The 144,179-nt window shown below is 39.6% G+C and overlaps 1 protein-coding gene across 2 annotated transcripts; it reads left to right on the forward strand.

Annotated features, from left to right (window-relative positions):
- The first annotated feature begins 1,947 nt into the window (after positions 1–1,947).
- On the forward strand, positions 1,948–84,497 carry C20H1orf87 (chromosome 20 C1orf87 homolog). Of its 2 annotated transcripts, none has more exons than XM_007978533.3 (12): positions 1,948–2,035; positions 3,076–3,208; positions 19,907–20,141; positions 34,070–34,210; positions 35,030–35,293; positions 37,432–37,547; positions 41,896–42,061; positions 50,333–50,430; positions 65,270–65,334; positions 73,464–73,543; positions 77,057–77,264; positions 83,997–84,496. In XM_007978533.3, the coding sequence occupies exons 2-12, from the start codon at positions 3,102–3,104 to the stop codon at positions 84,155–84,157; spliced, it is 1,641 nt and encodes a 546-aa protein (XP_007976724.3). In that variant the 5' UTR covers positions 1,948–2,035; positions 3,076–3,101; the 3' UTR covers positions 84,158–84,496. The 2 variants fall into 2 exon arrangements, with proteins under 2 accessions (XP_007976724.3, XP_072864222.1); XM_073008121.1 differs by lacking the exon at positions 1,948–2,035 and adding an exon at positions 19,106–19,218 and having other exon boundaries at positions 3,099–3,208; positions 83,997–84,497.
- Positions 84,498–144,179: the final 59,682 nt, after the last annotated feature.

Genomic DNA, 144,179 nt, shown 5'->3' on the forward strand with positions numbered 1-144,179 from the left:
GAGAGAAACCACAAGTTATATATAAGATTAACAAGGTACTTTCAGCTGTGGAATCTAGTTTGGCTTCTTGCAAAATAACAGCAAACATTTATATTGTTCATTATGTGTCAGGCATTGTTCTAAGTTCCTTTCTTGTATAACTCACTTAAAATTCACAAAAAGTCATCCTCATTGTATGGAAGAGGAAACTAAAGCACAAAGATGTTAAGTGATTTGCCCAAGATTGCACTGAACTAGCAGGGCAAGGATTTGAACTCAAGGTGAATGATTCCCAAGTTCACATATCATGTGAGATCCAACTTAAAGAATGGATAGGCAGGCTGACACAATGAGAAATGGAGGGGCATTATAGGCAGAGGAAACAAAGTGAACAAAGGCACCAAGACAGAGATATGAAAGGGAGAGTCAGGCCACTGAGTAAACTGGGTTGGATGCAACGTAACAGGCCTAGGAGAAATAGTGGGAGATCAAGCTAGAAATCTAGCTTGAAGTCAGTTAGTGGAAGGTCTTGAAACCACAGACACCTGCTATGGCTGATGAGATCTTTCAGACGTTTGGTAGAGGAAGGGACTTGTCAGAGTTGGGCCTTGGGAAGACTGATCTGGAAGCAATGTGAAGGCTGGGAGGGAGGAGTCAGAAGGGAGCTGTCCCTGCTTCTCTGCTCCCTTAGCATTTTCTATATCGTAGAATGTGGTTATGTGTCTCACCCACTAGAGAGTGAGCCCCTAGAGGGGAGCTGAGTGTGCTGTCCATCTCTGGCTGCATGTGCCAGTGGGTGATACATTTATCTGTAAAGCACAGTACAGCTAGAGGTTAGGAGGCAGAGGTATGGATGCTAGAGCTGCTGCTGCCTACATTGATGCAAGTAACAATACTATTTGGGAGTCAATCTAAAGTGTCTTTGCCTATCATCTGAAGTTTATTTTAGCATAATAACAACTTACTGGAAATGTAGGATATGCAGATCTATATTCTAATCTTAGCTCTATACTTGCTTTTGCAGGATTTGGAGTAATTTATCAATACTCCAACTTGTTTCTTTTCTCTTTAAAATAAAGTAAAACTATTTTATTTATAACTATTAACTTGTGAGGTGAGAGTTATCCAGCTCACATAAGGGATCTGGCATAGAGATAGTACACAACGTTATTATTATCAGTGTATAATATTCTGGTTTTGTTTGTTTGTTTGATACGGAGTCTCCCTCTGTCCCCCAGGCTGGAGTGCAGTAGTAGGATCTTGGCTCACTGCAAGGTCCATCTCCCAGGTTCAAGCAATTCTTCTGCCTTAGCCTCCGGAGTAGCTGGGACTACAGGTGAGCACCACCATGCCTTGCTAATTTTTTGTATTTTTAGTAGAGACGAGGTTTCACCATGTTATCCAGGATGCTCTCAATCTCCTGTCCTCGTGATCTGCCCACCTAGGCCTAACAAAGTGCTGGGATTACAGGCGTGAACCACTGCGCCCGGCCGACAATTTCGTTTAATTTAGTCACCAACTCCCAGTTAGGACCCTGTTATTATTTTGCCCCGTTTTACAGATGAGGAAACAATCTCAGGGAAAAGAAGGGATTTACTGAAGCCATACAGTGGAGACGTCTGGATTTGAACCCGCTGTGTTCGAATCTCAACTGTGTGCAAACTCACAAAGGGAAATGAAGCCTCAGAGGAAGGGCGGGACAAGGGTGACCACACAGGTGAGCCAGATGGGCGAGAAGGATGCCCGCATATCGCTGAAGAAGAGAGAAGGCACAGGTCAAAAAAACCTAGACTCTTCACCCATCTGCAGCCATAACCTGGGTCCATTGCCGCGGCAGTGGAGAAAAACCTGGTCCCCGCCCAGAAACAGCCTTCTGCGTCCTTAGCGACCAGGGCGGAAGAGGCGCCGCCCGCGACGCGGGCCCTGTGATTGGCTGGATTCCTGGGCTCAGTCCCCACGCCCCGTCCTGTCTCCAGGGTCTGAGAGTGTCAACTTCCTGGGGAGAAGCACGGACCGCGCAACTCTGAGCCGCCAGGGTGGGAACGCTGCCCTAGCGGTAAGCACCCCTCTCTGTTCTCTCCAGGGAAAGACCTTAGGACCGACACGCAGCTGCTAGGCAGGGAGGGGACTTGAGGATCACGAATTCCGAGTCTGGAAGATTCCAGACAGGTGCAAAGAGGTTGCAGGTCCCCGGAATGAGGGGCTGCCGTCGCACAGCAGGTCTTTAGTATTGGACTTTTGGGAAGAACCCTGGTCTAGCCATCAGACCCAAGTACTGGAAACAACCCTGTCCCTGTCCTTCATTCTCTCTGTGACCCTTGTCAAATAACACACCCTCTCCGGGCCTTAGTTTTCCAATCTGTGAGGGAGCCTTTGGAGTAGAATGATTTCTAAAGGGCTTTCAGTGTCTGGGTGGTTCTAAAAGGGAGTGTTCAGCTGTGACCAGATTTACTGAACTTCTGATTTTCCCTTGGCATCATTCTGTTTAAACAGCCAGTGCTTATCTTGTGCAGGAGCTCAATTTCAGATTCATTGGATTGTTGTAGAAAGAGATCAGTGATCACAACAAAAGTCTGTCTCTCTTGTGTTCAGTCTCCCTTCAGATGCATTATCTCCTTGGATTCACCCCCAAGTCCCTAGAACAGACCCGGAATTATCCTGATTTTATAAATGGAGAAACTAAACATCAGAACTGAATATTGATTCTTCGTATGTCCCACTAATGCCCTAGTTTCCGCTCTGACCTCACTGGAATCCCATCCTATGTCTTGTAGTACAGGAAGGTTGAGTCACCTAATGACTCAGTAGATCTGCTTTGCAGACCTCTTAGGTGAGTTTCCCAAGTCGGCTAATTACTGGTGATGTGATGCAATGTGAGTAAGCCATATAGCTACATTTTGCCTGTTTCCTCAACTGTAAAACAAAAGTGATAATAGTAATTAAAAAATCTTTCTCATGCCTTTGTTAGGAGTGTTAAGTGAGGTAATATAGATGAAACACTTTGTCCTGCTATTGTTATTGCTTGTTGTTGACAAGGATGATGGAGTTCCCTAATGGAAAATCAAGAAGAACAATTTACTTATTTTCACCTCTAAGGATTTGAAGGGATTTTGAAAAGAATCATGTCTTCAGCCTGGAAGACTCCCCATGGATCAGATGCAATGCCTGAGATCATGGTGAAAATCATTGGAAGTAAATACTTTCGATACCTCGTGGAGAAGCCAAAGATGTAAGTCCATATTTGAAAAATACCTATGTTGCTTGGATGATAATGAAGTTTTATTGTTTTTTTTTCACCCAGAAATTTAAACTTAAAAAAATGCCATCCATGGAAAACGAAGTCATTAAGATGCAACAGTAGAGTTAAAATCGTGTTGATAACTTCCATGCGCACTGTTTTCCTAGTATTTTTCATCTTTATAATTCCCCATACTCCTTAATTACTTGGGCCGATTTTCCAAATAGATGGGAAATAAGAGCATTGAGACATTTATAAATATTAATGGAGCATTGCTGTCTTTTCTCATCGGGCTTGTAATCTACCACATGTAGTAATTTTAGGGAGAGTGGGGGAGGTTTATTAGTCAATTTGTTGTGAATTAAAGGAGTAGGATTAATACAGAATCATAAATTGTAAGGTTTTCACTTACTCCTGTTTGTATTTGATACTTTTCTAAGCTTGGGCTTCTCAGATCATGGCTAAGATCTCTTTCTTCTCTTCCAAACCTATCACAGTCACATTTAAGAGATGACACTCATATATTTCTAATATTCAGTAGATGTTTCAGCACAGAAGAGTATGACTAGATCTTTCTTACAGAGTTTCAGTGGCTCAGAAAAGAAGGGAAGGTACTAGATCTGTCTTTCTTATAGTAGGCATTCCATAAGTAATAGCTAGTCAAAAATTGCTTTTCCTTCCTAAGATTATTTCCTTAGCTCTATCTTCTATTTCAGAAACTCGTAGACTGAACAAATATACAAAGATATGGTATCGTTGAACATAGGTGCAAGAAGAAATTTTTACTAAACCTGGCAATCATCAAAATCACCGGGAGGGTCCTCAAAAATAAAGATTCAGGAATCAGCTCAAGGTCTGCTGAATCAAAATCTCTGAATGCAGGTTACCAAGACTGCTGTTATTAGGTACAGGCTTTAATAAGGCTTTAGAAAGTCACATTAGTTCTACTTCCCCACTATCAGTATTGTAAAGTCTAGAGGGATTCCAAAGTGATTGCTATAATCAGTTAGTAATGCCTGCCACTGCACAGGAACTGAGGTTTGCAGCATGTGATTCATACATTTGGGATCCCTACAGAGCTGAGAGGTGTGAAATTGAATCTTAGATCTGATTCTTTCTTGCCTTTTGATATTGGGAAAATGAATTAACATCTTTGGCCTTAGATTCTATATATATGAAGTGGGGATAAAACAACACCTATCTAGTAATAGGGTTATTGTGAGGATTAAATGAGAAAAAGTATGCAGAGCACCTTTCCAGTGTCTGTTATAAATAACATGCTTAGTAAATAATTCTGCTATTATTATTGAAGTCTTTCTATAGATATAAAACATGTAACAAAAAAACAAACATCTTTCTGTTAGATGCTTGATGTCCCTTTTATATTCTCTCTCTCTCTCTTTCTCTCTCTCTCTCTCTCTCTCTCTCTCTCTCTATATATATATATATATATATTTTTTTTTTTTTTTTTTTTTTTTTTTTTTTTTTGAGACAGGGTCTCGCTCTGTGGCCTAGGGTGGAGTGCAGTGGCCCGATCTCGGCTCACTGCAAGCTCCGCCTCCCGGGTTCACGCCATTCTCCTGCCTCAGCCTCCCGAGTAGCTGGGACTACAGGCACCCGCCACCACACCCAGCGAATTTTTTTTTGTATTTTAGTAGAGACGGGGTTTCACTGTGTTAGCCAGGATGGTCTCGATCTCCTGATCTCGTGATCCGCCCGTCTGGGCCTCCCAAAGTGCTGGGATTACAGGCGTAAGCCACCGCGCCCGGCCGTCCCTTTTATATTCTATGCCTAGGATGCAGTTTATGTCTGTTTTGTAGATAAGGAAACTAAGACACTGTGATATGGTAAGTGATTATTTTGAGATATGTCAAATCCCTGTCACTGTCAAGAAAAGTAAATAGAATTGGTTTGGACACCTGGCTCAGATCTCCTACCTGGAAGACTATATTATTACTAATTCCATTCCTTCCTTAGGTTGTTTGTTTAGCCTTATTCTCTCCCAAACCCCTTGCTTTTTCCAAGGGTGTGGAACTTAGTATGTTTTTAAACAGAAAGCAAGGAGTAATATTTAATTTTTAAAATAGTGAAAAGTTAGCTTTATCTCATAGGAAGGTGCCTTTCCCCATTTTGTTTTCTAAAATTCAGGAACCAAAAAATAAAAGAGTACATTAAATCAGCTAAATTAATTGTAAAATAAAATATTCAGTTCTATCTCTCCTATTATACTATAACAGCTGGTATTTTTTAAGTAGTAAGATGGGTATTTTGTTTGTTTGCTGTGTTTCCTATAGACTTCATGTTACTGTTGCCGGGATGACATAGGATTAGTAATGTGCATTGCTAAAATATTCTTGTATGTTTAAAAATGAATAATTCTTAAAGCCTCCTCATTGCTCAGGTAAGGAAAGTGCTGCCACTATCATGTCATTCATGCTGCAGAATCTGTCTTCCCAAGAGTGTTTATACTCATAAACCAGGGCCCCAGAAGGGTATTTTCTTTGGGTTGAATAAGTTGAATCAATTAATAAAAATCCACTTAAGAAGTGTAAGTAAACATCAAAAAAGAAAGGTTTCTCCAAAATGAAAATTTGAATTAAAAGAAAATCATGGATCAATAATGGATAGAAAAACAGAAATCTTCTTGTATAACCACATTTAGCTCAGATTTCCTGCAGGACATGTGTTGATGCTGGGATAGTATGTCAGACCTGAAGGTGGTCTTTTAGATGCAGCCCACTATATTAGCTTGCTAGGGCTGCTGTAATAGTATACCACAAACTGGGTGACTTAGAACAACAGAAGTTCATGGTCTCAAGTTCTGGAGGCCAGAGGTCTGAAGTCAAAGTGTCCATAGAGCTGTGATCCCTAGGAAGGTGCTAGGGAAGGACCTATGTGTCCTAGGTGCTCCCTTGCTTCTGGCAGTTCCTTGACTTGTGGCAGCATATCTTCAGGCTTTACATGGCTTTCTCCCTGCATCTGCATCTGTGTCTAAATTGCCCCTTTATGTAAAGACATCAGTCAACTACATTAGGGGCCCACCCTAATCCAGTATGACCTCATCTCAACTCATTATATCTGTAATAACCCTATTTCCAAATAAGGTCATATACAGGAGTCTTGGCAGGGCCACAGTTCAACCCATAACAACCAGCCTCCCATTTTACAGATGAGGTGAGATAACTAAGGCCTCAGTGGTCTTAAAGCAAGCCCCTGAAGTTCCATGATGGTTATTAAGAACTAAGACTGGAATGAAGCTCGCCTTCCCTCTTTCCTTAAGTTAACATGTATAATTGTTCACAGATCAAAGAAAAATACTTATATTTAGTATACATATTTTTCACAAAAGAGCAAAAGAGATTAATCTGTAGGCTTCAAGGAGTGAAACAAGTTTCCCCTTATTTGTGCCATCATCATCTTCCTCCTAGGTCACTATAACCACCTTCCAACCTAGTTCCCTATCTCTAATCTTCATACTCCGTAACTGACTCCTCTGCAGCTTTGCTCCTGAATGTGTAGTGCATGGATTTCCAGCACCAGTCTCAGCTGGGAACTTGTTAGAAACTGAACCTCAGCTCCCTTCCTGATATATTGAGTCAGAATCTTACTTTAAACCTGAATTTTCAGGTGACTCCTCCACACATTCCAGTTTGAGAAGCCCCATTCTCAAGTATGGCCAGCGTGATCTTTCTAAAATAAAATCTAATGACATGTTGCCACCACCAGACACACATTTGCCTGCCCCACCTGGGGGCTCCTATAACGCCTGTAAGGAATAGTACATGCTTACAACTTCCTATGCATTTCTGTCTCTCTTTTTTACTGTAAATTGTATGTGTACAACTATATCCCCAGCACAGAGGATAAAATCTTGTACGTGGTAAAGCCTATTAAATAAATTAGAGTAACATGGCTACCAAGAAAAATAAAGACCTAGAAAGATAATACTTAGTAGCTTTAAATAAATCCAAATCTAAAGGCCCATGCTGTTAAAATAACATCCAGATGTTGCTATGGAACCCTGATGAGTAACATGCCATGTGACAGGAGACAAATATTCTCATTTTCAAAAAGGGGATAGAAGCTAGTAATAGTACCACAGAGCCAGAGGTTGGTGGACAATCTCTGCCAAAACTGTAGGCCAAAAAATTAAATATATTAGTTGTGAAAATAAAACATGAAAGTGATGATCACCAAGAGGAGGTATGCATTAACTAAAAATAGATTATGCCAAACTGGTTCCATTCTCATCATTGACAAGATTACTGCAGTCCAAATGAAGAGAATGATAAAGACAGTATGTGTTGATTTTGATGAGTCATTGGGCACATCTTTCTCACAAAGGCCTGAAACAAGGCAATGAACTCCATACTGGACAGTGTTGAGATAGGTGATACACCACCAAGTGGTGATGGAACAATTGATATAAACACAACTTTTGGAGGTGGAGAGGATTTGTGTGTGTGACCCTGCTCTTATTTAACAGTTTTTAATACACAATCAAAGGAAGATAGACAAATTGTTTCAGTAAACCCATACGTAGCAGAAAGCTAAGAAGCTTTGGCAGGGAAATAAGCTACAACCAACAAGATTAAATGAACAGAAATATAGGCAAAGGCTATCTTTGGAGAAGCGTACATGGAAATGGTTATATGGAATAAATGTTCCGGTATTGCCTGTGTTTGAGCTTAGCACGAGTCAAGGGTATTCAGATAGAGAGATGTGGAGGCTCACTCCACGCAGAACTCAGTGGAGTACTGCACACTTCATTCTGGATGCCACATTTTAGGAGGGACCCTGGCGCACTAAACGTTGGGGCAGCAGAGGGCATTATGAAAGATCCATGGAAGAGAACAGAGGTCTCAGAAATAACACCACACATCTACAACCATCTGATCTTCAACAAACCTGACAAAAACAAGTAATGAGGAAAAGATTTCCCACTTAATAGATGGTGCTGGGAAAACTGGCTAGCCATGTGCTGGAAACGGAAATTGGACTCCTTCCTTACACCTTATACGGAAATTAATTCAAGGTGGATTAAAGACTTAAACGTAAAACATAAAATCATAAAAACCCTGGAAGAAAACCTAGGCAATACCATTCAGGACATAGGCATGGGCAAAGACTTCATGACTAAAACACCAAAAATAATTACAACAAAAGCCAAAATTGACAAATGGGATCCAATTAAATTAAAGAGCTTCTGCACAGCAAAATAAACTATCATCAGCGTGAACAGGCAATCTACAGAATGGGAGAAAAATTTTGCAATCTATCCATCGGACAAAGGGCTAATATCCAGAATCTACAAGGGACTTAAACAAATTTACAAGAAATAAACAATCCCATCAAAAAGTGGGCAAAGGACATGATCGGACACTTCTCAAAAGAAGACATTTATGCGGCCAACAAACATATGAAAGAAAGCTCATCATCTCTGGTAATTAGAGGAATGCAAATCAAAACCACAATGAGATACTATCTCACACCAGGTAGAATGACAATCATTGAAAAGTCAGGAAACAACAGATGCTGGTGAAGATGTGGAGAAATAGGAATGCTTTTATACTGTTGGGGGGAGTGTAAATTAGTTCAACCATTGTGGAATACAGTGTGGTGATTCCTCAAGGATTTAGAACCAGAAACACCATTTGACCCAGCAATCCCATTACTGGGTATCTACCCAAAGGATTATAAATCATTCCACTATAAAGACACATGCACATGTATGTTTATTGCAGCACCATTCACAATAGCAAAGACTTGGAACCAACTCAAATGCCCATCGATGATAGACTGGATAAAGAAAATGTGGCACATATGCACCATGAAATATTATGCAGTCATAAAAAGGATGAGTTCATGTCCTTTGCAGGGACACGGATGAAGCTGGAAACCATCATTCTCAGCAAACTAACACAGGAACAGGAAACTAAACACCACATGCTCTCACTCATAAGTGGGAGTTGAACAATGAAAATACATGGACACAGGGAAGGGGACATCATACACTGGGGCCTGTCAGTGGTGGCGGGGGGAAGGGGAGAGTTAGCATTAGTAGAAATACCTAATGTAGGTGATGGGTTGATGGGTGCAGCAAACCACCATGGCACGTGTATACCTATGTAACAAACCTGCACATTCTGCACATGTATCCCAGAACTTAAAGTAAAATTTAAAAAAGAACATTTGTGATTCATGGGAGGATGTCAAAATAGCAACATTAACAAGAGTTTGGAATAAGTTGATTCCAACCCTCATGAATGACTTTGAGGGTTCCAAGACTTCAGTGGAGGAATCACTGCAGGTGGGGTGAAAATAATAAGAGAACTAGAATTAGAAGTGAAGCCCAAAGATGTGACTGAATTTCTGCAATCTCGTGATAAAACTTGAGTAGATGAGGAGTTGCTCCTTATAGATGAGCAAAGAAAGTGGTTTTTTGAGATAGAATCAACTCTCCAGGTGAAGATGTTGTCAGCATTGTTGAATTGACAACAAAGGATTTAGAATATCATATAAACTTAGTTGATAAAGCAGTGGCAGTAATTGAGAGGATTGATTCCAATTTTGAAAGAAGGTTCCCTGTGGGTAAAATGCTATCAAACAGCATCATATGCTACAGAGAAATCTTTTGTAAAATGATGAATCAATGGATGCAGAAAACTTTATTGTTGTCTTAAGAAATTGCACAACTACCACAACCTACAACAACTACCATCCTCATTAGTCAGCAGGCATCATCAGGCAAGCCCCTCCACTAGCAAAACGAAGAGGACTTGCTAAAGGCTCACAGATGATTATTAGCATATTTTAGCAATAAAGTATTTTTAACTAAGGTATGTGCATTGTTTTTTAGACAATGCTATTGCAAACATAATAGACTACGGTATAGTGTAAACATGACTTTTATGTGCACCGGGAAACCAAAAAAATATGTGAATCACTTTATTGTGATATTTACTTTATTGCAGCACTTTGGAACCAAACCACAAATCTCTGAGGTATGCCTATAATTTGCATTGATATTTACACCTAAGATATGCAAAGTTCTGGTATTTTCCCACATGACTCTCCTAAAGCTCATATTCTGTCGTTTTTGAATTGCCCCAAACCCTTTATAATAACAAATTCTTTGTGACTTGTCTTAAACTTCTTTAAGTGTTAATGTTAACAGTTTTAGAAATTAATGTATATAGGGAAGTCCATCAACTTCCTTTCCACAAATATTAACTGAGCACCTACTGAGTGCCAAGCCATGGAGACACAGAAGTGTACCTAAAGTTCTAGTGATGGGAAACACAAAATAGACAGATAAACAATGATTGTTCATGTAGGCATAGTGCAATAAGGAAAAATAAAGGAACATGAGGGTCTATCAGCTCTTAAGGGTCCTAGAAGCTGTCTCTGAGCAAGAGACATTTGAACTGAGATTGTGCGGAGATAAACAGCTAGAATTATGCAATGAGAATTATCCCAGGTTAGCTATCAGTGAGCTAAGACTAGCGCAGCCTTCGTCCACGTGGGTATGGCTCTACCAGATTTAAACTCTCCATAAAGTTGGTAGTATCTTCTTCCCTGCCCTGCTCAAGAAAAAGGGTCTGCAACTATTCACAGGTCTCAAGTTTGCCCATTATTGGGCATCTGGCATTTACTGGTACAAACCGATGGCACCTAAGTTGACCACCTGGAGCCCAAGCAATTTTTTTTTCTTTTTGTATAAGGTTGCCTCATGCTTGCCTGATTGTATTAGTCAGGGTTCTCTAGGGAGCAGAACTAATAGGATATATATCTATATATATAGATATATATCCTATTAGTTATATATATAATATATGTATATCCTATTATATATAAAGGGGAGCTTATTAACTCACATGATCACAAGGTCCCACAATAGGCCATCTGCAAGCTGAAGAGCAAGGAGAGCCAGTCTGAGTCCCAACACTGAAGAACTTGGACTTTGATGTTGGACGGCAGGAAGTATCCAGCATGGGAGAAAGATGTAGGCTGGGAGGCTGGACCAGTCTAGAGTTTTTTCTGCCTGCTTTATATTCTAGCTGCACTGGCAGCTGATTAGATGGTACCCACCCAGATCAAGGGTGGGTCTGCCTCTCCCAGCCCACTGACTCAAATGTTAATCTCTTTTGACCAAACACCCTCACAGACACACCTAGGATCAATAATTTGCATCCTTCAATCCAATCAAGTTGACACTCAGTATTGGCCATCACACTCTTAAAAACTAGAATACCATCCCTCAGCAGGAGCATAGTGCTCAGGATCAGGGAACCCATACACCTGCTGCTTTCCTGCCACTGAGGTCCAGCCTGCACCAAGTGATACACACGTATTCACCTACATCCTAGTGACTCCACAGACTTACAGAGAAAGTAAATCATGCAAATATCTGAAGAAAGAGCATTCTAAGGAGAGAGAATAGTCAGAATAAAGCCTGTTGGTATGTTTAAGAAAGAGTAGGAAAGCCATTGTTTGTGGAGCACGGTGGGGAATGGGGAGAGGAGCAGGAAATAAGGGCAGAGAAGCCAGTAGGGCCATAGTGGGAACTTTGGATTTTGTTCCATGTAGAATGGGAAACCACTGGAAAATTGAGAGCAATGCTGCTCACATTGTATTACTATTTTCTAAAGGCTGCTTCTGTCTGTTAAGTGGTGAGTAATTTGGGAGTGACACTAATAAAAAGAGAGAAAACATTTAAAGAGTTATGATAATCCAGGCAGGAGATGGAAGCACTGACCAATTATAGTCCATACATAAAGTATGGATAAATTTTGTGATTGAAAAATTCAAGGATCCCATTTATTATTTTTTAGAAACAACTGATCAAGAAGCCTTATCTTTGTTTGTTACTTTTCTCACTAGACAATCTACACAATAGCTGAATATCTATGAACTCAATCTCTCATTAAAACTGAACAATAACATCACAGAAGATACTCATCTCCATTTTTACAAGTTCAAATGATAAAGCAGTAGGCTAAAATCATACTTCTATTAAGCCCTTTCCACTGCATTAAACTGTTTCTTATTAATATCCTGGAATAATTTTTGTTTGTTTTCATTTGTTTGTGTGTTTATTTTAGGCACTGTGAGAAGTATAAAGAAGCATAACATACTGTTGTTCTAGTCATAAGTCTGTAAATAAGAGTACCGGGCATTATGTGAGCAAACATTCAATAAATGTTTTAGTGCCCATTGATCCCAAATATTGAGACTATGAGGTAACAGTTATTTTTGCCATTTGAATTCTATATATTTTTAAAAATACAATAGAAAGTCAAAGTCAAAACAAAATACTGTTTACAACACATGTGACAGAAAAATAAGTAATTCCTAAATGCATAAAGAGCTTTTCCAAATTGATGGGAAAAAGATGAACAGCCTCATTTCAATAATTGGCAATAGACCTAGACAGGAAATAGAAGAAATCAAAAGGAACAACAGATATGTGGGTGTATATTCGACCTGCATGATAATAAAAGAAATGTAAACAGTAATGAGATATTATTTTTTACAAATCAAATTAGGAATGTTTTATAATGGAGATACCCAGTGCTGGCAGGTGTTTAGAGAAAATACTCATACGATACTGTGTTGTTTAAAGTATACTTATTTAAAGCCTTAAAAGTATATGTCCTTTGGCATAGATCTGTGTCTATGAATCAGTTCTATGAAAACGATTATGGATGGGTGTAATGATTTGGTTTCAAAGATTTACACAAAAATGTGTGTTGTGTCTGGGTCCCAATAGGAAACAGATTATACACTCAAACTGGGATGTCTTTAGTTTAAAAGGAGTAATTACAAAAATATAAGCTGAGATTAAGAGAATTGCAAGGTGTGGTGCAGGAATCATGGGCTAGCAGCCACAAGGTTGGTAGGAGCACTAGGTCTGAAGAGAGGAAAGGAGGGGAATGTTACCAAAACCATAAAAAGGAAGCATTCTGCAGCTCGGGCCATCTTGAGAAAAGTAGTGACTTTTGGCCAAGAGACACAGGTAGCCTGAGTCAACATTTCAGGGAGGGAACCTCCTCCTGCCAGGGCTACCCAGTGGCCCAAACCACCCAGAATCATAAGACATAGGCCCTGCTTTTCTTAGAGACAGGATCTCTGTCCATCACCCAGGCTGGAATACAATGGAGGGATCATAGGTCATTGCAGCCTGGAACTTCTGGGCTCAAGCAATTCTCCTGCCTCAGCTTCCCAAGTAGCTAGAACTACAGGTGTGCACCACAACGCTCGGCTAATTTTTTTTTATTTTTTATTTTGGTAGATAGAGTCTGGCCATGTTGTCCAGGCTGGTCTAGAGCTCCTGGCTTCAAGTGATCTTCTTACCTAGGCCTCCCAAAGTATGAGATTGTAAGTGTGACCCACTATGCCTGGCCTCATGGGCACTGTTGATAGAGTAAGTCCACAGAGATCAATTTTCTGGGGTTGAGAAGGATGGTGAGGATATAGGTGCCAAAGAAACATCTCCAGCAGAGCAGCAACATTTAAATTAATAAAAATTTGGAAACCAAATTAATGTTCAACAATATAGGACAAGTTAAATAAACTCTTGTATATCTATATAATGAAATACCATTAGACATTTCAAATGTTGGTGTAGAGATAGAAGTATTGGCCTGTAAAGATATCTGCGTTATTTTGTCAATTGAAAAAAATTTTTTAAGAGATTAGAAAGGTTGATTACAATCAATCTTTGTTTTAAAAACAAAATAAAACTTCTCGTGTGTGTATATGGAAGCTTTTTGTAAAGAGATAAAATATTTGGCCACCTTTAGTTTTGCCAGCTAAGATTTTGAGATAACAAATTTATATTGATAGAGTATTTTTAAAAATCCATCATCTTTTTACATATTCCTGATTTAGTTCAACCTGATTAAACAAAATAACATAGCAATAATGATTGCTCCTCATTCCCATAGACCATGTGGATGAATCCAGACGTGATGCAGAGAGAGAACTGTTTATGCTACATCCTCTCAGAGTATGGATAGAAGACCTGGCTCAGAAACTGTGCCCTACAGCACAGAGATCATTGGTGAAGAGGCCAGGCAGTTGCACAGTCATTTTGCTTAAACTTGCAAAAGCAATACAGGACAGAATGCAAGTGCAAAAGACATTAAATTTCAAGTCATTAAAGATTGTTTCCAAGATTTACATTTTAGCCAATAAACATTGGCTCCAGACTGGCAAAGCTGCACTGTCTGTAAAGCTCTTGGGTGTAATTCACCTGAGGACATCATGATGCAACAATGTTTGGGTTGTTTGTTTTTTTTTCTGTAAAATTAAGGAATGTGATTGAGAAGAATCCTGCTTTATCAGAACAGATTTTTAATACTACTTAATATTTGTTTTTTAAAGACAGGGTGATTTCTCAAATTTGTATTTACTGTGATTGGTAAATAACAAGGTGGTCAGATAGATTGCATTAATTATATCTCTTTTATCTATTTAAATAGATTTTCTTCAGTTCCTATCTACTATAAAACCTTGACTTTTGAACTTCAGTTTTGTCTGTCAATAAAGGAAGTTTTGGGAGTCCAGAGAAAGAAGCATCCCTTTGTACCTGAGTGATGAGGAGTGTGTGTGTAAAGGAGCTAGCACTTTAATTTATGATTAACATAGAATTACTATTTGTCAAGGGCTGGGGAAGGCACACTAGGCTTGGTGCTCAATATTTTATGCATTTTATCTTGATAAGGATTGTTTTTTCTCATCTGGTAGCTGAGAACCTGAAAACCAGATATTCCCAAAGTCACACAACATGAAAGAATTTATGTGTGTTGACTGACACATAAGCATTCAGATAGAACATATTAGCTAAAATAATTACATTGATAAAGAAATGATTCAAGTATGAGTTCAGGAGTTGAATGAAAGTATTTTTATGATCTTTTCGAAGACTAAATTTCTATGATAATAGTACATGGTATGGCTCCATGACATAAAAAAAGGAAATAAACAAAAAACCTTCATACTTCGACACAATAACATTAGCTACATTAGCACAGGCTTCGCATTTCAGCTTCCCCGTGGAGTTTGGTGAGCTTTTTCAGCTGTACTCCCCTGCCATTTCCGGTTTTATTTTTTATTGTCTTTTTAAAAAGAGAAAAGTCTGGTTGTCTTGATTATCTCTTATTACTTACAAATAAGAACACACTTTCATTTACTGAAATTAGATCCCCATTCACTGTGTTGGCACACTCTAGGCTGTCTTCTCCAGAGGGTTTAGGGCCTGTTAGATGGCGCACAGTTGGAAATTGGTGGCACTGAGTCGCTGCCAAGGCTGGCAGACCTTTAAGATGGCATCTGGTGACCTTTTGCTGAGCCCCCTGGGTCCTTCATTTGAGATTTTATGTTCTCGGCAGGGGTGTAATCCAAATCAAATGTGAGATCTGGTGAGCTGGAGTTACATGGGAGGTGGGGCCAGCGGGGGATCCCTACCTTGCTTTGGGCAGAGGATGCTACTAGACGCCTTTGCAATGTTTCTTTCTAACCCTGAGACTCTGTGCTCTAATGGAGGGTGACTCTAATGGGCTGGTTTGCAAAAAAGAGCCCGGTGAGAGAGGGAACGATTGGACAGTTTTCTCCTCATTTATTTATCATCCAGCAACACAGTAATCCTCTCTAATTGCTCTCATTCCTGGATGACACTAAACTCTTCACGGCACCCCCAGAGCAGCAGCTGAGGTCAGAAGTACATATGCGGAAGCTAGCTGTGTCTTGCTTCCAAGATAGTATTGATGGTGTTTTTTGTTTTTTGGTTTTTGGTTTTTTTCCTTCTTTTGAAATGGCAAATGTCTATTTTCAGTAATATAGGTAGATAGTACACAAGCCTAGGAGAAAGAACTGTGAGTTTGTGAACAACATAACAACCAATGCGTGTTGACAAATTGTTTGTGCTAACCACAGACACATGCCGTTTCTCAGCTAGAGTCATTTTCTTGATAATTTTCAAAGTGCTATGTTTTTTTTTTTTTTAAAAAAAAATACAGCTTTTACTTGAAACAGATTTAACAGGTTATTTTTGGTTTTACATCTACAGGAACTGTTTTAAAAGACAGGCAGATACATTTTACATTTCTCAAGCAATTCTGTCCTGACACTGCCCACAAAAGGATCTCGAAGATGATTAAAGCGAAGATAATCCATTGTCCCTGTCTTTATCCAAAAGAGTTAACTCCCTGCCCAATGACCATTTTTGCCTTCAAATCCTGTGTTTCCTACTTTGTTAGCTGCTCCTGTACTTTCAGCTCCTCACATAATCACAAACTTCCATGGACCTTCCTCTGACTCTACTGCCAATAGGATCTGAGTCTGTGCAATGAAGTAGACAGGTTTAAATCCTGGCTCCACTACTGAAAAGCCATGTAAATAGAATTAGGCCAATCATATCAACTTTCCTGGCCTTAATTTCTTCATCCTAAAATAAGAATAATAGGAACACCTGACTATAGGGTTGATTTAAGAAATATATAATCTAATGTATATAAATAAGTATAGTGTGGCTGTCACATTAAATGTTCAGCAATAATATTATTTTTGTAACCATTGCAAACTATAGTTATTTGTTTCTTATGAACTTCAAATAGTACTGAATCTTCATAATGTTCATTTGACATTCATTTATATGCTAAGTGGATATGTTTCATATTACTTATGTAAATTTTATACCAATTTGATACTTTATAGAAATACAACATACCTATATTTACATAAAAGTATACATCATCAGTCTACCACTCACTGAATTTTCACAAACATGATATACTCATGCAACAAACACCCAGATCAAGAAACAAAATAGTACCAGAATCACAGAAACCCCATTATGCTTTCTTCTGGGCTATACATCTCCCCTCAAAGGTAATCACTATTCTGATTTCTAGAATCTAGTTTTACCAGTTGTTAGCTTTATTGTTTGTGTTAGTTTTGGACAACCAAATGAAATTTAAATTTCTTGAAGGCAGGGAACATATATGTCTTCTCTCATTACAAAAAAAATTTGTCAAATATACACTCTCCTTCTCATACTCCTGTCTTGCACTATTATCATTTGAATGTGTTTGTCTGGCAAAGCCCCAATTCTGTGTAAGCCTCACCGTCTGCCTTCTCTGCATGTCCGCGAGGACTACTGGGTGAAATGCCACTCATCCTCTCAAATTGATTTCACAAAAATCAATGGTCTTTAACCTTAACTGGCCACTCAGTTGGCCCAGCCAACCTGTCTTATTTTTCTGATTATCCCTCTTCTACTCTTCATAGCAGCTGCCCCAAACCATCTGCCCTTAATTCAGACTTTCCACCCCATCACTTCCCCCATGAGACCCAAGGTAACCATACCTTGTTATCAAAGAGAAAATTCAAGCTGTCAGCAATTCGATCAACCTGTTGTCATCAAATGTACTAATTTGCCTATATCCTTACCTATTTTTCTACAATCTTACCCTGAGGTTTCCCTTCTGCCTCTGTTCTCTCAATGACTTCCATTTCCCTTTGTCAAGGTTCATCTTATATCATCAATGACGCCCTCTCCTTTCTGCAGTTCAACTGGCTATTCACCGTTGGTGTTTCAACAGGTTAAACTCCCTAACATCTTTGAACATGATAATAACAGTCTTATCTGAAACCCTGTATTCCACAGCAATCATCACCCCATCTTTCTCCCTTCTTGCAGCCAAACTTCTTCAGAGAGGTCTTTATACTTCCTGTCTACATTGCTTGTCCCCCCTCTTTCTTCAATCCACTTCAATCTAGCATCCACCTACATTACCTCATTGAAACTCCCCATACCAAGATTCCTGACTACACCCTTATGACTAACCCAATGGACCCTTTTCAGAAATTTCCTTTCTCAGCAGCATTTAATACTATTGTCCTGTCTCCAGAAACATCCTCTTGCTTTTCTACCAAGTCTTCATTCTAGCCTCCTGATTTCCCTTCTACTTTACTGGGAATTTTTTAAAGCTCTTTTTAAGGCTCATCTTTCCTCTTTAAATGTAGGTATCCATCAGAGTTCTTTCCTAGGCCTTCTTTTCTTCTTGTGCTACCACCACCAAGAGGATGACTATAAAAATACACACATACATTCAAATTATTGCCCATGGTTTGGTCTTATTCAAATCAACAAGTATTGGAGTTCAACAAGTATTATTTAAATCAATGAATATTGTATTTACATAACATGATATGCTTGTATCTTTTCCACTGTATCTATAAATAACAGCTAGAATTTATAGAATGCCATGTAGATACAAGGCATAGCTACTTTGAAACTTATTTTTTCTGATTATAAAATAGTATTTTCTTATGTAGAAAATTTAGAACAATAATACTATACTATAAAGTATAATACGACATGATATAGTGTAATAGAGTGTAACGTAATACCCTGAGTTCTACCACCCAGAGATACTGTTAACTTCCGGCACATTGTTTTCTAGATTGAATAGGCACACACATTATATACATGCATTTTATACAGTTGAGACAATCATATATTCACTTACTTTTATAAGTGGACATTTACTTATATCATTAAATTATTCATAATTATTTTAATGACTTTATATACTCTATCATGAACAAAGAATGAAATAGTAAATGCATCCACCTATTACTCAATATTTAGAGTTTTCTTTTTTTTTTTTTGCATTTTTCTCCTTAATACACATGCTTTAAAATTGTTCTACAACGTCTTAATACACATGCTTTAAAATTGTTCAGTTTCTTGACTCTTAATATATTTTTTCAGGTCACCCACTGTAAGAATTATATCTGTCTTCTATGTTTAAAATGGCACCTTGTCACTGTTTTGATTCGTAAGTCTTTTAGTTATTTTTTTATTTTTTATTTTTTTAGAGACGTGTCACCCAGGCTGGAGTGCAGTGGCGTGATCTCGGCTCACTGCAACCTCTGCCTCCTGGGTTCAACTGATTCTTCTGCCTCAGCCTGCCAAGTATCTGGGACTACAGGTGCGCACCACCACGCCCAGCTAATTTTTGTAGTTTTAGTAGAGACAGGGTTTCACCATATTGGCCAGGTTGGTCTCGAACTCCTGACCTCATGATCCACCTCCCTTGGCCTCCCAAAATGCTGGGATTACAGGTGTGAGGACTTTTTAGTTATTAAACAAGGTTGAACCTTTAATTTTGGTTGTTATTTGAATCTCCTTGAATCATCCTACAGATTTTTTTTCTTTCTTTTCTCTGTTTAATATTAAACTTAAATGAAAGGCTCCCAGGAGAAAAGGAAGTCTCAAGGGGAGAGGCATAGAGCAGAACTGGAGCTGACAAACTGTTTTGACTTTCTTTTCTAAGGCTGAAAGTACCTGTTACATTTACAAGTAAGAAATGTGATAACCTTTAGGGTTCATTTTTCATACTGGTCATTGCTTACAGTAAGGGTTTGGGAGCAGATGGATAGATTATGAGTATGAGGAAGAGGGTAAGGAAACAGATAAAGCCTGCAAAGGTAATATTAATAACATGTTCTCTCTATGGTCAGTTATGCATAGACAAATAACCAATGTTTATGCTTCCACATTCCATTGTGCTGAGTTACCACCGTTTACAACACCAAACACACCTTCTGTTCTTATGCCAGCCTTGCGTATGAGGAGTCTGCCTGTGAGTAACAAAGTATAAAATTCTTTCTTCACAGCAGGGAGAATGAGAATTTGAAAACAGAAACTCAAACAACGCGCCAGAAACCAATGACTGATAATGCAAGGCAGATGAGCAGAGACCCCCCAGCTCCCATTAACTTCACTGATCAGCAAACCAATTATAATCCAGATGATGTGAAAGAGAACAAGCACCCAGAGAACAACCAGAAATCAGAAAACAACCAGAAACTACTAACAGGGGCACACAGTAGCAGATTCCTGGATGGCAAAGTGAGTAACAAAAAAAACCCAAGTTTATCTTGATAATTTATTAAGAAAATACAGATAAAAACATAGGTTCACACAAAAACACACTGTGCAAATGTTCATTAATATATTTTGCACGAGATAGAAATAGGAATCAATTTTTTTCAATCTGAAAATGAATTTCAAGGTCATTTTGTATATTGTATCTTTGCTGACCACCAACAGAGTTGGTCATGATCACCAATGAAGTTGGTCATGACAACCAACGGAGTTGGTCAACCTATTCGGCCTGTGGTTAGCTCAGCGATACTCAGTATTGTTACTATACATGCAAAGTTGGGGCATGTTGGAGGGTAAGAGTCTGTCTGCTTTTACATTACAAAAAGAGATAATTTATTTTAAAATTCCAATGCAACCATGTCTAATTACAAAAAAAATTATAGGCCCCAAACTCTGTTGATAGAAATATATATCACTGCACTCTGTTAACAATCAACCAAACAATTCATAACAAACTAACTTGATGGTGATGAATCTATATGATTAGTAATTTGTAATTAAAAAGCAAGTAAAGCAGCAATTGAAAACTGGATCTAAATCAAGACAAAACTAATGATTCATTGATAACAAAGTACCATTTCCAAAATTGCTGAAATTGCAATTAAACAGATACATAGAGTAGGAGTTTTGCAATGCTGCCAAGCATTAAGTGACAGCCAGATATTTTAGTAAAATACTGAATTAGAGTTTGCAGTGCACTCTAACATAACTATTTTTAGTTTGTAATTTTAATAGCCCTTTCTAAATCACTGAGCTACCAGCTAGTCTTTAGTCATATGAGAAAATGAATGCCTATGGATTTGGGATCTTCTGCTCATAAGAACCATGCAAAGGATCAAATTTTGGAGTGGTTAACAGCCTATCTATGGACCTCAGGCTATACTCTGCAAGGTCTAGTTGAACACTGAAGACCAGAAATGAAAGTGACCTTCCACACACATGAGTGACACAGATTGAGCCGTCACTCAAGCCTCTTAGTCTCCAGTTTGGCTGAGTCCTTGAATTTAGGCCTTGGTTACAGCAAAAGATAGTGAATCTGCAGAGGTGATATAATCCATTTGAATTATCAAAGACCTCTGAATTTTTTAACCTAATTTAGAATCTGGCATTAATATATTTGTTGTTTTTCTCCCAAAGAATGGCCTTGGTAATAATATTATGGTTATAAAAGACTTTACTATTGACTGATGCTTCCAGGTGAATTTTATTATTTACTCTTTGAAATTAACCCTGTGAGGTAGATGCCATTGTTATTTCTATCACCATGGCATAGATGATAAAACCAACACTCAGAAAGGATAAAGTGACTCATAAGTGTGCAGATAAGATGTTTATCTAGGTTTTCTTTTTTCTTTACTTAAATTTTTATTGATCTTTCTAATTATAAATCATAGCATAATCATGTAGCAATTTTTGAAAAACAGAAGGAGAATATAAATAAGAAGACAAATATCAACTAAAGTAAACTAGTGGTTTTCTTTTCCTTTCTTCCTCTTTTTTCCTTCATGCATAGAGATATAGAACGGGAGTCATTATATATACTCTTTATTATCCTGCTTGATTCACTTCATATCAAAAATTCTCCACTTGGCATGAAAAAAATCATCCTATGCATCATCTTTAATGGTTCTGTGAGAGTTGTACTCAGAACTAACACTAGATGGATAGCATTTACTATGTGCCAGGCAGTATTCTGAGCTCTTTACAGATATTAACTAATTTATTATTCCCAAGCACCCAGTGAGGTAGGAACTCTTATTATCTTCAGTTCATGGTTAAGGGAGCTGAGACACAGAGAGGTCAAGTGCCTTGCTAAAGTCATAGAACTGAGAAGTGGCAGACCCACAATTCAAGCCCAGGTTCTAGGTCCTTAGTCACCAAACTGTATACATTCCTTTATAGAAATACAACACAGTTCACTTAACAAACGCCTTATGGGCAGTTAAGCCATTTTAGTTTTTCTCTCATATATAGACATCTGTTTCTTGACACTCCTCCTAATACATCAAGCTGCTCATTCCTGCCATGGACTCTGCATTTGCCATTACCATAGGTAGTATGTTCATTAAGTAAGCTGTTCTTAACCTCCATGATCTGGATTGTTTGCTAGCTCTGTAGTACAGGGAGAAAATTTGCCCCTCCCATCCCAGAACTTAACAGGGTTGCTGGTGGGAGGCTCAGCGGGGGCTAACACCCAGCCACCAAACAAGGAAGGCCTTGTGGGAGGTGTGGGGACCGTCTAATTGGTTCTGTCTGCCGGGCGGGCGTGTGGTGCTGGCCTGCCAGATGGCAGCCACAGTTGCCTGGTACAGAGACCCTCATTACCAGCTTGACTAAGTGGTAAATGGAATCCTGCCGCAGTTACAAAAGCACACCAATCAGAACTCCTTCTAGATCCTTATCACTCACACATAGATGAAAATAAGCTTTCCTGCCTGGGACGTAACAGGCAATCTGGACCAGCTGAATTTGCTCCAAAAGAGAAGTTGCTGATAAAGACTGAGCTAACATGCGTGAGGACGAGCAAGTGTGAAACTCTTTTCCAAATCACAGAGTAAGTTCGAAGAGTCTCATTGGTAGGAAGTAAGTAAAACTGAAGATGTTAAGAGAATCCCTCATTTTGTATATATAAGAACAGTGAGATATCTTAGAAATAAACAAGTGCAAACCTTCCTTTCACAAAGGAAGAATGAGAGGACCAGAGAGCTTAAATGCTCCAAGGTCTCACAAGAAAAGAGCTTGGCTCTTCTGACCCCTAGTCCTAGGATCTTTTTGCCTCTAAATTCTGCTTTATACGGGTACATTTTTGAAAAAAATACATATTGTTTATATCATTTCTCAGAATTATCGGCTCTGCCTTCTCTCAGAAGAATAAAAAAGAATGTGTGACTGGCAACAAACTCAGTAGCAGTTTCAAAAATAAAATTGCAGTGTGCTTTTTGCATCTGGCAGCATGAAAATGAAAGTGTTAGTGCTTTAATTTTAATAATTATCACAGTTGATTAGGAAGGTTTCTTTTCAAAGCTCTTTTGTGTGTTTTCCCTTGTTCATTCTCCACAATAGCCCTGCAAGGTAGGTAAAGACACATGACGTTATCTTTATTTTATAGATGAATAGACAGATGTCAAGGACATTTCTGCTTGGCTGTGCATTTGCAGCTCAGATTCAGCAAGTTCAAAGCAGAGCCTTTGATCTTGTACTTCTGGTGGTCTGTGTCTTACAGAATGGTCTCACTCCTCTCTCAATTGCACCAGCAAGAAACCTGAACATACTTTCCTCCTCTCTCTCCCTAACCCTGATATCCAACCAATCACAGAGTCCTTTAAATTCTACCTCCTTCGTGTCTCTCAAAACCTTCTCTTTCTTTTATTTCCTTTGTCATCACCATAATCAGACCACCATTTGTCTCACCAGGGAGATTTTAATTATCTTCAAATTGACTTTTCTGTCTTTAAAGGTCTCTCACTGTATTGGTCAGCTATTGTGATAAATACTGCTGCGTAACAAATCACACCACAACTGAGTGGTTTATAACAATAATCATTTATGCTCACATCTACAGATATGAGCTTAGGCAGCTTTTATTTATCTCACTTGGGTTGGGCTGGGCTTGGCTCTAAACTGGATTTGATTCAGGTCTTCTCTGTGCTTTCTTGTTCTGAATCCAGTGAGCTCCTCAGGACATGTCCGTCTCATAGTGATGGAAACATTTTAAGACAACAAATTCAATTACACAAGTACATTTTAAGTCTTTGCTTTTTGCTTGTGTTATATCCACTAACATCCCATTAGCCAAAGCAAACCACATGGCCAAGCACAACATGAATGGGGCAGGGATATATATGTTATCTCTTTTAGGAGGAACCACTTGATCAGATATACCCTCTGTTTAAAACACTTACATTCCCTTGTTAAATCCCAATTTCCCTGGTATAAAATTTAAACTCCTTGACTTAGCATTCTAGCTCAACTCTGTCTATTCTCTATTTCACTTTCATCCCCACATCTCATTAACTGAAATTCTATTCCATAAATAGAGTTCTGTTCCCTTTCACCTCAAATCCTTTGCCCAAGCTATTCTTTATGGGCAAAATTCTCTTCCCTCCATCTTTATTTCATTAACTTCTAATCATATAAGTGTCTCAACTTAGATAGCAGCTCTATCAAGAAGCATTATGGTCTGATTTCCAAGGCTGAGGTAAATGCCTTTCCTAATGTATTTCCAAGTGAATCTGTGCATACTTTTACAGTAGATGTTGCCATACTATTAAAATAAACTGTTTCCTTATCTGTCTCCTTCCACAAGTCTATAAGACCACTGAGAGTAAGAATTGTTGCTTGTTCGTTTTTGTTTGCAAATGTCTTTCTCTGTATATTGGCTCAAAGCCAACATCTAATTTAATGGGAAAACGCTAGAGACTTTCTCATTTCAGTTTGGAAGAAGTTAATAGTGCTCACTGTCTCCACTGGCTTTTAATATTATGCTGGAGGTATTTGCCAATGCAATTAAATAAGAGAAAGAAAGTATAAGCATATTATTTAGAAAGGAAGAGGTAAAACTATTTTCAGGGTATAAGATTGTACCTTTAAAATCTCAAGACACTTAATGAAAAAACTACTAAAACAATCAAGATAATTTGGCAAACTAGAGTTATAACATCAATAACACAAATCAATGATCTTCATTTGTGTGAACAAAAATGAGTTAGAAGATAAAATGGAAGAAAAGGCACCATTTACAATAGTAAATAAATATAGAAGTAAATTAACTAAATAAATAAAATGCCACAGCATAAACTTAACAAGAAATGTCCAAACCTATATGAGAACAAAATATAAAGCACTCCTGAAAGACATAAGAGTAATTTTAACAAATGGAAAGGTATGCTGTTTTCTTGTACATAAAATGTTAACATCCTCAAAAGTCAATCCTCCCTAGGGTAATTTATAAATTTGTTGGGATTTCAACAAAACAAAATACTATTAGGTTTTTATTGTGTTTTGTTTTACAACTAGCCAAATTGATCAGCAAGTTAATTTGGAATAACAAATAAGCATGAATAGTCAGGAAAACCCTGAAAAGGAGAGCAGCACTATGAGGAATGGGTAAGATATCATTACCAGATATTAAAACAAAAAGTCTCTATATTTAAATTCATGTGGTTTTGGCACATGAATACATGAAAGACCAATGAAATTGAAAAGAAAAATTCAGAAATAAACCCACTGGTATATTGTTATTTTGTATATGATAAAGGTGACATTGAAAATTAATAAGAAACAGATGGACATTTTAATCAGTGACACATTATTGGACAGCTTTAGAGAAGTTTTGAGTTGGGTCTATTCCTCATATACTGTACATATATAGGATGTATACCGTACATATCAGGATATATTCCAAATACAACAAAGGTTTAAGTGTAAAGAAATAAAAATATACAAATAGTACAAGTAAACTTGAGTGATTTCCTCTATCATATGGGATAAGGGGAAACTTTCTTAAGTATGACTCAAGTTGCAGATACAATGAGAAATACAGTGATCCTTTTCACTGAAGGAGTGATTATTTTCACCATATGGCCAGAACCCCTGTAAGCAAAGCACATAAACACCTGACAAAGTAGGAGGAAAATCTACAACTTGCATTATTGACAAATAAATCTCTCATCTATAGAATATTCTACTTAAAATAGAGAAGAAAAAGGGCAGTAAACTATTAGAAAAATGGGCAAAATATATGAACAGGCAGTTCACAGTAAACCAAATGTAAGTGTTCCTTAAATATATGAAAAGATGTGGACTTGCTTTTAATAAGTAGAATGCAAATTAATTCTACCTGAGATATAATTTCTCATTAGCAAAATCCAGGAAATTGGTAACATAATTTGGCAAAATCCATAATATTGATAATATACTTTGTTGGAAGGCTATGGGGAAACAGATACACTGCTACAATGATAGAAAAAATTTTAAATGGAAAAACTGTTTTGGAAGAAAAATTGATAATAATTAGCAGAACTACATCTACATTTTTTATAAGAAAATCTCACTTTGATAAATCTATCCCAAAGATGTACTTGAAAAATATAATATTAAAAGATTTATACAGAAGATATACATTGCAACATTACCTGTTACACCAAAAAATTATAAACAACCTAAATTTCCATAGATAATGAACTGTTTGAATAAACTAAGGTACATTCATACATGGAGTACTATGAAATTGTAAAAAGAAATATAGAATTTGTATATATATGAATATTATTATATATTACTATGTGGAGTAATGTAACAAGATACATTATTAATTGAATAAAAGTGAGGTAGAAAAAATATATAGACTATTCTACCAGGTTTCTATCTATCTATATATCTACCATGTACATATCCTTTATGTTTTTTAAAATGAAGGAATTAATTAAGAACATTTTTAAAAAGTGGTTATCTCTTGGGGATAGGTGGAACATGATGAAAGGATAAAAAAATAGAAAGCATACTTCTCTGAATGTCTTGTTTTGCTTTGCAACCACATAAATTTTTTACACTACAGAATTATAAAGTAAAATTATATGTTAAGAAAATCAATTTGTAAAAATCAAAAACAAAATAAAATAAATCTGGTTTTGTTATCTTTTGGTGTATAACAAATTGCCCTAAAACTTAGTCACTAGAATCAATAAACACATATTACCTGCTACTGTTTCTCAAGGAAAGAAATCTAGGAGTGGCTTAGATGGGAGATTTTGGTTCAAAGTCTTGTAAAATTTCACCCCAGATTTCACCCAGGGATGCAGTCATCTGAAAGCTTGATCAGAACTAGAGGATCTACTTCTAAGCTCACTCATGTGGCTATTGATAGAGGCCTCCTGGTTGTGTCCACAGGTCTCATCTTTTCTCATGTGGGCTTCTCTCTAGGGGTGTGCATGATATGGCTGGCTTCCCACAAAATGAGTGATGGAGAGAGATTGATTGTACACAATCTAACTGGAAGCTGCAATATCTTCTATAACCTAATCTCAGAAGTGATGTACCATCACTTCCACAGTATTCTACTGGTTGCATAGACCAATCTTAATTAAATGTTGAGGGGATGAAGGAGACTACATAAGGCCATGAAACCAGGAAGCAGGCCATGAAACCAGGAAGCAAGGCCATGAAACCATGAAACAATTGTAAATGATTTTAAAACACAATGACTTCATTGCATATACCTAGTGGAATATTTACTGTAAGGAAAATATTTCTTGAAAAAATATATTTAAATGTTTTTAATGACCATTATGTTGATACTGTTATTCTCTGTGTCTATATTTTATGTGATAAAGCAAGTGAGTCATTATCTTGGTGGGTTTTTTTTTTTTTTTTTTTTTTTTTTGGACTTGTGATTTGGGGTATAGAAGAAATAAAATATAGATAATTAATAAAATTACATAAAACTCCTGTGATCCTACATTTGAAATGAAAAATTAGTATGAACTCTTTTTAAAAATATATTTCCCAGTTCTGTCCATTGGAAAAATTTAGAAACAATGACTTGTCCCAAAGCAATGAGTAGCCTTGCATCTGCATTATTTTCAGTAAAATTCCAAGAGCTGATTCCATTTTTGAGCCTGAAATATCCACTTACACCAAAAGCAATGATGATACCAAAGACTTCCTAAGACTGGTCAAAAAAGACTCAGGATCTAACTTAAAGAGGATCCCACAGTTGAAAGCCACATAATTTAGGCATCAATAAAAATAATAATTGCAATAAACACATTAAATGTGTTTAAATGTATACATTCATAATGATTATTTTAAAAAATAAAAACTCATTGGTCATCTCTGAAGAATGCTGGGGAACAAACTCTATTTGAAAAAACAGTAAATAAAAGAACCAAGCATTTATTCAGTTGGCCATTTTCTATGCAAACTGTATCTGAAGTAATAGTTGATGAAGGAACATTTTCCTTTAAAGAACTATTTCTGTTAATAAATGAAGAAGTAATGGTGGGATAAGAATATCACCATTTTGCAAAGCCCTAATGAAAACAAAAGGAATTAAGCAATGCCTGTAATTATGATCTAAAAAAAGACAATTAGATAGCATATGCTTCCATGGGAAAATATACCACCTATAAAAATGTCTTGCCAAATAAAATTGAACTAGAACATAAATAAGACTTTAGATTTAACTACTAATTTACAGGAAATAAATAATACTTTTTAAAAACAGCGTAGGGATGCCAGAAAATGCAGACTGTGTAAAACTCTACAGTGCAGACAACACAGCTTCTTCAACAATTGCAAGAAAAAACAATGATGAAAGGGGCAGAGTGGGAAGACTGGACATTTAAAAAGATATGGCTAGATGCAGTGGCTCATGCCTGTAGTCCCAACACTTTGGGAGGTCAAGGTAAGAGAACTGCTTCAGGTCAGGAATTCAAGGTCACTCTGGGCAACCTACCAAGACCGCATCTCTACAAAAAACTACAAAAGTTAGCTGGGTGTGGTGGTGTGCACCTCTAGTCCTAGCTACTTGGGAGGATGAGACAGGGCATTGGCTGAGTCTAGGAGTTCAGGCCAGGCTGTGGTGAATAATGGCTGAGATACTGCACTCTAGCTTGGGTGACAGAAAAAAAGAATGAAAGAAGGAAGGAAGGAGGGAAAGAAGGAAGGAAGGAAGGAAGGAAGGAAGGAAGGAAGGAAGGAAGGAAGGAAGGAAGGAAGGAAGGAGGGAAGGAAGGGAGGAAAGAAGGGAGGGAGGGAGGGACGGGGGAGGGAGGGAGGCAGGGAAGGGAGGGAGGGGAGAGAGACAGGAAAGGAAGGAAGGAAGAAAGAAAGGAAGAAAAAGAAAGAAAGAGAGGGAGGAAGAGAGAAAGAGAGAGGAAGGAAGGAAGAAAGAAAGGAAGGAAGGTGGGAGGGAGGGAAGGAAGGAAGGATGGAAGGAAGGAAGGAAGGAAGGAATTTTAAAAGCTGTAAGAAATATTAACCTATTGCAATATATGGTTTATATTTTGAATATATAAACTATGAAAATAAGATTTACCAGACAACTGGGGGATTCTAAAGGCTGATAAGACATTTGGAGGTATTGAGGAATTACTGTTAATAATAAGGAATTTTTAAAGTGTTATAATGTTATTGTGTATTTAAAAAGAGTCCTCATTCTTGGGGCAGTGGTTCTCAAACTTCAGTGTGCTAAATCAGAATTACTGGAGGACTTATTCAAACACAGATTTCTGGGCCCCATCCCACAAATTTTTATTTAGCAGGTCTGGGGTGGGTCTCAAGAATTCTCATTTCTCACAAAATCCCAGGTGAAGCTGAAGCTTCTGGCCCAAAAACTACACTTTAAGAACCACTGCTTTATAGACACATGCTGAAATAATGTGGACGAAATAACACACTGTCTAGGCTCACTTCATCTCTGGTGGTGGTAATGTGGGGATAAATAAAATAAGATTGTCAACTGATCATTGAAGCCTGATGATGAGCACAGGGAGTTTCATCATCCTGTTATCTCTACCTGTGCCTGTGTTTGAAGTTTCCAAAATTAAAAGTTAAAATGTAAACAAAATATACATTGTTACAAATATGAGTAAAATAGTCAAATGATTAATATCAATATGTATTGTATTACTTTCTTTAAAGCACATTTAAAATCACATATTACATATAATATTAATTTGGAAATACATGTTTTTCTAAGTCTACATTTCTTTAAAAAAATGTATCCAACATTCTACTTGATGTTTCTCATGGCTGTCCTCATTATCACTAGTGGCCATTTTTGAGCCATTTAACAGCTTTCTAGAACACCCCCGTACCTTGGTCTAAGTTGTTCAAGAAACAAAACTTTTCACATCTGCATTTAATGCTATCTCTGGAAATTTTCTCATTGCATAATGTTAAGATGATTTGTTGTGTTCACTTGTCTTGAAAGAGAGTGTGGATGACTCCACACACACTCAAAACTAGTTTTATTTATAAGCAACCTTTAAAAAACTTGTTTACATTTCCCACTCTTGCAAGTTCCAACACCCCCAGAAGAGTTAGTAAATCTGTGTTAGATTTCTGTGCTTCATTTGTACCAGTTCTTTTAGGCAAACATCACACAACTAGAATTGATTGAAGTCACTTCAGGCTATGGTGTTGGTCCCCAACTGGCATTTTGTGATTCAAAGTAAACTAAATGAGAGAAATCTATGGTATTAGAGACTTCATGGGTGCTCTGACAAATCCCAAGGTCAGAAACATGGGGAATCTTGATAAAATTTCCCATTTTATCTTTTTTAACACATGGGGAACACTCTTCACTTTGGAAAAACAACAGCCCCACGTGACTTAAATCAATCAGCAAGGGAGAAATCTGAAGCCCAGCCTGCAGCTGGCCTGAACCCATGCACGAAGAGCTCCTCCCCATTCTCCCATGCTGTTGCTCTAGTTTTTCAGCAGATTCAGGGCTATTCTGGATGATATGGGGTGTCAGCCAGGCACAAGACAGAGTCCTGGCCCACATGGAGATCATATTACTGGAGGAAGATACACAAAACACAACAAATATATCATAAGGTTTTAGAATTATAAAATATTTAAAATACATAACACTCATTCTTCACAGCATTCCTGGGCGTACAGTATATTTTCCTCTTTCCATAGGTGAAGCCAAAAAACTCAGTCTGTGGCTGGGTGCGGAGGCCCACGCCTGTAATCCCAGCACCTTGGGAGGTCGAGGCGGGTGGATCACGAGGTCAGGAGATCAAGACCATCCTGACTAACATGGTGAAACCCTGTTTCTACTAAAAATACAAAAAAACTAGCCAGGCATGGTGGCGGGTGCCTGTAGTCCCAGCTACTTGGAAGGCTGAGGCAGGAGAATAGTGTGAACCCGGGAGCTGGAGGTTGCAGTGAGCTGAGATCGTGCCACTGCACTTCAGCCTGGGCAACAGAGCGAGACTCTGTCTCAAAAAAATAAATAAATAAAACTCAGCCTGTGATGTCTAGGCCCAAAGAACTATGAGGGCAGGAGTCACACCTGCCTTGTTCATTTGTATCTGTAATGTCAAGGATAAAGGCACTTAATACATTTTCATGTTTAAATGAAAACAAAAGCAACTGAAAGAGACTTTGACTCATGGAATGATGAAGTATTGATAACATTTCTTTAAAACACTATCATATAGAAACACATAACTTCTCAGAGGTAAAAAAATATATATTTGTATGTGGCTGAAAATGGAAATATTTTATATTGCAAATAATTTGCAAAGAAACATATTGTCCTGTGAGCAATATGTCTGAAATACCTAGCCAAATATTTTAAAGAGTGAAATTGGCCAGGCACGATGGCTCAGGCCTATAATCCCAGCACTTTGGGAGGCCAAGGTGGGCGGATCACGAGATCAAGAGTTCAAGATCATACTGGACAACATGGTGAAATCTCATCTCTATTAAAAATACAAAAAAAAAAAAAAAATTAGCTGGGCGTGGTGGCATCCACCTGTAGTTCCAGCTACTCTGGAGGCCGAGGCAGGAAAATCTCTTGAACCCAGGAGGTGGAGGTTGCAGTGAGCCAAGACTGCGCCACTGTACTCCAACCTGGTGGCAGAGTGAGACTCAGTCTCAAAAAAAAAAAAGAAAAAAAAAAAGAGTGAAATTGCTCTGGGGACTGACCATTGAATCTCCCTCACCTTGGGGTAATTGTGAAAAGAAGGATACAAATATCTGCACAATTTACTAGGGAATAAGTTTTGGACAACTCTGCTCTAGTCATTGCTCTACTAATAATATTTTTATGGCTCCTATTGCCCTCAGAATAAAGCATAGATGCTAACAAGCTAAAAGGCAATTCATTGCCTTTCTCCTGCCTCTCTCTCCAGGTTTATCTTTTGCCTTTTCCAAAAGTTAAACTATGCTTTGAAAGCATCATCTCTTACATGCATGCATGCACCTTTGGGGTTTCCTATATCCAGTTCACTCTTCCTGTAATCCTCTTGTCCTCTCCTCCTCCCTCCCCACTTATTAGCCTATCCAAATCCAAATCTGACTTATCTTGCAAGCCTAGATTTAGATGCCATTTCCTTCAGACCTGGACCACCAAGTTGAGATCAGGTGGACCATGGGCTATTCTGAGAGTGGCCCTTAGAATCCCTTTTCTATTGCATGGTTACTTGCTATGCCTCCCACCATCTGCAAACTCTGTGAGAGCAGGGGCTGAGTCTGTTTTTTTCACTGTAGGGCTAATTACAGTGCCTGACCCAGACTAGACAAACCATAAATGTTTTTTAAATGAAGGAATAAAGTTATTTAACTTCTGCAAACCTTGGTTTTCAAAAGTAAAAGGGTGCTAGTACTACCTACCTTGTAGTGTTGTTGTAATGATTTAAATAATGACATGAGCAGGACACCCATGTGGTGCCTTGTACAGAGTATGATCCAAATACATAACTCTTGTGATTTTTATGCCTATTCAGAACTCTCTGTCATTCTTGCCCACTTCTGCTCACTCTAGAGAGCCTCTTGGTTTTTCCTTAAAATGTTCATGACTGTAAAACGTCTCTGGGTTGCTATTCATACTGATAGGTTACGCAACATGGCTGTCAATTTAGTAGTTTCTAGAGAATCCTTCTGATCATGTCACCTTTCTATTACCTAGTATTAAAAATAACCATGTGTCCAGAGGCTGAGGCAGGAGAATAACTTGAACCTGAGAGGCAGAGGTTGCAGTGAGCTGAGATCGTGCCACTGCACTCCAGCCTGGGTGACAACACAAGACTCTGTCTCAAAAATAAATAAATAAATAAATAAAATAACCATGTGTCTTGATTTGTACCAAGTTTTTGTTTTAATCAGATACGGTAAGATAACATACTTGGAGACAATTGCCTTTGAAAAAAGAGTTAATTGCTTTCATTTCCCAAGAGAAGCGGGGATTCCACACCACATTGGGCTACTTGAGGACCTCAAGAGGCAAAAGGAGGAGCAAGGAGAGAAAAGCACAAGCCATAGCCTTTCTCTGCGGTTTAGGTGGGAAAGGCAAGGCAGTGCAGAACAAACAGCTTAGGACTGGCTAGTTGGAATAATTCCCCCAGGCTTTGGGGCATAGTGACTATCCTGGTTGTCTGGAACCCAGTCTTGGATTTATTTAGGGCAGGAGAAAAAAAGGCTTGCTGTATGAGAGTTAAATAAAGGAGGTATCTTAGGTTTTGAACTCAGCATTGGTTTGCATATGAAAGATGTATTAGCAGGCCAGTTGTTTACCATCTCTAGGAATTAGCTAGTCCTGGGAGGGGCAGTCCCCCCAGCCAGCAAGGCCTACCTTCTTAAGATGTCAAAACACCATAAAACACGAATAATTTAAAAACACAATTAATATACCATGCTCCATGGCAAGAGAGAACGGGGTTTTATTATTGATCCTAATTCTATCATTTATGCTATTGCAACTTTTAGTGACATTACTCCTACAGTATAATATTCTGAGCTTTTCAATCTCTTGTCAAAGTTAACAATTACCTTTGCTGCCCTTCCTGAACTTCCTAATTAAAACAGCCTAATGATACCCTTATCTCTAATAAGAATCCCACATTTGACTATAAACACCTTATGTTCTACCTATTATTTTTTGCCTGTCACAGACACTTTCTTGCCCAAATGAAACATACCTACCTGTGAATATATTTGTCTAACATGTGTTAAGCGTATAATGCTGAAATTGGTGTGAAGGCAACATTTTTTCACTGATGATTCAATGACTCGATGATACATGGGCTGAAGTTCATTTAGAACTGGGAATGTGCTTAAAGAAATTGTTTGGCTTACTCATTTTCTCCCTTCTTTCCTCCTTCTCTTCCCTACCTCCTCTTCTGCTCCTTGCTTCCCTTTGTCCTTGTTCTGTTAAGATTCCCAGTCAGGCAAATGTCCACTGTAGCTCTGTACCAACCGGAGACCAGTCCCTATCCTATGTGCATGGCATTCCCAGGAGAAAGCTTAGAGACTGGTCCTTGGAACAGATGGTGAGAGGCGGCTCTGACCAACCTGAGGTGTGTATACTAAGAGTTGTTGAGTTGTGTCTATTGTAGATGACAGAGTATTATTTGTTGACTGTATTTCTTGATGTGGAGCAGATGATAAGTCCGTCTGAGGGCTGGTCATAGTGACTCACACCTGTAAGGCCAGCACTTTGAGAAGCCAATCTGGGAGGATCACTTGAAGCCAGGAGTTTGAGACCAGCCTGGACAACATAGTGAGACCCCATCTCTACAATAAAATAATAATAAAAAAAAAATAAAGACAGTCTAAGAATGGTCAAATGGACACCAGACTTCGTTTATCCAGTCAGCTTTCCAGAAAGTGTCCTGGGGAGTTCACAGACAAACCTTAAAAATTTCAACTGAACTCCTCATGTTCTTCCCACCTTCCTCCTTTTCTAGGATTGCTGAGCTCAGGAAGGGCCATGATGCTCCCAGTTAACTCAGTCAGGGTTTAGACACCATCCTTGATTTGCATCCCCCTTGCTAAACTCCCAGTTACAATGGGTCTCCAAAATGTATTACTCTAAATTCTCATACCATCAAAGCAGTTATTTTGTAAAAGGCAAATGATGTATGTTAAAGCATCTTCTACCAGACCATGTACTCTAGGATTTGCTTTCTTCTCCTGAAGGAAGAGAGCTGATGCATTGTAAATAATGAATACACCAGATTGAATGCCCACCTTCAGTGCCACCGACTTGTCCTGCTCCAGGTCAGGCCTGAGAGTGGATGCTCAGATACCAGCCCCAGTGCACCTCTGCTTCCTTGCTTTGGTCTTTAACTGGCTGATTGAAGAGTCTGGCTCTTTGTTTTTCATTGTTGTGTTAGGATATTGGCCAGAGGCCGAGTGGAACAACAAACGAAGACACTTTTCTTCTTGCCCTGGTCAGAAGAGAACTCAAGTCACGTCCTTTGCGTTCCAACTTATTAGAAAAACTTCAGAAAGAGCTGAAGATCCTGGACCCAATCTCTTCAGGATTTCTTCTCCAATCTCAGCTTAGCCGCCTCTTTTTGAAGCATGAAGTCCCTCTACAGTTACCAACAGTCAAAATCCTTTGTCAGAGATTTTCTAAGAGGGGTTCTCCTGAAATGGTATGGCCATGATGCTATTGGAAGTGTGGGTTCCTTTTGTTTCTTTAACTTGTACCCACCAGGGTAAAAGATTAAGAAGTTAGCAACTTTCTTGCAAATGACTTTTATCACTGACTACTGAGATAAAAAGCTTTTTTAGGCCAGGCACGGTGGCTCACACCTGTAATCCCAGCACTTTGGGAGGCTGAGGCGGGCAGATCACAAGGTCAGGAGATCGAGACCATCCTGGATAACACAGTGAAAACCCATCTTTACTAAAAATACAAAAAAATTAGCCGGGCCTGGTGGCGGGCACCTGTAGTCCCAGCTACTCGGGAGGCTGAGGCAGGAGAATGGCATGAACCTGGGAGGCAGAGGTTGCAGTGAGCTGAGATTGCGCCACTGAACTCCAGCCTGGGGGACAGAGCGAGACTCCATCTCAAAAAAAAAAAAAACAAAAAAAAAACAAAAAAAAAAACAAAGAGCTTATTTATATTCATGTGTAGAAATTTCTAGTTGGAATGGAAAATAGACTTAGGTCTCTTTCCTCTGTTTCATTTCTCTTTAAAGGTCCTCCCTGCCCCAACTCACAGTGTCAGCTTTTAAACAACATTAGGGTAGTTACAGATTCAAGATAATGGGCCCACTCTAGTCTATTCATGAGCTAGCTTAGTTTGCAGGACCCAAGGTAAGAATTGAGACTGAGCAAAGATCTCCTTTGTGTCATCACAACTTCCTAGAGAGTTAGAAGTGGGGAGTATCTTTGAAATTTACCGATTAAGGAACTGAGGCCCAGAGGATGTCCAGGAACTTGTTTAGGAAACCCAGAGAATTAATGGCAGACCCCATGCTAAGACACACATTTCCCAATGACAGGGCCAGAGTTCTTTGGGCATTGTATTTTCCAAGCTCATACCTATATCTGAATATAAAGAGTAGTCCAAGTGTCACCAAATTCAGGGAGCCAGAGGAAAATACCCTAAACTAGGAAGAAATAATAGCAATAAGAAAATCATTAGTGAGCATGTATCAATGGCAAAGCAACAGACAGCAGAAACCTTAAAAAAGAAGGCCTGGACTTTAATCTTAATCCCACCATCATTAGCTCTGTGACATGGAGCATACTCTACTTAAGTTCTCCCATACCTCAATGATCTCATCCAGAAAACCGGGCCAAAACCAACCTTGCAAGTTTAGTCTCAGAATTTAGTAATGTGATAAATGCAAACTAATAGAATTAGTTACATATTTACGAGAAGTATTTAGCAATACAGTATTGATTTATTAGTGCAACCTATATGAATATTCAGTTCAACCAAATTTTCTGGCCTGAGGCCTAGTTTCTATCAGGGACCCTATCTAGCTTCTCTTTCCCACTGCTCACCCCTCTGCTATCCTGGAGCTCTCTGTTCACCAGCGTCCCTAGGATGGCATCCGGCCTAGCAGTGGAAATGGATGACATTCCTTCAGTCCTTTCCTGTGCAGGAAAAGGGTCTTCAGATTTTTCATTTAGCCTAATAAATTTTTGTCTTCAGATTATCTGAATATATATGCTCAATGTAGCTAAATATATCTGCTGAATACAGCATATATAATAAATGTATAAGATATGTGAGAAGGAACAAGAGAGAGAGTCGGGGCAGGGGTGGGGAGAGAGAGAGAGGCTAGAGGTTAGGTTATGCTATAGTAATAACCCCAAAATCTTTGTGGCTTAAAGCCACAAAAGGTTATTTTTTCTCATTTTTATTTCCATAGAGCCAGCCATAGTTCTCAACACTGTTGTCATTTTAGCTCTGGGACCCAGGATGATGAAACAGCCACTTTAGGATATTTTTGGACAGGACAGCAGAAGGGGAAAAAGAGTCCTGGAGGGTTTCATGTTAGCTCACAGGGTCTCAGTTCTGCTTATAACTCATTGGCCAGAACTAGTCACATGGCCTTATCCAACCGCAAGACAACCAGGAAGTACAATTTCACCATTTGTCCAGAAGGGAAAATAAGAATACTTGCTAAAAACACCAATAATTATGATACTATATTTTTAAGTGGTTTTTTTAAATGTTTAATGTAAAAATTTGCCAAACACATTTTATCTCAACAGGCCTCTTTCCTTACATATAAATTAAATGAGGATGTTTTATTTTACATTTAATTTTCAGGTGAATTATGAAAAGCTACTCTGGTTTTTAAACAGTGCAGCATCAGATTATCCACAGCAAAAAAAAGCAGCTGCAGACCTGAGAAAAACTGAGAGTCATGGCACTCATAGCCAAAGGTACTCTTCTCCCTTTTTGTGAGGGTTTTGTTCCTAGGTGTCTTAGTCTGTGTGGGCTGCTATAAAAAAGTACCATAAACTGGGTGGCTTATAAAGAACATAAATGTATGAATCACAGTTCTGAAGTGAAGACTGAAAGTCTAAGATCAGGGCACCAGCATGGTTGAGTTCTGGCAGGGCTCTCCCAGGATGCACACTGCTGACTTCTCTCTGTATCCCCATATGGCAGAAAGAGAGCAAGCTGGCTTGTGGGCCTCTCCTTACAAAGGTATTGCTATGGTTCGAATGTGTTTTCCCAAAGTTCATGTGTTGGAAGCTTAATCCCTAATGTAACAACAGCCTTGGGAGATGGGACCTAATAAGAGGTGATTAGGTCACAGGGCTCAGCCTTCTTGAATGCATTAATGTCATTATCTCAGGAGTGAGTTAGTTACCAAGAGAGTGGATTTGTTGTAAAAGCGGGTTTCTCTCTCACCCTTGCCTCCTCTTGCCCTTCTGCCTCCCACCACAGAATGATGCAGCAAGAAGGCCCTTGCAAGATGCCTGCCACTGACCTTGCACTTCTCACCCCTGTGAACTGAAGAAATAAAATATCTGTTCTTTATAAATGACCCAATCTCAGCTATTCTGTTATAGCAGCCCAAAATAGACTGACAGGCACTGATCTCACTTATGAGGACTCCACCCTCATGACCAAATCCCACAGGCCCAGCCTTCTGATGTTATCACATTGGCATTAGGGTTTCAACACAGGAACTTTGAGAGAATTCAGTCAGTCCACGGCACTAGACTCCTAGTGCTGGCAGGGATCTTGAAGGCGTTCACTCAAACACCTCACCCAATGCAGAATCACTTTGCTCTTCACCAGCACTTGGCTTGTGCTCAGAGTTTTCTCTCTCTCTCTTTTTTTGTGAGCAGGCCAACATAGAAAGTTATTTGCAGCAATTGCATATGTTTTTTAACATCAAGCATGTGTCTTTTTATGAGGTTGCTGTGTGAAAATGAAAAACCTCATTATGAAATAAGAAATGATTGTGTATGGGTACAGAGCTCATCTATAAAGTGTGATTCCAAAAAGATGTTCAGTCAGTCAGCTCCTGGGTTGCAGGCACTAGCAAAAAAAGGTTTGAGGTTCAGGCATCCGTAGTCACTTCATATAATCTCAAGGGAAAGAAATTACTCAAAATAAAAATAAGATGTGAGGAATATAATCAGAGATGAAATGCAATAAAGTATGATATTCTCATGTTTGCCAAAAAAAGGTGACAAATTGCAGTGGTTAGGAGCATAGCCTCCATTGCAAAAGCCTGGCCTCAACTATTGTCTTTGCCACTCTGGGGCTATGTGAGCTTGGCATTTCACTTAACTTCTCTGTGGTTCCATTCTCCAACTGTAAAATTGGGATGATACACTTCACTTCATTGATTTGTAATAGTAACTGAGTTAATAAATGCAAAATTCCAAAAATCGGTGACTGGCACATAGTAAGTACTATATAAGTGTTTTTATTATTTTTAACTATTCTTCTAGAAGACACTCTTTTCAGCTGCAAATAATGTGGCATGGTGGTTAAGAGCTATGGCATTAGAGTTAAGTGTTTTACTCTAGGAAGAAGGTAGGGGTTTTTGTTTGTTTGTTTGTTTTGTTTGTTTGTTTGAAAACGTCCTTGGGCCAACGGTTGGACGTGATTCCTCCTACAGTGTGCCCTGTTTCACTGTGATAACTTCAACACTCATTGAATGTGAGCTGTTTGCCAGGCTTTCTTTGCTGGCCACAGTGAATTCCAGGATTGACAAAGCCTAGTCTCTTCCTTTAGGGCTCATGGTTCAAAGAAAACAATACTGCCATCTAGGCACTCCAGTCAAATACTACTCTGGGAGCAACTGTCTTACTGAGAGCCATAAAGCCCCAGAAATTTTTAACCAACAGCAACTATCCTTCAAATAATACATACTGTAAATTTTGGCCCTGAGCGGTCATAGACCATGCAGTAGAATACATGGCCACTCCCTGGCATATAAGGTCTTAAGAGTCCTAGACAGAAAGCCTTTGCTGATACCTAGATAAGGTTAGATCTCTGTGTTATATAGTCCCGTAGTCCTTCCCCTTCATAGCAGTTATGGCATTATCAGTTATTTATTTGATATTTGAGGTTAGGAATCATGGCTGTCCTGGCCAACTCTGTGTCTAGCATAGTCCTAACATAGTTCCTGGCATACAGAAGATGCTCAATAATATTTGCTGAATGTAATTGGCACTTCCAATTTTCTAAAGAGCTCACATCAATTTACTTTCAGGGATACCTGAATATCTGTTCTATAGAAAAGGTGCATAAAGAAATCATTTGGAGCGCAGCAGAGAAGGTGCTGCTTTATAAAAACCAGACAGTATGTTTGTAGAAATACAAGACTGATGGCCTGTAATAAAGCCAGGCTCTTTGTTAATTAAGGTATGGATCAGGAAAATCCTCTTCTCATGATCTGTCAGGTAGAGACTCTAATAGGGTAGCTCTGTGATGTTTTAAAAGGTTCCAGCATTGCCAGTGGCAGCAGGGGTGGCAAGAGCTCTCATCTCCTAAATTGGACCAGATGAAATAAATTTCTGCAACAGGTCTTCTAAGAAACCCTACCAGCTGCAGTAAATGGATTCCATACCACACCTGCCCATCCAGTACTCAGGGTACTGAGCCAGGGACCAAAGCTTCATGAATTCTTATCCCCAGAAACTGTCCTTGCAAGAAAAGAGGAAGGGAGACTTATGATTCAGATCTGGAACAGAGATACCTGATTGACAGTGTTCGGGTCATGTGCTCTTGCAGCAAAGAGAGGCTGGTAAAGCAAATAGTTGGCATTCTCCTCTGCCACAGTGAGAGGTGGACTGTCTCATGAGCTGGGGAACTCCCTGGACAGGTGAAGGCAGATGCAAAAGTTGGTGACCAAAATAAAGACACATGCCCACTATTCCTTCTCTGTACCAAACTTTTGGAAAATATTATGTATTATTAAGAGGCTCAGAATAGTATAATTTGGAGCCAAAGCTTGTGTGAGAGTCCCAGAGCCAAAAAAAATAAAAAGGAAATAATATGACCTTTGGACAAAGTTATATACATCTGATATGAATCAATTCCAGGTACTGTACAAGATCCCTGGGAAACAGTAAGGAACAAAACAGACTTGACCTCTTGGAGCAGACTACTAGGGAGGAAGTCAGATTTGAAAAAATAAGGAAATAGAGATGTGACTACAAGTTGAAGGAGACCTATTAAGGAAAAGAACAAAGCACTATGAATAAGTGTATCAATCAGGGGTGTGCAGGAGCCAGACATGAGGGCCGATGATGCACACCTCTTCCCAACTCCTCATTCAGCAATGTCACAGTGGTAGCCTGAAATCAACCATGGTGGGAGTATTTATACCAGGGAAATCAGTAATGCAACAAATTAGGGCTTTATCTTGCAGAGCTGATTGTTAAAGATTTACCAGTATACCACTGAAAGAAACCCGATGTAGATGGGTAGAAGTTGGGCAGTGTCATGGACTGTCCCTCTAGGGAACTTGGTGTTTAACTTGAAACAATGGAAAACAGCAAAAGCTTCACAGAGGAAGCAATAGTCTGCCTGGATCTGGAGGAACAAATACATTTGGCTGTTAGATGAGTAAACATATCAAACCAGTTTCATAAAATCAGTGACTAAAACATCTCACCCTGTTGCTTTTCACCTATTATTTAAAATAACGATAGTCAGTTAGACAGACCATCTTAATAATTATGTACATTTGCATGCCAGACTGTAAGTAATTACTCCCAAACATTTCTGGGTTTTTCAGATATAAGGAGCAGAGTCAAGGTTAATGCAGGAAATTCAACTGGTTCAGGATTTCCTCCCAGGGAACTAGGTTCTCTTGGTATGGGGATCTGGTGGAATCTGCTTTGCTTTGCTTGTGGCAGTGAGCAGTTTAGAAATTTCATTTGTCATCAGTAATTATCTGAGTTGAAGAAAAGCAAAATCAAGCAGGTAAACTACTATGATTACTTATTTTTTGTCTCAACCTAGAAAAAAATACAGTTATAAAGATAGATTAACAATTTTGGCCTTTGGTATAGTCAGATTGGTTGATGCCTCTTGGAAAAGAGATGGTAGAGCTCACTCAGATGGAGCAGGTACAATTTAAGCTATGAAATATCTGCATGCAGCCTCATGACCAGGTTCCCAAGACTGAGAGGGCCTTCGTGGATGGGCTTGCTGGTTCCACAGTGTGTAGCAAAGTTGAGAGATGTAGTAGGAAAGCATGCAGCTGCTTTGAGTGGATCATTTTTTCATAGCCTTCCCCATTTCCCTTCCAATCAGCACTCCACCTCAACACTCCAGCTCACAGCCAGAAGTGAACAGGAGTCTGTTGGAGATTTTGAAAATGGCACTAAGGACAACCAATGGCAGACTCAACATAGACAATCTCAATCTGAGTTTTCGAAAAGAAGATCGCTCATTCTCTGGCTGCCTTCCTCCACCTAAGGTAACCAAAATTCAATTTCAGATTTGTTCCTCTATAAAGGCTACTTTAGGGCATTGGGTCTATAGTAATAAGGCACAGGACTGATCTGTATTCTGCCTGTGGAATACATTACACAAGTGTTTGTTTTCTTTGCTTGAGAAGTGAAAAACAAGGCAGAAAAGGAATTGTGAAATGTACAGGAATTGTGAAATTGATTCAGGAATTATTTATACTGGGTTGTTTTATGTTAATAATAGAGGATATAACAACACCCAAATAATATTTCATAATGAAAAACAACTATTTTTTCAAGGCCAAATATTTATTTCTCACACTCTTTCCTGGCTTCCAATGAGAACAGCATGTGGTGTCCCATCCCTGAGGAAAACCAAATTTTAGGGACCAATGTAATTTACTGCCGGTAGAGGTTACCATGCTGTTTTGGAGCATTAATTAATAGTGCAGATGCGCTTCATGGAAGAGAATCCAGAACCATAATAATTCATGGAACTGCTGCAGCCAAGTAAATCCCATCATAAGGCTACTATAGATACAGGTAAAATAATAATTACCACTACTACTGTAACTCTATTAGCAACACCTCATCATCACTACACTTTTACTAAGTGCCAAGCACTGTGCTAAATGCTTTGCTTACATTATCTCAAATAACACTTACAAAGTTAATTCTGTACAAAATACTACAAAATCTAGGTAGTCCTTACAATACCCATTTAATAAATTTTTTAAATTGAGTCTCACCGGGCATGGTGGCTCATGCCTGTAATCCCAGCACTTTAGGAGGCTGAGGTGGATGGATCACAAGGTCAGGAGTTCAAGACCAACCTGGCCAATACGGTGAAACCCCGTCTCTACTAAAAATACAAAAAAAAAAAATTTGCCTGGTGTGGTGGAGCATGCCTGTAAATCCCAGTCGCTCGGGAGGCTAAGGCAGGAGAATTGCTTGAACCTGGGAGGCAGAGGTTGTAGTGAGCCGAGATCACGCCACTGCACTCCAGCCTGGGTGACAGAGCGAGACTCTGTCTCAAAAAAAAACAACGGAGTCTCGAAGAGGCCAATTGAATCACCCGAGAGTCACAGCTAACAAGTGGCAGGACCAGGATTCAAACTCCAGAAGAGTTATGGAAACTGAGAGGCAGAATCGGCACTTCATTAGGTAGAAGATATCTGGATGATTCCATTGAGTTCAATATACAAGAGTTAGAATTCCAGAAGATTAGAAAGAATTGGAAATTATAGGCCAAAAACTTCCTGTTAGAAAGATTGGAAAATGCCTTTCATCTAGGTATACAGAGGTTAGAATTGAGGGAGTCAGAGAATTTAAAAAACGGTGATGTTTACTAAGGAGCAAGGACATGATATGTTGAAAATGAGTTCTTATTCTAGGATAAAAGCATTTTTCTCTTAACTTCTGTATTAAAATCAACTGTGCAAAGGCAAAACTATGTGTGTGTATGTGTGTGTGTGTGTGTGTGTGTTTGAATATTATACATGCAAGCATATTTCATGAGAAAGAGAGATAGAGCATTCTAGGAGAGTCTACACAGCACATGTGGCCTTGTTTGTGAGAAGATCTACAGAAATAGTCTCTTAGTCTAAAAATTCTTAGCCGCAATTTTTTCTTAGATTAGAAACCACATAACCCAATGGTGAAGTTTGAATATTCTCAGATGATACTCATAGAATGAAACATAAACAACTTGAAAATCAAAATATGTTTACTAAAGCTCTTTAAGTCTCAGATTTTCCACTGGCAAATCTGGGTCCCAAATATCTACCTCCTGTGTCTATGGGAAGATTAAATAAAATAAATATGTGGAGGCATTTAGCATACTATCTAATTTATAGGGCCCTCACTGTATATGCTTCCTTTCCTTCTTATAAAAAAGAAATCAGTGTTTGGTGAGGGTCTCACTTCAAAACAGCCTAAGAAAGGAGAATCTTCCCATAGTCAAGTGATGGCCACATTGAGGTCTGGTTGTCAGGGCAGACCTTGAATCTTGAATGTTCTTCTCCCCACAGCCAACCCTGAAAGCTTAACTTTATGGTTCAGATCCAAAGAAATGGGGTACATTTTCCTTGAAGCTGGTCTGCCTTTCATGAGCCATCTGGCATCTCTTAAGACATCTGGAACTCACTTAGAGCATAATACAGTTCTGGGAGGCATGTAAAATAGAATTCTGTTTCCCCAGAACATGAGGCGAATTGAGGCCGAAGGGACATTGGAAACAGAAGCAGCCACTATGACACCTCTACTCCCTTACTCCTTAACATGGGACTTCAGAGTGGACAAGGAAAGGTTATGACTGAGTTAAAAGGTTCCTTTTTTTTGTGGGGGCGGGGGAGTTGTTTTGGCCAGTAGCTCTGAATTTCCTTTGGGTGCAGGAGAGAGAATCACAGACTATGAAAGCTATGCACTTTCTCTCCAGAAAGATTTTAAAAAAATTTAAAAGCACATCCACACAGCCACAATTTCAGAGGGTTCACAAATCATCTGTAATTTCCAAGATAAATAAATGCAGTTTTAAAGGATATTCTATGGGTCTTGTCACTAAAATCAATGGAATTTGACCATATACAAAGGTCAGTATAGAAGTATATAAAGTATCTGCCATCTTCATTCTATGGACTCACTCATCCTGTTCCTCTAGCATACCTTCAACGCAATGATGGTTTCTGTCAGGACTGCCAAGGCAATGTGGATACACATTCATTCATTTATTAACTTCCCTGACCATTATCCAAGTCAGGTGTAGATTCAATAGAGTTGTAGAACCTAAGACATTCTATGCATGCAGGCTCAGTTTAACCCTTTTACATAATCCATATTCTTCAGCATTTGAACTAATCCTCTTTCTGCTTCACAGCACAAACCCCTCCCAAACTGCTCCCAAACCTGCCTCCCAGGAGAAGCTAGCTAGAACATAGGTTGTTTTAATTACTCTTTGCTTCATTTTCATGTAGCTTCCTCATCATCAGGAGGAAGTCCCCTTACTGACATAGCCTGAGTTTGTGAATGTGAAGTTCATTCTTGTGGCAAGACTCTAGCTAAGACATGTGTTTAAGTGGACCAGGACTTTAAGACCTCCTTCTGTAGTTTGTCAGGCTCTGTTTTCATATTTAGTGTTTTCTATAACTTTAAGCTCTGCCTTAAAAGTATAAAAAAGATTTTTACTAACTTTGAATCTTTCTCCTCTTTCAATGCAACAGCCACCTTTCTGATCAATATGGCATATTTAATCCATTCTTGCATTTGACATAATACTCACTCATTGTGTTCTGGGCATTGAAGTAGGCACTGAGGACAACAGACTTTTATGGTTTAGGCTCCTGAGTTCTCCAGGAGCTCAGGAGAAAGGCAATGTTTTAAATATGTCATCACAATTCTGTGTGACAGTGTAATGACGGCAGTGACTTTGAACACAGAGAAGGAACACCAATGTGCCCTCACCTGAAAGCTCTCCAGAGGAGATGATGTAAACACTGAATCTTAGAGAACAGGCGGGTTTGGCAAAGAAAGAGGGGACAGGGCAGCTGGGCATGGTGGCTCACGCTTGTAATCCCAGCACATTGGGAGGCTAAGGTGGGCAGATCACGAGGTCAAGAGATGGATACCATCCTGGCCAACATGGTGAAACCCTTTCTCTACTAAAAATAAAAAAATTAGCCAGGCATGGTGGCACACACTACTCGTGGACATGGTAGTCCCAGCTACTTGGGAGGCTGAGGCAGGAGAATCACTTGAACTTGAACCCAGGAGGCAGAGGTTGCAGTGAGCCGAGATCCTGCCCTCCAGCCTGGGTGACAGAGGCAAGACTTATTAAAAAAAAAAAAAAAAACTTGGAGACAGGGGAAGAGATGGGAAAGTGTGAAAGTGTTCTCAGTAAAAGTCGCAATGTGAAAGCACTGACATGACAGCATGGCTAATTCAGGAGACTGTAAGTCCTGTTCAAGTCAACTTTAGAATGGAAAGGAGGAGCCAGTTGATGAAGGGTCTTTGTAAGGAGCGTGAATTTCATACTGAAGGTCCAAAGGAACCACTGAAGGATATTAAACAAGTGAATGATATGATCAGATTCAAATGAGAAAAAAGAGCATTCCAATCGAATTTGGAGAATGGATTAGAAGCAGGCAAAACTGGGGGCAGAGAGACCTTTTAGAAGGCTGTTTCAATCATCCAGGCAAGAAATTATGAGAGTTTAAGCCAAGGCAGTACCAGGAGGGATGGAGACATCAAGGAGGTAGAAAAGCAAGTCTTGATGACTGATTGGATAGGGGCCCCAACTTGGGAGAAATAAAGAATGACTTCCAAGGTTCTAGCTTTGGCAACCTGATGGACAGTGGTGCCATTCTCTGAGATAGGAAATAGAAAAGGAGTAATTGAGAGGGGTAGAGGAAGGAGTGATGAGTTCAGTTTTGAACATGCTGATCTGGCTAGAGAGGTGAAAACTGAATAGTGATTTAAGACTTTTCAATATGGAGTGGAATTCATAGTAGTTAAGATTACCCAAGGATGTAATGACAAGTGAGAATGGAAGAAGGCTGAGGAGAGCACTCATTGCTAAGGAGTGGTAAACAAAGAGAAGCCAACAAAGGAAATTCAAAACAATCAAAGGAGACATAGGAGTGGTTTAAAAAAAAAAAAAAAAAGCAAAATACAAAGAGAGTTTGGAGAAGGGTGGCAATGATCAACCATGTCTCATGCTGCAACAAGATCATCTATAAACAGGATTGAAAAGTATACATTAAATTTAAAACCATGGAGATTCCTAGTAATGTGGTAAACATAGTTTAAGCAGAATGAAGAGGTAAAATGCAAATGGAGCTATCTGTGGGAAAAGAGGGAGCTGAGACAGTGTGCACTGCTCTTTCAAGGAGCATTTTGGGGAAATGAATGTTTATTTCACATGTAATTTTTAATAACAGATATTTTAGTTACTTCTGGTTAAAAACATTTCCTTAATAAACAGAAGAAACTACATAGAAACATTTTCTTACCAAGGGTCCTCATTACGAATATTGATGTTTTAAAGGATTTTAATAATAATCGTGACTAACATGGAATTGCTGTTATTTTCTGGTAGATGTTTCTGTTGTGCCTCTATAACTGGCAGCAGTCAGTTCTTAGCAGCTATCAATTGGTCTGCTTCTAGGAACCCTGATGTACTATTTCTAATATGCTGTTCATTTTAGCCTAAAGCAAAACTCAATGTTGCCAGAAGTAAGTGATCTGTTTTTAGAATATTCTCTTAATATTGATGTTCAAAAATATATCAATATGTTCTAATCATGAAGATAGTTCAGTTCTTATTTATGGAGTAAAATGGCCTAGCGTGACCAATCTCTGACTCTTGAACTTTATTTTTTTGCCCATCTCCACTCATGCATATGCCACTCTTCAGTGAATTCAACTCATGCATTCATGGCCTCTTTCACTTATATATACATTTATTAAATAATTATTGATCCTTTATGTTTCAATACTGTGCTAGTCAATGGTGATAAGAAAATGAATTAAACCCAATTCCAGTCCTGAGTAAGCCACCACCTTGTAGAAATGCTCAACAAATAACAGCTAATTACTGCCCAACCTGAAAAGGGATATGATAGCAGAATGGATAATGTCAAAATAAATGCTGCTTCTAAAAAGCACCGTGCTTTTTCTCACCCATATTTACACATGCTTTTCCTCTGCCTAGAATGCCCCTCAACTCCTTATTCTTCTAGCAAACTCTATTTATTTTTTCATATTCAAATCAATCTTTTTTTTTTCCTCTTTTAAGCTTCCCTGACATTTCTCCTCTATACATAGGAACATGCAAGTTTCAAATCCAGATTGGTTGTCTTTCCTTTCATACAGACAAATGAGGATGAGCTTTTTGTTGTCATTTTAAAATGTTGGTTTTATGATTATTCAAGTATGGTGAGACCAACAGATCAGGAAATGAGATGATTGCTACTGAAAAGATAGTTTGTTTCTCATGGTTGCTGAGAGGAGAGGGCACCCCACACCCTGCAGGGCCAGGCCACACCTTGCAAGGCCAGACGAAGCACCGGGTTCTGTCAGGAGGCAGAGAGAATGAGGGGAATGTGGGCATGAGACTTTCTGTGGGTTTTCGGGAAGGAATAGACAGAGCAGAGTAAGCAGGCTTAGGATTGGCTAGCTTGCATAACCAGCAAGCTCTGTACCCGGCCCCAGGGTGGTTAGAGCAGGGAAATAGTGGCTCTGAGAGCCCAACAATAAAATAGATGGTTGGGGTATGGGCTTTGGATAAGTTGGTTAGGTGATAAAAGGCACACTTCAGGAAGGGCAGTCTCTCCAGGTTCAGCAAAGCCCCACGAAGGCATGTTCTCACTCATAGGTGGGAACTGAACAATGAGATCACTTGGACTCGGGAAGGGGAACATCACACACTGGGGCCTATCATGGGGAGGGGGGAGGGGGGAGGGATTGCATTGGGAGTTATACCTGATGTAAATGACGAGTTGATGGGTGCTGACGAGTTGATGGGTGTAGCACAGCAACATGGCACAAGTATACATATGTAACAAACCTGCACGTTATGCACATGTACCCTAGAACTTAAAGTATAATAATAAAAAAAATAAAATTAAAATTAAAATTAAAAAAAAAAGATAGGTTTAAAACAGGCACTACACTGAACTTCCTCTTCCTCTAAAAATAGTAACAGTGACTAAAAATACAGGTCAAGTATCTCTTGTCTGAAATATTTGGGACCAGAAGTGTTTTGGATTTTGAATGTTTATTGGATTTGGGATAGTTACATATATGTAATGAACTATCTTGGGGACAGAACTTCAAATCTAAACATGAAATTTATTTTTGTTTCATATATCACTTATACACATGGCCTGGAGGTAACTTTATACAATAATTGTAATAATTTTGTGCATGAAACGAGGTTTGTGTTAAATACTAATGTGTAGAATTCCGCACTTGTGGTTTCCTGTCAGCACTCAAAAAGTTTCAGATTTTGGATTTTTGGATTAGGAATGCTCAACTGTAGTTATGTTTGTACTAAATAGCTATTTTTAGTAGCTGCTTTTTTTATATATTTATTTACATAGTTATTATTAGAAATGTCCAATTTAGTGTAAATAGTCCACACACTAAACTCGACGTTTGTTTTTTCCTTCCTTCTCCCCTTCCTTCCTTGACACCCTGTAATTTCTCTCTCTCTCCCTCCCTTGTTTCCTCTCTTCTTTCTTCTTCCACTTCTCTATTTTCCTTCTCTCTTCTTTCCCCTACTCTCCCCTCTTCTCTCTTCTTTCCTCTCTCCCTCTGCTTCCTCTCTCCTCCCTCTGTCTTTTCTTTATTTCATCAAATATTAATCAAATGCCTACTAAGAGCCAGGCACTATTCTAAATGCTAACTTTATCATGAAATCCTCACAGAATCCTGGGAAGTAGGAAGTACTAGTCTTGTTTAATAAATGAAGCTGCAGCTATAAAAAGGTTAAGTAACTTCCCAAGATCAGAGAGATCACAGACAGGAAGCAGACCTGTTCTCAAATAAGGTCTGTTTGATTCTATCATTTATATGTTTAACCATTATTCTAAATATACAACAAAAGTTACTACACCCTAAAAGTTTGAAATATTTGAATCTAAGTGTCACTTACCCACCAACCTGAGAGCTGAACTAGTTTGTACTGGTTCAGAACAAGATTTAGAACATATTATAAACTTGGGAAACTTCAATGACACCTCATTCATTCATTCAACAAATATTTATCTGAGCATCTGGTTTCTAGACTAAGTTCCATAACTTATTAGCTATGTGATATTAAGGAAATACTTAATCTCTCCAAGTCTTTATTTCCTCATATATAAAATGTAGATAGTAATATTAACCCTGCTAATATAACAAGCTTGTTTTGCAAATCGAAATAGATGAAACAAAAACATTTAGCAATTCACCTATATAATGAAGTATGTATAATACAGAGGCATTGACTACCCATTCCATGGCTGATAAAAATGTAAGATCAGCATTTCAAACCCCAGTGGCTTCTGAGTAATGAAGTATACCTCTGTGTCAACTGAATAAAAACTTGCTGGTAAGCATTCAGTTGCACATTCTTGTCCTAAATGATATCCTGAAGGATACTTCAATGGTAGAATATACTGCTGGGTATTAATTCTTTGTCAAAACAATATAGCTTCTAATTATGAGAAAAATATTAATCATATCCTATTGAAACATTTTGTATCCTAGTGAGATCTTTTTTTTTTTTTTCAAACTTGTAGGTCAGGGCTATATGTGGGAAGCATGGATTGTATCTGACCCTGAGCCTGCTGGAAACATTGCTTAACCATCAAGATTTGGGTTACCAAAATGAAATAAAGTAAGTCAACTTTTGCTAAGAACTGAATGTTTGTATCCACCACCCCTTTCCCAGATGATATGGTGAAGCCTTAACTTGAAATATGATGGTTTTTGGAGACTGGCTTTGGGAGGTAATTAGGTTTAGATGAAGTCATAAAGGTAAAACCCCCATGATGAAATTATTGTCTTTGTAACGAGAGGAACAGACAAGAGAGTTTCCTGTCTCTTCCATGTGAAGATACAAAAGGTAGCCATCTATAAGTCAGGAAGAGGGTCCTCACCAAAAACTTAACCTGCCAGCACCTTGATCTTGGATTTTCTAGACTCCTACCTAGAGAATGACATTTTGTGAGAGCAGCCCGAATTTTTTTTTCACTCTGTCTTCTGTTAGGATACCAAACACTAGATCTGTCTTTAGAGTAGGAGTTTCGTGTGTGAAGCGATCGATTTCATCACTTGATAGAGTTAAGGTTTGCTTTTATTGTGACCAAAGGGTCTTCTTGGCTGTAGAAAAACAAAGCAGGAAACTTCCACCTACAACCATTACAGACTATCAGGGACTAGATTTACCATTCCTCCTTTAACAACTAAAAATATATGACAAACATATAGGACAAAATATGTGAAGCAGTGATTCTTAGACATCGAATGGCAAACAGCACAGAACAGTGACTCCTGGGAGAAGAAAAGCAAAGCAAGTGAGCCTAGCTCATTGCATAGGAATGAGGAATTCAAGCAGAGCCCAGCATTCTCCCTGAGTTAAAGCGACAGAGTTTCGAGTTCAGGAAGGCCAAAAAGACTAAAATGTACAGTACAGAGGAGTAGAGAAGTGAGAAATCCCCAGGGAGCCCTCTCTGGAGATTTCTAAGAGTTACCCTTAAATCTTCATGACCCTTAAATCTTCGTGTGAGTGCTGGCTAATGTATCCATTTGAGGCAACTACCCAAGGCCAGGGAAAGTAACACCAAAAGAAAGATGTAGAAACATTATTAGATCTCATATAGGATTGGGAATACTTCATGTTTCCATCAGCTACTGAAGAAGATCTTGTACCACATATGGCATTGAGTAGAAACCTTAAAAAAGTACAGCATTGTAATGATGGTGCCAAATTACCCCAGACAAACTCAACAAATCTTAAAAGTCTAACAAAGCTTGAAAATGATCAAAATGTTTTTAAGCAACTTAATTATATCTAAGAACAAAGTCCCCCAACTTCAAAGGAACAGAAAATTTTGATCAACAATGCAAAAATCACAGTTTCTAAAATGTATGCAAAAATTGCTGAGCACAAAAAGAAGCAGGAAAAGTAGGACGTATTATTCAGAGAGAAACCAGTTAATACAAGCAGATTCCTAAACAACATGGATAATACAATTAGTAAACAAGCATGTTAAAAGAGCACTTATAAATACACTCCACCTGTTCAAGAAGGCATAGGAAGACATGAACATAATGAAAGGTATGGAAGATTTAAAAAGATCCAAATACAACTTCTGGAGATTAAAAAAAAAATACAATGTCTTCTCCGCTACAACATGTAACCCCAGTGTAATAATGTGAAAAACCCTAAACAATTCACAACAGAGACATTCTACACAATGCCTAGCTGGTGCTCCACAAAATTGTGAAGACCATTGAAAACAAGGAAGATCTGAGAAACTGTCCCAGCCAACAAGAACATAAGAGGACATGAAGACTAAATGTTATGGGATAGCCTGGAGGGAATCTGGAACAGAAAAGGAATATTAGGTTAAAACTAAGGATATTGGAATTATGGACTTTAGTTAATCATAATGTATGAATATTGGTCCATTAATCATAGCAATAGTATCATATGAATGTAAGATATTGACCAAAAGGGAAACCAAGTATGAAGCATGTGAAAATTCTCTGTACTACCTTGAATTTTTTCTGTAAAATCTAAGACTACTTTAAAAAAAATAAGGTTTATTTTAAAAATACAATACCTGAAAGAAAAATGTTTGTTATGGAAGCAATGGAAGATAATACACACAATAACAAATAAGTGAATTTGACGACACAGATATAGACACTATGTAAAATAAAACTCAGTGTGAAAAAATGAAGGAAAAACTAACAGAGCATCATTGGCTCTTGTGACACCAGCAACCTAATACATAGGAAACTGGAGTCTCAGAAAAGGAAGAGAGGGATGAAGGGAAGAAAAGTATGTTGAACAAATAACAGCTGCAAATTTTTCAAATTTGGGGTAAACTATAAAGACATGGACCCAAGGAGCTCAATGAACTTCAGACACAAGAAATTTGAAATAAACCATGCAAAAGTTCATTGTGATCAAATTGTTTAACCCAGTGGTAAAGAAAAAACCTTAAAAGCACACAGAGAAAAAGACAAATTATAGTAGGCTTCCCTTTTCTGTGGTTTCACTTTCTATGACTTCAGTTACCAATGGTCTGAAAATATTAAATGGAAAACTCCAGAAATAAGCAAGTTATAAATTTTAAGTTGTGCACCATTCTGAGCAGCATGAAGAAATCTTATTCTATCCTGCTTGGTTCTGCCTGGGACATGATCATACCTTCATCCAACATATCCATGCTGTATATGTTACCCCTGTGTTGGTCACTTAGTAGCTGTCTTTGTTATCAGATTGACTGTCATAGTATCACAGTGCTTGTGTTCAAGTAATTCTTATTGTGCTTATTAATGGCCTCAAAGCAAAAAAGTAGTAATGCTGGCAACTTGCATATGCCAAAGATGAACTGTAAAGTAATTTCTTATGTAAAAAGGTGAAAGCTCACAACTTAATGAGGAAAATAAATGTATGCTGAGGTTGCTAAGATCTACGAAAAGAACAAATCTTCTGTTCGTACAATTGTGAAGAAGGAAAAAGAAATTTGTGCATAGGACATATATAGGGTTCAGTACTAGCTGTGGTTTCAGGCATCCACGATGGGTCTTGGAATATATACCATGTAGATAAGGGGAAACTACTACAATTTCCTTCTCAAATTTTTGGTAGAATTCACCAGTGAACCCAACTGGGCCTGGAACTTGCTATTTTGAAAGATTATTAATTATTGATTTAATTTATTTAATTAGTAAATCAACTTATATCCAGAATCTGGTTCCCTGTCACCCCCTCTATTGTTACTTAACAACACCCATCCACACTACCATTATCTTTCTCCTGGATTTCTGTAATAGCCCTCCTAACTGAACTCTGTTTCTACTCTTATACCTAATTTATCCTCACTCCTGCAGCTATTATAATCTATTAATAAACCTAAAAGGGTTCACATCATTACTCTTCTCAAAACACTGCAAGAGTATGTTATTACATGTAGAAGGCAAAAAAAAAAAAAAAAAAAATCAAAGTCCTCTACATGAGCTGCTCCCCCATCACTTCTCTGGCTCCATCTAAAATTTCCTTTCCCTAATCTGTTCCAGTTACACCATGCCTCTTTTCTTCCTCAAACACACCATGCAGACTTCAGCTTAGCACCAATCCTTTGAATGTTCCCTCTACCTTGAAGCTCTTCCCACAGATACCCTTATGCTAACTCCCTCACCTTCTTCAAGTTTTTGCTCAAATATCTCCTTGTCAATGAGACCTACACTAACCACCCTATTTAAAGCTGTGGTCCCCATCCTTTGTTCCCCTTAAGCTAGTCTCCTTGTGTTTTCTTTTATACACTTATCAACCTCTAATGAATTAGGTAATTTGCTGATTTATCATCTGTTTAGTTATTATCTGTATCTCCCTGACAGACAGTAGATGATAGTGCCACGGGGAAGAAAGGGTCTTTGTTTTATTCATTGATGTATCCAAAGTGTCTAGAGCAGTGCCTGGTACATAGTAGGTTCTCAATCAATATTTATTGACTTGAACTGAATTGGGGGTTGGGGATACATTGACTTGAATTGAATTAGAGGGGTGATCCCTCAAAATATTCTCAGGGATGCAGATACATAAATTCTTCTCAGTCCCTATCTCATGAGCAACTTGAAGAAGGCCTTCCTTACCCAACTCATCAAAATCAGGTCCCTTGGGCTGTACTCTGTCATGGCACCCAGTCATTTTATTTGCTAACACTTATCACTATTTGTAATTATGTATTTGCGTTATTTGTTAGTTTAAAGTCTACATAGTGATCTCCATGCTAGCAAGGGGCATGACTATTTTCCTCACACTATATTTCCAACATCTAGCCTAGTACTTGGCTGTATTAGTCTGTTCTCACAGTGCTATAAGGAACTACATGAGACTGAGTAATTTCTGAAGAAAAGAAGTTTAACTGACTCGTAGTTCTGTAGGCTGTACAGTAAGAATGGATGGGAGGCCTCAGGAAACTTACAATCACAGTGAAAGGCAAAGGGGAAGCAAACCATGGCAAATCAGGAGAGAGAGAAAAAGAGACAGTGAGGGGGGAAGTGCCACAGTTTTTTTGCTTTGTTTTGTTTTGTTTTGTTTTGATTTTTTAATTATACTTTAAGTTCTAGGGTACATGTGCAGTTTTAAACCATCAAACCTCATGAGAACTCACTCACCATCATGAGAACAGCATGGGGGAAATCCACCCTCATGACCCAATCACCTCCCACCAGGCCCTTCCTTCAGTACATGGAGATTACAATTTGACATGAAATTTGGGTGGGGACACAGAGTCAAGCAATATCATTCTGCCCCCAGGTCCTCCCAAGTCTCATGTTCTTTTTACATTTCAAAACCAATCATGCCTTCCCAACAGTCCCCCAAAGTCTTAACTCATTCCAGCATTAATGCAAAAGTCCAAGTCCAAAGTCTCATCTGAGACAAGGCAAATCTCTTCTACCTATGAGCCTGTAAAATAAAAAACAAGTCAGTTGCTTCCAAGATACAGTGGGGGTACAGGCATTGGGTAAATGCTCCCATTCCAAAAGGAATAAATGGGCCAAAACAAAGGAGCTACAGTACCCATGCAAGTCCAAAACCCAGCAGGGCAGTCATTAAATCTTAAAGCTCCAAAATAATTTCTTTTGACTCTATGTCTCACATCCAGAGCACACTGATGCAAGGGGTGGGTTCCTAAGGGTTTGGGCAGCTCTGCCCCTGTGGTTCTTCAGGGTACAGCTCCTTTGGCTGCTTTCACAAGCTTGCATTGAATGCCTGTGGCTTTTCCAGGTACATGGTTGAAAGTTGTCACTGGATTTACCATGCTGGGGTCTGGAGGACTGTACACTCTCTTTTTACAACTCCACTAGGCAGTCCCCTAGTGGGGACTCTGTACAGGAGCTCCAATCCCACATTTCCCCACTGCACTGCCCTAGTGGAGGTTCTCCATTAGGGCTCCACCCCTTCAGCAGACTTCTGCCTGAACATCCAGGCATTTCCATACATCCTCTGAAATCTAGGCAAAGGCTCCCAAACTCTTACCTTCTGCACATCCACAGGCCCAACACTCCATGGAAGCTACAAAGTCTTGGGGCTTGCACCCTCTGAAGCCATGGCTTGAGCTGTGCCTTGGTCCCTTTAGTCACAGCTGGAGCTGGAGCAACTGGGATGCAGGGCACCACGTCCTGAGGCTGCACAGAGCAGTGGGGCCCTGGACCCAGTCCATGAAACTATTTTTCCCCCCCAGGCCTCCAGGCCTGTGATGGGAGGGGCTGCCAAGATCTCTGAAATGACATGGAGACATTTTTCCCATTGTCTTGGCTATTAATATATAGCTCCTCATCACTTATGCAAATTTCTGCAGCCAGCTTGACTTTCTCCCCAGAAAATGTGCTTTTCCTTTCTACCTCATAGTCAGGCTACACATTTTCCAAACTTTTTTTCTCTGCTTCCCTTTTAAACATAAATTGCAATTTTAAACCATCTCTTTGTAAATGCTTATGACTGTACGTTTTTAGACACAACCAGGTCACATCTTGAATGCTTTGCTGCTTAGAAATTTCTTCTGCCAGATACCCTAAATCACTTCTCTCAAGTTCAAAGTTCCACAGATCTCTAAGGCAGGGGCAAAATATTGCCAGTCTCTTTGGTAAAGCATAGAAAGAGGGACCTTTACTCCATTTCCCAAAAAGTTCCTCATTCTCATTTGAGACCACCTCAGCCTGGACGTCATTGTCCATATCACTGTCAGCATTTTGATCAAAACCATTCAACAAGTCTCTAGGAAGTTTCAATTTTTTTCCCCACATCTTCCTGTCTTCTTCTGAGCCCTCCAAAATGTTTCAACCTTTGCCCATTACCCAGTTTGGAAGTCACTTCTACATTTTCATGTATCTTTATAGTAGTGCCCCACTGTCCTGGTACCAATTTTCTCTGTCAGTCTGTTTTTACATTGCTGTAAGGAACTACCTGAGACTGGGTAATTTTATGAAGAAAAGAGGTTTAATTGACTTATAGATTTATAGGCTTAACAGGAAGGATGGCTGAGAGGCCATAGGAAACTTAACGATCAAGGCAAAAGGCAAAGGGAAAGCAAGCATACCTTACCATGGCAAAGCAGGAGAGAGAGAGAGACAGTGAAGGGGGATGTGCCACAGTTTTAAACTATCAGATCTTGTGAAAACTATCACGAGAACAGCATGGGGGAAATCTGCCCCCATCATCCAATCACCTGCCACCAGGCCCCTCCTTCAACACATGGAGAATACACTTTGACATTAGATTTGGGTGGGGACACAAAGCCAAACCATGTCATTGCCACATGATAGGTACACAATAAATGTTTGAGGAATTTACTTATTCATTTATTTAGCAAGCATTTACTGGGTACCTACTATATACCAAGCACTACTCTTACACACTAGGAATATAGATATGAAAAAAACAAAGCCCCTTTCCTCATGAAACTGATATTCTAATGGGAAAGATAAATAATACCTAAGTTAGAATATATGGCATATCACATGGAGCAATACAGAAAAATGAAGGGTAAAGGTTATGAGGCACATCAATCAATGAACATATGAATAATGAGGTTATGATACTGAGCTTAGTCAATGAATTTCCACTATGCCAGCTTTGGACATGAGAGTCTGCCTTCTTTAAAACCTTGGGGGTGGTTGGATGAATGAGAGGGGTGTGGCTAAGCTGGAAATGCAGAAAACTGAGCTAAGAGCTGAGTAGAAAATCGCAAGACTAAAATTAATACCAAAAAGGCACCAATCTAAAGGAAGAAAAAGCAAGTATCAAAGCTCACATTATACTTATACATAGTAGAGACTCAATAGATGTTTGTTGATTAAAAATTGAGATCCAGAACCAAGATTCCAAGAATTAGGAATATGAGACCAAAAGAAAATGGGGAGCAAAAAAGGTTAGGCTACTTATTATCCTATCAACACTCTCAGTTTACCACTGTTTTTGTGCAGATCAGAGAAGCACACTGATTTCTTTACTCACCTGTCTTTGTCTTTTAAATGTTCAAGGATGTCAAAACTGTAAGAATTAAAAAAGAATTGCATTTATAAGAAATAAACCTGTTTCATCCCTAAACAGTCATTGGCTAAAGCTTCTTTTGTTGAATTAAATCCGTTTTGTTAAGGGCTTTGTACTCAAACCTATATCCTTAAGAGATTAAAGATGCAATTTAGACACACATTTTAGAAGCTGAATGCACGAATCATTATTTTAGTACATATTGTCCATTAATCTGCTGTTCAATTGGGAACCCATTTGGAATGTGGCTGCTTGCTAATTAGCAGGATTCTAGTGCTGAGCTGCTTCCTGACTAAATGTCCTTTAGAATCAATAAAACATCAGGAGGGATTATGGTGATGTGGGATTAGCCCCATCTAACCAAATAAAATGAGTTGTGTTTCCTCCTTAAACTGTCATGTTGTAAGAGATGAGGAGAGGAGCAATTTCACAAACCCTGTTACAAAGTTGTTGTTGTTGTTGTTGTTTTAACATTGAGATTTGTTTTTTTGCCATTTGCCTACCAATTAGCAGAGACATTAGTGAATGACTGCCAGGATAAGGCGATTTTGAGAAAGACTTGATTACGATTTCAAATCTCTACTCTGAATCACCCTTATGTAAAATGAGTTCAGGTTGTGTTGGATGGAAATTATTATCCATGTTCTTGGCCAGAAACATGTAAATCAGAATTAGCATTTAATGTTTCTGTGTGACTTTGCAATAAATGGTAATTAAGGAGGGCAGAGAGAGAACAGGAGGCAAACTAATACTCTAAAATTGTATTGGCAAAATTAAATGCTTCAAACCAGTTTAAAACACATGCACACAAGCCAAATTGTGTTGGGGGAAGGGATAAATAATAAAGCTGCTATGGAAGCTTCATGAATAGAGGGGAGCAATTGACACAGCCACAAGTAGGACTTATCATACACATCTGGCCCATTATTGAGAGTACAATTAAGTTGAAAAAGACTGGTTTTGCTAATCCCAGGAACAACCAGAGGATTTTAGAAGATGAAGGAAACATGAGGTGTCTGATTCAGCAATTACTTATAAAGGGAATAGGAAAAGTGTTAGGTAGCAAGCTATTAGAGATATGGTATAGATCTGCCCATTGGCTGTGCCTTAGAAATCAGACCTGCTGCCTTTTCTCTTCCAGAAAATAATAATAAGTGCTTTATAAATATTAACTCTTTTAATTATTACAACTTTACCATGAAGTAGGTATATTATTTTTCAAGTGAGGAAACTGATGCACAGAGGCACAGAGAGGCTAAAACCAATACACAAGTAATAAATGAATTCATCAATAAGGCTAAGTCAAATGTAAGCTCTCTACCTTCAGTCTCATCTCTTGGTCACTACACTACACTGAGTCTCCTACAAGTCCTATGAAACTCAGTTTATAAGATAATGGCTAGGCACAGAGGCTTTAGCCAAACTGCCTAAGTTCCAGAGCTGGCTTCACCCTTGGGCTTGATGCTAAAGAGAATTCTAGATTTCAGTTTAGTATCTCTTGCCCCCTCCTCCAGGACCCAGGAGGAATGTAAGGTATGAATACCAAAGAGGGAAACATTTAAGCTCTAGGGGCAGGTATTATCCAAAGAAGCCCAGAGCTTGGAAGCAACCTTTCCTTACCAGATCACATGGCTTAAACAACAGAGATTTATTTTCTCACAGTTGTGGAGGCTAGAAGTCCAAGATCAAGGTGTCAGTAGGTTTAGTTTCTTTGAAGGCCTCTCTCCCTGGCTTGGCTAACTCTCAAAAGTTAGGCTTCTTTGACTATTCCTTCTGTTAGGGCTGTTAAAGGCTGAATTGTATCCCTCCAAAGTTCACATATTGAAGTGTTAATCCCTAGTACTTCAGAATATGGCTATATTTGGAGGGCCTTTTAAAGAAGTGATAGGCTGGTTATGGTGGCTTATGCCTGTAATCCCAACACTTTGGGAGGCGGAGGTGAGCAGATCACTTGAGGTCAGGAGTTTAACACCAGCCTGGCCAACCTGGGAAAACCCTGCCTCTATTAAAAATACAAAAATTAGCTAGCATGGTGGTGCATGCCTGCAGTCCCAGCTACTCTCAAGGCTAAGGCATGGGAATTGCTTGAACCTAGGAAGGAGAGTTTGTAGTGAGCTGAGATCGTACCACTGCACTCCAGCCTGGGTGACAAAGTGAGACTCTGTCCCCCAAAAACTAAAAATAAAGAAGTGATAACTGAGTTAAAATGAGACTGTTAGTTTGGGTTCTAATCCAATCTGAAGGGTGTCCTTATAGGAAGTGGACATTTGGAGACACAAAGAGACACCAGGGATGTACGTGCACAGAGGAAAGACCATGCACAGAGAACACAGCAAGAAAGTGGCCATCTGCAAGCCAAGGAGAGAGGCCTTGGAAGAAACTAAACCTACTGACACTTTGATCTTGGACTTCCAGCCTCCAGAACTGTGAGAAAATAAATTTCTGTTGTTTAAGCCATGTGATCTGCGGTATTTTGTTATGGTAGCCTGTCTGAGACCATTTGGACTGCCATAACAGAATACTATTGACTTGGTGGTTTATAAAAAACATAAATTTATTTCTCAGATTTCTGGAGGTCAGGAAGTCCAAGATCAAGACACAAGCAGATTTAGTGTTTGGTGAGGGTCCACTTCCTTAGAGACAGATGTTTTTTTCACTGTGACCTCCTATGGTGAAAGCAGAAAAAGATCTCTCTTAGGCCTCCTTTATAAGAATACTAATCCCATGCATGAGGGCTCTGCCCTCCATGGCCTAATCACTTTCCTAAGACCATAGCTCCTAATACCATGAGAGTGAGGATTTCAGTACATGAATGTGGGGGAGATATAAACATTTAGACCATAACACAACCCCAGCAAACTAATATAGTCCCTAAAGGCTAAAGGCCTCTTCAGTAATCCTCCTGTCTGACTCCTCCTTCTGGCATATTTTGTTTCCCTTGACTGAAGTAGAGGATTACAGGATTCTGAAGGCAATTCTTCAAATCATGGGACTTAATTTCTGATCCTGGCAGTCTGAACAGAGCTGACTCTTTATCAATATTCTATACTATGTCTCAGCTGAGCTTGGTGGGATTTGTAGGAGCTAACCAGGTAAGGGACAGGGAAGAGTATTTCAGAGATAAGGAGCCGTATGTGCTGAGACAAAAGCCAAACAAAAATAAGTTTGGAGAACTACATACTGTTCATTATGGCTGGAACATACATTTCAGGAGGCAAAAAGGTAATGGGCTTAGGAGGTGAACATCGGCAAACCTTTTGACTTAAGCCTTCATAACCCTCACAGAACAGCATGCCAGCTGAAACTACCTTCATCAGTGTTACAAGGATGTTCCAGTGAAATAGCCTACATTTTGTGTGTTTAGTGCATTTAGGTTTGTTTGGTTTTCTAATGTATGAGGCTTTTTGTATAAAATAACATCTGCCTAACAACCCCTAACTAAAATTTCTATGAAGAAGGAAAGAGACAAACAATACAGGAGTAGCAAAAACTGACTAATAGGGACTCTAGTGTCAGAATATACCAAAAAAATCTTCACTAACTATAATAAATGGAATGTGGGAAAATAAATGAGTTGCACGCCCCAAGCTGTGCCCTATCCACCTATAAGAAGTGCAGAAAACAGAAAATACTTTATCCCTTCACCACAATCTTCCCCTTGATTTGGGGACCCAAGTCTTGACCAACAAGAAAATTACACAAGTGTTGTTTTCTTGTGCAGCCTGAGCACTATGGTTCCCACGTCTCCTTTCCCTCCCTCCCCTGCCCAAGGATACACACATGTATACTTAATCACACACAACTCTTCTGTGCCTATTTGAAGAGCTCAACTATCAAGAATGACAGCAGAAAGTTGAAGTAAGCGAGGTGGGAAAGGGAAAATATGACTATGATGCTTGCATCTGATGAAGGTAATATCTGGTAATAAAGTTGTAGAGGTTAGTACAGAGAGGAAGATCACAGTCTGTTGTATATGATGAGGAGCATATAGCTTATGGCATACTATACCAATATGGGGTATGCGATATACAACAAATGTAGCGAGAAGACCCTATCTCTGCCCTATCAAGGTGTACCAGGTGTATGCCTGAGAGGCACCAGGAGTGGATGAAAGTTGTCATCTGCCCTTGACTTCCGATCTAGTGAGCAGTGAGCAAGGCCAAAGGAAATCAATGCAACTCATCTGCTGGGTTTTACTGAACACGAATAGATACTCATTTGAAGCATAATACCTAATTTTAAAAAAACACACACACTACAAAACATGGAAAGGGAGCCACAATTCTGCAGGCTCCAAATCTCAACAGACCTTTTAAATTGATCTACTCTAAGAAAAATTTAGAAAACCATTGGTTTTTTCGTAGAGTATAAGAAGCCATGTCCTCTACTGAAATGAATTGGAAAGTAATCAACATAATGAGATTAAAAGGACACAGAAATGAAACTTAAAAAGCACAAAACATGAACAGAGGAAACTAGAAAGAATTTTGGTAAATATGGATGGTTTCAAGAAAACTAAAATTTCCATAGCAGAATTAAGAGTTAACCAGGAATCAATATATAATGTCAAATTTAAGAGGCTTTTACAAAATCTAGAGGAAAATAGCAAAGAAGAAAATGAGGATAGTAGATATAAAAGAAGAAGAATAGAGATTCAACCTCAGAGGTCTTGGTATTATTAAAAAGAAAACTAGAAAGAATGGAAAAAGAAATAAAAATGGAAGTCCCAACTGAAGAAACTTTGCAGAGCTGGTACAGCCGTAGAGATTGAAGGGACTCAGTGTGACATAAGCTCAATTAAGAAAAAACGTATGCACATCATTCCAACAAAACTTTTATATTATAAAGACAAAGGCAATTATTCAGGGATCCAGGCCAAAAACCCAATAAAACTAAACCAAAGCAAACAAAGAAAAAATTAATTATAAATGACCAAAAATCAGACTGACATCAGACTTCTGCAACAATAAATGTCAAGAGACACTACAGCCATGTCCATGGAACTGCAGAGATCACAGAAATATCACTGAAGTCAAGTTACATTATGTTCAGATAGATTTGGAGTGAGGGCATAAATCCTGGCTGTCCCATTGATCCATGTGCCCTTGGGCAAGTCACTTACCTGCCCCGTAAGATGGTTGTCTCGATTAAATGAGATAATGCACAAAAAGTACTCAGAATATTCACTCCATGCCATTTTAACTTGAAAAACTCAGTTAAAGTGGGATTCGAAATCAGGTCTGCCTGAATCTAGAATCAGGCTCACAGAACTTGTCCTCCAGTCCTGACCTGTCTGGCTTGACACTGGAGTTTTGGTACCTACTTTTGTTATTAGAATTATAGTGCCTGTTATGGCAACTAGAACCCACTCCCAAATTTAAGTTGTGAACAGCACTTTGAAGGTCTTGGGGTAATGTAAAGAATGTGGGAGAAAAGAAATATTTTGTCAGAAGGATCTTAAAAATTGTGTTGGTCATGTAAGTCCTATACCATTCAAATCAGGCAATATCCAAATTCAATCATTAAAAAATTTTCCCTCAATCTGCTTCCCCCGCTGTCAGCATATAATCAGGAATGGGCAGGAAATTTTCTGGTGTCATTTTATGCAAAGGCCTTATCTCATATCACACCTGATATCTAAGAGAACACTACCTGATAACTCCTAACATCTCTGAAAAAATAAATGTTGTGTAATGTGTAAATATTAATGGATCCAGGTTCTTATTGTTGTTGCTGTTTTATGGTGTTTTTTTTTTTTTTAATCAAAGGGTCAGAAGGTGCTGCAGCCATAAACCTGGACTTAAAATAGTCTGGAAAGAAATTGCAAGAAGTGTAGAAGACAGGAGATGCCTCTACTGTAGTTTATTTGCAGATCTGTGCTAATATCAGATCTTTATATAATGATTAATATTCCTTAAGAGTGCTTGCTACTTCTTGTTCAACTTTCTCTTATCTGCCTAGACCTGCAGCATCTGATATAGTCATCAGCTTATCTGACTGGCAGTCCCGCATATCCATCACTTATCTGTCTATTCATGTGCCCAAAGTGGCATGAAACTCTGGAGGCCACATGTTCAAAGCCCAATATCATACTTGTCCTGACCAAATAATTTCTCTAAACATCATGTCATATTTAGGAAAGGCTTCATGAAGTCTAAGAAAAATAAACTAGTTACCTATTTAACTCATCATTTTATTTAAAGAAAATAAAGTCATATGACATTAGAACTTTTCTTTAAAAACCAAGCCTATATATTTCCCAACTTGCTCTTCATTTTTACTTGACTTCTTCTAATGGACAAGATGGAGAAAGATAAAGATACTTAGTTGATATTTGGTTGCTAGCAACAGAAACTGTCTTTTGCTAACACAAGCAAAAAGAAATATTTTCAAAGGTTATGAGTTAACACAAAATCGGAGAAAAATAAAACTTCAGGAAGGACTAGAACCAATCATTAAGGCAGAGATAGAGGCAGAGACAGTGGGAGAGAGAGAAGAAGCAAGGGAGGGAAGAAGAGAGGAAGGGATAAACAGATTGAGATCACAACGTTGGCTAGGGCAGGGTATGGGACTTTGACCATACCATGGTCCCATCTACACAGTATCCAAAAGGAAACCAGTAGCTGTCACCCCAGAGAAGAGCATATTTATATATAAATGGAGAATGGATGCTGGGCAAGCAAATATAAGTAGTTTTCAATGTCAAAGCTTTGCTAAAGTACTTTTTAAGCTTTAAATTACCTGGTTTCTACTTGCAGACATATTACTCAATGTAATTTCCATTTGGGAATTCACTGACTATTGTGTTCTTACACTCAGCACCCGTATTTATCCCCTTCTATGTTTTTTTCTGTGTTGTAATGCTTTCCATACTTGTGAAGGCTAAAAAGAACTTTTCTGAAACCCTCTTGACACAAAGTTCTAGACCTGTTTTAAGGTCTATCAGTGAGATGAAATTTCATGAAATTTGAAAGTCAGAAGCAGTGGGGAGAGGCCAGTGGCACAGAGACTGTTTGTCTGTTTGTTTGTTTGTCTGTTTATATCTACAGCAGTAACAACTCCAGAAACTGGCAAGTGTTTGTTTTTCCAGTGGCCAGAAAGCAGTTTGTACTGCCTGATGACAACTTCATAGCTAGGGACAACTGAGACATCAGCCAGATTTTCCTGGTGTTCCCTAATCTCTGGACCACGTCTGCTAAGGTCTGACCCTAAACTTAGCAGCGCACTCCAGCTTCTGTTCTAATGGCTTTGCACTAATTCCCTATAACAAAGCCCTTTTTAATAGACATATATAAAGTAGTTTCTGTTTCCTGCATTGGACCCTAAATGATAGAAGTATCAAAAAGCTTATTCAGTATCACTACCAATATAAACAGAGCTTCACTGGACATTCTTTCAGGGCAATCATATTGATCACCAATTTTTGTTTCCTTTTCTTGCACAGATGGCAGAATTTTGTTGTGATGCTGAGCACAGCTTCTTCTGATTTGTTATCTGATTTGCCTACAGGTGAGTTCCATTATTTTTTTGCTCCAGAGAGACCTTCCATTTTTCACAGCTATTGTTGACTATGCTGCCTAGTTTGAGTGGTTTGCTTGTTTGGTTTCATCTCATTTCTCTCAGAAATGTAAATAGCTCCCCAGTGAAGGAAAAATGGGAGTGAGAATCACGTTAATGGCTATTCTTTTAGGCCAGTTAGATCATAAAAGGCACAATTCTCCAAGTTTTATTTTATCATGAGACATTCTCTAGTGGTAGCCCTTAAAGATGAACGCAGTACATTTACAGACGTTAGTATTATTTATTAGAATTTCAAGTGCACAGTCGCTTAGATCAAAGAAGCTCATAGCTGGGTATTTATTCTACTGATGTCTCAACAAGAAAAACCTGTGAGAGTATATATATGTTTAGTGTAGCTTTTTTTTGGTAAACATTTTTAAAAACAGAATTCACAGAAAGATCCTTTGGGGACTATTTAATTAAATTACAATACAACCAATTGATAAAATGATGCAGTTGTAAAATAATATGGCTGGGTTGCTACAGGAAGATTTCCAAGACATATTATTAAGTGAAAATTGTAACGATGCATTGAGGAAAATATTTAGCAATTAACAAGTTTCAAATATGACAGGTGAAAAAAATATGCATTGATATTAATCTGCTGTTGTAGTTTTTCTATTTACTACATCCATCAACCATTTACTGATTGCCCTTTGGATCAAAATACAAAGTACTAAATGTGCATGTGTGTGTGTGTGTGTGTGTGTGTGTGTGTGTGTGTATGTCCGGGATTAAATCTATCAGTCTATATCCAGGTGGAAAATCCTAAGAAATCTTACTAGGTATTTCAAGCAGAGAGAATTTACTAAAGGGAATTGGTTATGTAAATATCCAAAGGTTGAAGGATAAAAAAGAATATGGTGAGTATATTCATTTCCCAGGGCTGCCACACAAAATACCACAATCTTAGTGGCTTAAAACAATAGTAGTTTATTCTCTCACAGTTCTGGAGGCTGGAAATACAAAATCAAGGTGTACGCGTGGCCAGGCTTTCTCTGAACACTCTAGAGAAGAGTTCTTTCTTGCCAGTTTCAGCTTCTAGCTGCCCCAGGCCTCCTTTGGCTTCTTATTGTGTAACTCCAATCTCTGTCTTTGTTTTCACAAGGCCTTCTCCTTTCTGACTTCTGTGTGTCTCTGTATCCAAGTGTTCCTCTTCTTTATCTTATAAAGACACCAGTCATTCTAAGTAGGGCCTGCCCTAATCTAGAATGACTTCATCTTAACTTGATTACATCTGAAAAGATCTTGTTTCCAAATAAGCTCAGATTCACGAGTACCAGTGATTACAACTTGAACATATTTTTGAGGACACAATTCAATCCACTACAGGGAGGTAACCCAGACACTAGTAACTGTAGAAATCAGCTACCACCTTAAGGCTGAGGGAACATAGAAGAAGGGGTACTATTATCAGAATCTCATAGCTAGTGTCACCACACAGATGGTTCTAGGGTCTCCACGGAAATGCCAAGCAGCTGGAGGAAGGATTTCAGAGGGGATTCCATACAGCTGATTCTTGGACTGCAACATAGTTTAAGACTCTAAGAAGGTGGCTGCACTTGAATCTCTTACAAAGCATCGTACTTTCAATGAGGAGACCATTGAAGTGATGTCATGTGGCTGTTCACCTGACCTGAGGTTTCACACGTGGTTAGGGCTGAGAATGCTGAAAAACTATAGCAGTAGCTCTTCTGATGCTAGGTGGATACTTGAGTGACCTCACATGGCTTTCCTCTGTGTGTGTGCATCCGTGGTATCTCTATAGGTCTAGATTTCCTCTTCTTATAAGGACACCAGTCAGATTGGGTTAGAGCCCACCCTAACAGCTTCATTTTTACTTAATCACCTCTCTAAAGACCCTGTCTCCAAATACAGTCACATTTTGAGATTAGGGATTCAACATATAAATTTGGGGTGGGGGGCTACACAATTAATACCATAGCATATGGAATAGCAGAAAAATATGTAAAAAGATAAATTGAAGTCTCACACAACTAAATAACTACCTTATATTGGGACACTTATTTTATTTCTCTCTGACTCATTTTTCTCATCTCTAAAATGGGCAAAATATAAAAGAAAAATGCAAACCTACCCCATTGATCTTATATGGTGATTGTGAGTCTGACAAACAAAATAGGCAACACATCACTAATTTTCATAGGCAATGTGTCACTCTCCAGAACCACAGAGTTGGGGTAGTGTTGCTGTTGCATTGCTGTTGTGATAGCTCACTGCTTATCTACTTAGTCGATGTCTTGGTCTCTTCTCGTTTCTGTACTGCTGGATCTATGATGATTAAATGCTCTTAAGCACAAGTGAGCCATTTTTTCTGTCTACTATTTTGCTCCACAGGTAGATATTATGAAAGTGAAGGAGGGGCATTATACAGAAACTAAAGAAAGATATTCCTTATAGGTGTGTAGAACTGTGAATTTTCTCTTTCCTAGGACCCCTCTGCACTCAAAGATGCTATATGAACCTAATTGAGATGACTCATTTTATATATACTGCCTTTATTAGAAAATTTATATCATTAGGAATCATAAAAACCCTGGGAACTTGTTTTTCAATGTACATATAATTTTCACATAAATACTTAATATCTGTGACTTACACTAATGACAAGGACAGACTACTTTCCAGCAAGCCAAACCTCTGGGGAAGAACACTAGAAGATTAGATAACATACAAAAGAATATTTGTTCAAAGACTCTTACTTGGAATTCAAATTGAACTACCAGACAGTAGGGGGGAAAAAAGCTCTCTGTGAAAGGAGGTATCATACAAAAATCTCTTAAGTTTTTCATATAGTATGTCTAGCTTCAATTAAAAATTGCCATGGATGATGTAAAACAGGACATAGATTTTGAAATAACTGTAATTAATATGCTCAAGAAAATGAATGACAAGATGGGGAATTTTCAGCAAAGAATTTGAATCTGTAAAAGGAATCAAATGGAATATGTAGACTTAAATTTATAAAAATTAATATTTAAAAGCTCAATAGATGGGTTTAACAGATTAGACATCACTGATGAGAGGACTAGTGAATTGTAATATAGTTCAACAGAAAATATCCAGATTGAAGCATGGATGAAAAATTAGGATGTAACACATTTAAAAGTATGTAAGATTCTGGGTACAGTGGCTCACACCCACAGTCCTAACAGTTTGGGATGCCGAAGTGGGAGGATCACTTGAGCCCTGGAGTTTGAGACCAGCCTGGGCAACAAGGTAAAACACTGTCTCTACAAATAATAAAGAAATTAGCCAGGCATAGAGGTGCATGCCTGTAGTCCCAGCTACTTGGGAGGCAGAGGTGGGAAGATCACTTGTGCCCATGAGGTTGTGGCTGCAGTGAGCTCTGGTTATGCCACTACACTCCAGCTTGTGCAAAAGAGTGAGACCCTGTCAAAAAAAAAAATATGCAAGAGACACATAGGAAATGGTGACAACATCTAACATACATGTAACTTAAGTCAAAGAAAAATAGGAGAAAGAGAATAAAGATGAAGTTGAAGCAATTATGGACTGAGAATCTTCCAAAAGTAGTAAAAGACTTTAAGCCACAGATCTAAGAAATATGATGAACTCCCATTAAGACAAATATAAAAAGAGCTTAGGCCCTCTAAACATGGTAAGGTCTAATGTCTAAAATAGTATTTCACAAAAATGAAGTATGAGCTCAAATTTGAATCTCTTCACTGTGGAGCCTGTGAATGAGAGAGAGGAAGAAGATCATGCAGAAAGCAAACAGCAGAGTACCAGTATGACTGCTGACAAGGGAAGATTCAAAGGAAATGAGAAGTAGCATAAGAAGCTCATTGACACCCCTCAAACATTTCTTGAATACCCATCTATCATTCAAGAAAACAGAAAAATGGTGAAGGGTTGGCCTCCCTTTTGCTAAGGAAAAAAAAAAAACTCATACTAGTTACTAATTAGAACTACATCTATTGAAGGGACAGAAAAGCAAATGCAATTGGCTTAGACAATATAAAGATTTTGCTTTATTTAGCTGAAAATTCTGGCAGCAGCAAGGACTTCAAGAACGGTTTGATCTAGTCATTCAAATATCAAAATCAAGGATCTGCCTTCTTTCTGACTCTCTGATGTGCCTTACCTGCTGTTGGCATCATGTTCAGGCTCTATACAGTAGTCCCTCAACTACTTGGACATTCTGCAATAGCAAAATAGCTATGGTAGCTATGGCCATCACATCCTCACAGCATGCTCTTTGGATAGGTGTTCTCCCAAGAAGGAGAGAACTTTACTACCTAAGAAACTGTAGCATGTATTTCTTCTCATATAGAGGCTCAGATTGAGTTTTATGTCCATCATTGAACCAAGACTGTGATTAGGATACCATGATAGACTTAAACTAATCAGAGATCAAGCTTGGACTTGGAACTGGAGAGTCAATCCAACCAAACCATAGTGCACTGGGATGGGGTAGGAGCAGTTACTACAAAGCAAAACATAGTTGCTATCTTCAGAAGGGGATAATGAAGGAGGGAATCACCAGAGGGGGGAAAAAAAAATGAATGCTGAAAAGCACACACACACACACACACACACACACACAAACACACAAACACACTCACACAGAAATCAGCTTCAGTCAGATCGTGTGGCCCATGGGGCCTTTTAGCCCTGTGAACACTTCACCCATTTCTCTTCCCTTTTCATTCTGCCTCACCCAGGCTCTGCTCTCAGTTATTGCTTGGTGCACCAATCACTCCTACCTCATGGTCTTTGCCTTTGCTGTAACATTTTCCTCCAATGCTCTTTATCCATATATTTTCACAGCTTGCTCTCTTGTTTCTCCTCTGTTCAGGGTTTTATTTAAATGTCACTTCTTTAAAGAGGTCATTGGTGAATTCTCTATCTAAAATGGCAACTACCATTACTTTCCATCCCCCAATCATTGGTTTTAGCTGTGGTTTATAGCACTTATCACTACCTGACATTCTTTGACGCATCTCTTTGTTCTCACCACCAGAATGCACACTCTATGAAGGAAAGATAGTGCCCAGCATATAGTAAGCACTTAAATGTTTCTTATATGAATGAATTAGTTCAAGCCACAGATGTAACCCTGCCTCTGTTATCTTAAGGAGGGAACTAAAATGTTCATTGCCTCAGTTTCCTCATCTGTCAAATGGGGATAATTTCTACCTCACAGGTTTAATTCTTTAGATTATGTGGAAATGTCTGTCATTTATAGATATTTGATATACATGAGTTTTCTTCTCACAAAAGCTTCATTCAGTAGGCCCACTGAAGCCAGAAGCTTTTATTAAAGTCAGTTGTTCTCTATCCTGGTTTTACTTTAGAATCACCTAGGGAATTTTTTAAAAAGTACTGAGCTGGGTTCTCACCTCCTGAGATTCTGACTTAATTGGTCTGGTGTTATTTCTGAGCACTAATTTTTAAATCCGCCCAGGTGGGTCTAACATGCGGCCAGTGCTAAAGGCTACTGACTTCAAGTCATTAGTGAGGGCAGACAGGAGCACTGGCTATGTAACTATCAGAACTCACTGGAAACCCTGTAAAACCTGGCCCTCCAACACCTGGAAATCTCTAGAAGCCAGCTTGGCTTATTTCCTCTGGTACAAATCTTCAACTGGCAGACTACACAGATGGTTATTATTTATCCTTCTTGCTGTGTTAGAAAGAAAAAAAAATAGCTCTGCCTCAGGTTTTTCAAACAATTTTTACATGTGCAAGCCATTACCTTTTTATATGCTATTAGCTATTAGGAAGGAGAAAGGGAAGCTTAAAGGAGACCAAGTAGACTAGCATGTACTTTTTCCTAATGGAAGTTTTAGAAATGCAGATAGCAGAGAGGAATGAGGCTAGGACAAAGTTTAGGTTCTAGATCTTATTTTTAAAAGGATAATGTCTGGCACATCATAATTAATGTTAGTTTCTCTTCTCTGGGGAAACTCGATTTGCTTAAGGGTACATAATAATAATAACACAACAACAGATAATAATACCTTGAATTGAGCATCTTCCCTGTATTAGGTATTTTACATAGGATTTTTTTAATCTCCACGGTATTATTGCAAATTTCTGTAATTTCACAAATGAAAGAATTAGGACCCAGAAGCTTGAAGCTGGCAAAGAGAAGAATCAGGGTTAGATGTTAGGTCTGTCTGTTCATCTCCTCCCCTTTCCTCACATACTGCTTCAAGAATCCCTTTAACAGGAGAGCTGTATGATTCAGAGTATTTTGAACCTTTTATAATAAACAGAAAGCTTTTCTTTCACATAGTGGTTGAAATAAGCAGTAGCCAATGCTACTGGGTGATGATGGGTTCTCATGACAACTTAAACGTTCAACAGATCAAATAAGATCTGCCTTGAAGGGGCCACCCTAACTGGATGCCATCATAGTCTTCATTTAGCCACTATTAAGGTTTGCTCTATATAGCATCTGGGGTAGATATGAGAGAATAAAGAAATACAGAGAAAAATCACTCCTCTCCCAGGATTAGAAAAGAAATTGGAAAAATGGCACTAAATATCTAGTGACTTTATTTTCTAACTGTGTATTAGGACACATGATCATTCATTTAGTCAACATGCATTCATTGGGTATTTAATTCTAATGAGGGGTGCTGGGGCTTCAAAGAAGATTATGAAATCACATGTCTCCTTCATCAAGAAACTGAGGCAGAACTTTCGTAATGATTCATAAATGTGATACTAAAAGTCTGTATAATAAAAACTTTTAAATTGGTATGTGAATTTATTTATAAAAACATCCTTACCTAGATAACACTATTAGTTAACATTTACTGAACACTTGCTGTGTTTCAGATACTTGCTTTACACTTTCTAGTCCATTTAATCCTTACAATAGCCTATAGGTGTCATTATCCCCTTTGTACAGAAGAGGAAATTGAGGCACAGAGAGGCCAACTAACTTGCTCAAGGTCATGCAGCTAACAAGGAACAAAGCCAGGAATCAATGCCAAGGCATCTAGCTCCAGAGCTTATACTCAACCACTATGGTACACTGTCTCTTTTGTTTAAAATTTATTGATTAAATCATTCTTATTAAAAACAGTGAGATTCAATTTAGAAATAATATGCATTTGTTAATGGCATATCTGAATTATGCACTGAATAATAAAGCTGAGGCTCCCAGAAACCTGTGCTGTATGGTCATCACACAGACTTGCGAAATAGATAAGTCACCAAGTCAGATGGAAGGTACTGAGTGATCAGTGAAGGATACCTACAGTAAGGCTTAGAGGATTTCCACAGGTCTTAATGTTTGTTTGTGTTTTGCCCGCATCCCATGGAAATCTCTTCTATTCATGAAGGCAGCAGCCTGCAGCAAGTAGTGCCTGGAAAACAGAACCCACTGGATTAGGGATGAGGCTGTTCAACCTCTTCCCGTCCAGTACCACTGACCATTGAAAGGAGCAAGGAAGGAAGATGAGAAAGGTTGTGCGTGGTCCTTTGGATGCACATGTGTGTAAAAGGAGGGACAGAGGTTCTTAAGAGGCAGGACCACAGGAAGACATCCCTTCAACTCCCTAAGTTATAAAAGCCTTTCTTAGGGCCTTGCTACAAGCTGTCGTCTCTGCTTTTCTAGAACTCTCTGCTCTGTGTGCATCACCACCATCATCTTTGCCTGGATAACTCCTCTTCAGTAGTGATAAGTGCTACAAACACAACTAAAACCAATCCTTCAGGTTGTGAATTTGTGTCACTTCCTCCAAAACCCCCACCACTGTTACCCCTGTCCCAAATAAGTTTAAACACTTTCCTATTTTCTCATATTTTTCTTTAGTTTTATTTATAGTAACTTGTGACTAAGTAATAATTTAGAGTCATTGTTTAACATCTACTTCCAAATCTAAGGTCCACCAAGGTGGGAACCAGGTTTTTCTCACTCATCAGAGTGTTCCCATTACTTAACACAGTGCCAACCACAGAGCAAAGCCTCCATTTCTGTTGTTGTTGTTGTTGACTGGTGTATATGTATGTATTAAACGAAGAGACGAAGCTAAACCCTTCCTTTTTTTTTTTTTTTTTTTTTCATTCTTGTTCAGGGAAGAATGAAAAGAAAGCCCCAGCCCCTCCAACGGAGCCTGAAGTCCCTGAGATGTCTCAAAGCAAAACTGAACATATGGTATGCACCTGGAGCATATAGAGTTTGGGGGAAGGTTTTCATGGATACTTGGCCTTTTCTCTGATGCTGGATGGGGCTCTCTCCTGTGGGTTTTGATTTTCTCCCAAACCGTTGATGTCAGACTATCTTTGACTTCAAGATTCTCCTTGGGCAAAGAAGGAGGCAAAAGAACTCGAGTGTGGGTTAGTTTCTGTCCTTGCTGGTTTGCAGAGACCTATTGCCATCACTTGGTGATGGGCTTGCCACCTGCCCCAAGAAATCAGACTTGTAGCACAGCACATGTCTGGGTGTCCTTCCAAATCTTGTGACCGATTCACAAACTGCCATGAAAATAAAGAGTGGTTATGAAATCTATTTTAACATCTTAATTTCAACTTCCAGAAACTAAGGGTGACCTTTTCCCCAGACATCACATTTTAAAATGTAATAGCCTCTCTGATTAAAAAGAAGAAAGAAAAAAAAAAATCTGGCAAGCAGTTAAAACCCATTTTAATATTCCCAGCATTTAGCCAGAAGAAGTTGTAGACAGAATTGAAAAACAGCCTGAGTTTTTCTGTTGTTGTTTTTTAAATGCCCGGATTAGAACATAATTCATCTTAAAATGACGGGAGGCCTCCTCATGCACTTCACACGTTGAAATATTTTAGAAAATAGTACCCATTTTGGCAAGCCTCTTGCCATGCAAGAAACAACAGCAAATGCTTTTCTCCTTGAGTGTTAAGTCTGTTGTGAATAAGATTATAAAAAATATACTTTGCTCTTTTATTTTGCCTCTTGTTTAAGGAATTTATTGCATCTCTGTGATAATTGATTCTTCTCACATTCCTGCACAAACAGAATTGATTGTCCCACTTTTTAGAAAGGGAAATTGAAGCAGGGGTCTGGTAAAGCAGTAAAGCAAGTTGCTTATTGTCCCCGAGGAAATCATTCATTCATTCACTTATTCATTCATTAAACATGTCTTGACAGTCTACTGTGTGCCAGTCACTAGCCAGACCTCAAGGACACATTAAAAACTATCTCACAGGCCCAGCCTCTGGATCTCTGGTAGAGGTAATACTTGAAGCAGACATAGACAACATCCAGTAGGAGTGCTGTGATGGGTTGGGGAGCTACAAAGATTCACATCTTGCCCAGCCTGGGGCTGTTGGGGAAAGCTTCCCACAGGAAGTAAACAATTAGCCAAGTCTTGAAGAATGAGTAAGAACCCAAACAATCAAGGCATATAAGGCAAGAAGGGCTTTTAGAACAGAGGTAACAGCATTATAATGGCAAAAAGGTATAAAACAGCTTCAATTTTTCAGGTTTTTTGTGGCCAAAGAAGAAGATATGTATATAGGACTAAAAGAAGATAAGCTGGGAAGATAAGCAAGAACTAGAATATAAATAGTTTTGTGTGCCAGGCCAAGGAATGTGAATTTCATCCAGATACAGTGGGACCAAGACAGTGAAGGATATGTTAGTTACATTGTTAGTTACTTGCTTAAGTCTGATTCAGATCCCTACAAATCTCCCCTTTCCCTTGTCTTCAGTGGTCAAAGAGAGAGTGTTGAACTACCTAAAGAAATATAAAACTACTTAAAATTAATTTCTCAGATCCAAGGGCACCTGTGATCTCTCTAAAATTATCCATCAAAAAATGTATGCAAATGTGTATTAGTCTGGTCAGATTTTCTAAAGCTTTCATCTGATTTCTAAAGTAGTCCAATGCTCTAAACAAAGTATGAGAATCACGTGATCGAGACCATCCTTGCTAACACGGTGAAACCCTGTCTCTACTAAAAACTTCAAAAAAATTAGCCGGGCGTGGTGGCGGGTACCTGTAGTCCCAGCTACTCGGGAGGCTGAGGCAAGAGAATGGCGTGAATCTGGAAGGCGGAGGTTGCAGTGAGCCGAGATCACACCACTGCACTCCAGCCTGGGTGACAGAGCGAGACTCCATCTCAAAAAAAAAAAAAAAGAAGAATCACTATTCTAATTTGCTGTACAAAAACTTTCTGCTTTTCCCAAAATTGATTTTATCAAAGTAGAATTCTTTTTATAGGAATTCCTTAAAATGTACTGGTTGTTTGTCATCCATGTGGGTACAATTTCATATAGCATTCCATGATCTCAAACAAAAGAATTCTTTACATTCCCCAGCAGCAGCTTAATCCATGTTTGTTAACCAACTCAGAATTTGGCTTCTCATTGCACTTACAATTCTTTAGGTCTCTGGGATTCTCACAGCTTATATATGAGAAGTTTGAGGCAAAGGTACAAAATTGGAAAAATTCAGACATTTGAAAGTTGGGGGAATACAGATGGTATACAAAAGTTAGAGGCATAATTTTATGGTGAATTAGTTAGGAATATTTACATTGCAATGAACAAAACCAACTCTACTAACTTAATTTATTGGAAGAATAGAGAAGCATATTATGCTCCCAAAGAACAGAAATACAACAATGAACTAAAACCAGAGACTCTAACACCATCAAGACTTCCTATATCTTTTTTCTTCTCTCTGTTGTCAGTTTCATATTCTCTTTCTTTCTCAGCAGACAAGCTTTTTCTCATTTGCAGTACACAAAAGGGAAAACCTGCTAGAGTTCCAATATCTCACACAGAATCACCTCCATTTTTCTCTCACAAATAGTACCAAAATTCCTAGACAATGGATTTTTGGCTCATTTTGCAATAGATGCCCAGTCCTAAACTATGCAGATAGAACATGGCAGTTCTTTCTACCGCCATGTGGATCAGCAGGAAGGGCAATTTCTGCAAAAGGTGAGCTGGGCAGATCAAATAATAGATGCCCACTCGCTGCACATGGTAAAGGTCAGAATGCCTTATATGGCACTGCTGGGACTGATGTGTCTATTTAATCCTAAAACACCTCTATTTGATACTGGCAATGAGGTTAGGACACTAAGATGAGATAGCCTTTATGCCCTGCTTCTAGTCTTAGGTCTACTATAAGATGTGTGTGATCTTAGTAAACCCCTTGTACTTTCTAGGCCCCAGCCTCCTTTGCTAAATGAACAGGACCGGCAGACTAAGAGTGCTTTCGCATCCTTTAAAATGGACCCATAAGCCTAAGATAATATCACTATTGTTTCGATCATCTTTTGTCAAAAACCTCACACTTGTGACCCAGAGGTATTTCTATCAAGAAGTATGAGCGTTGTCTGAAGTCTACCCCCTGCAGACCCCACTAGTACAAAACAGAGTAGAACATCATGAAAAGCCTCAGTCAGTTACAATGTTCTTTGCTTCATGCAAGTCAAAAATGAAAACTGAATAAACATCATGATGTCATCCTTCTCTTCAGACACACACACTTAACATGTTTGTATCCAAGATTTGGCAGATACAATCTTGTGGCACTGAAGATTTGAAGCTCGTCCTCTTAGCTTTCCAAAGTCAAACCTTGCAATAAGTCTTGCTAGTTGTGTGGCCTCATCTTTGGCCAAGAGACTGGAGAAGCTCTGGGTGGTGAATGTGTTGCCAATGCTTTTGTTGTTTTGGTAGAAAATTCCAGAAGAGGAGCTGCAGCCAGAAAGCTCTCCTGCTGAAACTTCAGCCCGCAAAGATCCTCTGAAACCTTTAAAGATCAGGCCAGTCTCCCAGCCCTTCATGAATCCAGCTGTGAAGAATGAGGCTGAAGAATGTGAGACGTGGATAGACAGGTTCAGGAAGCTGGAAAATGCCCTCTACCTGTGTGATCTGAGTAACACAGGTGAAGTATGAATTGTAAAGCTGGTATAGCTTTCTATTTGTGCTCTAGTTTAAAAGTAGGCACCTCATTTTCTTTTGCCTCTTGAACAAATGATACAATTAATGTATAAATCATGTGCCCTGCACTGTGCTGAGCACAATCTGGAAATATGAAGACGAATCAGAGGGGAATCCCATACCAGGTTCCTTATAATTTCTTTGTGTTCCCAATGCTTCCTACACCCTACTTCCAAAAAGTAAACCCACAATCCAATTTTATAATTCTGATTAAAACACCACAGAGACACCCCGCTGATAAGAGGATGAACTCCAAACTCCTTAGCAAGGCAAAGTCTGGTCCCTATCTACCTGGCCAATCTCTTCTCCTACTATTGATATTCTCTCAGCACGTCCTGCCCAGTCATAATGAATAACTTGCCTTGCTTCAAACAGGCCTTGTCTCACACATGCCTGTGCCATTTATAACTCCCAGTCTTTCATCTGAGCTCTTTGTTTCCTCTCTACCTACCCCACCCCCCACCCACTCCCCATCTTGTCCCCCTAAACATCTTTTATGTTTGAATTCAAACACAATTCCCCTGAGACTCCCAGACAGATCTAGGTCAACTTTCCTGTGGCTTCTTAGGATTCTTTAACATCCATCATCATATGCAACATATTATATATTTTTATTTGGGGACTTATTACCATCTCACCAGTAGACTATATTCCTTTATTATCCCTGGCACCTTGCGCAGTTTTGTTTTGAGGAAACAAATACATGAGCCAATGTGCGTAAATAACCAAATCCAAGATAGATGGTGACAAATGCTGTTAGAGGATGCTCTGGGGGCATTCAGAGAAAAGTGAATTTCTTCCTGGTGGGGTCATCATGGAAGACTTTGTTCATGTTAAATTGATCATTTAACTTAAAATGCAGTTTGGTCACAAAGGAATGAAGTAGCCTTTTCTGGCAAAGGTGCAAATGCTGTGTGTGAGGCTCAGTGCAGGGTACTCAATATAGGGGCTATTAAAAAGAATGTTAAATGATAAAGATGGAAATAAAGAATGGGGCCAGATATTGAAACATTTTAAATGCCAGATCAAGGAATTTGGAGTCAATTCAAATATAATGAGAGCACGGAGAGTTTCTAAGCAGAGGAGTGGTGTAATGAAGTTGTACTTCAGAAGGATCCTTGATTACTATGTGCAGAATGAAGGAGAAAGTGAAATAAGGGAAAGTGGAAAGGAAAGAGAGAATGAAGTCTAGAACCAGGTCAGAGTGCTGGGAAAAGAGGGAGCAGATAGAAAAGCACATTGTCCCAAACTGTCTTATTTACTTACATACTGTTTTCAATGAAGAGTTGGTGTACACATTAGTACTATCTAGAAGTAATCATATGACAATAGCAATGTCTGTCTTTTCATTCTCTTTGTGTGTTTTTGTTTTGCTTTGAATTTCCAAAGCAACTTAATTCTAGACCACAGGAAGTATAATTGCCATATAAAATCCAAGGACTCTTAATAATTATACCAAAGAGAAAAAAAAAAAACCTGAAATTTTTAATTGAAAGATTCATCTGGTTGAATTATACAGTTATTTATTAAAAATCTGTTATGGGCCCAGCACTGTGTTAGAGGCTGAACCAAAAGGAAAACTGGAAAAGATGAGACATGGTCTCTGGCCCCAAGGAGCTTACCTTTAGGTAAGACACAGAGACCAGCAATAGTTCAATGCCAGTAAACAAACAAAATTAAAACACAACATTAGCTATTACAAATGAAGGCACATGGCTAGGCATGGTGGCTCATGCCTGTAATCCTAGCACTTTGGGAAGCTGAGATGGAAAGATCACTTGAGCCCAAGAGTTTGAGACAAATGAAGGCACAAATAAGAGTTCAAGAGTCAAAAGAAAAGTGAAGGTATGAAATGAGGCTCACCATTCAGTGCGAGGCTGGGGACCCAGAGAGGAGAGAGAGAGAGACCCAAGGGAGAGAGAGAACTTGAGCTGAGACTTCAGGTAGAATTTGGATAGTTGGACAGGTCATCCCGAGTTTGAAGTCACCTCCTGCAAAAGTTAGAAAGTACGGATGAGTATGATAGAGAAGCAAGTAGCAAGACAGGACTAGAGATGCACGTTCGACATGCAGTAAAGTTGAGAACCTATTATGAACCCTGAGGGATAGGATGAGGCTTCATTCTCTACCCAGTATGCAAACATACATGCAGATGAGGGCATAATGCAAACTGAGATGGATGATTTAGGGAAGGTACTGAAGAGAAGGAGATGAAAAGTTTGCTGAAATAACCCTGAGTCTGGGTATTCATACCAGGGCTATGAGAGTGGTGATGAGGTTACAAGCAATAACAAAACATTTTTTAAAAATGACATTTCGAAAGAAACAAATGCTTACTTGTGATAGTGGATAATGGATCATAAACTTAGTTGCTAAGACACTCTCCAAAGACTGGGAGCTTTCTCATGCTTCTGAACCGTTCAGAGGAAAAACGGAGTTTGTTGACTTTGGAGGCAGATTCCGACAGATTTGAAATGCCTTTCTCATGGCCTCTTCACTATTTATGCCTGTTTTCTCTGTTTCCATGAAATTCATTAGTTCCTCAACAGCCAAGGAATGTGTCAGCCAGATCTGGGAAAATCTACAACTGTCTTTGATGAGGAAAGAGGATTAACTGAGGTCACTTTGTTGGTTTATTAACCCACAGTACTTAGCAGACCACCATAGCCCCATTCTAGATGCTGAGCAGATGATACCTGCTTTGCCCATGGATGAATCACTATTCTTTATTATGTGCAAAGAAATATGTAGGCCAGCATGTTCTTCATCCAGGATGAGGACAGGCCATCCATCATCACATCAGTGCTTCTGGGAACCTACTGTGCTTATTCTCTAATGGGGGTTGTCAACAAAATAGACTTGAGGAGAAGGGATAAGGAATGACTATGAATAAATGGTTGTGTTTTCTAAAGAAAAAAAAGAGTGGTTAAGATAAATGTCTGGGTGAATGTTGCATTTGGAATTTTCCCAGTGAACTAAAGGCTAAATAGAAAATGTTTTAGAGTTCAAGGAGGGAGAATGCAATGAGAGCCTTAAAAAAATTTCTCTGCATGAGCCTGGACTTTACATACACTACATCACTAAATCCTCATATCAACAACATGCTGAAGGGATTAGTATCCTTATTTACAGAGGAGAAAGCCAAACTCAAAGTGATAAAATAACAGCCAGTAGGATGGTGAGCCATAATTCAAGCCCAGCTCTCCATGAATCCCCACTGCACCAAGTCCCATGACATACTAGAAAGAGCACACAATTTTGCTTGTTTTTGTATCAGAAGATTTAGATTCAAAGCCAGACTCCACCAGTTGTTGATCTGTAAAAGCCAGTCTCTTACATTCTCTTCGCCTGTTTCCTCATCTATAAAGTAAAACTGATAATAATAAAACATACATCCCAGATTTGAGAAAGGATCAAATGAGATAAAATATTGAAAGTTCTTTGTGTACTGTACAATGAAGTTGATGTTAAAAAGGTTCTTATGGTCGGGTGCAGTGGCTCACGCCTGTAATCCCAGCACTTTGGGAGGCCAAGGTGGGTGGATCACCTGAGGTCAGGAGTTCGAGACCAGCCTGGCCAACATGGTGAAACCCCTGTCTCTACTAAAAATACAATGAGCCAGGCGTGGTGGTGGGCGCCTGTAGTCCCAGCTACTCAGGAGCCTGAGGCAGGAAAATCGCTTGAACCCAGGAGGTGGAGGTTGCAGTGAGCCAGGATCATGCCACTGCACTCCAGCTTGGGCAACAAGAGCGAAACTCCATCTCAAAAAAAAAAAAAAAAAAAAAAAAGATTCTTATTATTTCTTTTATTTTGGTTCTGGTTAGAAAGGACAGGCTTTCCAACACTAAGATGGATTGTAAGGGCTATTTTATGCGGCTGTTCTGGACATCCCCTAATGACAGAGTAAATTAGACAGATACAAATTCATTCAGTGGACTTTTTGTTTGACTCTAGGAATCTTCTATCAGTGGTAAAGCTTAGAAGATAGAAAATACTACTGTGATTCCTAGATGTATTTTTTAACATAACTTTTCATTTTTAATTAAAATATAAACTAAACTAAATGCCATATATTTTAATAATAAGCAATTACATATATAGTGTTTATATATTTTTTAAATAATGTTGATTATATAATTATTATAATTATCCTATAGTAAAATTTCACATTATTGAGTGCTTACTAGCACTGGATACTGTGTGAACTTAATATTTTATTGATTTTTGCACAATTTAATTATCCCTATTTTCTCTTTCTTCTTTCCCTCTTTCTTTCTTCTTTTGACATTTATTTATTTATTTATTTATTTATTTATTTATTTATTTATTTATTTGAGACAGAGGCCTCACTCTGTTGCCTGGGCTAGAATGCAGTGGCATGATCGTGACTCACTGCATCCTCGACCTCCCAGGCTCAAATGATCCTCCCACTTTAGTTGGTGCATGCCACCATACCTCGCTAATTTCTTTTTTCTTACAGTCATAAACTTATTCCAAATCCATGTCTTATATTTCCAGAGGCAGGGTGAGGGGAAATGGCCAAAGGAAGCAAACCTAGGCAGGACTGAGAGCAGCCATCGTATCCAGAGAACTTCGAAGATGCAATTGACCAACTCAAAGAATGAGGTTTACATAAATGAAAGGACCACTGTTCTAATGAGAGAGATAAACAATAAATAGGCAATGAATAAACCAGAACAGAATAGAAAATGAACATACTGGAATAGAACAGAATAAATTAGGACCCCAACTGTTGTGGCCTACTGTTAAGAATAACCACTAGAGAGTAGTTGAGAGGGTGGAACCATGCTCAATAGTACTCGCACATTTAAACATGAGTCATATTTTGTATCTTAAACTGAGATGATAGGTATCTACCACTGCCCAACTCTAATGGACTAGTAGTGGCTTTCTGCAAAATGACAAGGCACTGCCTCTGGATTCTTTAAGAAAGAATTTCACCATCACTCTTATAGTTTGCACACATAAAGGAGAGTAAAAGAGGCCAGGCACAATGGCACATGCCTATAATCCCAGCACTTCGAGAGGCCTAAGGGGGAGGATTGCTTGAGCTCAGGAGTTCGAGACCAGTCTGGGAACATAGTGAAACTTCATCACTACAAAAAATTTAAAAAATTAGCTGAAAGTGGTGGCACATACCTGCAATCCCAGCTACTCATGAGGCTTAGGTGGGAGGATCCCTTGAGCACAGGAGATCAAGGCTACAGTGAACCATGATCGTGCCTCTGTACTCCAGCCTGGGCAACAGAGTAAGACCCTGACTCAAAAAAAAAAAAATGACCCCTACTTGAAGCAATCTCTTTCCCTGTAGTGGTTAACCTTAGGCAATCAAGAGACTTGCAGTCTCTAGGCTTTAGTTTCTCCCTCGTGAAATGGGTTATTGTAAGGATTCAATTAGTTAATATTGGTGAAATGCTTGGAGCAGTTCCTGGGACATAATGAATTTTATATTTACATATTGGTTATTATAATTATTATTGTTGTATCCCAGTTAATTTTCTGCATAACTTCTCTCCCCCATGGGTCAGAGATCTTCCAGAGGTAGCAGAATAATTCTCTAAATCCTCTGTATTCCCAAGCACAGTATCTGACACATAGAAACTTGCAATTAGGGGCTTATGAGTGAGTTATGGATCTTCAGTGATGCCGTGATCTACAATGCAACTCCTCCCAACAGCCATCAAAATCTATCCAATCTTAACATGGAAAGCTTACTGACATTGGTATTAGCATATATAATGTGTGGGCACCAGAGCACATCCTGCAGTCATACACGTTACCGCCTCTGTTATGCAGATTCAAACTCTGAGCTATGAGAAGTTAGATGCTTTACCTGTGATTGCACAGCAAGCTGGAGGGAGTCACAGGACAGTCAATCTTCCGCATCTTTGTACTCCGCAACTACAGATTCGACCAACTGCATATCAAAAATATTTTTAAAAGTAGACATAAAATATAATGACGTGACGACAAAAAACATTAAGAATTTTAAAACACAGTATAACAACTATTTACGCTGTATTTACATTGTATTAGGTGTTACAAGTAATCTAGAGATGGTTTAAAGTACATGGGAGAATATGGATCGGTTAGATGCAAACACCACTCCATTTTATGTTGGGGCTTGAGCATCCATGGGTGTAGGTATCACTGTTGGGGAGGGGAATATCATGGACCCAATCCCTGCGGATACCAAGGAACATCTATAAATACATTTAGAGAAATGCATTTTAAAATTAAGTTGTTTAATCCCTGCATGCTTAGGAGCATGTTTGGAGACTTTAACAAGATAAAATGAACTCAAGACAATTAGAAATTACTTCTGCTAGGCACCCCCAGTGTTTCAAAAATTGGCTTTACAAGTTTTAAAGCTACAAAGAAAAGCTAAATTGCTTTAGAATTTTTCTGTGAATCTTATTGGATCCCATCTTGTTCTCTCTCCCCTGAAATCACCCTCAGATTCTTCCTGAAATCTGTAATGCATACCCACGAGTACAAATACTTTTTAAGATGCCACTTGATTTTTAAGAAGCTTAAAGTTGCAAAATATTATCATTTAGCCTTTACCTGGAAGTCATTCAAGCTAATATATAGTTTTCTCTGTTTTCCCTCCGTCCTCTTTAAAAAACCTTCCACCTACCCAATCCAATCACAGGAGTTCTGGAGAAGGAACGAGCCAGACGCCTCATTCACAACTACAATCTCATTTACAACCTGTCCCTGAGCCCTCGGAAAATCGACCAGGCCTTGCGCAGATTCCGTTTGGGAGAAAATATGCTCTTGGAGCCAGCACTGCGGTACTTAAAGGAGCTATGATAACAAGCCCATATTGTGAGAACAGATGTTTCCCTTATCTCCCTTTTTACCCAGACACGTGTTTCTCCCCAGCCTGAGTATAGTGGCGGAGACATTGTCAGAGTGCAGGCCGATGCAGCTATTGTAGATGCTTTTGATTTGGACTTGGTTTCTGGCTATGATGCTCGCTCATAAGCAGCTCAAAGTGGTCAGAGGAAACCTAGTTTTATCTTTTGATGTGGCAAGAACCCAGCTACTTAGAATCTCCTTCTGTTTTAATAAAGCTTATTATTAATATTACATGTTTGATTTTTTCCTACATTGCTAATCAAACTGTTGTTTCAAACCCCACAATTCCACATAGTAAAAACCACATTACATGTTGCCACTTCCCCACAGTGCCTGGAACCTAGTAGACCCATAAACATCGTTTTTGGATAGGTAAATCATCCCTTCTCCTGGTCATTATTCTAGGAAGGATTTCTACATTAGAAGAAAAATAAGAGTATTACCAATACACTATCTTAATCTTAAGCAGTAGAAGAACCATTTCAAGTGAGGTTTTCTGAACAACTCCAATATTTTTGGCAGTACAAAACTAAACAATGTTACACTGTCTCCAGGGGTATTTTCCAAAAGTCTCAGATAGAAGTTTTGAGGAAGGACTTCTTGGGAAAAAGGGTTTTGGGAATAGGTAACATCCTTTGCTCTGCCTGGACAGGAAAACCAGGTGGAACTTTCCATCAGTTCCCATAGTTCTTCTGTTCTTAACATCCCCCCTGACTTTGCACCTCTCACATAGCACACAGTTACGCACATATCACACCTTACTGGTAGCATGAGCTCATTGAAGAGACACTGACCTGGAGCTTCAGAGACAATGTGGTCCCAACACCATCGCTAATACTGGGTGATCAGGGTACTGAGTTTCCAATCTGTGTGCCAGACAAAATGAACAAGTTAGGTCAAGGGGAAAATCAAACAGAAAGGCCTCTGAGCATCCCTTTCTATCCATGTTATCAAATGAGGTGCTTCATGTGCTCTTATAGACAAGACCTCAAGAACAAAACTATTTGGATCCACTAAAATAAATGCTCTCTAAGGTCTCCTAGTCTGACCTGCTTTGGTTTTTATAATCCTTGAGTTGTCCAGAAAAATGACTCTTGAAGCCGATGGGCTACCCTTTCTAGAACCCCTTGGACTTTCTAGCTGCCTTTTAGGTCAAAAGAGTAAGCAAATAGACACGGCTTTCTCGTTCTACCAAAATGCCAAGTAAGGATAATTAGAATAGTAGGTCAAAAAATTTAATATGCCTTGAGCAACTATTGTGTTTGAGGAACCTGACATATTTTGTTTGATCTATCTCTGACAAATAAGACAGGTTTCACCTCTCTGTTTCACAAATTAGGAAACAGGCTCAGAGATGTGAGGACAAGAAAGCTGTTGGGTTGTGTCAGTTAACATCTGCCAGAAGGTTCGTGTTTCCTGTGAAGGACTGGTCAAATGATACTGAGAAGATCTCACTTTACCCTTCATCTCTGGGAGTAAGTGAGTTGGAGAGGCAGTTTGGGTAAAAGAAGTTCCTAAACCTGAAGTTGGGGTTATTAGACAAAATCATAAGGTCCTGAACAACAATGACTTTCCCTTGCCCAATTCTTAATATCCAATATCTAGTATAGTTTTTGATAAGTAGCCTCAGCATCACCAAGCTACACAAATGCAGGGGGCTGCATTTACATAGAATGCAGCATGAAAGGTGCCACCAGAGCTGTGTGACCACAGGTTAAGCACAACCTGTACTACAGTCTTGACTGAATGAATACTTCTATAAGTGGGGTAACCTTTACCAGATCTAGATCCACAGTCACCCTATCACCTCACCCCCCATATTTCCTCAGAGAGTAGAAAAAGAATAAATAGGCGCCAAAATCTGGCTCTTGCACTTAGTGGGTGGTAGCCTTGACAAGTTGCTTAATCCCCCTGGAGTTCAGTTCCTTCATCTATAAAACAGAAGCAATTGCATTTGTTTGTAGGATTGTTATAAACATTGAAAGCAATGCCATTTGGACAGTTCTTTGCATGTAATAAAGATATACCCTTTTTATGTCCCTTAGCTGCTGAACATTCAGGAAGCTTCCAAAGAACTTTGAACAATGGTCTATGTGAAATGGCATAGGGAGGTCAGGCCACTATTACAGCAAGAACAAATTTTGAGATGTATCTGCCTTCTAGAGTAAAGTATCAATTGCTTTTGCATCATCTCCTACCTGGAATTCTCCACTGCTTTACCCCAAGAGGGGTGTGTGTGTGTGTGCGTGTGTGTGTGTGTGTGTGTGTCTGTCTGTCTGTCTGACTTAAAGAAAAAATTATTCTGACTCTTGTTAAAATCATAAGGTAGGTTTTACTCAAAACTATCACAATAGTTATAGGAACCACCACAGTGGAGTTTTGCAGTAGGGGAGAGATATTGGGCTCCACTCTAAATTCAACAACAAAAAGTGGGAATTGATAGACAAGGAGCATTAGGGAGGGAAGTTGGTGGATGGAAAATTACTAAGTGCTAGGAAGTCGTTATGGTTCACAATATCATTATGATCTCTATGGTGGAATTTCATGGTTTACTTATAGAAAGTCTATTACTTTTCTCCTTTTTTTCTCAGAGCTGTGTCATTGTGAACTTCTAATAAACACTGTGTTGGGAAAGTCTGGTATCAGTCACCAGTGTCCTCCAAAAAAAAACCTTCCTAAATGGGTGTCTATGGATAGTGGACTGGTTAACCTTCAGTGTGCTCTGGAGGTGCTTGGTGTCAATTAGGTATGTCCCAACTCCCCCAGAAACCTCAGGCTTTAAGGATGGAAAGGGCACAGGATGACAGAGGCAGGTTCTCACCAGCTGCGCAGACTCTTTCCCAGCTGTGTGGCCCTGAACAAGTCACTACTTACCTGAGAGCATCATTCATATTAAATGAGATAATACATGCAAATTGCCCAGCACTATGCCTGGCACACAGACATGCTCCATAAGGGGAAACTAGCTTATTTTAGTCTTATATGGGATTTCATTTTACCCCATCCAATGGGCCAAATGGTTGAATGTCTTTTCCAGGTACAGACATCTTCCAAGCCCACAGATGGTTCACCGACTGCGTGGTCCTGGAGGGCACAGAATATGTGTTCCACATCCCTGTCTGTCATTCTCTGTCTTGTACTTACTCCTCAAAGTGAACCAACGAGGTTGGCATTACCATGCCCATTGTACAGGGGAGTAACACAGGCTCAGGGCAGTGTATGTACCTGCTTAAGGACTTATAGATGTGAGTGACTGAGCCAGGATTAGAACCCAGTCTTGCATAACTCCAAGTTCCTCAGTGCTGTTGGCCACAGTTAGAGCAAATAACCCATACAATTCTCTTTAGCATGTGTGGTGTGTCGCTCCCAGCAAGTCTGGAGGTGACTGCAAGCCAGGAACAAGATCTTCCTGTCTTTGTGACCAGCGCAGAACTCAGGCGCACCGCCGAGTGGGCACCTGGCAATCATCTGCTAAGAGGAGCCCCCACAGGTACATTTTGAAAACTCAACAGCTTTTCGCCCTCTTCTCATCCTCCAGCTTCATCATTGCCTTCTGGGAACTGGAACAAAGGTGGTTTTCAGGACTCTGGCATGGTATGTTCACACCACCAGAAGCACAACTGTAGAGATGGTGCAGTCCAAAGAGTTTGCTAAGTGCTTGCTGACTCTTCTGAGGAATTTCCCAAGATCATTAAGAGAAACAATAACAGGGGGTTTGATATTCTAATTGGGATCAGAAATTGGACAGCTTTGGAGCTGGCCAGACAACTGTGAAGCTCTGAAAACAAATGCTCTCCTTTCTTCTCTCCCTCTCTTCACTCCCCTCTCTTCTAAGAGCCTTTCAGCTACAGTTCCAATGCTCCTTAGCAACAAAGGCGGGGTTCCCAGAGTCGGGTGTGCCTTAGGAATGCCAACCATTTCCCTCATTAGCATTCAGGGGCCCTCATCTGCCTGCACAGTTGGCCACGGGACTGTGCAAAAGGCAAAGTGGCTTGCGGGAGGCCCAACATCAAGCGTGGTTTGTTGGGAAATGGGAAACCTCCACAAAGAGTTTTCAAACAAAAGGCATCAATATTATTTGTGGAGCCATCAGACTGCCTGGGGCACAATATGGCTCTGGCTGGGCCACATGCTCTCTCTCCAGGTTCTGTGTGAAGGCTTAGTGGGGCTTCCCAGACACCTCTTGGCCAAGAACACTAGCACATTGGAACATCTCCCACCTCTTCCCTTCTCTCCTGTCCTGTCTTTCTCCAGACTCAGTTTATCCAAGATGGACAATGGGTGGATTCCATGGGTGGATTCCAACTGGCAGTGGGAGTGCCCGGAGGAGGAAGTTGACAAAGGGTAAATGGTCAGATGGTAGGACAATCGCAAACAGATGGTGCTGCTGGGAACAGATTCCAGGCAAATTCACAGGCAGATTGAGCTCTGACAAAGGCTGATCGAGACTTAGCTGGTGAAGAGAAATTGGCACTTTGAACCAAGCTCTTGCTCAAAACACACACCCCACTCTCCCACACTATCTTCAACAGCTACACAAGGGCGACACCTAGCCTGGTTCTGACTCACTCAGCTTCCAAAATACTGATCAATAGACCAATCTCTGGAAGATTACAACCAGCAAAGCTATTTCTCAATATTCTCATAGAACCAACCCTAAGCAAGGTTTCCTTCAGCCTGCCGATGCTTGGACACCTTCAGGGACATGGATCTCACTACTTGTCATCTTTTGCTCTCCAGACAGCTCCAACTTGTTCTTCTAAAACAAGTTCCTCTTCTAGTCCCTTTTTTCTCTCCCTTGTGGCCAAAGAGAATGCAAAATGTGATCAATAATTGCAACAACAACTAACTCTGTGCCTGGCCCTTCTAGGCATCAGGGATAATTAAAAAGAAAGAAAGAAGGAACGAAAACCTTATTTCTGTTCTCCAGAACTGACTTAATTTGGGAGGGATTTGGTGGGGGTGGATTTGGGGGAACAGATGTGTAGGCAAGTGTACTAGTTTGATAGGGCTGCCATAACCAAGTACTGCAAACTGGGCAGCTTAAACAACAAAACTGTATTACCTCACAGTTCTGGTGGCTACAAGCCCAAAATCAAAGTATTGGTAGGGTTGAGTCTTTCTGAGGACCACAAGGGAGAATCTGTTTCATGCCCCTTCCTTGGCTTAATGTCTTCAGTATTCCGTGACTTGTTGAGGCATGACCTTGACCTCTGCCTTCACCTTCACATTACATTCTCCTTCAGTATGTCTCTCTCTATGTCCAGATTTCCCTTTGTCGATATGACACCAGTCATATGGAATTAGGGCCCGCCAGAACGATGAAGGACCTCATTTAAACTTGATCACCTCTGAAAAGGCTAGTTCCAAATAAGATCATGTTCTGAGGCACTGGAGGTTGGGACTCCAGCGGAACTTTCATGCAGGGATGCAATTCCACCTATGATAGCAAGTAGGTAAATAACTGTATTTGTGTGATGAGCACTTTCTTAAACTTACTCTGGGAGTAATAAGTGCGCAACAGAAGTAATAAACATCTCCACTTGAGTGAATCAATGGGAGCTTATTGAGGGACAAGACACTTGTGCTCAGCCTGGAATGTTGAACTGGATTTTGCCAGGTGAGTGAAGGGAGATGACCTTTCTAGGAAAAGGAAGAGTATATGCAAGCCACATATTATCCCTTTTCCACCTGATGCTTTTTTGTGATTTTCTGTCCCCTCCTCCCACAACACACACAAGCTCCCTAGGTTGTATACACTATGCTCCCCCTCCCTTGATAAGCCAGGATTGGGATCCTTTCCTCATCCTGAGTGCACTCCTCCAGAGAGTATTGAACACAGGACTCCAGAAGTGCTAAGGGCAGCCCCAGGCTAGTAGGACTTGACTTCTGACATTCACGTGATTGAAATATAAATCCTCTATTTCATGATGAGTGACTGCCAACAACTGAAGTGGTGACTATTGCCTGAAGTTGGTGGGAATTTCCATAAGACCTTCCAGTACCCTAACCCCACAAGGTAAAAATTCTGAGTCCCCTGTATGGTCTATTGTATTAGTTTGCAAAATAACTCTTGTTCAAAGTTTGTTTCCTTCACTTAGGGAATGATACTTTCCAACCTCATTGATGTCAATCAGGCTTGGCCCATGACTTAAGACTTGCCACCCAGTGAGAGAATTAACTCCACCCTGTTGAGCCTGATCACTTCCTTTTGTCAGTGAAGTTGGGTAGAAGTAGCATGTCACTCCTAATGGTAGTTTTAAAGGATATTGTGTGGTTCTCCCATGTTCTCTTTTTCTTCACCGATAAGCCTGTGATAGCAGCCTAGGACCCAAAGTAAAGACAACATGGAGCACAGTAGAAGTCAACATCATAGACCTCAACACAAACCTATACATAAACAAAAACAAGTCTTTAAACATAAACAAAAAATAAGCCACTAAGAATCTGAGATTGTTGCCATGGCAGAAGCTTACTGATACACCCTGGCAAGTAGGAGGAAAAGGAGCATAATTCCCAATGAGAGCCTTTTAAATGCTGCAGCTTGAAATGCCCATTTGGAATCTTCTGGCTTTCCCTCTCCAACTCATTCATGGAGTCTTTGTTTCTTCAGCAAAATTGGCAGAGATAGCTAGCTGTCCACCAAAATGTGTGCTCCTTCTTTCATAATGGGTGGCTGAAGGTAGAAAGTAACTGTCGAGCAGGGGCTTCATTTCCAGCCCATCTTGCAAACAGACATGGCTTCTTGGCTGGGTCTCACCAGTGGAATGTGAACTGGAGTAATACATGTTCCTTCTGTGCTAGATATTTTAAGAAGCAGCAGGACCTTCTCCACTCTTTGTCTTTCCACCATTCTCTTAATGACAAAAACAATTCTGCTTTATTTACTTTCAGATACCTATAGCTGTCTCTCAGAGTGTGTTCCCTAGAATATTAAAACCAGGTGATGCTTTTCCAGACAGGTATTCAATGTTCAAGTTTGGGAAACACCATAGCCTATATCCCTTCCTCCTTGGTAAGTCTCAGTGCCCAAGGACTAACACAATGAAAACAAAACCACACAAAAAGTCATCTTATTCTTGTTTAATCCAAATTGATTTAACCAAAGTCATTTTTATTTTCAAATATAACATTTTGGCAGTTCTCAGAACTAATGCTCTATGCAAGACACTATAGAAAATACTTTCCTAGGTAAAGTTTCAACACCTTAAGTCTTTTAAGTCACCTACCACACTTACTGATTCAGCAAGCACATTTAAAGCACTCACTATGTCCCAGGCCCTGTGCTCCCAGAGTGTCAGGGCCTCAAATAGGGCCTAGCCTATACGGAATATCAAATAAATATTGTCAAAAAAACTGTATACTAATTGCATAGCTGCCATCACCCACCAAATAAGATCAACTGCAGCTTGGCTAACATCTTGCTAGAAACAAGCAGCTCATTGCATCCTTTGTCTCACCACTGCCCATCCCTCCTGCCTCATCTGCCACTGTTTTCTCATCTGTATTTCAGCCACTTGGACAACTTTTTGCTTCCCAAAGAGATTATGCATGTTCCTGACTTTTTGCCTTTGCACATGCAATTTTCTCTTCTTGCAATACCTTTTCTCTTACTTTTAACTGTTAAATTCCTTTTCCTTCTGCAAGAACTAGATCAAAGGTTCCCTGTTGTGTAAAACTTTCCATATCTCAAACCCTGACCTACACCTTCCTCTTTGAACTTCATATGTGTGAACGTCTGAAAAACCAGCCCATCCCAATTAAGTCATATCATGTATTCCCACCAGGGCTGACCTTACTTAACAACACTTTCTACTCCTTACTCAGCCATGGCACCACATGCCCTTAAATTCAGCATGTGGGAGAGAGATTAAAGGAAAAGAAAAGCAGGTAGGAAAGGTATTCCACTCTTCAGGGGCCAGGAGTGGAGGTAGGAATGGAAGAAATTATAGAAAGATTGATTTTGAATTAATCTGAAAAAACATACTAACAATCAGAACTGATGAACAACGAAGTAGGCTACTCTATAAGGTTGGTAGCTTCCTGAGAAGGACTCAGGATGGATGAAAATCCATTCATAATGGGAAATACTGGTCCCTTTCAAGTTGGGTTGTGAAGGATCTGAGAATTTGCCAGGTCTTGGCCTCATGAATCCAATGGCAGAAGGGGAAGGAGAAGGTTCCACTACACCTAGGCTAAATTCATGGTCTCTGCTCTTTTATATCCATAATCACTCTAGTAACCACATCAACATCTTATCCAGCTGACTTGCGGTCCAGAAGGCCCTGTCTAACTAAACCCCTGCTATTTTTCTGCCATACATCAAACAAAGTACAGTGCACAGTGGGAGTCTCCAGAGCCTGGGATCCAGGTTACACTCTGACTTTTCAAGGAGCATCTAACCCAAATGCTCCTTCAAAAGTCAGAGTGTAAGTTGGATCTCGGGCTCTTTAAACTCCCACTCATTATTCTTCTTACCTCCTGGAGGGATGAATTTCTGACCAGGTCAACTGTGATGACCTATGCATTATCTAGAGCATGTTTCCAAGCATGCCCTCTATCCTCAGAACAACACACAAGAGCAGCCAGGGGTGGAGAGGAACAAAAGAAGAATGGCGACCATCTGCAGATGAGGATGCTGAGACTCAGAGAAGTTCTGTGACTTTGCTAAAGTTACAGGAGGAACTGGAGACAGAAGTGAAGACCTGCCTTCCTTCTGCACAGCTCTTGGTGCCCATTATTTGCTAGACCTGCCAGTCCTACTGCATCCTGTCTTATTATCCAGCTTCCAGCAGCAGGTTTTCCCTGTTCCAAGGGCCAGGTTGGCAGGGTGCAAGAAACTTTGTTCCCACTCAGTGCACCTTGGGATTTGTTTCCTGCTGCCTTGTGCCAAGGTTCACTGAACCTAAGGCAAGGGGAAGGGAACTCTGAATATTGAACACACGCAGTGGGCCATGTTCTGTGGTCTAATCTAATACTTGTGACAGCCCTGAGAGGTGGGAATTCTTTCTACTTTATGAATGAAGAGGTGAGTCTTGGCAAAAGAGTGGTATAGCCATGGCTTAATCACAGATCTTCCCAGCCTCAAGGCCTGTGATGACCCCCCACCCTGGGCTACCTGGAGGAACATGTAATGGCCTGGGTGTAGCTTCCTTCTGGAGCTTCTAGTTACTGTGGGCCTCTCTGTCTCAGGAAGGAAAAGAGGAGCTCAGCCCTGCCTATTTCTGTCTTTTTCATTCAACAAGCATTTACTGAGCACCTACTATGTGTTAGGCCTCAGTGAATAGTTTGAGTGGATTTCCAAAGATATGTCTAGACTTCCTTGGTAATGTTCCTATCCAAACACCACTAGACTTCCTTCTAATACTGACGTTTACCTGGAATTGTTCAGACAGGCATATGGCTCAGCACAGTAAAAGGAAGGCTTCCTGGAGTATTTAGGACTAAGCAGAGTCCTGGGAAAGGAAAAGTAATTGGCCAGGGTGGGGATGGGGTGGGGTATTTGGGTGGCAGGGATGAATTTTCTAGGTAGAATGAGCAAGATAAGAGTGCCTCATATCAGAGAGACATGAATTTGCTCTCTGTTCTGAGAATTGTAAACTATGGTTACCTACACACATGAGATGCCAGGTGAAAGTGAAGGAAGCAAAACCAGAGAAAATAGGAGCAGATCTTAAAGACCCCTGATGCTCTTCTAAGACTCCAAACCAGGGGCAAAGGAGTGTGATGTGGTCAGATGAATGTTTTGATTACTTGGGGGCCATTTGAGGAGACAGGTCAGAGACTCAAAAATGAAAGCACGAAAACCTATTACATACTACTTGTGTGACTTGGTTAAAACATTTAATCATATCGAATTTCAGTCTCTTCATCTGTAAAGTAGGCCCTTGTAGGAGCTCCTTTGCAGGAGCATTATAAGGGTTGGATACAACATATAGAAAGCCTTACACACAATGTCTAACACTGAGCAGGTCTCATAATGGTAGCTGTGTAATTTATAAGGTTCACGTTCTGTAATAATCTGATCATAAAGACAAAACAACTTGCAGTGAGATCGGCCTTTCTTAGGAAGGGCATGTGGGATAATGCCATCAGGAGAACAGCTTCAAGGGAGTCATTAACACACACGAGTAAATAATTTATGCGTTTGGACCATTTTTTAAAAGCCCCATTATTATTCCTATTCCCTGCCTCACAGTGACGCTGGTAGTCGCAATACATTAGTTAATTTCATGGCCCTGTTGTGAATCTTACAATATTTCATCCCCCTAATTCAAAATATTCATTCCAAGTGGTTCCAACTTCACAAATAAATAATTCCTGTTGGAAAATGGAGTTTTTCCATCTGCCCAGCCCATTTTCCATCTGTTCCTACAAGCTCATGGCAGGACAGAGCTGGGTCATGAGGCCCTGTTGATTGGTCCTGATTTAAGAAGCAATGGCTTTCTCCCAGATGGATTGTGCGTTAGTGATAAAGATTAGTTTCTGCTGTTATCAGTTACTATGCTATGAGACAGTTTTAAGGATCTGGAAAAGAATAGAAAAGTACATGACAGATAGGAGAAAGAAGAGAAGTGTTGTGTTGACTTAGCTCCCACAATGAGCTTGACATTCTTCTAGGCACCATATACACCACGCATACATCATTTCATAACTGCAACAATACAACAGGTATATGTGATTATGTCTATCTGACTCATGAAAGAAGTAAGGATTAGAGGGACCTAAAAACCTGCCTAAGGTCTCATAATTTGCAAATAAGGGAGCTAGGGCTGATGGCAAAACCCAGGCTCAGTCCACAACACAAGAGATTCAAAAGAGCATTGTGCTTTGAGAATGGAAAGTATATCGGCCAAAGAATTGTGATTCTGTTTTTTTCAATAACCATGTAATATAATAGACGATCCCACGAAATAAGAGCAATTTATTTTCAGATCTTTATCATGATGTGGAGCTAGACAAAGGAAGAGAGTCACTTCCTGATAATCAGAATATAGATAGAGCCGGGAGGCGGAGCTTGCAGTGAGCTGAGATCCGGCCACTGCACTCCAGCCTGGGTGACAGAGCGAAACTCCGCCTCAAAAAAAAAAAAAAAAAAAAAAAAAAAAGAAAAAGCAGTGGACTATGAATCGGGAAACTCAAACTCATATTCTAGGATCCTCAATTTATTGTCTTAACAGCAAGGGCAAACCACTTAACTGTCTGGGTTTTGGTGTCCACAACTGGAAAGAGATAGTTCACATTATGTTGCCTCTTCCATATCTCACAAGGTCTAGAAAGGCACACCTACAGGAAGTGTGTAGGACTACAGAGAGCAGTACAGTTTGTCAATGATAACATTTCATGCAAATATTAGATAACATTTTTATTTCTGTCCCTGCCTGCAACAAAATAAGGAGCTTGTGTCAGAGTGTAAATCTAGGCAATGCTTCCTTCATTGAGAAAGTCTGGCAACAAAAAAATAGTAGCTGAACTTAATGGTATACTTCATGATGGAATTGATTCACTTCATCACAAACTAAGCAAATAGTCCACGGACCAATGTCAGCCTGTGACCCCCATGTTGATTCTTGCTGTATAGACCACTTTGAAGAAAGCAGTGTGTGAGCATTGATGAGCGAATGCCTGAGAATAGAGTCTCAGCTCATTCGTTATGAACTTTGTGTGACCTTGATCATCTTACTAAATCTCAGTTTCTTCTTTAGAATGCAGTTAACAGTGCCAAATTGGTAGAGTAGTTATGAAGATGAATTGAGAATACATGTGGACCCTTAGAATAGGGCCTAGGACATAATAGCCATTGGGGAAAAATGCTACTTATTATCTTCATCACGACCATGGTCTTCCACCCAAAGCATCTGTCCTGCTGGTCTACCACAGTTTGTGGGTTCCCATAATTCAGGTATATCCCGGCTGTTTGTCAAATATCAAGGACGTTGTGCCACTGACACCTAGTGAGTAGAGGCCAGGGATGATTCGAAACATCCTACAATATCCAGGACAGTCCCTCACAACATGGAATTATCCAACTCAAAATGTCAACAGTGCTGATATTGAGAATTTGAGTCGCTCCTTTGGATTGAGTGAGGTCCTGGAAATCAGATCAAGATTTAATAAGAGATTTCAGGTGTACCAAACTTGTGCTTTCATAGAGTATTAGCCCTAAAAGAGACTTTTGATGTTATATGGCCCCAAAATCTGTTTTACTGAAAATAAACTTAAGAAGAATAAGAATTTACCTTCTTTCAATCGTCCCTCCTAAAGGCACACTTTCCCAGATGGATTAGAGACACCCAAGGTCAAGGCTATCAGGCTACCAAGTGAGAGAGCTACAATTGCATCCCATGTTTCTGGATCCTGTGGCTGAGGCTAAAGAAGGGGGAAGGTAGGATAACCCAGGGCATCTGTAGTGCAGAGACCAAGCCTCCACATCTCTTGACCCCTCACCCCACAGAATCAAGCACAGTGGAGGGAGGTGTTCATAAAATAGTATTGTAGTAAAAAGCACTAGACTTGATGTCAGAAGGCTTGGAACTGTGTACCCTACCTCTGACACTTTCTCTGTATTATTGGCCAGTTATATAAGGCATAATAGAGCCCTAGAATGTCTTTAGAATACTTCAGGTGCAAAGTTAGCAAAGTTCATTCTATCTCTACCTATCTATCGATCTATTGATCTATCTAATATATATATATTTTATATATATATGTATATTTCTATCTCTGTATCTCTCTCTCCTTAAAAAAAAGTCATGAATGTTCTTACCTCATAGAACTGCTTGTAAGAACAAATGGGACTAAAAGTGCAATGCAGGTTGTTACTAATGCTTAGAAGTACAGACTTTGGAACCACACAGCCTGAGTTCAAATCGTGGCTCTGCCAATTACTAGCTCTGTGACCCTGGGGAAGTCACTTAACCACACTGTGCCTGTTTCCTCATCTCCAAACTGGGCACAGCAATATCATTACCTGCTTCGTGCTGATATTGTGAGAATTTGGTGAGTTGGTAAACCTAAAATGCATACGGAACAATGCCAGGCTCATACCAAGTTTTATGCAGAGTATTAGCTATTATTGTAACTAACCATCCTTTGTCCTAGTTCTTCCTAGTAAAGCCAAAAAGCCAACAAATACATTTTTAAAGTAAATTGTGGAACTCTACAGTGGCTAGTAAGAGGCAAGTTTCTTCTCCCAAACTCTGCCACACTCACCTACCTGCCAAATCCTATTTTAGTATTAGGAGGCAACATCGCCCTCTGCTGCCCAGAGCTGAAACAGCACGTTCAGCCCCTGTGCCGGCTTCATTACTATCCCGTCCTTTCTGCTCTGCCAATCTTGCCTTCTGAAAATGCGCTTCCCAGACAGATGAAATTGCTTCTATGTACTAATATCATCAGCGTGGCATTTTCCTAAACAGCTGACTCATGACTTTTTTTTTTTCAATCAAAAGGAACCATCTTTCTAGGCTCTAGTTAGAATGGGAAGAGCTGCCTGTTCTCCAGTTCCCAATAGGAAGCTACACTCTGGAGCCCCAGGAACTGAGGAGGGCGTCCTCTCCACCTGCAAAGAAGCTGCGGAATTGGAGCATTATAACAAATTATTTCCATCCACCAATCACTTTGTAATGTGGCTGTTTTCAAGGTAAACTCATTCATCTTCTTGAACAGATGGTAAAAAAAAATAAATAAATACATAAATTCTGTCTTTGCATATGTGACTCCCTTCAGAAAACTGCATCCTAGATTCAGAAGTGGGCAAACAGGCTTTTGACCAAGATAAGTCCGATAGCCTGAGTAAAGTAGACTGTCTCTGTTTCCTCAGAAAGAAGGCCAGCATTCATTCAAAACCTACCACACCAGACATTTTACAAGTATTGTCTCATTCCATCCTTACAACAGCCTTGTGAGCCAAAATTCGTCATGCCGAGTAATAATGAAGGAACTGAGGCTCTGAGAGGTTCGAGCATGTGGCCCAAAGCCATACAACTGATAGATGCCAGAGCCAAGGGTTTTGGTTTGGCTCTTGCTGACTTCAAAGCTCCCCATACCTCAATGTCTCCTAGGGACTCAAAGTCATACTGGGAAAACAGTGGCCTGCAGACTGGAGAGATAACACTAGAAATGATCAAAGAGGAGGAGTGTTTCACGTGTGGTTTCGAGAAAAGGGATCCTCTATTCCCCTATTTACAGGGAGCTTCTAAAGGGTCTGAGGCAGGACACCCCTCCAACCCTTCCCCAAGAAAGACCCGCAGTCATCAAGGACTCTGGGTCATCCAGGGCTGCCTAGAACGTGGAAAACCTTCAAAGGGATGCAGTGTGCTGGCAAATTCTACCAAATATTTAAGGAAGAAATAACATCAATTCCACATGAACCCTTCCAGAATATAGAAGAGGAAGAAGGAGCACAGCCCAACTCATGTTTTACCCAGATACCAAAACCAAACACAATGCGAAGAAATCTACACACCAACAGCCCTCATGAATATAGACCCCAAATCCTTCACACAATACCAGCAAATCAAATCCAACAATTTGTAAGAGTGGGGCCTCTCCTGGAAATGCAAGGCTGATTAAACATCCTAAAGCCAATCAATGTAATTCACCGTATCAGCAGACTAAAGACGAAAAATTACATGAACAGACAGGAAAAAATAGAGTCCAACTCTGACTTTCTCCACATGAGAAGCCCAAGGACCAGGAGTGAGATGAGATGTCTCAGTGTCACAAATTACTGACAAATCTGTATGTAGAATACAGCCCTTCAGACCACAGAGCCATGTGAAGCTGCTGCCCATGCCGGGTGCAGGGAAGTCCTTAAGTATGAAGGAGCAGTCACCAAGAGGCTTTATTCACAGCTCCACATGGCTGTAACTGAGGGGAGGGAGTAGGAAGCAGCTGGCTCCAGCCCACGCCAGCTGGAAAACATCTGAGGGCCACAGACGTGAGCATCAAGGGAGCATGAGGTTGGTGGTAGGGGTTATTTTTTCCCTGCAACTTCCCCAAAGAGGTGCAAATCGTAACTGCTGAAAATGTGATATGAGGAATTCACTTTTACATATGGTGGCATGTGCCTGTAGTCCCAGCTACTCAGGAGGCTGAGATGGGAGGATCACTTGAGGCCAGGAGTTGGAGACCAGCCTGGATCACATTGCAAGACCCCCATTTCTAAAACAAACAAACAAAAAATTAGCCAGGCATGGAGGCAGATTCCTGTAGTCCCAGATATTCTGGAGGCTGAGACTGAAGGATTGCTTGAGTCCAGGAGTTTCAGGCTGCAGTAAGCTATGCTCATAGGGTGCCCACACTAAGTTCAGCATCAATGTAGTGACCTCCTAGAAATCAGGGATTTCCGGATTGCCTAAGGAGGGGTGAACTGGTGCAGGTTGGAAACCAGGCAGGCCACAACTCCAATGCTGATCAGTAGTGGGATTGTGCCTGTGGATAGCCACTACACTCCAGCCTGGCAACATCGTGAAATCCCTTCTTTTAAGAAAGAAGGAAGGAAAGAAAGAAGGAAGGACGGAAGGAAGGAAGGAAGGAAGGAAGGAAGGAAGGAAGGAAGGAAGGAAGGAAGGAAGGAAGGAAGGAGAAAGAAAGAGAAAGAGAGAAAGAAAGAAAGAAAGAAAGAAAGAAAGAAAGAAAGAAAGAAAGAAAGAAAGAAAGAAGAGAGAGAGAGAGAGAGAGAGAGAGAGAGAGAAGGAAGGAAGGAAGGAAGGAAGGAAGGAAGGAGAAAGAAAGAAAGAAGGAAGGAAGGAAGGAAGGAAGGAAGGAAGGAAGGAAGGAAGGAAGGAAGGAAGGAAGGAAGGAAGGGGCTCATAATTTGAGAAACACAAGCCACAATTATTTCTTTTTAAGCAGAGTTTTCAAATATTACAGGATTTTCATCAAGACACAAGGAAAGGCTGCAAATACTTAAATATAACTAAAATGATAGAGATTCCTCAATCTAACCATCTCCAACCAGGTGGGTTTCAGCTCTGTGAACTTCACAAATGTTCACTCTTGTCAATACCTTACATTAAACAATTTGGTGTCCTTTTTTTTACTCCTCTTTAGTAACTTGATATCTTGGTCACAATTACAAAACTGGTGGTTTATTTACTCTTAGTTGTGACTATTGGAAAATAATATCAAAGTCAAAATGTCTTTTTTCCCTTCCCACCCCAAAATTACATACACACACAGAGAGAGAGATACACTCACACACACATGCACACACACTTCTCTCCCTTCTCTGCCCCTTTCTCTTCTTGGTTTGGAACCCTTGGGTAAGGTGTATACAAATTGACTTTTGTTTCTGGGGCAATAATCAATGGCCAACTACCCTCGGCTCCAGAATCTTTAAAGTGAAGTGGAAACCGAAGGTACTTCTTATCTGTGCATTTCCTCTTAAACTAGTCCTTTTAAGTCAGCTCAATTTGTTTTTGAGCTTTATCATTTACAAGGTACTTCAATACTTAATGCTCCCAATTACCTAGTATCCCCAGTTTACAGACAAGGAAACCAGCGCAGTAGGGTGAAGTAAGTTTCCGCCACCTGCTCAGTTGGATATGACAGGAGCCAGGCACTTGGGTCATTCTGCTGGATATAGAGGTATTATGGCATCCAACCCAAGGAGGGACATCTCGTGGGCAACACAGGGCAAATGTATAAGTACTGACTTAATCATAGCAACTGTTTCATGGGTTCTTACTGTGTTCGATGCACTGAGCTATATGTTTTTTCTTCAGTAGCTCAGTTACTCCACATAGCCACCCCATGGAGGAGGTGTGATTATCCCCATTTCACCAAAGGAGGAACTGAAGCTGAGAGGGGTCATTTAACTTGGACAAAGTTATACATAACCAGGAAGCGGCTGCATCTTGCAAAGTCAAGGGTCCTGAAAGAGATGCAAACAACATGTTGTGGGGGCAAGTGTGCAGTGGGAGTGGGGGTGTTAAGGAAGCAGTTTATGGTTGAGAAGTGACCTCATATGCTTGAGGAAGGGTATATCAAATAAGATTGGCAGTTGACAGGTATCTTGATAGATGAACTGGATTTGAAAAGGTAGGCCTGAATGAGAGAAGAAGAACAGGTTTCTAGATGGGGCAATGCCACAAACAGAGGCTCCGGGGTAGGGAAGTGTACTTCATAATAATCCTGTTTGGAGGGAGGACCAGCTATGAAGTGTTTTGCAAGAAATGTGACACTAAGGGTAAAGAATGGAAGTCTGACTTTATGTAATTTTCCATGTAAATTAAAGTCAAGATTCTAACTATCATGGTTCCTGAACTCAAGAAACTTGCATTCTGTTGGGAAGATAAACAACTAAACAAGCAATTACAGCACAGCAGTAAGTTCTGTGAAAGGTTAGGCACAGCGTGGTCCTTCTAACTCAGACTTAACGGAGGCGTGTTACAGAGAGATGTCCAAGCTGAGAACTGAGGACATGTGGGTGTTGTCCACACAATGAAGGACGCGGGTTACCAGGTAGAGGGAACAGCTTGTGGGAAGTCTCAGGCTGGAGTCAGACCATACATCGCTTGTTTGTGAGGGCTGCAGGTGTTAAGCACAGCAGAAGAGGGGAGAGCAGGTGGGAACTGATAACATGTGAGACCAGGGGGCCTACACGGGGTCATCTCATGATGCGACTGTGTGCCATGTTAAAGAGAGTATGTGGTAAGGCGCCCTGGCCCAGTGCAAGCATGGGCTGGCTTCCCACTGCAGTCAGCAAATCAATTACGCCCTCCACCGACTTTCGCCTTGTGTATTTAGAATGCATGGAGTTAGCCTGCCAAACATCTGCTCTCGCTATTAAGCATGCCATGGTAACCATTGCACTCCCGTGCGTCAGCGCCACCAGGATTGGTAATAATCACAAGTGTCAAAAACGAGAAAGAATGGAGAAGGAAAGCTGTGCAAAATCCAGCGGCAAGATGATTGGGCTGGCAGCTCCACTCCAGGGCCCCCGCCAGCTGCACCTTCTGCTGCCCCTGTTGGGGGCAGGGGAATTGATGCGGCTCTGGCCTCCTCTTGCCCCTTCTGTTGATCCCTTTCCCTGTATTATTCATCCACTGCTTCCATCGACATTGGAAAATGTTTCGTGCCTTTGCCAGAACAACATATGTGCCCCTGCGTCATTGTGTGTGATAGATAAACCCGCCAACAGCTCACCAGACCCAGGGGGCCTCTGGGTGAAGACCCCGCATTGACACAGGCAGGCAGCATGGTGCCCTGGCAGAGCTGCAGCTCTGAAGACAGACAGACCTGGCTCAGGATTTCAGCCGTGCAACTTCATAGCCTTGAGACCTTGGGCAAACCTCTCACTCTCTCTCAACCCTACTTGCCTCATTTGTGAAATAAGGGTAGGAACACCTACCTCAGACCGTTCAGGGGCTTAGAGATTATGAATGGGAGATGGCACAGCACCTTTCACAGAATCAGAGTTCAAGGTTCGCTAGTATGATATTTTTTAAATTGAGCTCTCAAAAAAATGCTAGGCACAATGCTGAGATCTGTATTCAAATTATTGAATCGCCACAAAAACTTTGTAAGGTAGGCATTATTACCACCATTTTACAGGACTGAGGCTAAGAGAGTTAAGTGACTTTTCCAACGCATGGAGGTCGTCATGGCAGGCCAGACCTGCACTCGGGGATCCCTCCATAGCCCACGGTTTACTGCTTAAACCATGTGCTCCTCCACATCTGCAAGGTTCTTCCCGTGTTGAACTGAAATCTCCCTGTTGATAAATATTATACATAAGTCCAGTTCTGCTGCTAGGGCCACATATAATAAACATATAATAAAATAAGCCTGTTTCCTCTTCCAAACCAAAGCCTTTCAGAAAAGCAGGGCGGGCTCCCATAGCCCTCGAATCCTCTTTTCCCCAGGAAAAGAGTCCTGAGTCCCTGAGTAGGGCTCATACAGCCTGGTTCTCACGCAGCCACTCCCCGCAGGGCACACTCCATGCTAGCCAGTGTCTCTCTCAGAGGTGATGCCCGGGTGGGGTTTGTGTCTTTCCTACCAGCCCTAGGAGTCACTGCATCTCGGGGCGCACACGGAGGACCTGGGCCTGGAGCTGTCAGGGCTGGTGCCTTCATCCGGCACACATCGTTTTTCCGCCTGTCTCTGGACGCTGCCTCCCAGCCGAGAGCGCGGTAACATGGGCTCCAGCGCCCTCTCGTGGAACGCGAGGGAAATCTGCGATCCAGGAGCTCAGGATCAGCATGGGAAGAGGGAGGAAGGGAGAAAGCTACTGATTGTCCGTGTGAAAATCATCATTATTAAAAATGCCCGCCCAGTCCACCTCCGTAGCTGCCGTTTATTTGTGTCTGGATTGAATGTCAGTCTCGCCAGGTTAGTGTGAGATGGGTGACTTCCCAGAGGACTGCTATTTCTAAAGTCAGTCAGGAAAGAGGCACCTTCCACGCTTTTAATTAAACCTCATTATCCACCTCCTCCCCAGCGTTCCTTCAGCTATGCTAAGGATATAAGGAGAAGGCATATGTGAACATATCTGGGCCCAAGCATCAAAAGTAGAGTGATCCCGTTTGGCACCGCTGCCCCATAGGCTCTTGGAGGGGATGGCAGGTAGGAGTATGACAGCAGGAAGGGAACACCCGAGGCAGTAGTGGGGGATTATTGGGAAAAACATAAGGTCACATAGCAACTTGAGTTGGCGCTCAGGGTTACTTAAATACCCACCATGGGGTCCCATCCTCCTACCTTATGCAAATAAGTGACTTCTTTCTCTACCAATAACTTTCTGGGGGTCATTGGGCAAGTCGTTTCACTTCCTGGGCAAGGTAGTGTCAGAGGTTCTCCGTTCAGCTGTAATATTCAATTAATATTCAATGAGCTCTAACATCACATGGTCACCAAATCAATTTCAGCCACCTAGCGAGACTAGGTGACTTGCCTTGTCTTGCCTTGCTGCAAGACTGGGCCACAGGTCTACCGCAGTTTTTTGTTTGTCTGTCTCCCAAGCTAGAGTGCAGTTGCACGATCTCAGCTCATTGCAACCTCCGCCTCCCGGGTTCAAATGATTCTCCTGCCTCAACCTCTCGAGTAGCTGGGCTTACAGGTGCCTGCCGCCGCGCCCAGCTAATTTTTGCATTTTTTAGTAGAGACGGGGTTTCGCCATTTTGGCCAGGCTGGTCTCGAACTCCTGACCTCAGGTGATCACTCACCTTAGTCTCCCGAAGTGCTGGGAAAACATAGAACTAGAACTATCATTAAATATCTGTTGAGTACATTCAACTGATGCAGCGTTGACACCATGGTTTTCTTCCTTCATGGTAACAGGGCGGTGTTCAACGAGACAAAAATGAACAAAAACATGGAGGGTTTTTTTTTTATTGCCTTCATTTAGTATCTTTACAATCAAAGGAGCTTAGGTGCAGGAATCAGGCTCAGAAATTACATTGTCTTATCCCTCATACACAGGGTTGTATAATAACAGCTTTCCCAGATTAAAATTCTTCAGTGGTTTCAAAATTTCATAAGCATGTCGTGAACCACTGAGTTACAACCTTGGTTGGAGCAGCTGGGAAAGCCACATGCTCATCACAAAGCTGGCACAGAACTGCTGTCTCAGGGACCTGCATGTGCTGGTTGGTCCCCCCTGGGGCCTTTTATATCTGTCCACCCCTCCCACAGCTCCATCCTCTGGTGTCACTGTCCATGGAGCTACACAAACTTCTCATGCTCTTGCAGCCAATGCTGATGAATGGAACTGGGATGCCTCAGGGCTCTGCAAGGAACTCCCTGCAGGGAGAAATCCTCTAGAGTAAGAGCCAGCAATCAGCAGCCCTGTTCAGGCTGTGTGCCCACCCGCTCATCTCTTCTCCCTGGGACTCCAGGCCCTCCAAGCATTCAGACAGCAGGCCTCCGCCATGAGGGTCCACGTACTTATGTGTGTGGGAAGATTGGGATCAAGAGGGGAAAGGTGGGCCATCGGGGAGGCAAGGCAGAAAAAGCAAGGGATTGAGGAGAGCGACAAGGGAGGGGAAAAGGGAATAATTTGGGAAGTCAGTGTTATAAAATAAGTCCAAATATTTTCATCTGACTCCAATCAAATAATCTCATCTCTTGTTTGGGTGCTTTGAAGATCTGTTTTAAGGAAGCTTTTCTGGGAAAGGAAAGAAAGTCAGGCACTACCCACTTTTTCATGAGAGCTGTAGAACTGGTTTCAAATAAGCTATTTCTGATTTATCTCTGTCTCCTTTAATGGTATCATCCACAGCTGGAGATCCCAGTGCACAATTACCTGTGTCACTTTCAGTTTACCTCCCTCTTGTCTGGAAGAATAGAGAATTCTTGCAATAGAAGCTTTGTGATATCACAACTGGCAAACCTGGGGACTTACTGGAAACGTGAGACTCACACACCCGGCCAGGCTGGTAGAATGTGCAGTCATTTGTCTGTTTATATACAGTGAAAAAGTTGAGTCTTTGATCTTGATCTTAAAACACAAATGATTCTGATTTCAGATTTATAGAAATACACATAAAACAGTTTTATTAAAAAGGCCAGTATTTCAGTACTTACAAATACCATGTTACAGTGTAATTCCCCCATGTCCACAACCAGTGCAGCCTATTTCTTCTCATGAGATAGGAACATGAAACGAGCTGTGCCCCATGACTGAGACACAGGAGGCAGAGACTTTGCTGAGTGTGTTTTCCATCTCATTCAAAATTAGAGCCCAGAAAGCCCAGCCTTGCTCACGGATACATGCCCAGAGAGACAGCACACACAAAGGCAAGTCTGGTCTGCAGAAGACAGATAACAAGGCAGGTGCAGGCAAGCAGAGGCCCTGGCAGTCTGGAAAGGAAACGCAGCCCGCAGCATGCCTTGATAACAGAATCCCCGTCCCTACTGCTTGTGGTAGGCCGTGTTAATGCAGCTTAAGGGTTATTTTCTCCTTTAAAGAATAGGTCGAGTTTTAAAACCCCATCTTCTTCCAGCCGACACGCTCATGCTTTGCCAAGCTCTGTTAAACACTGACTCATTGGAAAGGAACAGCCTTTCCAAAGAGGAAATTGGATGTATATTTGTGTAAACCTCTTTTAAGAGGTTTGCATAAACCCCTTGTGATTACGTGGCCTGGAGATTTGTTCCTGGCTTTGTGGCTCCTCGAGCAAGAGCTTTCTTTAGTGGTTATCTCAGCTCATTCTTAAAACTCGTGTAAGCTTTTGTGTCTGGAGTTCTCAGCCTAAACCATAAAACTACATCTGCTCAAAGGCTAGCTGGTTCAGAGATGGAGGCCAAGGTCATATTTCAGGGGAGAAAAACAGGGAAGGTTGGATATACATTGTAAAAGCAAAATGATTTGTTTGAGGAGTAGTTTTGCCTGAAGAACTTGGATTTCCTTCATCTAAATAACTTGTGCCTTTCAACCACCCACCACCAATACTTAGAAAGGCCAGGACTTCAGAATAAACAACCATCCAGAAAGTAACAAATTCAGTCAAATGTGTTCAGTTTGGTAATATGGATGAAAATTTGTGTCACTTACCTTTTTTGCTTGGCCAAAGTGAATTCAACCAAACTAGCTAGTGTGTGAAGACAGTCACAGATAACGTTCATCTTCCTCTACTGACGCCCACCTTTTTGCAAAGGTGTTGCTACTAAAGAAATTCGGCTGCTTTTTGTTTTTTAATTGGCCCCACCTGCATTTTTTCCTCATAAAACCTACTTAGTCCTCACCAACAGCCACCCGGCAGTTTTGTTACATGTTTGTGCATAACACATTTCATATGGCATTAGGCAGAAACAGTGCCATAAAGTGGACAGTAAACACCAGCTTTGGAGTCAAAGACCTGTGTTTGGGTCTCAGTTCTGCCATTTACCAGCTTTGTAATCTACGTGGCCTTCAGTTTCCTCACCTGTAACCTGGGAATGGTAGGAAGAAGAAATATCTACATCATGGGATTGCTGTGACAATTCCATTAAAAACTTTAACTATTTTATGGTACTCAGGATATAGCAATTCTTTCATTAATGTCTCCATGAAAGGACATAAGTAAAAAATGCCAGGAAGGCCTTTGGAAAGATAAAGTTGAGGAAGGAGAGGAGTGCTATAATGAAAAGTTTAGTCAACATGATGAAAAGTCTGGGTTGAGTTTATGTTCCCACCAGACTGAGAATCAAGCTTAACTACTATTCATTCTATCTGCCACCATCTTGCTCCTGGACCAACTAATGACAGGGCAAGTAGGATCTATGATAAATATGACAGTAGCATCAAATCTTAAACATTACAAGTCTTCCAAAATAAATTAACCCTGCCACACACTAAGGACATGAGAGCTTACCTATGGTTTTACAATTTACTCAACTAACATAAAATCACAAAGCTTCATGATCATCAGAATTTGGGTACACCCTAGTAATGCCACAGCGCCAAGTCCACCCCTGGTCAGGGTTGTCAATCCACTGAGCGCTCATCCCAGGACAACCACACAGCAAGTGTAGGAAAGGGGTACTTGGGAAAATCCATGTTGTCAACTTTGCCAAAGCTGGGCCACCCTGACAGTGGATGACAACTCACCGTATCTCTTATGCTCTGTGTGTTTTTTTCCCCAAATGTAACAAATGTCTTGTATTTGTGTCACGGAGTTGGCGTAGCCCAGGGCTCAGCCCTCTGAACTCTGTTATTTATCTATATTCACTCTCTAGTTGATTTCATCTAACCCAGGGCTTTATATACCAGCTATATTCAGTGTCCTCTGGTTTATATTTCCAGCCTCCCCCTCTCCTGTCAATTGCAGGCATCCAGCTCCCTGTTTAATATCTTTGCTTGGTTGTCTAAGAGGTATCTCAAACCTAACAGTACCAAAAATGAACTCCAAACTCCCCACTACTATCGCTGCTGTTAAACCTACTTCACACTTTTTCAGAAAATGACAATTCAGCTCATCTAACACATTTCAATTACTCTTTACTCCTCTATTCTTCATATACTCCATTATTATGCTATCAGCAGATTCTATAAATTCTCTTCTCAGGATATATCCTCAATCTGACCTATTCGTGTGATCTTTCATATGCCATTCTGGCCTAAGCTTCCATCATCTCTCACCTAGATTATTACAATAGACTCTTAACTGGCCCCAGGTACTCCTCCTGCCTCCTCTCAATATAAATTTCTCCACATAGAGTGAAGAGATATTCTTTAAAAGTGTAAGCCAGACCATGTTATTTCTCTGCTCAAAACTCTCCATTGGTTTCACATGGCATCCAGAAAGAAAAAAAAAAAAAAAAAAAAAAAAAAAAAAAAAAAAAAAAAAAAAAAAAAACTTTACAATCTGAAATGTTGTAATGAAACTGTAATGTAACTGAAATTTTGCTACATTAATCAGACTGTGAACTTTTAAAATGCAAGCTCATCATATGGAATTTACCTTTATTTTCCAGAGGAAAATCTCAGGACTGCAGTGGACATTTGTCCAATTGGTGGCCAAGAGTGAGCTTTAAGTAAATTTTCTATATTGAAGGAGCTTCTCATCTTATGCATGCCATCTCTACAAAGTAGAAGCCAGGACTCAATTTTCCAGTCTCTCTTGCAACTAGGATGTAGACATGTGACCTGTGCCCTGGCCATTAGTTGCAGCCTTTTGAGATTTTCATTCACAACATAAAATGTGAAAAAGTGGGCACTGACTGAATCCATTCCTGGAGTATGTAAGTAGCAGAAAGTGGTGATGGTGAGCTTCCATGGACATCAGTGCCTGACATCCCAGTACTGTGGTCGTATTTACATGCTTGATTCCCACACTGTCAGTGCCAGGTAGAGGTGAGATTGCAGCTAAATGCATTCCAGAAAAGTGATTGCATCTTATTTGACCCTGTTCTCTATCCAAATTGGAGATTCTTTGACCTACCCAATGTCTTCTCATAAATTTTACTTAAACCAGTTTAAATAAGTTTTGCATATTGCCATGATTGGTCAGACACTAAGCCTCTCAGTAAGTCAAAAAAATTAAGAGGCTGGTCTTGTGTTTTCAAAAAGAGATACATCAATGGGCTAAAAAATAGACACAGACTGTCATCAGTAGTCTCTGATTTCATTTTTTTAGGTATTGAAACATGATAAACTGGTCATTGTCTTGTTTTATAAATTCCTATTACAAATTTGAATTTATAAAATATGTTTGTACTCACAGAATATAACAGGTAATTTTATTTTTCATGTGAACTGTTTTGTTAAACCCCAGTGTCTGGAAGTGTTCTAATAAAAAATGTTGAAGCTGTCTTGTTTGCAGATGAGAAAACTGAGCTTAAAGAGTTGTTTTTCCAGGACCTAATAGCTATTCACAGACATATCCAGGGCTACATTTGAGGCCACCTGACTCCCAATTTCATGTATTTTGTATTTCAAGATGATGTCTTATTGAAAACAGGGGTTGAACAGATGCCTGTATATCTATGTTCATAGAAGCATTAATTACAATAGCCCAAGGGTCAAAACTACTCAAGTGTCCATTAATAGATGAAACACAATATAGTATATACATACAATGGAGTATTATTCAGCCATAAACAGGAATGAGGTTCTGATATAAGCTGTAACATGGATGAATGTCATGAACATTATGCTAAGCAAAGCAAGCCACAAAATGACAAATGTATGATTCTTCTTTTATGAAATATCTAAAATAGGCAAATTTTCAACCACAGAAAGTCAATTAGAGGTTACCCAAAGATGCGAGAGGAGAGATGGAGGAGTTATGGCTTAATGAGTGCAGAGTTTCTGTTGGGGTGATGAAAAAGTTTGGGGATTACATAGTGCTGATGGTTGTACAACCTCGTGAATGTAACTAATGTCCCTGAATTGTACACTTAAAAATGGTTAAAATGGCAAATTTTTCATGTATATATTTTCCCACAACTTAAAAAATTAATAATGTCATTCCAAATGCCACTGAACTATGCTCTTTAAGTGGGTGAATTGTGTATCTCAATGCGAGATTATACATACATAGGTATTTGAATTATATCTCAATAGAGCTATTTAAAAACAAAATGTTCTGGCAAAAATGGGAACAATTTTTATCATGTATAATATTTTTATAATACATAAGAATTAAAATATTTAAAAAGATGGTGTCTCATCCATATTCACTCAATGGAGTCAACTTGTTGAGAAAAACAGAAAAGCATTCAGAAACTGGATGGTTGCAAAGCTGGAATGAACTTTTCTCAAAGACTGATGGAATAATTGGTTTGTTTACTCTACGGTGGAGCCAGATGTCACACACTTTTAAACTTGTGAATTACAGTGGCAACGTCGTGTTCTGGTGGGTGTTGATCTCAAGGAAACCCAGATTTCAATCTCACCTCTGCCATTTAGTTGGTGTGTTGCATTGTCACTGGTCAATTCAGCAACACTAATTGCATCCCTATTCAATTATAACATTATGACTATGTCAATGTTATTCACTGTTGAGCCTAGTAGTTTACTCTGATTACATTCCCATTTTTACTGATTTTTTGTCTTTCTTGGATTAATAATTGACTATTTCTCTGTTTGTTTGATTATCTTACCAGCTGTAATCCTTTGTTAGCTCTCCAAGAGTCGACTCTAAGTGGTATTTTCCCCAAGACCAAATGTATAAACCAAAAGATTTTTTTCCCCCTGGAGTCATCCCTATCAGAGCTCTACTCCTCTGGTTCCTTTTTAGCAATAGTTCTTCTGAGGCTGTCTACATGGCTGCCATCCTGGGCTTCCGTTTGCTGCTGTCTTACATTAGGGACCCAGAATTATGAGTCATTTAGGTTATAGGCTTACATACTTTTAGGTTTATCCCATTGACTCAGTGCAGCTATATCCTTCAGTAACTTCCCAGGCAGAAATTTCTGTGTGGTAAATTTTTGGGAAACATGAATTTCTAAAATGTTTCCATTCTGCCTTCATTTTTTAAATAACCACAGCTTTATTGAGATATCATCTATATACCATAAAATTTACCCATTTAAAATACACAATTAAATGTTTTTGGTGTATTTCCAAAGTTGTACAGCCATCACCGTAATCTATTTATCACTATTTTATCACTGCAAAAAAAAAAAAACCAAAATCCCTTGCCACTAGAATCACTCCTTATTCTCTACCTCACCCTAGTCTCTACAGATTTTTCTATTCTGGAAGTTTCATATAAAAGCAATCATACTATACGTGGCCTTTTGTGCCTGGCTTCCTTCGGTAAGCATAATATTTTTGAGGTTTGTTTATTTTGCAGCATGGATCAGCACTTCATTTCTTTTTATTCTATTGTTTGGACATGACACATTTTTATTATATAATTATAATATTGTATTGTATGGATATGACACATTTTTAATATCCACATTGGTGGATGGATAATTGGATTGTTTCTACTCTTCAGTCACTCTAAATAATGCCTCTATGAGCATTCATGTATAAATTTTTGTGTGGACATGTGTTTTCATTTTTCATTATATATAACTGTGGAATTTCTGGGTTATATGGTAACTCTATGTTTAAGATTTTGAGGAACTGCCAGAATGTTTTCCAAAATGGCTTCACCATTTTTCATTCCTACCAGCAACGTATAAAGACTTCATTCTGTAAACATTCTCACCAGTACCTTAGTTGTATGTCTTTTTTATTATAGCCACTCTAGTGGGTGTGAAGTAATATCTCACTGTGGTTTTGATTTGCATTTTCCTAATGACTAATGATGTTGAACATCTTTAATGCTTCTTGGGCACTCACATCTTTGGATAAATATTTATTTAAATCCTTTGTTCATTTTTAATTGTGTTATTTGCCTTTTAATTATTGAATTATGTGACTTCCTTGTGGATATGAATTCCTGATCAGGTATGATTTGCAAATATTTTCTTTTATTCTGTATGTTGTCTTGGCACTTTCTTATTGGCATCATTGAAACACAAAAGTTTTTAATTTGGATGAAGATCAATTTATCATGTTTTATTTTATTGCTTGAGCTTTAGATATTGTCTCTAAGAAATCATTGCCTAACCCAAAATTATGCAGACTTACTTCCATTTTTCTTCAAAGAGTCTTATCATTTTAGCACGTGTATTTAGGGATATGATTCAGTTAGTTAGTTTTTGTGTGTAGTATGAAGTGGAGGTCAAAAGTCATACTTTTTCTTGCTGATATCCAGTTCCACCATTTGTTGAAAAACCTATTCTTCCCTCATTGAATTGTCTTGGCACTTTGGTCAAATCCTTTATTTTATTTTATTTTTTCAAGGAAATGGAGTCTTGCTCCACCTAGGCTGGAGTGCAGTGGCACAATATCAGCTCACTTCACCCTCTGCCTCCCGGGTTCAAGTAATTCTTCTGCTTCAGCGTCCTGAGTAGCTGAGATTACAGGCCCCTGCCACCATGCCCAGCTAAGTTTTGTATTTTTACTAGAGTTGGGGTTTCACCATGTTGACCAGGCTAGTTTCTAACTCCTGACCTCAAGTGATCCACCCGCTTGGCCTAAATCCTTCATTCTTGATTGATAGTTTGGCTGAGTATTCATTCCAAAAATGTGTATTAAGCCCCTATTAATTTCCAGGCTTGCTCTAGTCTCTGGGTACGCAGTGATCAAAGACTGATAAGCCTCCTGTACAGCAGGCACAATCAGTGCCTTGGACCCTTCAGTGTACTTTCCACTCACTGTGTATCTACATCTGAAAGTGCCATGGAATTAACACCTTCCTGCAGCATCCCCCAACCAATGGCTGAGAAAAGTTAATTTGCATAATTTCCCCAGCTCTCTCTTCTCTTGGATGGGGTAATTCTATGGCATTTGTTTTATTCCACTTCGCAGAGTTTCTCCATGAGAATTAGCTCCAGTCATTCACTATGATAGCCTAATAATGCATCCTTATTGGCTATTTTCCCTTCCCTGTATCTCTTTTGCACTTCCCTGCCATTGTTCCCTACATTCAAATAAACTCTGCACTCAAGTGCTTATCTTGGGGTTTGCTTTGGGAAAAGCCCAAATTAAGACATTCGTCACATCTAGGAGCTTACATTCTTTTCATTTTTATTATTTCAATAGGTTTTGGGGGAGCAGGTGGTGTTTGGTTACATGGATAAGTTCTTCAGTGGTGATTTCTGAGATTTTGATACACCCATCACCCAAGCAGTGTACACTGGCCCAATGTGTAGTCTCTTATCCCTCACCCCACTCCCACTCTTCCCCCAGAGTCCCCAAAGTCCATTGTGTCATTCTTATACCTTTGCATCCTCATAGCTTAGCTCCCACTTACAAGTGAGAACATACAATGTCTGATTTTCCATTCCTGAGTTACTTCACTTAGAATAATGGTCTCCAACTCCATCCAGGTTGCTGTGAATGCCATTATTTTGTCCCTTTTTGTGGTTGAGTAGTAGTCCATGGTGTGTATACATATGCATACATAATATGTGTGTGATATACATATATACATATATGCACATGTACATGTATATCACATATCTACATATATACACATACACATATATATCACATATCTACATATATATCTCTCATATTTTATTTATCTCATATTTTATTTATTTATGATCCCTCCACATGGGTCACAGAAACTATGAGAGGAAAGAAAATAATTGTTTTTCTTTTAAACCATTAAGTTTCAGGATGGTATAGTTATAATAAATAACAAATAAAGGAGTTATTTATCAACATTCATTGATTGATGGGCATTTGGGCTGGCTCTATATTTTTGCAATTGTTAATTGTGCTGCTATAAACATGTGTGTGCAAGTGTCTTTCTCATATAATGACTTCTTTTTTTCTGGGTAGTTACCCAGTAGTGGGATTGCTGGATCAAATAGCAGATCTACTTTTAGTCAGGTAAGGAATCTCCGCACTGTTTCCCATAATGAGGGCTTACGTTCTAGTGAAGAAGGTGGGACTATAATACATAAAGGATTTCTCTGAAGAATTTTACTGTACAAAAAGCACAGGAAGAAAATAGCAGTTAGAGACATGGAGTTAAGAGATGTTCTTTTTCATATTTCATAATATTAAGGCATGCTTGTACACTTAAGGAGATCATCCAACATACAGGGAGAAATTAATCATGCAACGGACAAGGGACCTTATTGCAGGAGGGAAATCTTCGAGAAGGTGAGGGGAATCTGAGCATACATAAAAGCAGTGACTTTAAGAGCAGGGCCAGATGAACAGGAGGAAAGCAAAAAATATATTAAAATTACAGGTCGTAGAATCTAAGCTAGTTAAAAAGTGAGCAGATGATGTAAGTGAATGAATTGCAGGAGCATAATGTGTTGAGGCAATCAAGGAGTGAAGTTTGGAAGAAAATATATCAGAAAAACTGGAAAGATGGGAGAATGGGATACTAAAAACTGAGATTTTTGGAGGTTGTTTGCATAGAAATAATTGCATGGTCTAGGGTATAAGCATAGGAAAGTGTGGCTAACATGAATAGAAGACCAGATTCTTTACAGTAAGGAGGTTAAGGACCTAAGTGATTAAGGTGTTGGATGGAGAATGAATCATATCTGTAATGTGGTGGTTAAGAATGATGAAAAGAGGAGATGTGGAAAAAAAGAGAATAAGCTATATGCCAAGTCAATGAGCAAGGGCAGCAGACAGCTAGCTCGATGGTGACTACCTGCAGCACTCTGAGGTGGAGGGCCTGGGGCTTCCAGAGAATTGGGATGTTCTAGGAAGGAAAGGGCAAGTGGCAATGAAAAGGACCCCTGCCCACCTCCAGTTCCAGTGATACCAGGGCCTGAGAGGACAAAAACAGCTAACAGAACCGTAACCAAATGACTATGGGGGAGGCAGTATTCCCAGAGGAGAACCTAGTTTCAGTTAGAGCAAGACATTGAAGCCCTCTTTTGGACAAGAGGTTAAGGATATGGAGAATTTTGTTGATAATAAACTGTAAATTCCAAAGGGCACAGTGGAAGGATTGGGGCATTGGGTAAGGTGAAATGTTTGGCAAATCTGGATATACAGAATGTGTAGGGATACAGGTCTGGATAATGTGGGAAGATCTAAGAATACAGGGCTTCTGGGGACAGTGTTTAGAGTAGTAAAGCAGAATGAACGTGTCCTGATGTGTTCTGTTAGGAAAAATTGGGTAATCAGTTCTAATTTTAGTTTCCTTCATAGAACTGTTATTTTAGGCAGTTTTTAGCAGTAAAGAGAGAAATATTCAGAGACCATATTGTCTTGTCAAGAGCACAGAGATCTGTATTCCTTACCATCAATTTAAATCCTGCTAAGGAGTGTGCCAAGACAATATTCATGGTATTGCTCCATAATTCCCTAGTATCGCTTCCAGAAGGCTAATGCCATTATTATGTTTTATTCTTTGAATAGCATCTCATTCCCATCCTATGGTATCTCTTAGAGTAATCTGTTTACCCCGATGCTCTGAAATTTTAAGACCGTGTGTCATTGTGTGGGCCTTTTTTATTCATTGAGTTCAATACTTGGTAAGCCTTTTGCCTTTTTAGTCTGGAAATTAATGTTCGTGTGTGTGTATGTGTGTGTGTGACTATTTCTTATAATGGAACTTTCCTTACTTGTTTATCATGGCTAAGAAGGATGCACTTGAAAATGGATTGGAGGATGTGAGTGAATGGGTAGAAGGGAACTGAGGATTTCACTACAGGTCTTTACTGAATCCTCCTGGTTTTAGTGTAGCAGCTCTACCTCAGGGACTGCTATGCCTGGTGTTGTCAAGTTCAGAGCTCTTGTGGTTCAATTTATCCACAGAGTGCATGTCCTATTCCTTGCTGGGATAAAGAAGAGGTAACTGCCTGGCTCAGAGGAAATAGGATTACTTGTTTACAATATAGAAATAGAATAATACAATATTATTTCTAGCCTCATGTCCTACCCCCACCTTCCTTGGTAGCTGGTCCTCCAACTTCTAGATCTTTCCAAGACTCTGGTATGTTAATGGAATTTCTTTTTGCTGCCATTTCCCTTCTGCAGACTCTACTGTTCACCTGTCTCCTGTCTTTCAATACCTCCATCTCCTTTCCCTCTATGAGCTGGTTACCTATCATTGTGTTGAACAAACCATCCTAAAACTTAATGGTTTTAAACAAAAACAATTATTTTCTTTCCTCTCACAGTTTCTGTGGGCCAATAATTCTGGAAGCATCCAGGTGGGGGGCTCTGTCCTGCAGTTTTACTCAAACTGTGCCAGAGCAGGCAAGATGGAGATAGGCCAGGATCGCCCTCTATGCAGTCTAAGGACTTTTCCATGTGATCCCTCCACATGGGTCACTTTAGTGACCTGAAGGTAATAGGGCCTCTTGCATGGTGGCTTATGGCTAAGATAAGCAGAAGATACATGTGTATTCTGGCCCAGCATCAGAAGTCACCAAATGCTACTTCAGCTTTCCTATTGTTCCACCAGTTAGTGGATTCAAGGGGAGGGCCATAGAAATTCCACCACTCAGTGAAAAACAGATAATTTCCAGCATGTTTTAAACTGATGCATTCCTTTTCTAATTATTTTTTTCTTATTTCTTTTCAAGAATATGAGGTTAGAAACAGCTGTCATTTAGATCCTGAATATCAGTTGCCAGCCTTTGAAACAGCAGGTAAAGTAAGTTGGAATTAATTAGCATTTAGAAAACCTGTACACTGTATCACACCAATGCAAGGAAATGCCTGTTGTTTCTTGCAAATTACTTCGTCTATTAAAATTAGTTTGGATAGAAAGACAAAAACGTAGCCAGAAGTTGAAACATTGACAAAAGGGAAGAGAGTCCTCTTCTCTTTCTAAAATACTGTACTCATATTCATAAGTTCAGAGGTATCATCAGATGAAAAATATGTTTGAGTTTATTGCACTCAAGAGCACACTATAATTTCACATTCTGATGGAATATCCAACACACTTCCTTATGACCATCTCTAGCACTGACCAACACAATGGCTCTACAGAAATTTCTTTTCTCTTTAGTTTTTGTTTGAAAATAATTTCAAACTTGTAGAACAGTTGTATGAATAAAGATAGTATACCGAACACCCAGATACTCTTTACCCATTTTCACTTACTGTTAACGTTAACATTTTGATCTATTTGCCACTTGTTCTATAATTCAAATGTCTCCTCTCTTTCTCTTTCCCATTCACTTTCTCCCCACATATGTGTGTACATAGGTAGGCATATGCATCTAACATATGCATATGTATACATCTCTGTATATATAAATGCATAATAACTTTACAAGCCAAGTGAGAATAAAGTTGTATGAGGTCATGATGCATGCAACTTTACCCTCAAATGGTTCAGAAAAAATAAACACACGTGCAGACATACACACACACACACACACACACTTGATGTCCTTTATAACATTTTTTCCATGTGTCATCTCATTGGTTTCCTGTATATTAGAACATTTCCCCAGCCTTTCCTTTTCTTTTAAAGCATTGGCATTTTGAAGAATACAGCCAACCCCCTTCTTCACTTTTTAAATAGAACCTTCCTCATTTTATCTAATGTTTCCTCAAGTATAGATTAAGTTTATGCGTTCTAGCCCAGAATACTACATACATGATGTTGTATTGTTGTCTGGGTATCAAAATCAGAGGCATAGGATGTGTCCCTTATTGGTGATGTTTATAATAATTACCTGGTCTTAGTGTTGCCCAGTATCTTCACTGTACGGTCACTATTTTTTCTTTGCAAGTAAAAAGCAATCAGTGGGAAGGCACTTTAAGATCATGAAAACATCCTGCTCCTCGTCAAAATGTCCCCTTAGATTAAGCATCCATTGATGATTCTTGCCTGAATCAGTCTTCATTATGATGATATTATTAAATGATTAATTTCCAGGGCCATCTCTCCCTCCCATCTGTCAGTTGGCACTCAGCATTCTCTTGTAAGCAAGAACCCTTCCTTATCCATATATACATATGGATATATATGTACATATATATATGCATACACACACACATGGATATGCACATATTTTATTTATTTATTTATTTATTTACTTACTTACTTATTTATTTTAATTTTGGGGACAGTCTGACTCTATTGCCAGGCTGAAATGCGGTGGCATAATCTTGGCTCACTGCAACATCCACCTCCCGGGCTCAAGCAATCCTCCCACCTCAGCCTCCTGAGTAGCTGGGACTACAGGTGCGTGTCACCACACCCAACTAATTTTTGTTTTTTTGTTTTTTTGTAGAGAAGAGGTTGTGCCAGGTTGCCCAGGCTGGTATCAAATGCCTGGACTGAAGTGATCTGCCCACCTCAGCCTCCCAAAGTGCTGAAATTACAGACATGAGCCACCATGCCTGGCTACATTTTAAATATATAAGAAATCATGAGGCCAAACATACCTCTAAATGTAACCCAGCTTCACTGGATTTCTTCATGCTTTCCTTCGTTCCATTGTTTTATGTCTCCTCCTTCACAATGAGAATCTTGGTTCCCTAAAACATCAACACATTTACTCATGGGCTTGACCCTATAATTTAAAATGTTTCAAAAATTGCTTTTCCCATATCTTTGCAACAAACGAAACTACTAATAAGAGTTTAGGCTTTGTTTGCATCCACCACCACCGAGACTGAGGATATTTTATTATTATGTTATTGTATTCCTTAGATGATTTCCCCCCTTCAAAATGGTTATTTAATTCATTTGAAACAAAATATGTTCCTTTATTTACTCTTCATTCATTTGTATGTCTTGTCATCTATTATCTGCTGTCTTCTCCTCTTCCAATCATGTCCAACGTTATATCTTTGCTCTATATTAGTAGAGTTTGGAGGAAATGTGGAAAGATAGGTACATTACTCACAATATTAACTGAATCAAAGTGATTTTTAAACATGTAAATCAAATTAGATGTGTATTTGTCACAATAGACTTAGTTGTGCAGCAGAACAATCACAAAATTTCAGCACTTAACATAGTCTTCCTTCTTCTCATTCATTCTACGTATACTGCATAGATGAGCTGAGTAATTGCAGTCACCCAGATACCCAGGCTGATGGAGGAGTGGATGTGACACACTTCCGTGAATATCAGGATGGGGGAAGTAGAAAGTGATAAATAAGACACTGACTCAAAGATTTTACTAAAGCATGGCATATGTTACTTCTCACATTTTATTGGCCATGTCTAACTTAAAAGCAGCTGGAAGGTGTAATCCCACCATGTGACCATAGGAAGAGAGAACATTTGTGCACAGGGCTATCAACTGCAGCAAAATTTCTGGTCCCAAGTTCTCCAGTGTCTTTCTGTCACTCCTAAACTAAAATCCACACTCCTTACCATGGCCTTAAATCTCCCCATAATATGGCCCTTACTACTACTGCAGGCTCATCTTCCGCTACTCTCCCCATTGGACTGTACTCCACACTAGTCTCCTTGCTATTTTTCAGAATTACCAAATTTTTGCCACATTGAAAACACTTTGCAATGCTTCCCCTCTCTGGATCACTTTCTCTAAGACCCTCACGTGGCCTACTGCCTCCATTCATTTAGATCTCCATTCAAATGCCACTTCCCCACTGAGACTCTTTACGGCATATGTTACTGCTCACATCTTCTTGGCCATGTCTAACTTAAAAGCGTGCAGGAAAAGTGTAATCACCCTCTACAAGCACACACACACACACACACACACACACACATACACTGGTGTCTCTCTCTATCCACTTATGCTACTTAACATCCTTTATACCAATTATCACTGCCCAGTATATTATCATACATTCATTTTTTCTTTTTTCATTGGCTCTTTTTCTCTAGAATAAAGGCAGACTGTTTCCACGGGGTTTATAAACTTTATCACCTTAGTCCTAGGACCTAGAACAGCATTGAGCACAGAGGGGCTGCCCAATAAACATTTGTTGAAGGCATGATTAAATGCTTCCCACACTAATCATTAGACTAAGCCCCATCACAAGCCTCATTTAGACCGGTGCTGAGGGCTTAGTGAGCATTCAAGTAGAGAACTTCCCTGGACTCTGACACAAAGGGCAGCCACCCATTGTGGCCACCCATGTGGCCATAAGTGGTTTGACCTTCCTCACCTTGGACCTTTTGCATCATGTGTATCCCCACACTTGGAAGAGCTACTAGGCAGGCCAGATGAGATCTTTTCCTTGACCTTCCTAGGTTTTCTCTAACTCTATGGTCTTACTTAATTCTCTGACTACATACGTTTGCATTTCACTCTCTTCCAGTTGCTGAATTTCCTTTCCATGCCTTACTTACTGTGTACCTGATCCTCTTTCCCTAAAGCAAAGTGAACCATTGATTTTGCTTATTCTACTGGATGAATGCACTTAATCATTTTCATGCAAACAAAAGATAGGTAGAAGAGGGACCATGTCTTGTTGGCTGCTATATCTCCAGTGCCTCTTTGCATTGGATATGTCCTGGTGCACAGCAGGACTCAACACATATTTGTTGGATGAACACATGAATAAATGATGAGTCCCAGTTTATATTTGCTATACATTGATTGAGAACTTGTATTTCTGATATGCTGTGCCAGCTGCTGAGGACTCAGAAAATAACTAGTCTTTATTCTAGAGTTGTCCTTGTCTTCTCTGGTTCTGCCTGGCTCGCTGAGCAGCAGTCTCCCCCTTCTGGGAAGGGTTCTTCCTAATAGCCTTTTCAGCTGTCCTCACTGCCTCCAACACCAATTAGACAATGCCTGATAACTTCACCTGGCATTCTGTATGTTGGCATCTGGATTCCCTACCCCTAACAAGTCCCATGCCTCCTCTTGAATCTGCCACTGCTAAGCACCAGCTGATATTGCCCAGACCGAAGCCATCTGCTGATTATTAAGGAAAGTTAAATAAGCAAAGATGCTCCAGGGAAGTTTGGGGGAAAAAAAAGAAGAGCATACACATGGAGAATTGGCAACTGGTTGACCCCTGTGACACAATGTTCATTGTGGCTATGTTAGGCATGCGTCCCTCAGGATTACTCAGCTTACTGGCTCATGGGAAGCCCTTCTGGTGAAGCCTGCCCTCATGCTCCTCCCTAGCACAAAGGCAGTCTCCAGCACTTCATTAGATGCTTCTGTCATTCACTCTATCTGAAACACAGTTTCATTTGGGACCAGGGTGGGCCTGGTTAAGTGCATAGGTTTGGTGCTAGCCTTACAGTATTTAGTGAACTTTGTATTGGGTAGCCAGAAAAAGAACAAAAGACACTACCCTCGATCTTATGAAGAAGCTAAGAGAGTGGTCAAAGCTATAGTTTAGATGACAGAGATGGGAAGTTGGGTAGGAGATTTGATCAAAAGTGCTGCTCAGAGGGCAATAGGGTCAAAAACAAGAATATCAAAACCAACAGTTAAAAGCTGAGCCAAAGATATGGTATTAACTCAAGAACCAGAAGCTGGCTGGATATGCAATGTGGAAAGAGCAAGGTCAGGAGAGAAGACAGGAGGGTCTTTGGTAACTAATAAGGATGGGATTAAGACCCTCAGAGCTTACTTTCAGTCACCATACACTTCTTGGTGCACTAAGAGGTCAGAAGGGGTTTTCAGAAATCAGGCAGTCTCATTCCATGACCATTTAGTATTTGTTAATTACTACTATGTACTAGTCTTACACTATATGATCCAAGAGATAGACAGATACATAAAACCCAAGCCTAGTTACAGGGTTCTTAACAGGCTTATGGGGAAGATAAGGACCACCTATATTGCTTCACATACTAAAACACTCAAAGAAGGATCTGCTTCAGTTATCTGATTTTTTGCTGTATTATTTTTTTAAATGTGAAAAACCTTATGAAAAATGCTATGAAAGTTGAAGCTGGAGGACTATTTATTTCAAGCTTAGAAAAATAGGGAAAGTGACATTTTTCTGGGCTTTGAAAGCCATTTGAGAATTGAACATAAAACCATGTAGTCAGGAGAAGCACCAGAGATAAATAAAAAGGAAGTTGTAAAGCAACAGAATATAGAGGTAAAGAACATGAACATGGGTATTGAACCAATCAAGCTCAAATCTTGGTCCAGCTACTTAGCTGCTGAGTGACCTTGGGCAAGTAACTTAACCATTTCTATGTCTCAGTTTCCTTAGCTAGTGTGGAAGTTGTTTTCAAAAGTGGCCACAATTCCTCCCATACTCCTTACAAAGGTATGTTGCCATTCTTTCCTTCAAGAGGGGAATCTAGTTCCCCTCCTTTCCATTTGGGCTGGTTACTTGCTTTGAGGAATAGAATCTGGCAGAAGTGGTGCTGTGCTGGTCCAGGCTCAGGTCTTAAGAAGCCTGGCAGCTTCTGCTTTCACCCTCTTGGAAGCCAGCCGGCATGGAAAAAAATTCCAGCTAGACCACTGAACAGTCAGAGACCACGTGGACAGAAGGGACATGTGGAGGAGAATTGAGGTGCCCAGTGGACAGCCAGCATCAATGCCTCAGATGTCAAACGAGACCATTTTGGACCTCCTCATCTTAGTTGAGTCACAGCAGGCTGTGCACACAGGACTGAGATGAACAGTCTTGCTGAGCTCTGCCTAAAGTCCTGGCCCATAGAATTGGGAGCAAAGAAATGGCTTTTGGTCAAGCCACTATGGTCGGGGGTGATTTAAATTATCCTCTTCATTGTAAACAGCCCAACTATCTTCTTTGTTCACTACCTCATTACCACAAGAGATGGCAGAGTTTGGTTAGCAATGCAGAAAAATTTCCAAGTATTCCAGGTGTAAAGAACTTACTCATCCACTTGGAAAACTGGGAAGTAAATGTCAGGGAAGCCAACACTGAAGATTCAGCCTGAGGATCTGAAATGGGCTCTAAAGAGTTTGCCTTCAAGTCGATGAAATATGAAGAGCTCTGGGAAGCTCTTTATTGTGCCATTCTGTTGCAGCAAAGCAAATGGTCTTGAGAGCTCACAGAAGAACCTCTCTGAATTTTGTACCTGTACCTACTTAGGGTGCAACCGACTGGAGAAGAGCAGCATCTCCTTCCCTTATACCTACCAAGTCTCCTGTTTCTGCTGCTCATTGGTAAGCTCTAACCCAAACTGCATGGGAAGAAGACTCTGGGAAATGGAGTCCATGGCTTCTTAAAGTCTTTAGCTGGAGTGCTGATAATACCGAGTTGACAACAGACCATTCAGTTCAAAGTGTAATTCATTAGTTGTTAGAGAGTCTTGACCTATTCAGATCTTTGAAATAGACTATGCTTCTTCCCCATTCCCAAAAGTTTAATTCGGTCAGATGATACAGAACAACAGGAGGAAAAAGAACTGAGTATCCAAGAATACCAACAGAATATTCCCCTCCTTTTCCCTTGAAAGTAGTAAGGCAAACAATAGCTGCAGTCCTGGGGTGGAACTGAGAGGGTGGAGCAGAATACTCCAGGAGACTGGAGTCATTAAAAAAAAAAAAAGAAAAAAAGTACCTGGCAAGAAGACTTCTGTAAAGGAAGGGAAAAATAAATATCTGCTGAGAGCTACTTCCACTCAATAAAACTTTGCACTCGTTCAAAAAAAAAAAAAAGAAGCATCCAGACACAGATCAAGATATCCCAGTAGAGAAATTAGGACCTGCTCCTTCTAGTGATTGGGGATTACCAGGGTTTATTCATGATGGAATTGTCTGAGAGATGTACTTAGTCTGCAGACTTTATGGAAGATATTGGTGTTCACTTATTTACTTCACAAACATTTCTTGAATTCCATGAACTTGGAAAGTTGTCAAGGATATACAATTTCTTCCCTCAAATCTAGCAGTAAATTGATACAAATAAGCCAAAAATATACAATATACTAAAAAAATGTGTATTTAGTCAAAGGAAACATAAGGATGTTATCCAAACACCAAATGAGGAAGCAGTCGAATCTAGGAGTCAGGGGTAGGATTTGGAAAACCTCAAAGACAGATAGCTTTTATATTCATACTTTTGAAAAATGACTAGAAATCCAAAGCAGACAAAGAGGATCAAGGACGTTCCATGCATACGCAAAAACATAGAAATAGAACATTATGTGGTACTCTATGGACCCATAAGTTGTGCAATAGGTCTGAGATCCAGTATGTCAGGAATATAGGAAACAACAGAGACAGGGTAGAAGGAGGAGTTGAACCAGCCTGTGAAGACTTCTGAATGCTATCAGGAGAGTTCAAATTCTGTTCTTTTTCTTTCTTTTTTTTTTCAGAGATGTGGTCTCACTATGTTGCCCAAGCTGCAGTTCAGTGACCATTCACAGGCACAATCATAGCACACTACAGCCTCTAACTGCTAGGCTCAAGCCATCCTCCTGCCTCAGCCTCCTGAGAAGCTGGGACTACAGGTGTGAGTCACTTCACCCAGCTTGGATTTTCTTCTTTAAGTCAGTGTTTTCCAAAATGGATTTGCGTTTGCACCTAGGGTGGCACTACATTCTCCATCAGGATGCTGAAAAAAATTGTGACAACGATATCGCTACAGCAGTCCTTTAAATGAAATACCCCAATAAACTGAAAGTAGAACAACACAGGATTTAACTGAGGTTTTCAAAATAATCAAATGCATCCAATTGCATTGCTGTCATCAAAAATATGATTATTAGTGCAATAAGGTAGTATATACTGCTAATATCAGATTGATGCAAAAGTAATTGTGGTTTTTGCCATTACGGAAAAACCTTTTGCACCAATCTAATAACAATATGAGTATTAATATTTTTCTATCTTTGTTTTTTATTTTTATTTTTATATGTTTTATAACATATATAATTTATGACCATAGTAGTACAGGTTTTTTTTTTTTTTTTTTTTTTTTTTTTTTGAGTTGGAGTCTCGCTCTGTCGCCCAGGCTAGAGTGCAGTGGCCGGATCTCAGCTCACTGCAAGCTCCGCCTCCAGGGTTTACACCATTCTCCTGCCTCAGCCTCCCGAGTAGCTGGGACTACAGGCGCCCGCCACCTCGCCCGGCTAGTTTTTTGTATTTTTTAGTAGAGACGGGTTTTCACCGTGTTAGCCAGGATGCTCTCGATCTCCTGACCTCGTGATCCACCCATCTCGGCCTCCCAAAGTGCTGGGATTACAGGCTTGAGCCACTGCGCCCAGCCAGGTATGTGATTTATAAATGCCTAAATAAATGTATGTTGAGGGTGCATGCTGCAAAGTATTTTACTAATAGATGTGCATAATCAAAACATCTGAAGGCCACTCTGGCAAGTGATGGACGTATAAAACAGTGGCCTCTTGCTGTGAGTTTTTGGACATACCACTCTCATAACTGTTTAGAGAATAACTGAGGGAGAAGAGAATGGATGCAAGGAGACCGCTTAAGAGTAGTCAAGGTGGGAAATAGGGATGCCAGGTTAGGTGATTCTGATTATTTAAAACTCTTGAAATAAAATGCAATAAGCAAAGGGCATCAGCTTTCTAGCGGGCACCAATTTTCACGAGAAAAGTGAAGATTCTCCATGTTCATCCTGACACAGAATGCTGTGCAACCCCTGGCACAAATGCAAATCCACCTAATCTTAGGAGTCTGGGAGATGCAAAGCCAAAAGAACCATCGCATTCTTCCCAAAATAACTCAGGCTCTTGGTGGCAGAGACACAAGGGTTACAGATAATTTTTAAGCTAGGTTTTCAAATATTATGGAGACTTCTTCCAGTAGAAAGGGATGCATAGGACATTCCAACCCACAAGATTATACATGCAGAATCACAGAGCAATGAGTGTGCCTCACATATGGAGGAAATAAAGATGCCCATAGATGGAGCCAAGGATGGGAAGTTAAGCTGGCCCAGATTATGAACGGCTAGGAATGCTGTGCTTTCTCAGGAATTCACACCTTATCATACAGTCAGTTTAGACAACGAATATTCCCTAGAAGTTTACGGGCGTGATCACTCTCATCGATGACTTTAGATCTGGAGACATAGTGGTTGGAAGGAAACATGAAAACAGCCAAGCTCTCCCAGCAACTCTGGGAGTTGGCTTGCTTCTGTAGTTGCACCTTAAGACCACATGGGGGCGGATTCAACCCATCGCATCCCAGAAGCTCTCTGGCTCAGCTCAGAACGTCCACCAGATTTTACCTAAGCTCTCCAGTTAAGTGCACTCTTGGGTGCTGTTCTATATTGCCTGTCTTCAGGGGAATGCACTTTTTCTGCAGTTAATGATGCTTTATGGGTTTTCGCCAAATAGTCCTTGGGATTCTCCAGATAAAATTCTAATCTGTTGTTTTGGTGTTTTCGTTTTCAAACTACACAGATGACATTCCATGAGATTTGGCAGTGCAGACACTGAGAGACTATACAAACACTGTTTTGCTTTACAAAATTTAGCACATCGTGTAGCCTAACCTCATACCCTCCATGTTGTAGACAAAAAAAAAAAGTCTCAAGGAGGAGCATAGTACAGTGGAGAAATAAAAGTAGCTAGAGAGAACAGCACAGTGGTCAGGAGACTGCGTGCGTCTTCATCACTGAATGGATGAGTAGTTTGGAGCTATCCTTCACTTCACTCCTATGTCTTCGTTTTCCCGTCTTATCTTCCTCAAATTAAATTAGTTTTTTTACAAAATGCTTTTAAAATGCTTCAAAAGTTGCCAGGAATTAATAAGAACTATATGCATTAGGCATTATTATAATTTCAAAGATTATATTTTCACATTTAGCAATTGTATTGGTGCTATTGTAAATATAAAAGTTATTTTGTTACGTGTAAACGCTTCCATTTTTACCTTAAGAAATCTAATCTCTTTATCGTCTTTTAAGACATTTGACACACCTTAATGTCTCTTTCAGATTGCTTTATTTTCTGTACTTCTTAGAGTGTGAATTTTTTCCTTTTGTTTTGTATCTCTTGACTCAGCCAACAAATGTTTGCTGAATATTTACTATGTACAGATCATTGGTGACATAGCAGTGAACAAAACAGACAAAAACTTCTCCCCTCATGGAGCTCACATTCTAGTGTGAGGAGCAGAGGGGAAATAAACTATCAGTGCAAGTCATATGCTAAATGAGAATTAATGGTGTATGAAAAAAATAAAGTAGGAAAGAAAGGAGTTGCAGTTTTACATCGTGTAGTCAGAAAAAAATTCTTATTGAGATCATAATTTCTGAGCAAAGACTAGAAAGAGATTAGGAAAAAGGACATACAGCTATCTTGTGAAGCAGCTTTCAGGCAGAGGAAAGAATAGGGGCAGAGGCTCTGAGTGAGGAGCGTACCTGGCACATTTGAGGAGGGCAGTGTGCCAGCAGTAGACTAAAAAAGGGTGAGAATCCTAGATCAAGTCAGAGAGATCACAAAAGCCAGGCCATATAGGGCCTTTCAGAACATCGTGAGGACAGCGGTTTTTACTTTGAGTAAGATGGGACGGCATTAGACAGGTACTTTAGCAATGGAATGACATGATCTGATCTTGTTTTTAAACTAAGGCATGATTGTGCATGAATGTTCACAGGGCAGCCATAAAAGCAGGAAGGCTATTAAAGCAGGCTTTTGCAGTAATGGAGATGAGAGATAAGGATGATTTGTGAAAAGATGCTAGCAGTGGAGGCAGTGAAACATGATTGGCTTCTGGATAGATTCACAAGGTAGACTGAAGTAGATTTGCCAATTAACACTTGAAGTATAAGAATGAGAAAAAATAGGATGATTCCAAAATTCTTAGCCTGAGAAGCCAGAAGGACGGAATTTTCATTTCTAAGATGTAGAAGACTGAGAGAGGAGCAGGTTTGATAGGAACCTATTCAAGTTGCCAACAGGACTTTTCTCGTAATTGGCTAGAGCAGCTGATTCTCAAGTTTATAATGAAAATCGAAATTTAAAGAATAGCCAGGAAATTCTGAAGAAAAGGAAATTGGGAAGTATGGGGACTAAGTCTAAAATTTATGGATGATAATAATTAAGCTTCTATAATTTAAAAAAGGCTCATGTTAGCATATAAGTAGATAGAAAGCTCAATAGAGCCAGTGGAGGCCCCAAATAGTTTTAACTGGATAGAGAAGTAGGTAGGTAGGTAGGTAGGTAGGTAGATAGATAGATAGATAGATAATATGTAGATAGATGACAGAAAGAGATAGAGAGAATTTTACTTTCTGATTAAGATAGCATTTTAAATCAGTAGGAAGAAGATAGATTAGTTAGCAAATTGAATAGCCATGGTAGAAAAAAAAATGAAGTAAGATCTCTGTCTACGTCTCATAACAAAATAAGTGTCAGATGGGTCAAAAATATTACGGCAAAAATTAAACCACAAAAGAATTCAAAGAAAATTTGGCAACATGATATTATTGCAGTAAAAATGGTATTTCTAAGCATGACACAAAACTGTGAAGCCTCACTCCCCAAAAAAGCTTGATAATTCTGGCTACATTTTAAAAACAAATTTTATATGTGGTAAAAATACCATAGTCAAGGTCAAAGACCAGAAAAAATGTAAAGAAAATACTAGCAACATAAGTAATAGATAAATATCTAGTTCCCTTAGTGTATTGTGGTATATACAAGCCAACAGGAAAAGGATCAACTACCAAATAGAAGAAATCTGGGTGAAGGTCATGATTTCAGAAAAAAAAAAAAAATGCAAACGGCTTTTTTTAAAAGTGGCATTTAAAATAACGTGATTAAAATAATGCATTTTTTGAAATTCAAAGTTTTTTGAGCTTTACAATAATGTAATTAAAAGTAATAAACAACAAAATAGAAACTAAATGTAGTCATTTTTTACTAATCCAACTGGCAAATAACCACAAGCTCTGAATTGGCAAGCAAGGAAGAAACAGATGTTCTTGTATATAGGAAATAGAGACTCCTGGCAAGGAAATCCAGTCATATTTATCGGTATTTAAATGAAAATACCCTTTTGCCCAATAGTTCTCCTTTTACGAATTTGTGCTACAGACATACTCAAGAATTTTTAGGCCAGGCACGGTGGCTCGTGCTTGTAATCCCAGTAATTTGGGAGGCCAAGGTGGGTGGATCACTTGAGTCCAGCAGTTCAAGACCAGCCTGTCCAACATGGTGAAACCCTGGCTCTACTAAAAATACAAAAATTAACCAGCCGTGGTGGCGCAGGCCTGTAGTCCCAGCTACTTGGGGAGCTGAGGTGGGAGGATCTCTTGAGCCTGGGAAGTTGAGGCTGCAGTAAGCTGAGATCACCATTGTACTCCGCCTGGGTGACAAAGCGAGACCCTGTCTCAAAATAAATAAATAAATATGATTACAAATACCTTCTCTGAAGCATTGTTTATAACATTAGACAGCTAGACACAATACCAGTGCTCACTGTATAACACATTATATATAGTCATTTTTTAAACAGTAGAAATCTATACACACTTTAAAAATGGCTAAGATATTTTATTAAATGAAAATGGCAAGGTTTAGGATCATATCTCTAGCAAGCAAGCAACAATTTGTACATTAAAGGAGCCAGTAAGTATACAAATGCATATACGTATATATGAAGCTACATTTTGAAGGAATTTCCTTTAGTTGCTATCTCCACTTCAACTCCCATTTCTTCAGCATACCATAATCAAGCTTCCTTTCTAGCCACTCAACTGAGACACTGTGAGATCACCAGTGACCTCCACACTGACAACTCCCAGTACCACCTCTCTGTTCTTATCTCATTTTTTCTCTGCAAAGTCAACACACTGACCAATCCCTTCTTTTTGAAAATCTTTTCTCTTACATTCTTGGTGATGATGTCAGACTTTCTCTTCTTTCCCTACAATGCTTTGTGGGGGGCGGGGGGAACTGCTTGAGATATTTTCTGCAATACTTTTGCAAGCTCTTGAACTCAGTTATCTTGCTAAACCCAAAATCATGGCATATACTCATCAGAACTTGCTAAAATTGACTGTTTCCTTGCTAAACTTCAACTGCAGACCATACTTTCCTGGACTTGTTTACCTGTAGCCTAATTTTGATCACTCTTGCTAACCTCTGCATTGCCCCAACCACGTATTCGTCTCCCTCCATCCGTATTTTCTCACAAGAAATCTATGTGCCCAGAAAACATCAGTTAATCACCAGGGGTGAAGATGAGTTGTACTTCGAGACCCTCCCTCCTGCTAGCAGTTATAAAAAGTTTCCTCTCTCTTTCTCCATTTGGCTGGTCTTTATTTCACGACTCTTGTTGGCTCCTTCTCCTCTCTTCTATTTCTAAGCTTTGGCAGATCCAAGACTCTTTCAGTACCTCTTGATTCTCTCTCTATATTCTTCCTAGGTGATTTCATCTAGTCCCGTGACCTAAAAATACTTCTTCCCAAATCATCAGACCTGAATAATCAGCTTTCTACTTGACACTTCCACTTGGATAACTAATAAATACATCAAGTTTAACGTGGCCAGAAGATAATTCTTTATTGTTCCACTTAAACCTGTTCTCCTTTCATTTTTTTTCATATCAACAAATAGTACCACCCCCAAAAATTGAAACATTAACTATTTTTACTTAGTTGTTAAAAATTAGATACTTTACCTTTAATTTCTTCATTTGTAAAACAGGGTTCATAAGAGTACCTACTTCAGAGTATGGTTATGCAGATTAAGTGAGTTACTCTGTGCCTAGCACATAGTAGGTTCTTAAAAGATATTATCATTATTATCATTATTTTTATTACTGTCTTCTCATGAACAAGCTCATTTTAACTCTGCTTCCAAAAACACGTGTTGAATTCCATCTGCTTTTCTTCACTCTCTCTGCTACTGCTAATCTAAGCCAATGCCATCCACCAGCCTGTTCACTACAATGATCTCCTAACCTGTCTCTCCTACTTCTGCTCTCACACTTACAGTCCACAATCTTTAAGGAAGGCATGGAAGTTTAGCAGGAAAAAAAAAAAAATCAGATCATGTCACTCCTTGATTAAAAAGCTTCAATGGCTTCTAATCAAACTTAAAATATAAACCAAACTGGCCCTGGCTTACACATTCCTTGCCCTACCTGATGTCTATCCTCCAACCCTCAAACATTGCCCCACTCCTCCCTCTCCTTCACCTACTCTGCCCCAGCCACAAGAGTATGCCAAGATTCTTCCCATTTCAGGAGAAGAACCTGTTAGGCGAATCTTTACACTATCTAGTCCTTCTTCATGGAATGCTTCCCCCTCCCCTCAACTATAACTAGTTCTTTTCTGGCTCCTTCTTGGAATTCAGGGGCAAATTGCTATTCCTGCTCATGGAGACCCTCCTAGGTCGCCGAATCTCATGCAGACACCAGTCACTTTCTTTCACCTAGCTTTATTTTATTTTTTTGGACAATTATCTGAATTATCTGATTTTTAATTTTTGGTTTATTGGTTTATTATCAGCTGCCTCCAACCAGAACATAAGTTTCACAAAAAATGTGGTACAAAATGCAAAAAAATAAAAAAAAGTTACATCTGTATAAGGCACTTATCACGAATGGTGCTTGCAACACTGAAGGTTGTTTTGGGTGAGTCAGTGTGTGAGTGGAGAGTGAATGTGAAGGCCTAGGACATTACTATACTTGACTATAGGCTTCATAAACTAAATAATTTTTTCCTTCAATAATAAATTAATCTTAGCTTAATGTAAGTTTTTTACTTTATAAACTTTTAAATTTGTTTAACTTTTGATTCAATCACACAGCTTAAAACACATTGTGCAGCTGTACAAAAATGTTTTCTTTATGTCATTATTCTATACATGTTTTTCTATTTTTTAAATTTTTTTAGTTTTTTTAACTTTTAAAAACTTTTTATTAAAAACTAACACACCAGCACACACATTAGCCTAGGCCTACACAGGGTCGGAATCATCAATATTACTGTCTTCCACCTCGACGTCTTCTCCCATTGGAAAATCTTCAGGGCAATAACATGCACCTTCTATGATGACAATGCCTTCTTCTGGAATACCTTCTGAAAGACCTGCCTGAGGCTGTTTTACAGTTAACTTTTTTTTAATAAGTAGAATGAGTACACTCTAAAATCATGATTAAAAAGTATAGTAAATACATAAACCAGTAACATAGCTGTTTATCATTAGCAAGTATTAGGTACTGTACATAATTATTTGTACTACACTTTTATATGACTAACAGCACAATAGGTCTGTTCACACCAGCATTATCACAAACGTGGGAGTAATGTGTTGCACTATGGCATTACAATAACTACAACATCACTAGGAGATAGGAATTTTTCAGCTCCATTACAATTTTATGGGACCACTGTCACATAGGCAGGCCATCATTGACTGAAACATCATTTTGCAGTGTATGACTGCACATAACCTAAGCCAGGTCAGCAAAAGTCAATCTCTTCAAACTTTGAAGTGCTCCAAAATCAGAAAAAGGTGTGTTAGAGTTCAATCTGTCATAGAGTACGTCGTTGTTAACTATAGTTACTTTACTCTGCTATCCAACATTCGAATGTATTCCTTCTACTGAACTGTATATTTGTATCCATTAAGCTACCTGTCTTTCTCCTTCGTCCTTTTTACCCAAACACACACCATTCCAAGACTCTGGTAACTATTAATCTACTCTCTACTTCCATAAAGTCAACTTTTTAAGCTGCCACATATGGGTGGGAATATATTTGTCTTTCTGTGCCTGGCTTATTTCACTTAATATAATAACTTTCAGTTCCATCCATATTGCTAAAAATAACATGATTTCATTTTTTATGGGCAAATAGTATTCCACTGTGTATATATACTACATTTTCTTTATGTATTAATATATTGATGGACACTTGTCCAGTCATACTAATAGATCAATAGATATGTTGATTTCATATGTTTGCTATTATGAATAGTGTTATGGTAAACATACAAATCTTTTTGATATAATGATTTATTTCCCTTTGGGTATGCACTCAGTAGTTGGACTGCTAGATTGAAGGGTAGTTCTATTTTTAGTTCTTTGCAAAATCTCCATACTGTTTTCCCTAAAGGTTGTACTATTAGTTTGGTGCAAAAGTAATTGCAGTTTTGCCGTTAAAAATAATGGCCATTATTTCAATGGCCATTAAAAATAATGGCCATTATTTCAATGGCCATTAAAAGTTTGGTTGGTATCCAAGATGCAAGACAGTAGGACAGGGCACCAGTCAGAGTCATGAGACCCCCTTTCCAGGACCTAGCTACCAGATGACATTTCTAGACACACCCTGCATAAGAGGGGAACTTGCTGCCTTGAAAGGAAAGGGCCAGTCCAGGATTCATCAATTGCTAACTGAAGAGTCCTTGGGCCCTTATAGTGAGCAGCAATACCCAGGTAGTAAATTGTGGGCCTTGGGTGAGACTCTGAGGCTTGTTGGCTTTAGGAGAGACTTAGCACATTCCCAGGGGTGGTGTCTATGGTAAGAAACTCCTTCTTCTTGAGAAAAGTGAGGGAAAAATAAAGGGCACTTTGGCACCTTAAGTTTCAGCTCTGCCACAGGGGGGTAGAGCACAAAGTGGGCTCTTGGGAGTCTGCGATTCCAGGCCTTGGCTCTTGGATGGCACTTCTGGACCTTCCTTGGGCCAGGGGGGAACCCACTGCCCTAAAAGGTGAGTCCCAAGCGAGGCAGCATTCACCACAAGCTGACTGAAAAGCCCTCAGGCCTTAAGGAAACATTGGTGGTAGCCCAGCAGTACTCCCTATGGGCTTGTGGTGGTGGTGGCCATGGGAGAAGGCTCTTCTGCCTTTGAAAATAGGAGGGAAAAATGGGAAGAGCTATGTCTTGTGGTTTTAGTTCTGGCTCAGCTGCAGTACAACAGAACATCAGGTAGACTTCTAAGGCTTTTGACTCTAGTCCCTGGCTCCTGAACAGTACCTCTGGACCTGCCCTGGGCTTAGAGGAACTTGACCCCTGAAGGGAAGAACACGCCTGGCTGGCTTTGCCATCTACAGGCCCAGAGCCTTGCGTAAACATAGGTGGTAGCCAGGGAGTGGTTATAGCAGACCTTAGGTGAGATCCAGTGCTGGGCTGGATTAGGTCTGAACCAGTGCAATCCTAGTGGTGGTGGCCACAGGGGTGTTTTTGTCATTCCACCCCCGACTCTAGGCAGTTTGGAACAGAGAGAGAGAGAGAGAGACGCTATTTGTTTGAGAGAAACTAAGAGGAGAGAACAAGAGTCTTTTACTTATAAGCCTGAGAATTCTTCCAGATCTTGTCTAAGACCATCAAGGCATTACCTCTATGAGTCTGTAAGAACCACAGTGTTACTGGGCTTGGGATGTCCCATAATACAGATACAGCTTAGATCACAACATCTAAGTTTTTTCAGATACCTGGAATTCTTCCCAAGAAGAATGAATACGAACAAGACTGTGAAGACTACAATAAATACCTAATCATTCAATTGTAGGGAAAAGAAAGAGAAATCAGACTGTTACCGTGTCTATGTAGAAAGGGAAGACATAAGAAAGTCCATTTTGACCTGTACCCTAAACAATTGCTTTGCCCTGAAATGCTGTTAATCTTTAACTTTGCCCCAACCTCTTTGCCCCAACCTTGAGCTTGCAAAAACATGTGTTGTATGGAATCAAGGTTGAAGGGATCTAGGGCTGTGCAGGATGTGCCTTGTTAACAAAATGTTTACAAGCAGTATGCTTGGTAAAAGTCATCGCCATTCTCTAGTCTTGATAAACCAGGGGCACAATGCACTGTGGAAAGCCACGGGGACCTCTGCCCTGGAAAGCCAGGTATTGTCCAAGGTTTCTCCCCATGTGAGAGTCTGAAATATGGCCTCGGGGGATGGGAAAGACCTGACTGTCCCCCAGCCCGACATCCATGAAGGGTCTGTGCTGAGGAGGATTAGTAAAAGAGGAAAGCCTCTTGCAGTTGAGATAGAGGAAGCCCTCTTTCTCCTGCCTGCCCCTGGGAATGGAATGTCTTGGTATAAAACCCGATTGTACATTTGTTCAATTCTGAGATAGGAGAAAAAAATGCCCTAGGTGTGAGGCGAGACATGTTGGCAGCAATGCTGCTTTGTTAGTCTTTACTCCACTGAGATGTTTGGGTGGAGAGCATAAATCTGGCCTACGTGCACATCCAGTCATAGTACCTTCCCTTGAACTTATTTGTGACACAGGTGCCTTTGCTCACATGTTTTCTTGCTGGCCTTCTCCCCACTATCACCCTGCTCTCCTACCACATTCCTCTTGCTGAGATAGTGAAAATAGTAATTAATAAATACTGAGGGAACTCAGAGACCAGTGCCGGTGCAGGTCCTCTGCATGCTGAGCGTCGGTCCCCCACATACTGAGTGCCGTTCCCCTGGGCCCACTGTTCTTTCTCTTTACTTTGTCTCTGTGTCTTATTTCTTTTCTCAGTCTCTCGTCCCACCTGACGAGAAATATCCACAGGTGTGGAGGGGCTGGCCCCCTTCATTCGATGTCCGGAGACAGATAACCATCCACAAGTATGAAGACAATCCAGGAAAACATGCCTTCACCAAATGAACTAATTAGGCACCAGGGACCAATCCTAGAGAAACGAAGATATGTGACATTTTACACAGAGAATTGAAAATAGTTCTTTTGAGGAAACTCAAAGAAATTCAAGATAACAGAGAAAAGGAATTCAGAATTGCATCAGATAAATGTAACAAAAAGATTGAGATAATTAAAAAGAATCAAGCAGAAATTCTGGAGCTGAAAAATGTAATTGACATACTGAAGAATACCTCAGAGTCTTTTAATAGCAGAGTTGTAGAGGAAAGAATTAGTGAGCTCAAAGATGGGCTATTTGACAATACACATCAGAAGAGACAAAAGAACAAAGAATAAGACACAATAAAGCATGCCTACAGAATCTAGAAAATAGCATCAAAAGGGCAAATCTAAGAGTTATTGGTCTGAAAGATGGGATCAAGAAAGAGAGAGGGGTAGAAAGTTTATTCAAAGGGGTAATAACGGAGAGCTCCCCAAACCTAGAGAAAGATATCAATATCCAAGAAGGTTATATAAACAAGACAATTATAGAACACTAAGCAGATTTAACCCAAAGAAGACTACTTTGAGGCATTTAAATAATCAAACTTTCAAAAATCAAAATAAAGAGTACATCCTGAAAGGAGCAAGAAAAAAAGAGACAACACACAGTGGATCTCCAATGTGTCTGGCAGCAGGTTTTTCAGGCAGAAGACAGTGACATGACATATTTAAAGTGCTAGAATCTTATATCTAGCAAAACTGTCCTTCAAACATGAAGGAAAAATAAAGACTTTTCCAGGCAAATAAAAGCTGAGGGAGTTCATCAACACCAGACCTGTCCTACAAGAAATGCTAAAAGCAGTACTTTAACCAGAAAGAAAAGGATGCTAATGAGCAATAAGAAATCGTCCGAAGGTACAAAACTCATCAGTAATAGTAAGTACACAGAAATACACAGAATATTATAACACCATAACTGTGGTGTGTAAACTATTCTTAAGTAAAAAAGACTAAATAAACCAATAAAAACAATAATATAACAACTTTTCAAGACATAAATACAATAAGTACAATAAGATATAAATGAAAGCTACAAAAAGTTAAAAAGTGAAGGATAAAGTTAAGATGTTGAGTTTTTATTAGTTTTATTTTTGTTTCTTCATTTGTTTGCTTATATAAACAGTGTTAAGTTGTTATCAGTTTAAAATAACGGGTTATAAGATAGTATTTGCAAGCCTCATGGTCACCTCAAATTAAAAAAAAAAAAACAGTAGATACACACACACAAGAAGTAATAAATTACATTATATCACAAGAGAAAAATCACCTTCACTAAAGGGTATATAGGGCGAAAGAAAAGAAGAAAGAGAAGACCACAGAACAACCAGAAAACAAACAACAAAATGGCAGGAGTAAGTCCTTTCTTATCAATAGTAACATTGAATGTAATTGGACTAAACTCTCCAATCAAAAGACAAAGAGTGGCTAAATAGAAAAGAAAAAGAAAAAAAAACAAGACTGAATTAAATGATCTGTTGCCTTCAAGAAACACACTTCACCTATGAAGACACATGGACTGAAAATAAGGGATGTCAATGGAAACCAGAAAAGAGCAGGAGTCACTCAGATGAAATATTTGCAAACTACCCATCTGACAAGGGATTAATAACCAGGATATATAAGGAATTCAAACAACTCTTTAGGTAAAAATTCTAATAATCCAATGGAAAAATTGGCATAAGGTTTGAATACACATTTCTCAAATGAAGACGTCCAAATGCCAAACAGGCATACAAAAAGATGCCCAACATTATCGATCATCAGACAAATGCAAATCAAAACTACAATGAGATATCATCTCACCTCAATTAAAATGACTTTTATTCAAAAGACTGGCAATAACAAATGCTGGCGAGGACATAAAGAAAAGAAGGCACTCCTACACTGTTGGTGGGAATGTAAACTAGTACAACCATTGTGGAGAACAGTTTGGAGGTTTATCAATAAACTAAAAAAAGAGCTACCATACAATCCAGCAATTTCACTCCTAGGTGTATACCCCCCCAAAAAAGGAAATCAGTGTGTTGAAGAGATATCTGAACTCCCATATTTATTGCAGCACTATTCACAATAACCAAAATTTGGAAGCAACGTAAGTATCTATCAACAGACCAGTGGATAAAGGAAATGTGGACATACGGACAATGAAGTACTATTCAGTCATTAAGAAAAAGAATGAGATCTTGTCGTTTGCAATAACATTCATGGAACTGGAGGTCATTATGTTAAGTGAAATAAACCAGGTGCAAAAAGACAAACATCATATGTTCTCATTTATCTGTGGGAGGTAACAATTAAAACAATTGAACTCATAGAGACAGAGAGTAGGATGGTTACCAGAAGCTAGGAAGAGTAGTTGGGGGAAAGGTGGAAGGGGTAGTGGTTAATGAGTATAAAAAAAAGTTAGAAAAAATAAATAAGACCTGGTATTTACTAGCACAACAGGGTGACAATAGTAAAATTAAATAATTTAACTGTTCCTTTTGAAATAACTAAAATAGTATAATTAGATTGTTTGAAATAGAAAGGATAAATGTTTGAGGTGATGGATAACCTATTTACCCTTAAATGATTTTTACATATGGCATGGCCGTATCAAAATATCTCGTGTAACCCATAAATACATACACCTACTATGTACCAACAAAAATTTTAAAAAGAACACTGTTCATGTCCTTTGCCCACTTTTTAATGAGGCTATTTGGGGTTTTTTATTGTTGAGTTGTTTGAGTTCCTTGTAGGTTCTAGATATTAGCCCTGTGTCAGATGCATAGTTTGCAAATATTTTTCCCATTCTGTAGGTTGTCTATTTACTGTTGATTGTTTCCTTTGCTGTGCTGAAGTTTTTTAGTTTAATATACTCCTATATGTCTACATACTCCCTGCGCTTTTGAGGTCTCAGCCATAAAGTCTTTGTCTGGACCAATGTCTTGAAGTGTTCCACTTATGTTTTCTTCTAGTAGTTTTATAGTTTCAGGTTTCACATTTAAGTCTTTAGTCCATCTTGAGTTCATTTTGTATATGGTAAAAAATGTGGAGTACAGTTTTATTCTGCATGTGGATATACAATTTTCCCAGCACCATTTATTGAAGATGGTGTCCTTTCCCCAGTGTGTGTTCTTAGCACCTTTATCAAAAATCAGTTGGCTGCAAATACATAAAATTATTTTTTGTCAGCTGGCCATGTCTGTTACATCAGTCTATGAGACTGTTTTTATACCAATAGCATGCTTTTTTGGTTACCATTGCCCTGTTTTGCAACTTTGATCCAAGACAAACTACTTGAATTCTGACTCTGACCTAGAAGATTCCTAACTGTGTTTAAGTTAGTTCCCAATGAGCTTGGCACACAGCCTATGGCTAACACTAATTACACCCTTAAATATCGCTTTTCCTTTTTGTTTTTTTTGTTTTTTTTTGTTGTTGTTGTTGTTTAGTAATAGAATACCTTGGGTTTTAGACACATGACTGCTAGCTGGAAACTACATTTGCCAGTCTCCCTTGCCAACTAGCCATAGCCATTATTACTAGATTCTGGGCAAAGGGATATGAGTGTAAGTGATGAAGACAATTTTCAGATCATGGCTTTCAAAAAATAGATGCTTGCCATTTTAACGTTTTTCTTCCAATAGACTAGAATATGGCTGCTGTGCTGTTGAACCAGATATGCATTTGGGGATAAAGACTACATCATAGGAAATGGAGAGGTAACAAGAGGTAAAGAAACTGGAACCCTGGCCGGGCGCAGTGGCTCAAGCCTGTAATCCCAGCACTTTGGGAGGCCGAGATGGGCGGATCACGAGGTCAGGAGATCGAGACCATCCTGGCGAACAGGGTGAAACCCTGTCTCTAATACAAAAAACAAGCCAGGCGAGGTGGCGGGCGCCTGTAGTCCCAGCTACTCCGGAGGCTGAGGCAGGAGAATGGCGTGAACCCGGGAGGCGGAGCTTGCAGTGAGCTGAGATCCGGCCACTGCATTCCAGCCTGGGCGACAGAGCGAGACTCCGTCTCAATAAAAAAAAGAAACTGGAACCCTGAAAGGTTCGTGGAACAGAACCACCTATCTAGTGACCAGACCAGCTCCCAGTCTCTGGAATGTTCTGTTAGAGACAAACTTTAATCCTGTTTGAATCACTTGCATTTGGGATCATTGCTATAGCAGCTTACCTTTTGCCTGAGCTAATATTCAGGATACTCATTGCTTTTTATAAACCCATAAATAACCTGAGTTACTCTGAGTAGAAATCAATTTGTGGTTGTGATATGTGATCGTAATAACTGAACATTTATTCCTAAAGTTAGTGTGTAATCTGCTTGATACCTCACTGGCCAGATAACAATTCCTTTGAAACTGGTTCCGGATATCACTCCATCAGGGAATATCTGATCCCATGTCCTGGAACAGTGAGCCTTTGACCTGGCCCTTGATGTTTGTGCAGAATTTCAATATTTATTCTAGGCAGAGACAGCAGGGGGAAAAAAAACAAAAGTAAATAATCAAGATAGAGCAAGGTACAAAAATACATAATGTCCTGGCAGAAGTAGGACCTAAACTGAAGATAAACAGGATTTAGATGAACAGAAGGACTAGAGACGGCATCCCAAGGAAGTCCAAGGTCCATGTGTTTAAAGGTAAAAATATTTATGCAGAGGAAAGGGGGAGTCACTGGGGCTAAAGTGCGTCTTTCAAAATAATTGATGATTCAATCAGAGGGCTAGGCTGGAGAGGAAGGGTGGCATGATTATGGAGTTTTGGGAGACTAAGCAGAGGTGTTCACATGTCACGCAGGGTAAAGGAATTCACTCCTGATTTTATAGTTTAGGAAAACAACACAAATTCTGCTCTCAAGCAGAGCTGGGTTTGAGTTTTTGCTTTGTCGCTCACTGGCATTTTAAACTTGAACAAATGATTTCAAATGCACAAACTTCAGTTTCTTAATCTGAAAAATTAGGACAAGAGCACCTACATCTGAAGTCTGTTCTAAGAATTTAGTGAAATAGTAACTATAAAAAGTCCCATTATGACATTCGGCACATAGGTAACTGGAGGATTGATATTCACATCTCAAGTGTAAGAGAGTATATTCTGGGCTGGATGCAGTGGCTCACACTTGTAATCCAGCACTTTGGGAGGCCGAGGAGGGTGGATCCCCGGAGGTCAGGAGTTCAAGACCAGCCTGGCCACATATGATGAAACCCCTGTCTCTACCAAAAACAACAAAAAAAATTAGCTGGGCATGGTGGCAGGCACCAGTAATCCCAGCTACTCAGGAGGCTGAGGCAGGAGAATCGCTTGAACCTGGGAGTAGGTTGCAGTGAACCAAGATCACGCCATTGCACTGCAGCCTGGGTGACGAGCAAAACTCCGTGTCTCACACACACACACACACACACACACACACACACGGATGCACGAGTATATTCTACTCAGAAGAAGTGAAGTATTTCCAGGCTGAAAAGATGACATCAGACTGACACCTTGATGATACTGAGTCTTTCCATGCATGTACGTGGAATATCTCTTCACTTATTTACACCTGCTATGATTTCTTTCATCAGAGTTTTGTAGTTTCCTTCATATACATTTTTACATGTTTTGCTAGATATATACCTAAGTATTTCTCTTTTTATTTTCTTTTGAGTGATCTTTTATGTTTTTCTCTTTTATTGAAATATAATTGATAAATAACATTTGTATATATTCAAGGTGAACAATGTGATGCGTTGATATATGTATATATTATGAAGTGATAACTGATATCAAGTTGCTTAACATATTCATCAACTCACATACTTACATGAATGTGCATGTGCATGGTGAGAATCCTTAAGATCTACTCTATTAGCAAATTTCAAGTATACAATGCACTATTTTTTTTATACTTTATGTTCTAGGGTACATGTGCACAATGTGCAGGTTTGTTACATATGTATACACGTGCCATATTGGTATGCTGCACCCATTAACTCATCATATACATTAGGTATATCTCCTAATGCTATCCCTCCCCCTCCCCACACCCCAAAATAGGCCCCAGTGTGTGATGTTCCCCTTCCTGTGTCCAAGTGTTCTCCTTGTTCAATTCCCACCTATGAGTGAGAACACGCAGTGTTTGGTTTTCTGTTCTTGCGATAGTTTGCTGAGAATGATGGTTTCTAGCTGCATCCATGTCCCTACAAAGGACATGAACTCATCCTTTTTTATGGCTGCATAGTATTCCATGGTGTATATGTGCCATTTTTTCTTAATCCAGTCTATCACTGATGGACATTTGGGTTGGTTCCAAGTCTCTGCTATTGTGAATAGTGCCGCAATAAACATACGTGTGCATGTGTATTTATAGCATCATGATTTATAATCCTTTGGGTATATACCCAGTAATGGGATGGCTGGGTCAAATGGTATTTCTAGTTCTAGATCCTTGAGGAATCACCACACTGTCTTCCACAATGGTTGAACTAGTTTACAGTCCCACCAACAGAGTAAAAGTGTTCCTATTTCTCACCTGTTGTTTCCTAACTTTTTAATGACTGCCATTCTAACTGGTGTGAGATGGTATCTCATTGTGGTTTTGATTTGCATTTCTCTGATGGCAAGTGATGATGAGCAATTTTTCATGTGTCTGCTGGCTGCATAAATGTCTTCTTTTGAGAAGTGTCTGTTCATATCCTTGCCCACTTTTTGATGGGGTTGTTTGTTTTTAACTTGTAAAGTTGTTTGAGTTCTTTATAGGCTCTGGATATTAGTCCTTTGTCAGATGAGTAGATTGCAAAAATGTTCTCCCATTCTGTAGGTTGCCTCTTCACTCTGATGGTAGTTTCTTTTGCTGTGCAGAAGCTCTTTAGTTTAATTAGATCCTATTTGTCAATTTTGGCTTTTGTTGCCTTTGCTCTTGGTGTTTTAGACATGAAGTCCTTATCCATGCTGATGTCCTGAATGGTATTGCCTAGGTTTTCTTCTAGGGTTTTTATGGTTTTAGGTCTAACATTTAAGTCTCTAATCCATCTTGAATTAATTTTTGTATAAAGGTTGTAAGGAAGGGATCCAGTTTCAGCTTTCTACTTATGGCTAGCCAGTTTTCCCAGAACCATTTATTAAATAGGGAATCCTTTCCCCATTTCTTGTTTTTGTCAGGTTTGTCAAAGATCAGATGGTTGTGGATGTGTGGTATTATTTCTGAGGGCTCTGTTCTGTTCCATTGGTCTATATCTCTGTTTTGGTACCAGTACCATGCTGTTTTGGTTACTGTAGCCTTCTAATATAGTTTGAAGTCAGGTAGCGTGATGCCTCCAGCTTTGTTCTTTTGATTTAGGATTGTCTTGGCAATGTGGGCTCTTTTTTGGTTCCATATGAACTTTAAAGTAACTTTTTCCAATTCTGTGAAGAAAGTAATTGGTAGTTTAATGGGGATGGCATTGAATCTGTAAATTACCTTGGGCAGTATGGCCATTTTCACGATATTGATTCTTCCTATCCATGAGCATGGAATGTTCTTCCATTTGTTTATGTCCTCTTTTATTTCATTGAGCAGTGGTTTGTAGTTCTCCTTGAAGAGGTCCTCCACATCCCTTGTAATTTGTATCCCTAGGTATTTTATTCTGTTTGAAGCAATTGTGAATGGGAATGAATTGTGGGACTGAATGGGAGGGAATTGTGAATCCTGAGACTTTGCTGAAGTTGTTTATCAGCTTAAGGAGATTTTGGGCTGAGACAATGGGGTTTTCTAAATATACAATCATGTCATCTGCAAACAGGGACAATTCGACTTCATCTTTTCCTAGTTGAATACCCTTTCTATCTTTCTCCTGCCTGATTGCCCTGGCCACAACTTGCAACACTATGTTGAATAGGAGAGGTGAGAGAGGGCATCCCAGTCTTGTGCCAGTTTTCAAAGGGAATGCTTCCAGTTTTTGCCCATTCAGTGTGATATTGGCTGTGGGTTTGACCTAAATAGCTCATATTATTTTGAGATACATTCCATCAATACCAAATTTATTGAGGGTTTTTAGCACGAAGGGTTGTTGAATTTTGTCAAAGGCCTTTTCTGCATCTATTGAGATAATCATGTGATTTTTGTATTTGGTTCTCTTTGTATGCTGGATTATGTTTATTGATTTGTGTATATTGAACCAGCCTTGCATCCCAGGGATGAAGCCCACTTGATTATGGTGGATAAGCTTTTTGATGTGCTGCTGGATTCGGTTTGCCAGTATTTTATTGAGGATTTTTGCATCGATGTTCATCAGGGATATTGGTCTAAAATTCTCTGTTTTTGTTGTGTGTCTGCCAGACTTTGGTATCAGGATGATATTGGCCTCATAAAATGAGTTACGGAGGATTCTCTCTTTTTCTATTGATTGGAATAGTTTCAGAAGGAATGGCACCAGCTCCTCCTTGTACCTCTGGTAGAATTCGGCTGTGAATCCATCTGGTCCTGTACTTTTTTTGGTTGGTAGGCTATTAATTATTGCCTCAACTTCAGACCCTGTTATTGGTCTATTCAAGCATTCATCTTCTTCCTGGCTTAGTCTTGGGAGAGTGTATGTGTCCAGGAATTTATCCATTTCTTCTAGGTTTTCTAGTTTATTTGCATAGAGG

The sequence above is a fragment of the Chlorocebus sabaeus genome, chromosome 20, assembly GCF_047675955.1.
Source record: "Chlorocebus sabaeus isolate Y175 chromosome 20, mChlSab1.0.hap1, whole genome shotgun sequence".
Taxonomy (NCBI): Eukaryota; Metazoa; Chordata; class Mammalia; order Primates; family Cercopithecidae; genus Chlorocebus; species Chlorocebus sabaeus.

Bases quoted from the DNA above. Each gene is read 5' to 3' on its own strand.
- C20H1orf87 (XM_007978533.3), top strand. From the start codon at position 3,102: ATGTCTTCAGCCTGGAAGACTCCCCATGGATCAGATGCAATGCCTGAG. The intron at 34,211-35,029 runs GTGTGTATACTA...TTGTTGTGTTAG, and splicing joins GCGGCTCTGACCAACCTGAG to GATATTGGCCAGAGGCCGAG. The intron at 35,294-37,431 runs GTATGGCCATGA...TTTAATTTTCAG, and splicing joins AGAGGGGTTCTCCTGAAATG to GTGAATTATGAAAAGCTACT.